Raw genomic sequence first — 139,307 nt, 5'->3', positions numbered from 1 at the left:
ATGTCATCCAAGCTAACTCAGCAGTAATATTTGATATTAATTTAAGAACTCTCTCAGAAAGAGACTGCATTTTGTATCTTGTCTTTGACCTAGAAACATCCACTCTTCACCACCTTCCACACTTGCCTTGCTGTAAGTAAGTTTTTAGGGTATGGTAACTGTTTTAGATTCAGATAGGAATATAGTAAAGTATAGCTTAGATGTTTTCTTTATTTATTTGAGACTGTCCTGCAATGTTGTTTTAAATGTTTCCTGTGATTTTGAACTCTGATGTAACTGATTACTTACTGAGTATTGTCTTCTTCTTTTACTATGTATTTATTATTAAATATATTTAAACCTATCTTTGTGGCTGATATCTGTGAAACGTATTTAAGCTCTCAGGGCACTTGCATATCTATTTGGTGACATACAGGTCATGCCTAAATAGCATTACTCTAGGTTAGACTATATTATGTCTGTTTCTATACCTACCAAGGTTACTCATGAAGGAATTAAAGGAATTATTTGAGGATCATAGCAGAAATTCAGGTGCTGAAACAGTAATAGTACACAGTGCACTAAATAAGCTAATGTTTATAAGGGATGCTGTCCATGCAGCAAAACAATTGGTTACTTCTTGAATTAGTATGAACTGGTGCAACTTACTAAATATGCTGTCAGGCATGAAAATGTGTTGGATGTTGTCTAAAAAAGTGAGGAAACCCCATTGTATGGATTTTGGTTCCAAAAGCAACACAATTAGGCTCCTATAGAACTATTAATATTTGTGGAACATTATCTTCCTGTCTTGTATTCTATTGCCAGAGCCAGACATTCTGATGAAATAAATACCATGGCAACTTTCTAACCTTTGCCTGAATTGCTATGCAGTATGATGGAAAATCATGCAAATCCCCAGGTAGCTGATAGACTAACAATGACATTTAGACATATGAGGCAGGCTTGCCAGTATGAGTGTTGTCAGGAATACAGCTACATCGGCACCCATTATTACCACAGTTTCATTCCGGAAAGCCAAGCCTGTCTTAATATTGCACTGCACTCTGTGGACCCAAATACCACTTTTAGGACCTACTGCTCCAGACTTACTGCTGCCCCCTCCCAGATCACTGATCCTGTATACAGACTACCCTGGCCTCATTCATGGAACAATTCCAAAACAGAGGGTAGGATGTAGCGTTTTATTCTCGTGGCAAACCTTGGACTAAGCTCCTCACTGACTAGTTGCTTATATAGTTACTGAACCCACAGTCCCCTTTCTCAATTGACAGTAAGCTAAATTGATAGTTTATAGATGTTTTGCAACTGTAATAAATGTAAGAATGCTGGTAGTAAACACGCCAGTCTCCAAAGGAAGGGTGTACATAATATGCTTTTACTATTAAGATATAGACAGATACAGTAGACCCCCCTTATCCAGCTTCTCTTTAACTGGTCTCCTCTTTAACCAGCCATCAAATTTCTGCCATAGCCCTAACAAAAGGCAACAGAGAAGGACAACACTTCTGCCTCTTCTGGGCTAAATAATGACAGACATTTAAGTTTTAGACTTTATATTCATTAGAAAAATGCATACTAACACAAATCCTGTTATTCTAGCTGATTTATAACCTATAAATGGTATTTTGTTTGCATTTTCTGATTAACCAGCCATTCATTTATCCAGCCTAAGGTCCGGTCCCAGAGAGACCAGATAAATGGGATTCTACTATATGCATATTAACATTTTATTATTATTGAAATGGTATAAGTGTATCCTGGCTTAGCCATATTAAAAGTAGTCTATATAAACAGATCAGTTTGGTATAAAAGCATAAAAACTTTGGGCCTGTACCTCTGAACTGCTGCAGATGTAGAAATACATAATCCTTGAGAGGTCTTGTATCATGCAGTGCATCTGCCCAGGCTATCACCAATCTCCAATACCATATCTGTGGCACCACATTTGAAACCATCGTATGTGTGGTACACAACTCTATTCCAATAAAGCAGCAGATGGGAAGGTTCAAGGCAGACTTTTGGGAAGTGAATACAATCTGATGACAAAAACAATTTTATACTTGCATTTGACCATAAATACATATACCTGATTTGGCTTTGTATTAGTGTAGTACCTCGCATGCTGTTCTGGGCAGATGTGGATGTGGTCTTAGTGATTGACTGGTGAAAGGGGCATGCCATCGTATGGGAAACATGCATGACTGACAGCCATGCAGATGCAGCACGAATATTCATTGTCTATTTATACGTTACCCTTTTCCTCAATGTAGTGCAATCTCAGAGTTGATGTATTTAATTTGCGGGGGGGGGTATGGAGGGGTGCAGGGGTGCTTGCCTCCTGCAAAAGCAAAGTAAAAAAAGATAATATCTGTAGTTATAGTCAGGGCCAGCCTTTGGTCAACTGGTGTCCTAGGCAAAAGGGCTTCACAGAGCCCCCCCACACCACCCTGTGCCCCATCCTGGTCTAGCTACACCATCCAGATTGCTGAAAAAATGCCCTTGCTAGACCAGCAGCCTAGGTGGCCGCCTAGTTGGCCTATGCCTAAGGCCGGCTATGGTTATAGTGCTATTATATTTTTCCTTCTAATTAAATATACCAACGCCGAGATCATACTACAATGAGGAAAAGGGTAAACTATGACTAGACAATGAATATTCATGCCACCAGCGGTATGAATATTTCTTAAGTTTACTAAGACATCACCGATAGTTAAATGGTGGGTGGGGTTTAGGCAGGACTTGCTACTGTACGTCCTGCATGGTACTACACTAATACAAAGTCCCTGATTTTTACTAGCCTTGTAAATCATGCAGTTGTACAACCAGAAATGCATCAGCAGATGTGTATTAGACAGATGCTGACTGCTGTAAACGGAACATGGACGCAGAAACAAATGCAAAGGTTTTGTTAGCATTTCTGCTGTATTTCTAGCTTTGTGTTACTTATGATGCAATCAGTAGCCAGTGCTGTGATTTATCTTCTTACATTGTATTGTGCCAGAAGGGTTTTAGCTGTTCTCAGTGGCATACTTACTTGTTAATTAGGGGTAGAATTTAACCAAACTATACTGATCTATGATCATTTACTATAAGACATCGGGTAGCAGAAGTCTTCATATTTCTAAAGGAAACACATTGTTAGGCACCAAAAGCAAATAATAAAATATTAAAACATAACTTTATTAATGAAAAATAAAAAAATGAATCCAGTAACAAACAACTAGTACCTTGGTATTACAGTACCACTTTCAAGGATAATTAAGCAGTGATGCAACAAACTTTTAAAGCCTTAGTTAATTCATTTACCCAATAAGAGAGAAGCTCAAGCATAAAACCGACAATGAAAAAACATGTGTCTAAATAAATATAATGTTTCAATGAATTTTGAACAATAGAAGGAGCAAAAGAACAACATAGCAGATTATTTCTCCAATGTCACACTTCTACTAAAGACATAAATACAATTCCCGTTACAAGCAATCAATCAACGTAATAATAATAATAATAATAATACATTCTAATGATAATAAACAACTACATACATGCATACGTAAATAAATAATTACTGCACCAATTAATGTGGTGGAGGATATGGAATTAATGTTTTGAAACCTAATGCTTCTTTGGCTTGCTTTTGACACTGCAGAAATGCAGACATGCATCCATGAAGATGTTTTGGAAAGGGTTTCTACAGTTTTGTGGAATGCATGCACTTCTTTCTTGTGTAGCCTCTGTGGTGTGTGAAGGGCAGGGCTGAAGACCTGGTACTTCATGCATCACTACTATTGTATATGATGTTCTGCTTTACTCTTTGTGTTACAGACATGCTTGAGAAACACAACGGGTGCCAGGAGACAGAACAGCAACAGTACCTTTTATAGATTTTGAATGAAGACATTTGAAAAAAAAACTGAGGAAGAAGCTATGTGCATTTATGATATAAAAGATATTTGTTCAGCCTTGTTTTATATAACCCTGCTGTTGTTCTATATATGTCCTTTTGCCATGCTCTGTATGGGGAAAACCTGGTCGAAATTGGTAGGGTTCTTGTTTATGCCACATAGAAAATGATAATGGCCTGGATCTTGGGAGGATGGCATGAAGGCAAAAGAACAGAATGATGTACTTGTCTCTTCTTAGTGAGGCTCTGTTTAAGACCACAGTGACCACTAAAGAAGCTTGAGAGAGTTGATGTACATGGAATCTGCACACACCCCTGCAATTCATCTCTTGGTGAGGTGCACATAATTAATCATGTGTGTGCTTCCCATACTGGTGTGTTTGTATGACCATTATCATGGACAAAAGGAGCAGCTGGGACACTGATAAAAAAAGTATGAGCAGTATAGTGACTCTGTGAAGTCCACCTCCTACCCCTTGCCACTAGAGAGAATAATTAATGATGAATAAACAAGCTATAGGTGGTTCTTATCCCAACAGCGTGAAGTCAGCAGGGAATGGGCAAATAAAAGAAAATACGCATGAGATATGAGGCATTATAAGACTGACTCCATACCTTTTAGCAGCTTACGTATGGAAGTAAAATTTCCCACAAGGCATTTGTAAGTCTGCATTGAAATACTGTAGCAGTTTTTATGGATTAAGATTCCTCTCCATATCTAACATGCACTCTAACTAATGCTCTTCAAGAAGAACTTCAGTGAGTGAAAGGAGGCTTGAATATTTACCGCCTTATGGATATAGGGAGCAAGTTGTGGGAACTGTATTGTCCAGATTGCAAATGGGCTATTGGACTGATTGCCTTGTATCTGTTTACAAATCTATGAACCTATGAGCAAGTCCGCTATTCATACCTCTGCGTTACAAAGCATTATATTTAAAAATCAACCAAGCATCTCTTTTTAGGACATTGATTATGTTCCTCACCAACTTTGATGTGTAGCTTCATATAATAAAGAATTTTAATGGCTGTGGGTCTCCCTTATGACTTTCATGACAGAGTAATGCCAACAGGTTGATTCTACTATGTGCATGTCTCTTAGCTGCTCTAGGAATTGTCTAGCATTGCACTGATTTCCAAGCAGCGGATTGATTCCTATGCAAACGACAAATGTGCAGATTGAAATCACATGCTTCCCAGAATAACCTGAACAATGGAAGCAAACTGGAATGGGAAAGACTCTCAGATATGCATCAAAGGAGCAATAGAAATGACTTCTATTAATACTATTGCCTCAGTAGACAATTCAAATGTATGCTGTCACCGGGATTCATCCTTTCACCAGATAACTGCAAAACAAGGAAGAAGACAATAGAATAATTGTTCCAACACCAGGATTTACAACAGGTAACCATAATATCTGTTATTGGTTCTTTAATGGATGTAGCCACACTGGTATTGAATAAAGGTTTTAAATTTGAACTGGCATTAATGCTCAGTTATTTATAGCACTTTTATTGTGTGCTGCATACTTTTGTAGCTAGTTTCACTGTGTGTGAGGTATTAACTGGAAATTTTCTGCATTTGTTAAGCACCTGTTTGGGTTTGTTTGTTCTGATTTTTGTCTCCCACCCTCCTTCCCTATTGGTATCCTGTTCTTATACTTGGTGGCTTTGCAGTTGACCGCCCCTACTGTAAATTTGATCTGGGACACTCCTCCCAGTTTAGTGTTATTACCTCATTCTAACTAATACAGGGAGAACAATTGAGAAGGCCAACCCACTTAGTTCTTAACCTTGAGTTATCTTCTGCTCCTCCTTACTCTCTTTCCACTTTACAAAAAAAATTTCTAAGCTTGTTTCCTGCCTTTCCTGCAAGTAGTCTAGTCCAGATACAGTTTTGCTGTATCCAAGACTGTTTGTAAGCTTCTGAGGCCCCGCCGCTTAGCTAGGGTTCATAGGTTGGTACTAGGCTATCGGCCCTAGGGCCTATACAAGCCTAGCCATAACAATTCCCTGGATATTTCTTCACACAATATTTACTTCCCTGGACCCCTGTCTAGTTGGGTGACTGACATGATCCCTGGGGTGAATTTCCTATCTTCCATCCAATCATCAAGGTTCCTTTTGAAGAGGGCCAAGGAGGCACTCTGCTTGACATGTATGGACAGTGTATTCCCGAGTATGGGGAGTCTCCAGGTCAAGAACCTATCCCTCCAGCATGTTTTGTTCATTGTGATGACAAGGTTTAAATCACTGGCATGTGTGGCTCTGAGGGATTGGGATTTCTTTAAGTGGAGCATGTCCAACAGCTCATGGTTTGACATGGCCTTGTATGTTAAGTGGAGATCAGCTCTGAGTAGACGATATGCTACAGAGTATAGCTGGAGTTTTTTTAGACGGTCAGTATAGGGCATCTGCTTTAGGCCTGTGATTCTTTTGGTGAAGTATTTTTGTGGCCCTTCCAGCTGTTGCAGATGTCTTAAGAGGTACATACCAAATGGGGCGTTGTACTTTATAATGGGTCTAATGAGGGATGAGTACAGTGGGACAATGACCTCCTTTTTACTGGATGAAAAGTCCTAAGTGATGAGGTGTGCCACATAGAAGGATTTCCTGACTGTTGTGGCGATGTGGTTATCGAAGGTGAGACCACTGTCCACCTGTGTCACTTTCGGTGTTTAGTGTACTGCCATCTATGTGGTAATGCATGGGTATATGTTTTTTCCCAAAGGGGATAACTATACATTTCTTGGCTAAACTATTCCCAGCGCCATAAAGTCTGCTCTTTAAATTTTCACTTAGAACTAGCCAGTTTTTTAGTTTTAGCACTCAAATCTGTTTCTTTGAGCTCAGCACTTGCTCAGAACTCGTTGTAAGCACTAAATAAGCTACAAATTACTACAGAACTTAACTTTCTTCACTTGTCAAGAGGAAAACAGGTTTTAGTACTTAATAAATAAGCACCTATCCAGGCATGTCTAAGGGTCAGCTCCCGGTGTTTTCTCCTGATGAATCTGGGCATCTTGAGGCAATGCAGCAATTTCCTCATGTACACAGACAACCCTCTCCTCCTACTACCCAACACTACAACCTGTGAGAGATGCACTTATATAGCCAAACTGGAAGCAAAGCTCTCTTCACCCAAGACTGGACTAGACAGTCAAGAGGAGAGGGTAAACACTTGCACCACACCACACTCATCACATAGTCCCTCAAAACCTACACCACCAAAATACACACATAGAAACACAGAGCACACACCTACATTTGCGGAGGCGCTCAATAAAAATCTGACCTCCAAAGCTGAAACACAAGCAACCTCCACCCCCAACACAACCCAAATGACACATAGCCCACAAACTCAGTGTGCCACTCAACCACAGCCCATAAGGCATAACAACGTAACCAACACTCTAGTCATAGGTGACTCTATAGTCAGGCACACTGATGTTTCACTCACCAGGTTAAACAAGGAGAAAATTACTGTCAGCTGCCTGTCAGGTGCCAGGATCTGCCACATAACGCATGCACTCAGGTCACTCCACAAGTACAAATATGACTCTGTCATTGCCCATGTTGGTGTGAATGACCTAAGAAGTACCTCCCTGGACTACATGAAAAGAGACATGGAGGAGCTGTCCAATCTTGTAGCCCAGTCAGGTATGACCCCAGCCCTGAGTAGCATCCTGCCATCACCCAGAATGATACCACAGTACAAGGAGAAAATGATTGACTTCAACAATTGGCTAAACTACTGGTGTCATTCTAAGGGGATCCAGTATCTGTCTGCCTGGGATAACATGATCGACAGACCATGATAATTTGTCAGAGATGGCCTGCACCTGTCACCCTTGGGATTCTGGATACTGGCTAAGACTCTTGCCACCACTATAGTACCTTTTTTAGGCAAGGTTCAAATGACAAACTCACCACCGTAACAGGTACAAGCAAGCAAAAGCTGAGGGTAATGCTACTCAATGCTAAACCTCAAAATGCACTCACTCAAAGCACTCCTTAAAATGGAGAACATCGACATCTGTGCAGTGATGGAGACCTGGTTCAAGGCTCCAGAGAGCACCCCTGCATTGCCAGGCTATAATTCATACCACACCTTTCGGCCACCTGACCTGGACCGAAACACTAAAGGCGAAGGTGTGTCCATATTCATTAAGGATATCCACACCTCCAGGCTAGTTGCTCAGCATAATGCATCCAAGATTATCCAAGTGCAACTAACTCTGGGCAAGACCACAATCCAAATTGTAGCTTGCTACAGATCCCCCACCATGCCCCAGGATTCTCATTCCTCATTTCTTGATACACTGGAAAATATTATGGTACAACCTAACACCCTAATAATGGGCGATTTCAACTACCCCACCATTAACTGGGAAAACTACTCATGTACCAGCTCTTTTGCTCAACATTTTCTGGAATTCATAAATTCCAACGCCTTGGATCAACGTATCCACACCCCCACCAGGGGCAGCAATATCCTAGACCTGGTCATTACCAACATGGGCAACCGGTGTTCCACACCAGGGGTCAATTCTTTGTTGGTGAGAGCCGACCACAAGCTAATTATCCTAAACATCCACATCCCACCCCCACCCCCCATTAGGGAAACCACCGTAAAAAAATTCTCCAAAGCCAACTTCACGCTTCTTAAGATAGAAGTGGCAAACTTCACGACACCCATGCAGACGACAATAGAGGTACAACTGCTGAATCCTACACAAATGCACTTTATAAGCACTTACACGAGTGCATGGATCGTGCAATCCCTAACAGAACCAAGATGCTATCCTCCAAAAAAAGGAAGCCAATCTGCTGGTCCCCTGCCATAAAAAGCTCTACAACAGAAGAAAGAAACTGTTGCAAAAAGGAGTAAAATCCCACAAGTGGAGGAGCTCCCTGGTCAGCCTCAGTAAGAATCTGCGATCCCTGATAAAATCCTCCAAAACTAGTTACGAAAACAAAATCGCCACTGATTCTAAAGACAACCACAAAGCATTCTATAGCTATGTCAAGAATCTCAATGGCAACACTCAGATCTGCTCTGAGTTACAGCACAATGGCACTAAACATACAGAACCAACTGATATTGTCAACATCCTGGCAGTTCAGTGCTAACTTTATCCCCCTCTCACCCCATAAAGGGCCCATCTCTATACCGGAAGAATACAAAGTTCCTGTAATCACGGCTGCACAGGTAAAAACCACACTCTCTAAAGTCAAGAACACAGCATCCATGGGACCTGACAACATCCCAAGCTGCATTCTACATGAGCTACAGGATGAACTGGCACCCCACATAAGTACCATGTTCAATCATAGCCTCACCACAGGCTTTGTGCCCACTGAATGGCACACAGTGACAGTTATCCCACTCCACAAAGGGGTAGCCACCATGGACCCCAGGAACTACTGCCCCATTAGCCTGACAAGCCTGGTCTGCAAGGCTATGGAACATATCATTATGGAACTTATAAACAATGACATTAGTAATCTCCAAACTCTGGACCCCACCCAGTTTGGGTTTGTAAAAAGCAGATCATGTCTCCTAAACCTAATAGACTTCTTTGAAGTGGTCACCAAAGCCATAGATGAGGGTAAGGTGGTTCACACAGCCTATCTAGATCTTGCCAAGGCTTTCAACACCATCCCCCACTCTGGAATGATAAACACACTAAACTAGGTATAAATCCCTATGTCACAAGATGGGTTGCCAACTGGATCACTGGCAGAACCCACACTGTGAAAGTAGCAGACTCCAAAATCAACTTCAGACCAGTGACAAGTGGAGTATCATAGGGTTCAGTCCTGGTTCCTCTCCTGTTTGGTATCTACTACTCAGAAGCACAGGCTAACACAGAAGGTCTTTGGCTAACGAACTTCGCAGATGACTGCAAACTAGGAACCATAATCAAAACTCCTAATAATGTGGACATCCTACAAAAGGGCCTCACGAAGACAGATGCCTGGTGTCAAAGCCATGGCCTCAAGCTCAATGCCAAAAAGTGGATTGTCATCCCCTTTGGCAAAAACTCTGTATCCATGAGCTACCACATAGGTGGTAGTCTACTTAACACCGAAAGTGTGATAAGAGACCTTGGGACACAGGTGGACAGTAGTCTCTCCTTTGATAATCACGTCGCCACAGTAGTCAGGAAATCCTTCTAAGTGGCACACCACATCATAAAAGGTTTTTCATCCAGGAAAAAAGAGGCCATTGTTCCCCTCTACTTGTCACTCATTAGACCCATTATAGAGTACAATGCCCCTTTTGGTATGTATCACACAAGACATCTACAACAACTAGAAAGGCTGCAGAAATACCTCACAAAGAGGATTACTGGCCTCAAACAGATGCCCTATGCAGACCGTCTCAAAAAACTCCAGCTTTACTCCGTCACATATTGCCTACTCAGGGGCAATCTCTGCCTAACATCCAATGCTATGTCAAACCCAGAGCTGTTGGACATGCTCCACTTAAGGAAATCCCAATCCCTCCAAGCTACATGCTCTAGGGACCTAAACCTTGCCACCACAATAAACAGAACATGCTGGAGGGATAGATTCTTGTCCCAGAGACTTCCCATACTCTGGAACAGACTACCTATCTATGTCAAACAGAGCTCCTCATTAGCACTCTTCAAGAAAAATCTTGATGATTGAATGGGAGATAGGAAATTCACCCTGGGGATCACTTCTGTGGCTCTGCTCGACAGGGGCACAGGAAAATAATTTTCTTGGGTGGTGAAAGCCAGGGTACCTTTTTGGCTAGGCTTATATAGGCCATAGGGCCAATAGCCTAGTACCTACCTATGAACCAATGAACCTAGTAAATAAGGTTCTGTTAGGAACTGGGTTATTCCATAAAAATTACATCTGAAGTATGGTTTTGCTATTAAAGAACACCTAAATGTTATCAATAATCTTTAAACTGATGCAAATCATACAATATTGGACAATATAGTTACAGATGCCAAGTTTAAAAGTGTAAAAGCACCCCCTCCTAACAAAGCTGTTAAGCCATAACACTGTATTATGACTTGCTTAAACAGGATGTTATGTATTATATTAACAAAAAGTACAACATTTCGTTTAATCTTACCAGAGAACAGAAGGAGGAAATGGGCTGTTTAGTTAGTACAAGGTACTTTATTGGATGATTGCTTATTTTCAGGAGAGATCTGAGGTGGTATTCATATTGAGTAGGGCAAATTTTAGCCTGGACACTGGAGAAATATTCCTGCTTGGCAGATGATGAAAATGAGATAGTTTCCTGCTGGTGTAATAGAGGTGAATACAATTGCTTTTTACTGCTCTTACTGTTTCCTGCTGGTGTAATGGAGGTGGATACCACTGATTGTTACTGCTCTTATTGTTTCCTGCTGATGTAATGGAGGTGGATACCACTGATTGTTACTGCTCTTATTGTTTCCTGCTGATGTAATGGAGGTGGATACCTCTGCTTGTTACTGTTACTGTTTTCTGCTGGTGTAATGGAGGTGGATAAAACTGCTTGTTACTGCTCCTACTGTTTCCTGCTGGTGTAATGGAGGTGGATACCACTGTTTGTTACTGCTCCTACTGTTTCCTGCTGGTGTAATGGAGGTGGATACCACTGTTTGTTACTGCTCCTACTGTTTCCTGCTGGTGTAATGGAGGTGGATACCACTGTTTGTTACTGCTCCTACTGTTTCCTGCTGGTGTAATGGAGGTGGATACCACTGTTTGTTACTGCTCCTACTGTTTCCTGCTGGTGTAATGGAGGTGGATACCACTGCTTGTTACTGCTCCTACTGTTTCCTGCTGCTGTAATGAAGGTGGATCCACTGCTTGTTACTGCTGTACTGTTTCACCATCATTTTTTAAAAGTGTGGTAGTAGATTACTGAAATGCAAGGTGGAAGACTTCTGACCTTAGCCTCAGAAGAAGATTTCCACAATGACATCAGTAAGTGCAGGGGTGGATGTATTACTGATAAATGTGACCAAATCTTGCTTTCATATTCTCCTAATTCCATTTCAAAATGCTATTTCAGCCTTTATTCAACCAAATAGAGCAAAATACTGTGTTTCTGATTTTGCTTCTCCTATTCCAGAGGGGCATCCTGTCAACCAATATTCTTATGTAGCCATAACAGCAGGTATGCCTTTCCAGTATACAAACAGAGCCCATTTAATTGAAGAACAGCAGAAGTTATAGGTTGTGGAAAGACTCTTTCAAAAACAGGATCATCTCTTGATAAAGTTGGGGTTTTGGACACTATCACCAAACCATTTGGTTTTTGGCCCTCTGATTTAAAATAAAGTTATTTATTGGACTTTTCCTACATATCCAGTGATTTGGCTGATAAATTCTTAAAATATGTTTCATACCGTATCTTAAATACATTTCGTACATTAAACATTGGTGTGGCTTTGATATTTTGGAATTCATTTGTAATAGAAAGATATGCGTGTTTCTAAAATTTTGTACAGATATTTTGGAAGAACAGGATATTAACACATATCTACTGGGATGTTGTGTAAGCATATATAACCATGCACTTGTTAATGACACAAGGGGCTATATGGACTGGATAGAGGGAAGTTTGGGCTGAGCTTCATGTAAAGGATGCTGAGGATGTGCATTTGGAAAATGTTGTTTCTGTGTTTGGGTTTAGGATACTTTATGATATGCCACACAGCCAAAAGTATGCTTCATTTGTGGTGACAAGGGTCATTTAATTCAGGCTTGTACTAAATGTGAGTGTAAGCAGTGGGGGGAGAAAGATCAAATGAAAGCTACTTGTACAACTTGTTGCAAAACATGCCATAGCACTACTCACTTGGCTCAGAGCCATCTAGGTTACCACTTGATCTTTCTTCAGGTGTTGTGGTTTAGGGATTGGAAGCTTGTTTCATCAATGTGTAGCACATGGTAGATGGGAAGTTTATTTGTCTACCTGCTTCCTGTTGGTTGCTGATGATGTTTTACTGATATTAAAAAATAGAACCTGGATGAAGGCTGCGATACCTGTCTAATATGATTTTCTAAAGTCATTTGACTTTATTTGTAATAAAATAAATGCACAGATTTTGGAGAAGAGAGTTGCATAGCGGGAGTATACTTCATGAAATGTCCTATTAAGTTTAGAGGTATTTTGTTTGGTTCTGTGGATATACACAACAATGAGAATAAACACTGAAATGTGAATATAACTTGATTCTTAGAAGCTATTTCATTTTTGCTTCAAAAAGGTTTATCTCATTTATACTGCTCTAGTAAACCTATCTGTGTATTTAGCAAGTGTGGTCAGAATTCCATATACTTCCTTTGTTGTTTTTCTTAATTTGGGAATCTTCCTTTTAAACCTTAAAAAGGAATTCTATATAGTATGAATGCCAAAGAAGAGTGTTGCTACCTTAGCCTTATAGTTTATTTTACTTCATTGTACACAAATCACTTATCGATAATTGTTTTCACTCAGCATGCAGTCTTGCTTCTTTGTACCATATGCAGTATTCCTCCCCATGGAAAGCGATGCCAGCCTCTAAGGTGTAATGATATTCACAATTAATTTTTCATTAGGAGTATCAAACTAAGATTACAGATTGGAAGCTTGCTCCAGTTACTTCCCAGTATTGTAGAGAGAGGTTGTACTGTTCCATTACATCACAGTATTTCCTCATTACTTCCTGGAATACTTTACATTCTTCTCTAGTATTTGAGCTTTACATGCTTAACAACACTTTTTTCGTAGTCTGATAGAGTGGAGAGACATGTTATGGCAACTATCATTTGGCAAACTTCCTATTACAGACTCCAAGAAAATATAAAAGTGCCCCTGAACATTTGTGTTTGGTATCAGAATGTGTTGGGCCTAAACTTTTGTTCATGTATTGTTGCACTGCAGTAGATTTACAGATTTTTAAAAGCTTGTATTTATACTACACTACTACTGGATGATTTTTCTCTCTTGGTGATATTGTGAGGATATTATGAATCATTTTCTTCTTGCAAAACAAACTTCTAAATTAATTAGTTGCTAATTATTTGTGGCATATTTGGATTCATACATGTTCTCATATTATGTGAAACAAGCTATGGAATAATACTGATATTTTGTGGAAAAGCCCTTTAGCTATGGCACAAGCCCCAGCCCTGCTGTGCCAACATCTTTTTCCTCTGTACCCTGCTCTCCATTGCGCTGTTCCTGAAATAGTCTCTAAGAACCTACCTACCTGGTGACAAAGGACCCTATCCAAATACCTGCAGTCTCATCTAACAGCCTTATATTCCCTGCACCCTCTCTCAAGGAAGCAAGAAATACCTTGCTCTCGGCTATTGAGATTTATGCCACCCACATGGAGCCTGTATGTGTATGCTATAGTTCAGCCGCTTGTTTCAAAGCCTGAAACGGCTGCCTAAAACTGCTGCTGTTCGTGTTACTTTTGGGTGTAAATGTCTAAGCCTGTAAAGAACATGCTGAAGCTAGTTTGCTTGATTTAAGCTGCTATGGTACGTGTTACTTTTGGGGTGTTAGTCTCTATGCCTGTAATGAGCATGCTTAAACTCGTTTCATTGTTTTAAGACCAAAATGGCTGCTGTTTGTGTTACATTGGGAGCAATTCTTAAGCCTGTAATGGCTACTTAGCATTACACCACCCACGTGGAGCCACTTTGAGCATGCTGAAGATCACTTGTCTGTTTAAATCTGTTTTAAACCTGAAACTGTATTTGTAATTGCACCCCCCACGTGGAGCCATTCTGAGCGTGCTAAAGCTGATATCCTTCTCAAGTCATTATCTAAATGTGAAACAGGGAACTGAGTCTAATTAGTGTTTCTCGGTTTTCAATCTGTGCTACATACCCTGCTTATCATGCTTTAATGATTATATTTAATTTTTGTTAACATCAGGGAGCTATTCTAACCATTCTCTAGCCCTGCAAAGTTCCCAGACTCTTAATCGCTAACACTGTCTGTAAACTATTTTTCGAAATATCAGCAAGTGGGCCTCGGGTTTTTTAGTGGTTTGAAAGCTAATTTAAACAGAGGTATATTTTCTGTAGTCTACTACAACCGCAATTAGGTCCTGTGAATCTGGATACTGGCCGTAACTGCTTTTCAGTGGTCTGCCAATTGCAAAAACCTTCCCGAGCAGCTTTCACGCTAATAACTACAGAGATAATACTCTCTGCATTTTACTATATCTGATAGGGGTCTTATGGAGCAGAAATATGAAAAACGCTGTGGTAACTAGCAGTATCTAGTGAGTGCTCTGCTCCATAACACTACAGATAACACTTTTCCCCTTATGGTTGGCATACAAGCCTAGTGAGTGAATGTTTAATTTGTTAAATACTAAGCCTGCATTAATGAGTTATTAGTGGAGAATGGTGTTCTATATGTTGTATTAAAGAAGGTGTTGATTCCCCTCTGTACCATTGTTTAAGGTGGATTCTCAGCCTGTATTCTATTCAGTCCTAACACATACCTGGGGATTATAGTCTATACTCCTGCAATTTACTATGCATTTGTTTTAATACATGGCAATCCAGTTATTCTTATGCATTATAAGGCTGAATTATAGCTTAAAGCCAATGTATGGTCTGCAGTCCTACTGAGCCTATAAACAGTGTCCTGCTACTTTATAATATCACAGTACTACTAGCTTAAATGTGATTCCAATAGCTTCTATCAAAAATAAGAGAATGTATATATGCCAATTGTTTATTTTTGTCTGCATGTGATGCTTTTTTGTTTAATTGCCATAACTATCTGCTATATGCTAAGTCTTGTTTCTCTCCACCGCTTTTGTCTCTCTTTTTCCCTTAAGTACCCTGCTCTCCATTGCTGAAATAGTCTCTAAGAACCTACCTACCTGGTGACAAAGGACACTATCCAAATACCGGCGCTCTCATCTAACAGCCTTATATTCCCTGCACCCTCTCTCAAGGAAGCAAGAAAGTATGTGGTTGTCTAAGTCCTGCTTGTAAAGCTGACTACCATCTACTATTGCTTCAGGGGTTCTAATGTACGCTCTGTGCCTGGACAGCCAGCAGCCTTTACCCCCCCTTCTGTCTACCCTGTAACCAACACACCTCTTCCACTTTATAGTAACCCCTTTTACTAGCTATCACTCCTTCCCTAGTGCTAAACCAGCTAGCTCCCTTAGATAATTACCTGCAATACTAGATCCTTATCCCATCCTTTATCTCTATACCTAACTTACCTTCAGTAACCAGCATCGCTGACTGTTTCTTCTCAAGCTTCTCCTTCACTTGTCTCTACCTGCGCCATTGGCCCTGCAGGCTCACTCCACTTCCCTACACTACCCCCAATTCCCACTCACCCCCAGGGGGGTCCTACTCTTATACTATCTAACCACACCCTTCCCTCTCCCACTAATCACAAAGACCTTCACCACTGGCCAACTAACTCCAATTCCCTCCTTTCACTTACCACTCCCTATCTCTCCCACCACACCCTCCACCTCTCCCTTTCCACACCTAGTATACCTCCGTGCCTATAACAGAAACCTAATATCTTACCCATCCAAATGTATAAGCTACCCACCCCAGCCCAGTTACAGAGGTTACTCATACTCACACTTCTACCACCTTTAACTTTAGCCTACCTGCTAACCTCCTATGAACACCCATTATATCCACACCTTCACTTCCCCAATAAGCTAACTACCTCTCCTTCTCTACCTATCTTCACTAACCATGTTAACATAACATCTACACCCAGCTATCTACTAGCAAAATACCATAGGATAGCCCACATTAGATATAACTCTCCCAATCCCAGAAAATCTCTAACTCTATATAATAAATTCCCAAATCCTAGACTTCAAATACTACTCCTCTCTTTAAAAGATGGAGACATTCACCCAAACCCAGGCCCAACAACTGCTACTACCACTCAGCCCCTACCCCTCTACTATTCATTTCCTTACCAAACCACCAAACTCACTCTTATTAGCTCACCTCAATATACGTAGCATAAATAACAAAGTTGCACAACTCCGTGCTTTCTTGGAAGTCTACTCCTTTGACATTCTTTGTTTAACAGAAACTTAGTTAAAATCTGTAACTAAAGACAATGAAGTCATCCCACCCGGTTATAATATCTTACGACTTGACCAAGCAGCCAAGAAGGGTGGTGGGATAGCTATCCTATTTAAATCTGGGTTACAGATTACTACCTATGACTATAAACCACCTCAAGACTCTAACACTGAAATTATTATTACCAGGCTTCAACTTAACACATTCAAATCCATTTATATTATCTGTGTCTGTCTTCCTCCTGGTAATAACATTGCCACCATAGAATATACAATTTGTTGGTTATCTCAAAACTTACCCCAAGAAACCATAATCCTAGGTGATTTTAACATTGATTGGAAGAGCTGTAGCAGTAGCCACCCCTGCCACCCATATTAACCTATTTGTTTTTTCTCAAACCATTACCTCCCCTACCAGGATAAACAAGCCTAATAAGAAAGAAAGTACCTTAGATTGGATTTTCATAAATAATCATCCCCAGACATATGAAGCTGGAACCCTCTCTGATGATGTAAGTGATCACTCACTTAACTATATCATCAGGCTTAAAACCAATCTCCCCCTTCCAACCACTTTTAGGACAATTAGAACCAAGAAAAATGTTAACCCCGATCTCTTCCAAAGGGAACTAAAAACATGTAACTGGTCTCCCTTAAAATACCTCCCACTGGAGGAAGCTGTAAATTACTTTAATTCTAACTTCCTAGCCGTACTAGACCACCATGCACCAACCCGCTCTATTAGAATGAGAACTAAATCTGCCCCATGGCTTTCAAAAGAAACCAGGCAAAAAGTCCATCTCAGAAATAAATACTGGAATAAATATCGTTTAACTAAAAACCCTGTAGACCAACAAAACTTCAGACAGCTGAGAAATGACACTAAAACAGCTATACTGTCTGACAAAAGAAACTACTACCTACAATTCCAGCAGACTCACCATAATAAACCACAAAAGTTCTGGGCGAGTATTAACCAATTATTACACCCAGGTCAATCCATCACACCAAACCCACAAGACACAGACCAGGAGAATCCCAAGCAGACTGCTAATGCCTTTAATACCTTTTTCACTGAAGCCACTCAAACTCTTGCCAGTCAGTTACCAACTCAGAACTTAACTATATGTAAAACTATCTCACCCCTCCATTTCTCTTCCAACCTGTCCCAACAATATATATTCTTACCCTTCTACTAAAACTGAAACCATGCTCTCCTTCAGCAGACCAACTACCCACTGAATATCTACAAATAGAAGCCAAATCCATTGCCTATCCCATTTCCATTCTCATTAATAGAACCATCAGTGAAGGACACATCCCAAAAATCTGGAAAGTCTCCCATATTACCCCCTTTCACAAGGGTGGAAACTGTACTGAATTCTCCATTTACTGTCCCATAGCCCTACTTTCTCCCTTAGCAAAGCTCATGGAAAAATGCATCCACAAGCAATTGCTAGACCACCTAATCCAAAATAATTTACTTTCCAGCTGCCAGCATGGTTTCAGACCTTCCCACAGCACTACTACTGCCCTCCTTTCCTTTACTGACTGTATTAACAAAAAACGTAACCTCAATATGCTTTCCTCTGCACTGTTTATAGATCTGTCTAAGGCATTCGATATGGTAAATCACCAGATACTTATAAATATCCACAAATCCTTGTCACTACAGCCACTAGCTATAAAATGCTTCCAGTCCTACTTAGATAACAGACAACAAGCTGTACTTTGGCACAACATTCTATCTACCCACCTGCCCATTAACCTTGGTGCCCCTCAAAGGTCCATACTGGGACCTCTCCTGTTTTCTATATTTATCAATGACCTTCACCTAGCAATCTCCCAAGCAACATGCATACAATATGCAGTTGATTCCACACTGATATGCTCAGCCACATCAATATCAGAACGTAAATCCCTTACCCAAAAGGTGTTTAACACAGTTGAACAATGGTTTACACAGCGCTGTCTCCTTCTGAACCCCCAACAAAAACTAAACTCCTCCTTTTTATTCCTACTTGTAAGTCTCCCCCAATAGATTTCACAGTAACATCCAATAATGGTACTCTCATATCCCCAGATCCAACTACCAAACTACTAGATATCACCATAGATAACAACCTTAACTTCGACACCCATATCAACAATACTCTAAAAACTGTTAATAGAAAACTAGGCTCTCTCTGCAGGATCAAACCCTTCCTCTCTCCTGAAGCTAGAATAACTATTGCTCGTACCCACCTAATCTCAACTCTCCTGTATGCCTCACCTATATATACTACTCTATCCAAAAACAACCTTAATAAAATGGAAACCTCCTACAAAAACATAGCCAGATTTGCTACAGGCAACCCATTCAGAACCCACCATTGTTATAATCTAAAGCAGCTAGGATGGCTTGAATTACAAAATCAGCTTAAATTCCACCAACTGACCGTTGCCCATAAAACCCTTTACCAACCAACCTACCAATACCCCTATACTATGTACCCTCATCATCCCCTGCAACAATCTGAAGACCTTAAGATTGTCACATAAACTTCTTGTAAATATTTGTAAATCAAACAACAGGGCTGGGGACTCTCTCTTCTCTAATACTGTTGGAAAATCCTGGAATCTTCTTCCCAGCAAACTTTCCTCACTTCCCTCTATATCACTTTTCAAAATCAAACTGAAACTTTTCCTCAAAACACACTGGTTGTACCCCTGTACTAAACCTGACTAAGCAACTAGCTCTTCTTACTTGGTTCAGGCTACCCTCCTCTTCTCAGTGATCAATTTCCTTTTTCTTAATAACAACAAACCTTGGCCTTCTAGATACTATTACTTACATCTTCTGGAACCTCATTAATGTGACTACTTTTTTACTAATATATTGTATATAATCAGCTGCCTTCTCTTCTTATATTACGTAATGAAACTGCATTTTGTATTGTACTAATTGCACCTGCATATTTTGCACTATGTTATGAACTTCTGACCTCTGATTATTCTCTGTACTGTACCTGCAATGTGCATTGTTTACATTAATTTTTGTATATATGATTTTGTTTTTGTTTCCTCGGAGCTTATCTCCCCGGGCCTCTACTGAAAATGGACATATCTCTAGTTAAACTAGCCCGGTCCACCAATGTAAAATAAAATAAAAAATAAAAATAAATAAGGGTTGGAGTGTGCAGTTAATTACCCAGGATAATATTTTATTTTTGGCAGTTCATTCACATTCTGGCATTGGACACTTTGTTTTATTACTGTGCATTTATGTTATTCTGTTTTTTCATGTTTGTAATAAAATTCAGTGAAACCCTACTCTTTTTGAAATGCCATGGGATCTTTTGCGTTCACCTGCAGTATCACCAAATCAGGGGTTAAATATCTTATCTGAAGGATATCAGTAGTGCAACCCCCCCTCGCCCTCCACTACCACCACCACCACATGCTGCATTTCATCTTTTGGTAATAAAAATGAGCTCAAGCACCTGAGGTGAGACTAGAACCCACAACCTCCTGATCTTCCAGAAGCAAAGTGTACTTTCTGTTGAGCCACTAACACTGCTATTATTAAGCTAGCAGCTAAACTGGAAAATGCATTCATGATTACAAGCCACCATTATCTGGAAATTGTATTTTATTTTGCACATTTCAGATGAATATGAACATTTAAGCTTCAAATAAACTGGTACCATTCTACAGATTTTATCTGATTTGCTTTATAGAGCAGTGAACATTTGAATACTCACAGATAAAATTGCTGAAAAACATCATATCTGTGTTTACACCTTTTTGTTGCCTTCCCAAAGTGCATAAAAATCTATACTATCCTCCTAAAAGATGTATTGTTTGTAATATAGTTAGTTCATGTAAAAGGATATGCTTTTTTAACATCTTTATTGAATTATCACTAAAGATATAGGCAAACAGACATTTATATAAAAAAACAAACTGTGTTAACGTGTTCAGAGTTACAAACATTATTCATCACATATATTCTTTTATGGGTCTATATTAGAACATCGAGGTTTCAAACCTTCGAATGTTCTAATATCGAACCCTAAGCAGCAAAAGCTTAAAATATCGAAGCAACAGAAAACCAATTTTTTTTCCAAGGAAAGAATTCGGTTGTCCGTTTCTGTTGCTTCAATATTTTCAGTGCTGCGTGGAAAGTCACGAGTCGGGTTCAGGTAAGTGTGCGATTGTGTGGTTGTGAGGGTTAGGGCAGGTTAGGTGAGTTAGGGTTAGGGTGCGGGTTAGGTATGTGTGCGGTTGTGTGGACGTGAGGGTTAGGGTGGGTTAGGTGAGTTAGGGTTAGGGAGCGGGTGAGGTGAGTGTGTGATAGTGACGGACCTTAGGGTTAGGGTTTGGGTTAAGGTAAGTGGATAGTTAGTGGTGTGTGTGTATAGTTTAGTGTAGGGTTAGGTGTAAAATTCTAGGTGTATGTGTGTGGATTGCTGTTTGTTTGGTGTGCTTGTGTTGTGTGTATGTGTTTTAGAATAGCGATTTTTTTCCCTAGGAAAAAAAATCGCTATTCTGACAGTTCGAGATTGTAAGCTTTCACTTACATAGGGTCGATTAATCACCGTTCACTTTTTTAAGCGGTCGGGGATCTAATATAGACCCTTCTTTTATACAGTTATCATGAATCCATCATTATAAAAACCAAAGAAGAGAAAACAAACTGTAGACACGTTCTTCGGAACAGCACAGAGTCTGCAAACCAAACAGTCCTGAACGCTGTTTTATTGATTAAAATAAAGTTAGCGTTTTCGCCACTCAATAAGAGAAGCTTCCTCAGAGAAAAAATGTTCAAAAAGGCGCCAAAACTTTTTGAGCATTTAAATACATACACGTAATTACTACATATTATATCACTTCCTAGTAACCATGAGAAGTGGTAAAAAAACAAAAATCCTTAAAGGGCAAATTCCTCTATAAACAATGGATTTGTGCAATAACATTTGAATATATTATAATAAGTCAGAAAAATACCAAAAATACAATAAATCCAAAAAGCTTGCAATATTTACAATAAGTAATAATAAAAGCTGATGAAAACAGCAAAAAAGATAAAACTACATAAACACCCCATATTAGTAAAATAAAACCAAAAATATTCCCATGATATATTAATGGAAACAATACATATAAAAATGTAATACGAATTACTTAATTTTATGAAAGACCAAAATGGTCTTAAAAAGTTCACTTTGAAGGTTATTAAAAATACTCAAGTTGTTTTAATATGAAATTAATAACCAATATTAAATATCATGTAAATAATGAAACAGCTAACGCCTTAGGTAGGCCTTATATTTCAATACTGGGGCAATGTTACAACTCTCATTTAACCCTGGAGGGTTGAAGGCATCTAATCTAAGTTGCCATTCAAGCTCCCGATTCTCCAATAAGAGTGATAAAGGGCCACCACGAATTGTAGATGGCATATGATCAATGCCCATAAATTGGAAACTATGTCCTGGGTTATTTATTATATGCTTAGCCAGTGCATTGTCACTTTTACAGTTTTTGATAGCGTAACAATGTTGGTAAACACGCTCTCTGAGTTTTCTATCGGTTTTACTGACATAAAAAACTGAGCAACAAACACAGAAAGCAATGTAAATAACTGACTTAGTTTCACAATTGATTTTAAATTTAATGTCGTATTTGAAATCCCTTATACAAAATGTGTTACCGGTGCGGATAACTTTACACCAGTTACAGAACCCACAGGTAAAAGAACCTTTTAGTCTATTAAGGGGATTAGACCCTAGGTCCCTTTGTAATAGTTCCTTGATGTTAATTCCTATTTTGTAAACTATCCGAGGTTTTATCCCCAGTTTGTCTACTAGGGAGGGATTAGTAGAAATAAAATGCCAATTTTTTTGAATAATTTCTAAGATTTGTTTAGAATTATTGTTGAATGTAGTGATGAAACTCAAGGAGATAGGGACCAATGTATCGTTGGTACCCGAATTGGCACTATAAGAAACACTCGGATTAGTCATATCTTCACCTGTGTTTAGTGAAACCAGAGCTTCTTGATGGAGCAATGGTTTATAAATCCCATTGCTTCTCTTGTATTCTACCTCTTCTATTAATTCATCTACTAAGGCCTGAGGGTATCCCCTGTTGATGAACATGTCTTTTAGAAATGAACATTCAATTAAAAAGTCAGATGGCTTACTACACATTCTTACTGCTCTGACTAATTGTCCTTTGACAATAGCCCTCTTTTGCTTAAAAGGGTGAGAGCTCGAAAAATGAAGGAAGGAGTTGACGTATGTTTCCTTCCTGAAAATTTTGGACTGGAATTTGAAATTAGTTCTGTCCTTAACTAGTTTCACATCTAAGTAATCAATCCCTTCACTCGAAAAGTTGTGTGTAAACTTAAGAAAAGTTGTAGTATGGTTAAGGTAGTCTACAAACAATTGCACCAACTGTACATCCCCTTTAAAAAGGATGAAAACATCGTCTAAAAAATGAGTGTAGTAACAAATGTGTTGCATCCAGTCCAGATTATCCAAAATGTGGTGTTCCTCCCAGTACGCCATGACCATATTCGCCACACTGGCCCCACAGGGGGAGCCCATAGCTACCCCCTGTTTTTGGATGTAATATTCTTTCTCAAACAGAAAAAAGTTAGAGGTGAGTACAATGTCAAGGAGCTCTGTGATGTTGTCTATTTCATTTTTGGGGGCTTTCAACTCCCCTAAAAGTAAACCAATCCATTCCATTGCTTCCTGATGCGGAATGGAGGTGTACAAATCGACAACATCGATGGTGAGGAAATTATAAGAACTGTCATAGTTAATGCTATTAATGTTTGATAGAAAGGACCACGAGTCTTTGCAAATACTTGGGATGAGCTTAATGTATTTAGAAAGCAGAATATCTATATATTTGGAACATGGATAAGAAATAGAACACCTCCCGTCCACTAATGCCCTCATAGGCGGGTCTCTACAGTTTTTATGAACTTTGGGTATACCAAACATAACTGGGACCCTTGGTTGGGAGATGTCAATATATTTGTACATATCCATGTCAATTCTGCCATCTATGAATAGATCTCTAAAGTAACTTCTCAATCTATTGAGACAACCATTCATTACATTAAGGGAAGAAATTTCGTAGGCTGGAGAGTCTAAGACTAGTAGCATTCTTTCTATGTAGTCAATTTTTTCAAAAATGACCAAACCACCCCCTTTATCTGGTTTAATTACTCTTACAGAGGATTCACGTAAATGGTTAAGTGCTGACAACTGTTCTCTTGTGATGTTAAATGTATTCATCATAGGCATGTGTACTCTATTCATATGTCTAATGTCGAGCTCACATGCATTTTCAAACATCCGCAACACAACGTGTAAGGGGGGGCTAAAAATGTTAGAAAGTTTCAAACCATTGTTCACATTATCCATGACATTATTAAATAATAGTCTCAGGTTAAGTTTTCGTACATAGCATTTTAAATCAATCAATAATTTAGCCACATCACAATGTCTAGAAGGAACAAAGGTATTACCTAGGGCTAGCAATTCAACTAGCTCAGGTTCCAACTCTAAGGAAGAAAAATTGTAAATAGTAAAGTCTCCCTTTACATTATGTAAAATGTTGGGAAAGTCAATGCTATGTTCACTGGTTACAGGACCAGTTATCTGTTCCAGTTCCTGCTCTTGCCCCAGTGCTGTTGGTTGTTGTGATTCCCTAAAAAAATTTTTTTGATTAGATTTGGGATTCGCATTGTTGGTATTACTGTTATTAGGGTTCCTGTTAGATGTCTCTTGTCCATCTTTTTTGCGATTCCTATTACTCCTTCTAGGACCACTTTCACTCTCTTCAACCACACAATCAGTATTGGCAATAATTGGCTCCATGTCCTCTTTATGCCGTTCACTATATTCGCTGTAGAATCATTGATCTCACTTTGCTTGTGTACTAAAGTCAATTTTGGGTAGGCTTTGTTATGTTGGTATGATGTCCTGTCCCGAAATAGTTTTTTAGATTTGTTGGACTTCAATTTTGTCATGAATGTATCAATACTCGAAAAGATACGAGTATAATCAAACTTGAATCTATAAAAATTAGAGTCAAGTTTGATTTCGTTATCAAGCTGACTGATTTCCTGCATGAGTCCATCTATATTCAAAGAATAGTGCTTGATAATCAATTCTATTAATTGTGCGCCTTGCATTTGGAAAAGCGCTAATAAGTCCGACAGAAAGGCAGTACCAGGAATTAAGCTCGAAGGAGAAAAATTATTCCTGAGACCTTTCGGGATTATATTTTCACTGAGGCATTGCTTGAAGTATGCTACTTCAAGCTGCAATTTTCTAAGCCTCAGTGTTTTATTATCCAGAACTTTAAGTTTCTCAATAATGTCGTCAGAGCGTACACTAGGTAAACCAGACATAGGCACCGGCGAGTCATTCATAGAAGGTTTAAGGAATGTAAAAAAGTTACCTGTGTTGTTGATCCATTCGGACAAGGATGGCACGCCAATAAGTGCATTCCCCTGGTTGACCAAAGTAGAAACATTGCTCGTTGGAAGAACTGGTACATCCTTTTGGGTATTCAGGTGGACAGAAGAACGAACAGGCTGAGCCGCTGGCAAGGAACACTCGTCAGTGTCTCCTATCCGTTCAGAAGCAGTTGCATTCGCGTCACCCACAGAAGAATGTGAAACACCATTAAAACTTCTTTTTTCAATGGTGTCAATACGTGAGTTCAGTGAATCAAGTCTCTGTGAGACGGCCATGAGTAAGGAAGTGATGTCCATATTGCCGGTATTGTCCGACCCAAAAATGTTAGGGCTGGCAGGACTCAAAGGGCAATCCGAAGCCATAAACAAACTTATAAAAACCAAAGAAGAGAAAACAAACTGTAGACACATTCTTCGGAACAGCAAAGAGTCTGCAAGCCAAACAGTCCTGAACACTGTTTTATTGATTAAAATAAAGTTAGCGTTTTCGCCACTCAATAAGAGAAGCTTCCTCAGAGAAAAAATGTTCAAAAAGGCGCCAAAACTTTTTGAGCATTTAAATACATACACGTAATTACTACATATTACATCACTTCCTAGTAACCATGAGAAATGGTAAAAAAACAAAAATCCTTAAAGGGCAAATTCCTCTATAAACAATGGATTTGTGCAATAACATTTGAATATATTATAATAAGTCATAAAAATACCAAAAATACAATAAATCCAAAAAGCTTGCAATATTTACAATAAGTAATAATAAAAGCTGATGAAAACAGCAAAAAAGATAAAACTACATAAACACCCCATATTAGTAAAATAAAACCAAAAATATTCCCATGATATATTCATGGAAACAATACATATAAAAATGTAATACGAATTACTTAATTTTATGACAGTTTCTATTCTGACAGTTCGAGATTGTAAGCTTTCACTTACATAGGGTCGATTAATCACCGTTCACTTTTTTAAGCGGTCGGGGATCTAATATAGACCCTTCTTTTATACAGTTATCATGAATCCATCATTACATAAATTGATCAATTCCTGCCTTCCCTTAAACCTCACACCTTTTTGCTATGTAATTTGCTGCTTTCCTTTTCTAAAGATCCCACTTCCAGTTTTTTTATCTCTGTTACAATATACACTACTTCAAATACAGTTGGTTTTGACTTTAATTTTGATTTTCTAGTAATCACTTTTTGGCAGCCACCAGAAGTAAACTTAATAAAGCCTTACTACATGTCTAGGCAATTCAGATCCTGTATCCCAGCTCAAAAAATAATTTCCTTAGTTACACCCAATTGCTCACCCAATATTTCTGACAGAATACTCTGTACAGAATTTTTAAAGTCTGCCAACTCATTACACTCCCAAAAAATATGTTCCCAGTTACCTCTTTCTTCTTCGTCACACCTCCATCATTTGGCATCTACCTGAGGAAAAATTCTTTGGAGTCTGCTTGGAGTATAAAAATACCTAAAGCAAACACTTGCAAGCAAAAATCCTAAGTCTTCTAGACTTTGTTACATATTTGGGAGCCTTACTTTTGTCCTCCTATTGTCTGTGAATTGCTTATCCAAACGTTCTTCCCAATCTTTATTAACTTCCAGTGATTGATTCCTAGAGTTATTGTGCAATATTTTATATGCTCTGCTAATTATTCCTTTGTTAACAGCAGCTTCTATGCTAGATTCAACTAAAAACTCTACCAGAACAGCTCTTTCACTTAGGATTTCCCTATCCCTTTTCTCTGTCTGTACATTGATATCAATCCCTGATATAGAAGGCGGCCTCTAGTCTGCGGTCCAAATGTCTTCTTGGCCTTTTCCTACTTTATAACCTTTCCCTCTCTATTTATTCTCAAGACCTTGATTCCTTTGCCAGTTTTCTCAAATAAATTGCAGTCCCCCCTTTTCGATTCTTTGTACTCATAATTGCAGTCATCCCTAAAGACAGACTCTGCTTACTCCATTCTTGTGTTGGCTTAGTTCTTGGAATACTTTCTGCTGCTTTATGAATATAATATTGCTTCCCTTTTCTTTTATTTCTCCAATTCTTTTGGGTTTCTAATACCATGACGGGAATGGACCCCATTCCTAAGTCAAAGTTTGATTAAAGTTTATGAAATTAGTATTGTTTCAATCTTTGATGTCAGCCAAAAGTGTTCTTCTCAGCACCCGCAATGTGCCCATTAAGGACTCCTGCTGCAATTCGTACAGGGTTACAGGGATTGGTAACATATCTAAATATGATTGTAGATTATTTTTTTATAAAACCCATTGCTCTTACTACTATTGGAACTGTCTCGGTATCTTTCTTCCACATGGTTCTCATTTCTGCCAGAAGATCCTGATATTTATGACTTTGTGTCTCTCTGTAAGCAAGACACTGTAGACAATGGGTGTGGTGATTTCAGTGATCAATGTGACTTTTGTCTTCTTTCTTTGGACCACTTTGTCTGGTTTTCTAGCATCTATCTTTTGGACTGTTGTTGTTGGTAAAGGGTGATCTCATGTGATATAAACTTCATCATTTTCTATGATGCTTTGTGGCTCATGTTTCCAGTGTTTTTCAGCCACTTCAATACCATAATGTTTGCACAATCTCAAGTGCAACAGTCTTGCCACATTATTATGCCTTTCAATATACAGTCCTGCCATTAATATGTCACAACCAGCAACAAGGTGTGCGACTGTTTCCAGTTCAGTTTTACAAAACCTACATTTGTCTGTTTCTCCCAGATGTTCAATGGACTTTATAAACCACATGTACATAGCCCACTGTCTTGGGCTGCCAGTATTAACCTTTCATCTCTTTAAGGATCTGCATCCAAAAATCTCACTCTCTCCTTATTCCTTGAATCCTCCCTCCTGCTTCAACATCATCCCTTCCTACTTTGAATTATAGCTTTTTGCTTGTGTTATGTATATGAGCCCTAACTGTGAAGCTCTGAACTACCCCTTCAAATCATGTAATCCCAAACCACCTTGTTCTATTGGAAGGATCAACATACCCCACTTGATCATTGCCCCTTTTCCCTCCCAGATAAAATCCTTCAACTCTTTATTAATTATTGTCCACAACTTCTCCTCTGGTTGATAAAAATATTCCTGACCTATATATAAAACTAAAGGGACTAAAGAATTTCACTGTTTTTATCTTGCTATCTATATCCATAAACAAGAGCTTCCAGTTTCTCAATGTTTGTATTATCTTTTGTTTAGTCTCTTCCCACATATCCTTTGCTGCCACAACAGAATATTTTTTACTTCATACTCCTAAATACTTCATTTTATTATGTTCCCATAAATATGAATATTGCTGAACCATTTCATGTGTGGGTACAATGTTCATAGCAATAACCTTTGCTTTGTCTTCATTAATTGTATATCCCAAAAAGACATAACTGTCTCAGAATATTCCACAGCACTGATATGTCTTTTTCTGCTTTATCAAGTACAAATAATATCATCTGCAAATAAAGCTAACTTTTCTTTATTACCATACCAAATATATCCTTGAATTTCTGAGTCCCTTATTTTCTTTGCCAATGGCTCAAAATATAACATAAAGGATACTAGCATACTATTTTCAGCATCTATGCCTTCATCAGTGCTATAACAACAAACATATTTCCCATCTTAAATACATCATCCTTTGCTCTGATTGGCTACTATAAATGATCATTAATGCCAGGAGTAAACTGGATGGTCTTTCCCCTGTTGCTGACACTTTCACCTGTTGGGTGTTGTGTTTTTTACATCCATTTTTCATGTGGATGTGTGGTTATGTTTTAATCCACATGAAGGAAGATTATTATATGTTGAAGAAACAATAAAGTGAATCTGGAGAGCTGACTTTGTGTGCTGGCCTTTTGTTTTGAATAAACCTGGGTTTAAAGCCCATGGAAAGACATAAGAACATGTGCTGGTCACTTGTGTAATCACACATCTGAAGTAATCTCATGAATACATTTGTCATCATCATCTACTTACATGACAATGACTGTGTCAGGTTTGTCATTAGTCAAAGCAGGATAAATCAGTTATCAAATAAGCTTTAAAGCTCATTTCTCTGAAAAATAAACCAAATCCTGTTATCTCATATGATATATAAAGAAGTTATGTCTTACCATAACGTTCCATCTGTATTGTTGATCCTCGTTCAATCATTACGTGTGGGTATCGGTTTACGACCTCGGAACCGAGCCAGCCATCTTCCAAGCTCGCGTCAGCTACAAACTCTCAAGCTAAAACTCTTACCCAGAATTCCCCTCTCCCTGTTACCCCAGATTGAGTTTGCAAGTCAAAAGAAGGTAGAGGCTACCTGTGGTCAAATGACCTAACAGAACCGGATGGTGAGATCCACTAGAAGCCACAGGAGGCGGAAGGAGGGAGAGTCATAATGACTGAACAAGGATCAACAATACAGATGGAACATTATGGTAAGACATAACTTCTTTATCTGGTATTGTTAATCCTCGTTCATTCCTTATGTGTGGGATAGAGTCCCCAGCTACCTTTATTCCTGGGATGCTCTCATGGAAGGACATTCCTGAGCACCATAGAACCAAAAGATGTTCTTCCCCTGGAGGCCAAATCCAATTTGTAATGATTGATGAAGGTATGAGGAGTAGCCCAAGTTGCAGCTGCACAAATGTCATGTAAGGAGGCTCTGGCATGGAAGGCAGCAGAAGTTACCACCGACCTTGTAGAATGGGCCTTTATGGCAGTAGGTAATGGAATATCACATTGTCTATAAATAAAGGTCACTCAGTCTTTTAAGCATCTAGCCAATGTGAGCTTAGCAACAGCACATCCTAATCTAGGTCCAGAATAGGCCAACAATAACTGGTCTGATTTACAAGAAGCCTTAGTCCTGTTCAGATAGAAACAAATTTACCTGTGAATATCTAGGGTATGTAGGCAATACTCTCCTCTGTTTGAATGATTGGGGAAGAAAACTGGCAATTCAATGGTTTGATTAATGGACATTTCAGAGATCACTTTTGGCAGAAAGGAAGGATTAGTTCTCAATGACACTCTATCTCTATGAAAAATCAGTTATGGCTCTTGATGCATAAGGCTTGAAGCTCAGAGATACGTCTGGCAGAAGTAATGGTGACAAAAAATAAGGTTTTCCATGACAAATATTTGAGGTTGCAAGGAGAAGCTGGTTCGAAAGGTGGCATTGTCAAAGCTTGTAGGACTAATGACAGGTCCCATGGTTGGGTAGGTTCTCTAAAAGGGGGGTTTTGATGATTCATGCCTTTTATGAAGGTTTTGCATAACTTGTGTGACATGAGAGAAGAGTCTTGGACACCATCATGAAAATTAGATATTGCAGCCAAATGAACTCTAATGGTAGAGGCAGATAGACCGGACTGAAATAGGGTAGACAGATATTCCAGTACTATCAACAGTAGTGCTGAAAAGGGATCTACTTGTTTTTCTTTTAGCCAAAAAGTAAATCTTTTCCACTTGCTGAGATATGTAATTCTGGTGGAAGACTTATGAGATGCAATAAGAATGTCACGTACTGGCAAAGAAAGGTCATTCTGCCTGGCAATCAAAGGAATTGGAGGAGCCAAGCTGTGAGCTTCAGGTTGTTCAGGTTGGGGTGAATCAGATTCTGCAGATGGGAGATCAACCCCGGGGTTTGATGGGGAATCCACAGTTGATCTAGCAGGTGAGGCCAAAGGAAGGGAAACCAAATCTGACGAGGCCAATATGGTGCTATGAGGATTACTTTGCTCTTCAACTGGCAGGCTTTCTTCAGAAACTGGGGAATGAGGGGGAGAGGTGGAAATGCAGAAAGCAGACCAAAGGGCCAATCATGGACTACAGCATCCCAAGGTGACTGTCCTGGAGGGGGAATCAGGGTGAAATAGTTGCTGCATTTGTAGTTGGTCGGGGATGCAAAGAGGTCACAGCAAGGAAGACCCCAGCGGTTGAAGATCTCCACTGCTATGAAGGGATTCAGGGACCATTCGTGAGGTTGTAAAATACACCTGCTGAGTCTGTCTGCTATCATGTTGGAACTCCTCGGAATGTGCGTTGCTAGAAGAAAGCGGTTGGTAGCCATCACCCATTGCCATATCCTCATGGCCTCTCAACAGAGTGGGTAAGATTTGCTTCTACCTTGTTTGTTGATGTACCACACCACTGCCATGTTGTCTGATTGTATCACAATAGTCCCAGACTGCAGCAGGGGATAGAATGCTTGCAATGCCAGAAGCACTGCCCTCAGCTTTAGAACATTTATATGTTATATGCAGACGGGTCTCCATTTTGAAACAAGTACCTTGTACTGTCTGTACTTGAAATAGCCCCCCCACCCCATCAGGGAGGTGTCTGTGGTCACTGTAGCCTTGGGCTGTTGGGGGAGAAGGGGCAAGACCATTGTGACAGATTGTGCGCCATCCACCAATTTACATCTTGTTTGCACCTGTGAGTTACCCGAATCTTGGCTGAAAGAGGGTACTGAAAGGGATACCATTGTGTGAGCAGTAGCCATTGTAGAAGCCTCATGTGAAACCTGGCCAGGGGGGCAATCATAATGGAGGCTGTCATGGAATCCAACAACTGGAGAACAGAATGAGCTGTGGATTTCTCCCTTGAAAGGATTGGAATCAGTTGCTCCTTTATTCTTAGAATTCTGTGGTCTGGAATGGATGCTCTGCAGTTCTTTGTATTCAAGATTACCCCTATGAATTCAGTGGACTGAGATGGGGTGAGATTGGATTTTTGCAGGTTTATGGTTATGCCTAGCCTTTCTGCAGTGAGGAGAGAGTATGCCAGGGCTTCTTCCAATAGATGTCTGGTGGGGGCAGAGATGAGCCAGTCGTCTAGGTATGAAAACACCTGGAATCCTTGTAGTCACAAGTGAGCTGTGACAACTGCCATGCTCTTTGTGAATACTCTGAGGGCTGTAGAGAGTCTGAAAGGGCAGTACTCTGAACTGGTAATGACTGGCTCCTGCACAGAAGTGAAGGAATCTTCTTAATGGTCTATCCACTTTTATGTGGTAGTACGCATCTTGAAGATCTATCGAGCACATCCAATCGTCTTTTTCCAAAAGCAGAAGGATAGACTGTATTGTGACCATCTGGAATTTCTGCACTTTTGCAAACATGTTCAGTACAATGAGATCCAAAATTGGTCTCCAATCCCCGGTTTTCTTTGGCACCAAAAATAGTCTTGAGTAGACTCCGGATCTTTTCTGGGCTGGAGGGACTATTTGGATGACTCTTTTTCTTAGCAGCTTTGAAATCTATAACGCTGCTTCTCCCGTTTGACTTGGTGGAACGTCAGATAAGCTTGTCGAGGGAGCTGGACAAAGATCGAAGGGGATATGATGACCTCTGGTTATTATCCTTTGTACCCAAGAATCAGTGGTAATGGTTAGCCAGGAAGAGGGGTACAAAGAGAAACGACCCCAACCACTTCCAGAGGAAAGCAGTTGGGCAGCTCTTCAGGAGCGCTGGTAAGATTGGCCAGGGAAAGAATCCCTGGAACCCTGGTTATGCGGACCCCCTCTGCCCCAAAAGGTGCACCTTCCCTGAGTGTTTCCACCTCTGCCTCTAGGGGAGAACTCAGCCTGTGTGTCACAAAAAGAACCCTGAGACTTTTTGTGCCATATCTTCCCACTCTTCTGGTTTCCTGAGAAAGCCCATTGAGGGGAAGAATAACGGACACCCACAGCAGAAAGGGTTTACTGTCCTGTTCACATCTGGCCAGTGTGCTTTTAACCAACGACGAGGCTTCGATGGGAGCGTTGACAAAGGAAGCTTTGAAGGGTTTCGCAAAATTACACAAGCACATCCAGGCATGTCGTCTCAAAACAATGCCTGAACTCGCCGCTCTAGCTGCTCCTTGTAATGTATGACATATCAGGCACATGGAAGAGTTAGATATCGATTCAATGGTAGCTAGCTGAGAGGTCACTTTGTCACGGACCTCATCAGACAAAGTTCCAGCCAAAGTTTCAGAGAGCTCAAAAATTATGTCTCTTTGAAGCCTGGTAAAATGTGCCATATACTTCAGGGACCTGACTGCAAAGGTTGCTGATGCAAAAGCATGCTTCCCTATTCTGTCCAGAGCCCAGGACTCTTTGTTGGGTGGATAGACAGTCTGGCTTTCTTCTTCCACTAGGTCCTTTTTAGTTGTGGCTGCCACCACCAAAGCATCTACAGGAAGACCTTTGGACCAATGGGGATCACTAGCTGGAGGGGACAAAATTTTATCTGGCCTCCGGGGAATGGCCTCAACAGTGTCAGAAGCCTTCCACACATGCTGCACGATGAGCCGGACAAGTTCATCAGCAGGTGCAGTAACCCAGGAGGTAGGAGGCCGGGCACGAAAGGCCTGCAGGAACACAGATTCTTCAGAGGTCGCGTTGGAGGGCTGCCAGTCACCTCTCTGTTTAAGGATTTCAAGGATATCACCAAAGGATACCTCAGAGGGTGATCAAGGGGACCCTTCACCACCATCAAAGTCTATGTCGTCAGTAAGGGACTCATCTGTGGAGTCCATGTGCTTCCTCTTGCACAAGCTCTTTTGATGATCTTCCTCAGAGGGAGAATCTGGGGAAGACAGCTCAAAAGGGATCTCCTGTGGGAGTATGTCCTGAGGCCCTTGTGCCCGTTGTCTGTTAGGAGCGGCTTGTGTACATTGCGGTCCAGAGGAGGGTGGGGAGAGTGATAGCACAAGATCACCAACTGACACCAGAGCCTACTCCATAAGCTGGAAGGCCAGTCCACCTGAAGAGGGATGGGGACCCAGGGCAGGAGTTACCCCTCACCTAAGTGGCTCAACCTGCTGACTCTGAGTCCCTGGATGGCTGTGAAACACCAAAGTATGTACGCCACAGCTGACATCCTGGGCGGTGACAAGACTCTCCTGCCACAAAGGCAACTGAGGCTCCTTAGTGAAGTCCATAAAAGGAACCGTAGTGGGGGAAGACTGTGCTATATCAAGGGACTTCAAAGGCAATGAAGGAGGAGAATAAGTAGGTGTCTTTGGTAAAGGGTGATCACCTCCCGAGGAAGGATAGGTCCTGGGGGGGGCGGAATACCTCTGGCCAAAAGCACTTGATCCACAAGACGCACCACATTGTGTTCAGAGAGGCTTCTAGTGGATTTCACGGACATGGCTGAGGGAGAGTCAAGTCTATCCAAAGATGGAGCAAACTCGGTGCCCACCACAGAGGTGGTCTGCACTGAGAACAATGGAGCTGTAATGGACTGAACTACTGGTGTCTGCACCAAGGAAATCATCGGTGCCGAAGGCGTGGTCTGCACCAACGATGAGGTCGGTACTGAAGTGGTTGTCGGCGCTAAGGCCTGAGCCGAAAACATCAGTGACGAAGGCTGAATGGTTGGTACCGAGAGAGTAGTCTGTGCCGGGTAGTTTGTCAGAGCTGAAAAGGAAATGGGCGTCAAAACATCCATCAACGTCATAACAGTCTGCATCGACTGGACAGTTGGTGCCGGTAAGGGAGTCTGAACCGAGGAGCTCTTTGGTACCGACGTGGTATGGGGCACTCTAGTCAGTGCCAAGGTCGCAGATGACACCGACTGCCTCGGTGTTGAGGGTCTAGGCACCTAAAGCGCTGGAAAGGAAATGGGTGTCAAAACATCCATCAACGTCATAACAGTCTGCATCGACTGGACAGTTGATGCTGGTAAGGGAGTCTGAACCAAGGAGCTCTTTGGTACCGACGTGGTATGGGGCACACTAGTCAGTGCCGAGGTCGCAGATGGCGCTGACTGCCTCAGTGTTGAGGGTCTAGGCACCTAAAGCGCTGAAGTCGAAGAAGTCAAATCCGAACTGGAAAGCTTAGCTTTCTTGGGTCTCAGTTCCTGAGGGTCCCCAGCTGGGGATGAAGGAAGAGACTTGGCCTTTTTATGTTCATCACTATTTTTCTTATTGAATCTTGGAGGGGTTGAAGCCTCCAACCCAGAAATAGCCTCTGAAAAAGGAGATTTAAGTAATCCCTTCAATATTAATTTATTTTTTCTCTCAATTAATGTCCTGTTAGAGAAATTCTTACAAATCCCACAAGGCGGGTCAACTGTTAAATGAGGCACACCCAAGCAATAGACACACAGGGAATGTGCATCTGAAGTAGGTCATTTATGGCCATAATCTAAACATCTTTTAAACCCTGGGCTACCTTTTTTATCTACCATGTTAGTTAAGGAAAGAAAGAAAAAAAACAGAAAAATACCAGCAATGGTACAAGAAATACCCGACGGTAAGAAGGAAAAGGGGTTTACCAACGATGGTAAAAAAGGATTACCTCACGGTAAAAAGAGAGGAAAGGAGTTGAAAAAGATTCAAATATTGCAGTCGCTAAATGTGATAAGGTAAGAGATAACTATCTAAAAACTTTTTTTTGTGAAAAAAAAGCTGTCTTAGAACTTAGTATGAAGAAAAATACTGTACTTGGCTCAAGAGACGTAGCTTGACACGACTGAATGGCGACGCGCCAAACTAAATCTGAGGTAACAGGGAGAGGGGAATTCTGGGTAAGAGTTTTAGCTCAAGAGTTTGTAGCTGATGCTAGCTTGGAAGATGACCGGCTCAGTTCCGAGGTCGGAACCAATACCCACACGTAAGGAATGAACGAGGATTAACAATATCAGAAAAGTTAAAAGAAAAACAGTCTCCATGTTCCCAAAGTTCTTCACTCTATTACTTCAAGATTACATGTGTGCATGGGTGGGGGAAACATGTTATGTCCAATTTAACATAACCCTCATATGCAGTATTAGTCTCTGGAATAATACTGTAGCATATTTATTGTCTTTTAGATATAACAAAATATGCCTGTCATTACTTTTCTAATGCTCAGAATCAATGCAACATATATATGTTTACATCGAAGTATAATTTATTGTTGGTACCTCATAATGAAATCTGTATGCAATGTTACTAGTTAAATCTGTTAAAAGTCTAGTCTCTCACTTTGCAATAATAAAAATACATACATTTTGAATTTACAATCAGAAATCTTTTTCAGTCTAAGCAGAAGTCATTTAACCTGACAAAAAGCATGTTTAATAAAATCTATTACTATTTTTACAATGAGATGACATTATTTTTTGTTACTATTTGCAAAGGTCATAAATCCTGATGTGGAGAAAGTCTTTTATAACTCAAACTGAATGTCTGTTCAGCAATGTGTTTTTTTCTACAACCTCTGGAAACAGCTTTTTGTTAACTCATTGTGAAAAGTGATATGGGCTTTCTCCTCTCAAAAACAGAAAACATCTCTTCATAGGTTCATAGGTGTGTACTAGGCTAATGACCCTGGAGCCTATATAAGCCTAGCCCAAGAAGATTCCCTGTTGCTTATTAGAGTAGTGTATAACTTATTTTCAAGGATTTAATGTTTTGTACCAACAAGTGTATTAAAACAGAAAATGAAACACATTCAAGTTTCAGTTATTGGATATGTGACGTCCCTCCTCAGGGCCAGTGATCAAGGAGTCTCAATTCTCACCACAGACACTAGTGATGGTCGTTCACTTGGAACAAAAATGGATGCACACAGTGTTTCCAGATGCAGCTCTCTGCACCAAGCACAGTTTCCCTTAAGAGCACACAGAGAACACACTTAGTCTTGGGGCTGGGTTTCTCTATCTCTCTCTCTCTTTCTCTCTCTCCAGGCCCAAATAAGACTTCCCACTGACACAGCTGTAGAGTTGAGTCCTTAGCTTAGTGTTCCAAGCCAAGTCTTCCACCACCCTCTCTCTATGAAACCAGTAATCTGTGTCCCTGCTCCAAGTAACTGACACACACACTCTTTGAGATTTGATTTTCACACCCACATAAACACCCACACATACACACCTGAGAAAGACTGGCACAGATTTACCTGCTATGTCCCTTCTGCCCAGATGATAAGATAGATACTGCCATCAGAACACTTCAAAGACAGATACTCTTAAGGCTCTTACAAGGGTAACCAATTATAATGAGTAAAATTAATACTAAAACAAATGGTAGTGTTTTACCAATGCAGCAAGGCTTTCAGGAGGGGCCACAGTGTCACCAAATAAATATGGGTACTCTCAGAGGTTAACATATTCTCTAAAAGGTCAGACACAATGAAAATTTTAAATATATTTAATAATAAATAATAAAAGAACATGAAAGTACTAAGTAACTAGTTACAATAAACACCAGAGTTTCATTCACAGGAATATTAGAAATAACATAGATGGAAAGATTCACACAGATACAGAAAAACAATACTTAACTAATCTCATTATATTTTCCTGACTGATTAAAGAATTACTGTTCCCTAGTTCACTTATTAGAGCAAAGCAAGATGATGTGAGTGAGTGGTCTTCCTTTGCCAGGTTTCAAAAACAGACTGCCCTGAGACTTCTGTCTCATCTAGTATTAAAGCATCATTTCAGTACTGAATTACAGAATGACATCACACACATCTGGTCATCTAACTTCTGATTCACACACTACCCCTTTACTAGCAGCTGAGCCAGAATTGTGCACATATGTGTTACCATACACCCGCATTGAGCTTTGCTAAGGGGTCTATATCATATGAGCAAATTGCACAAATTGCGAATGCTCATAATATTGAACGTACCAGACCTCAAAGTGCTTTTTCTGAGAACACGGTACAGTGAAGAATGGGATATTTGCCCTTTCCTCACTGTAGTGCGATCTCGGAGTTGGAATATATATTTGGGGGGGGGGGATGCAGCCCCGCACAATAGGAAGTTTGAGGTTCTGTGCGTTCCATATTATGAGCGTTCACAATTTGTGTAATTCGCTCAAATGATATAGACCCCTGCTAAGATGTGTTATAGCACCTGGAATTTATAAAACCATTTAAAAAAAGTCCACCCTTCCATGGAGCAGTTAGTTCACCCCTAAAGACAATACAGTAGGATTCCTAGTCCTGGTTTTTGCAGACATTTTGTCTCTGACTGCAATCAGAACTGTAAGATACAATCTTTATGGCCTAAACAAGGTAATTTAATTTCAAGCTATGTGCCAAAATAAGGAAACTACACTCCTTCGCTCCTCATAAACATCCAGTAAAGAATCCGGTGACACTGGAATAACAGACTTTATTAATGAACTTAAGCTTCTTTGCGAGATTTTCGTCAGTTTAAAATTCATCAGCTTCCTCAGAAACACTGAAAGCATAAAACAGAAACAACGTCACTTAAAACACCACCCATTTAAGTACCCTCTCATATTGATTAAAGCAATAAAACAAATTAACAACGTATAAAAACGCTAGAAATATTTAGAAAAAATGTTAAATGCCACTGTATAAAAGTAAGAAAAAACATGAAACATGATTCCCTCATACTAAATACAGTATATCTTACTTCTGCCTAAAATAAAAATAAGAATCATTATAAAAATTGCAGCACGAGTCCATAATGCCCCACTAGTTAACTCCAATTGTATTCTGTTGAACAATAAATATATAATCCCTAGTACTGATGAAATTGAGATAAAATGAAAACAACAATAAAATAAAATAGTATAAATAAATAATGCTACGCCCTATCTCATGAGGCTCCTTAATCTCAATATGCAAGAAATAGACAACTTATCATTGATACCCGGGAAGTGGCAGGCATCCAATCTCTAAGATATTTTTTAGGTTTTTACCCCTCCTGAATGTTATTTTGGGGAATTCCCTTGCAATTGCTCTACACAGCCCATCTTGCATGAGATAACTCCAGTTCTTATAAATTATAGAAATAATATCCTTTACATCCACATTATATGTGAGAATAAGGCTATAGGGATGGATTGTCTTGCTAGCTTTAACAGCTGGACTTGTATTCTCACTGGTATTGGAAGAATTTAATATGGGAACATAAAAACCTGACACCCGTTTATTATGGACTTCACAAACCAAGTCCAAAATTAGATCAGTCGGGTACCCTCTCCTTAAGAAAAGACTCTCCATGAATTTACATTCATTAACAAAATCACTATCTCGAGTCACCATTCTCGCAGCCCTCACCAGTTGCCCTTTAATGATCGATTTCTTTTGAGAAAAAGCGTGACAACTGCTAAATTGGAGGTAGCTGTTAGAGAATGTTTCTTTGCGGTGTATTCTAGCTATGTAACAATTAGTTTCCTTCTCTTTATAAAGATCAACATCCAAATAAAAATTCTGTCACTTTCCAAATTGAAAGTGAATTTTAAGAAATCAGTAGAAGAGTTGAACTGATTTAAAAGTATATCCACTGTAGTTATTTCACCTTTTAGGATGATAAAAATATCATCCAAAAAGCGTGTATATAACAATACCTTTTCCTGAAACAGAGGATATGTAAATACATATTCCCTCTCCGAAAATGCCATCACCAAGTTCGCTACACTAGCACCGCATGGAGAACCCATAGGTACTCCGATTTTCTGTAAATAGTATTTGTTGTTAAAGGATACATAATTGTTGGATAAAATTATATCCAGCAATTCACTGACCAATTGTATTTCCTCCTTGGGTGCTCCTTTATTATTAATAATACAATAGATCTACATTTATTTAATTAAATATCTATACCAGCGCCTAAAATTCCTATAATTTTCAGTTCTCCTAAAATTCACAAAAAGCTTGAAGACCCCCCTTTGTGCCCGTTGGTTAGTGCTAGAGGGAGCATAACCTATGCAGGGGCTAAGGTGGTTGATTCTATTTTGAAGAAATATGTAGCGAGTGAAGTTTAGATTTCAAAGGACTCTTGGTCATTTCTGTCAAGAGTAAATCAAACCCCTTACAAAGCTGATAGTTATTTTTTAACTATAGATGTGAGGGATTTATATTCTTCCATCCCTCATACAGTGGCACTGTATTGGATTTTGACCTTGATGAATGTTAAAGGAGCACCCAAGGAGGAAATACAATTGGTCAGCGAATTGCTGGATATAATTTTATCCAACAATTATGTATCCTTTAACAACAAATACTATTTACAGAAAATCGGGGTAAGTATTGGTTCTTCATGCTGTGCTAGTGTAGTGAACTTGGTGATGGCATTTTGGGAGAGGGAATATGTATTTACATATCCTCTATTTCAGGAAAAGGTATTGTTATATATACGCTTTTTGGATGATATTTTTATCATCCTAAAAGGTGAAATAACTACAGTGGATATACTTTTAAATCACTTCAACTCTTTTACTGATTTCTTAAAATTCACTTTCAACGTGGAAAGTGACAGAATTTCTTATTTGGATGTTGATCTTTCTAAAGAGAGGGAAACTAATTGTTACATAGCTAGAATACACCACAAAGAAACATTCTCTAATAGCTACCTCCAATTTAGCAGTTGTCACCCTTTTTCTCAAAAGAAATCGATCATTATGGGGCAGCTGGTGAGGGCTGCGAGAATGGTGACTCGAGATAGTGATTTTGTTAATGAATGTAAATTCATGGAGAGTCTTTTCTTAAGGAGAGGGTACCCGACTGATCTAATTTTGGACTTGGTTTGTGAAGTCCATAATAAGCGGGTGTCAGGTTTTTATGTTCCCATATTAAATTCTTCCAATACCAGTGAGAATACAAATCCACTTGTTAAAGCTAGCAAGACAATCCACCCCTATAGCCTTATTCTCACATATACTGTGGATGTAAAGGATATTATTTCTATTATTTATAAGAATTGGAGTTATCTCATGCAAGATGGGCTGTGTAGAGCAACTGCAAGGAATTCCCCAAAATAACATTCAGGAGGGGTAAAAACCTAAAAAATATCTTAGAGTCCCAGTATGAGCTTACGTTGGCAAGATCTGGCATGTATACATGTAACATGTGCCAGTATTGTAAGTTCATTATGGTGGGCTTATCTTTTGTCATCAGAGAATTTAGATATACTATTCAAGGTAGATTCAACTGTACCAGTTCAGGAGTTGTTTATCTAGCCCAGTGTTCTCATTGCCCAGTTTTCTATATCGGCAAGACCGATAGAAAATGAAATGAGTGTATCTATGAATATACATACGCAATTAGAAAAGGTAAGGTAGAAAATGCATTGGCAAAACATGTAAAGGAAAATCCTTCCCACCTTTTCTCATTTGCTATCATTGATCATGTTAGATCGGATGGCAGGGGTGCCGTTGATACTCTCATTTTAGAGGGAAGAGAGCTACTATGGCAACTAAGATTGTATGCCTGCCACTACCCGGGTATCAATGATAGGTTGTCTATTTCTTGCATATTGAGATTAAGGAGCCTCATGAGATAGGACATAGCATTATTTATTTATTCTATTTTATTTTATTGTTGTTTTCACTTTATCTCAATTTCATCAGTACTAGGGATTATATATTTATTGTTCAACAGAATTGGAGTTAACTAGTGGGACATTATGGACTCATGTGTTGTGATTTTTATAATTATTCTTATTTTTATTTTAAGCAGAAGTAAGATATACTGTATTTAGTATGAGGGAATCATGTTTCATATTTTTTCTTACTTTTATACAGTGGCATTTAACGTTTTTTCTAAATATTTCTAGAGTTTTTATATGTTGTTAATTTGTTTTATTGCTTTAATCAATATGAGAGTGTGCTTAAATGGGTGGTGTTTTAAGTGACGTTGTTTCCGTTTTATGCTTTCAGTGTTTCTGAGGAAGTTGGTGAATTTTAAACTGACAAAAATCTCGCAAAGAAGCTTAAGTTCATTAATAAAGTCTGTTATTCCAGTGTCACTGGACTCTTTACTGGATGTTTATGAGGAGCGAAGGAGTGTAGTTTCCTTATTTTGGTACAGAGTTTGTGCATGTACTTGGTTCGTTGAAATAATTTCAAGCTATGTTTCAAAGTTAGCTGGACTGAGATTAATCTCTTCTCTTCTCTTCTCTTCTCTTCTCTTCTCTTCTCTTCTCTTCTCTTCTCTTCTCTACTCTTCTCTTCTCTACTCTTCTCTTCTCTTCTCTCCTCTCCTCTCCTCTTCTCTTCTCTTCTCTTCTCTTCTTTTCTCTTCTCTTCCAGTATCTTCTGTTGCACTACATTCATTTCAACAGTTACAATACAGTCTGACATATAGGTGTATTTTTTTCTGTCTAGCAGGACCCACTATTGGTACATTTTTAACACAAGCAACTTTACAAATAAATTCAGCATTTGATAGGACCATACACAAAACACTGATGTTGCCTTCATAAAATGGATACTTGCAAATAGGATATGGCAAGTATCATACAGCAATTGAACAGGTAATTTTGAGGTTATAGTCAGGGTGTTCCACAAGGATCTGTCCTGGGCCCATATTTGTTTGGATTGTATCTTTCAGATCTATCTTTTTCATCTGAGGTGTTCTACAGTCTGTATGCAGATGACATGAAAATGAGTAAACTGATTACACATGTTACAGATAGGGCATGTCTGCAAAAATAACTTGAATAAATTGACTATTTGTGCATAGGGAAATAATATGCTGATCGATACATCAAAAACTAAACATATGAGATTTGGAAGACTTAAAGTGAAAGGTGAATATTAACTGCAGCTCACAGTAGCTGAAACTGTACATTCATTTAAGAACCTGAGCATGTGGGTAGATCTAGACTTGAGTTTTTCTAATCCTATCAACCAATCAATTAATGATAGTTATAAAAATATAGGTTATATAAAAAGATATATAAAGTCTAGGAAATCAGAAGTGATGATATCATTGTTTGTTAGTTACATTAGTCCCAAACTTGAGTATGGAATAATAATACAGAAACCTTATTAGAAAACTCATGAGTAAAGTGGAAAGAGTACAGTGGAAATAAACAAAGGGCATCCATAGATGTAAAAATTTAAATTATGAAAGACTAAAATATTTGAACTTGTACAGTGCCTCATATAGATATTTAAGATAACTTCATTCAAGTATAGAGGGCATCTAGAGACAACTACATCTGGGAATGCCTGGAGTTATCAAAACGTTATAGAGAATCATCAGACAACCTCTGTAGAAGATTCTGTATGAATAAGAAGTGTACTGTAACTGGTACATGGAACAGACTACAAAATTATACTAAAGCAAACACTAGTTTAGATATTTTTAAGAAGGGCATTATTGCCCATGCTTGAAATATTTGTATATATGTATATTCTCACTTGTCAACTGGAATTTTAATCATGCTAAGAAGCCATAAACTCAGATGTGTGCTGAAAATATCTCAAGAGTAGTTAACATGACAGCTGGTTTCATTTATCTAATTTACTTATATCTTGACTGCGGTGGTGGTGCTGCGGTAGCGTTGTCGCTTCATAGCAAGACGTTGTCCCGTTCGATTCTCAGCTAGAGTGTCTTCTGTGTGGAGGCATACATGAATGGGGCGTGCCTTCGTTGAAGGTTGTGCATCAGGGCTGGTAACCCGGTAAGTAAAAATCCACTACCAATCATTAGCGGACCGGAGTTCCGTTGTGGCGACCCCTAATCGGGAAAAGCCGAAAGACACAAACTTATACTGGTATCTTAAATCATTTGTAATCAGTATGATATACAGTTGTGCATCTTAGTACAGGAGATACCATCATCGTAATGTTTGTTTCCTTTGTTAGACCACACCCTTGCCAAAAAAAAAATTAAACTATGTCAGTTTTTTCTAGAATGTACTGTTGTTGCACAGATTAAACATACATTTACTCAGATGCTCTGTATTTTAGCATACCTTATTAAAATACTTAAAATGCAAGAAATATTATTTTCAATAGTTCATACACTTGGTCTCAATTCATTTCTTCAGGAAAGTTTCTTGTAGCTAAGGAAAACTATTGTAAAGTGGCCAACACAGGCATCCAGTTAAAAGCTACTTGTAGTATTGTAGCTGTTGTTTGCTAGCACATGAGGATATAAATAAATGTTATGTTATAGATTTCACAATAACACTTTGTTTGTTTTGTCTAAACACAGCTAATTAATTTACAACATGTTGGACTTCAGTCATTCTGTATAAAATCTTCTGAAGAATATGCAAACAGCATACATTTCTCATTAATTTTAAGACATAACCATTTGCATGCTGCTGCAAACTGTTGATCTATAATGTTTGATACTGCTGGCAGAACTGGCTAGCTCATTTAGCATCTAGTATTTTTTTTTAATTTCTTTGAACTGCTACCCATCAACTTAAATTTGAGGAGCACAAAAAGAAGGTCTACTCAACATTAAAGACCTCTAAAAAAAGGCCTTCTTCTATGAAACCATAGCAAGCTGTTGCTCCAAATGTAAAAACAGCTTGCCACAGTTAAATAACCACTCACGAAGCACTTCAGTGTTTCAGCTGTGATCACAAATGTAGTGTCAGCATTTACTATGAAGCTGTGATATCCTCACGGATTCATAAAGCAGTAGTGATACTGCACTCTCAAACTATCAGCATCTGCCAATCATTCCCACAACAACCTGTGCCAAGGGCAGCCATCTTCTTCTTCCCACTCTAGCTTTGGCTCTGGCTGCTGATCAGCCAAAGTTCATATCATTGCACATTTGCAGTCTATCCCTAGAATCTTGTTTTGCAGTTTGATAGCTAATAACATAATAAGCACTAACTCTTCTAACAAACAACTTGCCATATAATTGCACACCATTTCATTATGTTAAAGAATTCCATAATGTAGTTAGGCAGCTAATAACTTAATAAGACCCTGGCAATGACATGTCACCGAATGATTTACATTGTTCTTAGAGAACTCTGTCATGTAGTCAGTCTCTTACAACTTAATATAATAATTTCAAAGACTGTATATGGTGAAGTCACCCAGACACTATGAGTACCTTTAACAGACTCCAGGAAATCTTGAAATTTTCTTTGTATAGCCTTTGACTTTTACTTCAGTGGACACTGTTCCTTTTAAACATTTGTTTCGTTCATGACATCAGAGATTACTGCTATCTCATCTGAAGTTTAAGCTGCTTGTCACCATTGTCACCATCAGGTTCACTGAAATTATGGGCTGCTGGTGTTGCATGGATTTTTTCAGCTCATTTAATCTTTTGTCACATCATGTTGTGTGGAGTGCATACCTCTCAGCTGTCCATATTTTTGCAGTGTCCAAATTTGTGTCTCATGTTTTTGGTTTGTTCCTCATAAAAATGTGTGTGTTTTGGCAAATCAGTAGTTAAAGTAACTAAATAAAGACACACGCTTGAGTTACAGACTTCATATCCTTCAGAAAATACATGCTACCACAGTGATGGTGAACCTATGACATGCATGTTAAAGGTGACATGCCACAACATTTTGGGTGACATGCCAGTGATCAACACCCGAATTATGCAAGACACTGCTTTTGCATTTGTTGATCGTGTGATGTGCATTAACTTATTTTGTGCCAGGAGCCAGCTCGCCAACACTGCTGCAAAGGTAAGGAAATTATTAACCACAAAGACTATTTCGATATACTGTTTCTATAGAGTCTGCAAAGGGCAATGCTGACATTGTTTTCTCTTCGTGGTTACACTTTTGCAAAGGGCAAGTAGTCTGCATTTCTAAGCGTGTGCTGTTTTACATTTCTCTCAACTGTCCCTCTTAATCCTTCCTAGAATTGGCAACTTTTTACATTTAATAATAACAATAATTAGATTTATAGACTTACTAATAACAACAAAAAGAGCACCAGCAACAAAGATTATTGGACCTCACACTACTAGTAATAAAATAAGAAAACAAAAACTGTGCAAGGTCCAAAACATGACCAAATTCTATTTTCTTTATTAAACGTGGTAAGCACTTTCGCGAGTACTCGCAAAAGCGCTTACCACATTTAATAAAGAATATAGAATCTGAGCATGTTTCGGACCTTGCACAGTTTTTGTTTTCTAGATTTATAGACTTGTTTTACTTTAGAAAATGTATATTAATTCACGTTTATTTTTTTGTCAGTTTCTCAGATTAATAGCACTAGTAGTTTAAAACTGTCCATGTCTCTTATTTCTAGATTTGTCCCTGATTCTGTTGAGATTTATCCCTGATGTACTGAAAGCGATTCTATGATCAGCACCGACTACTCAGTGCATGAATGACATAGGTGCCACCCCTGGGGTGAATTTATCGTCACCCACCCAATTGTCCAGGTTGCTCTTAAATACGGTCATTGGGAGCTTATTCCAGAGGAATGGCAATCTCTGGGAGATATATCTGTCTCAACATGGTCTGTTACTGTCACAGACTAGGGTGAGATCCCTGGAGCGAGTGACTCTTGTCTCATTTGATTTGCAGATGTGCAGCATTTCCATTAAGGCAGAGTCAGAGGCTGCACTGTAGGCCAGGCACAAATCGCCTGTATGATACAGAGTACAGTGACAGAGCTTTCAGTCTTTTCATGTAAATCACATTTTGGAGGTCCTGGATTCTCTTGGTTATAAACCTCTGTGGTCTCTCCAGTTGCTGCAGGTATCTGGTGAGATACATACAGAAGAGTGCTTTGTACTCAATTAATGGTCTGTTAAGGGTCACGTACAGCAGAGTTGTAACCTCCTTAGTCTTGCAATGCCCTTATTAATGAGATGCACAACGTAGAAGGCTTTCCTTACCAGTATGGACACATGGTGATCGAAGTTTAGATTGTTATCAACCTGTATTTTCAAGTCTCACAACACTGGGTTTGAGCTTAGAGGGGTGCTATCTACATCATAATTAGCAAGGGCTACTTCTTTGCCAAAGAGAATAATGAGGCATTTTTTTGCATTTAAGAACAAAAAAGAGATGGCTGCGGGTAAAACCACGGTGCAAAAATAAAATGAAGAAATTATAAATGCACAATGCACCGAGGTAACACACAATAGCGTTTAATACACAAACAAAGAAAAAACAAATGGTGAGCGCTTTCATAACTATTGTTGCTTCATCAGACAAAACTAAAATGCAGCTCAATGCTTAAATAGATGCAGATGAAATCAATTATCACATCAATTGTAGTAAGTTAATAGTGGCATACTTTAAATGAGCAAGCACAAGGCATTCACCTCTGATACTAAAAATACAATAAAAGGCTAAAAACAGCATAAAATGAGAAATGCACTAAGAAATACAATAAAAATATTTTAAAAAAACACGATGTATAAATATCTAAAATATGCATATGTAAGAATTCTTCATATAAGCAGCATCAATGGTTAGTGTTTAAGGCGTCTTGCCTTTAAGAATGGAGTTAGAGAGGTGGTACCATTAAGACCAGGATATCTTTCAGCATTCATTTTCAATATCCACTTTTGTTCATAACTTTCTGTAGTGTTTTCTATAATCTCCACCCCTGGGATTTCTATATATACGTTGCAAGACAAAAAATTTAAAGGAGTGAGAATGGTCAGTGGACATAACATGATTAGCTAAAGCACTAGATTGCTTACTATTTCTGATATCTCGGATGTGCTCTAATATTCTGTCTTTAAGCAACCTGTTCGTTTTGCCTACATAAAAAGCAGGACATTGCTGGCAAAAGCAGAAATAAATAACATCAGTGGTCTTACAGTCTGAGTATTGATTTGAACATAGCTTATGGTGTCTAGTTGGATGAGTGTATGTGCTTTTACTAAAAATGTAAGGACAAGCACTACAATTTCTACATGGAAAGGTACCTAAGCGGGTGGAGATGCAAGCAGTACTGCGTAGTTCTCCATTACAAAGATGCTGTTTAAGTGGTCTATTATTCCTAAAACTAAAAGTAGGAATATCACCAATTTTTTCATTAAGACCAGGAACATCTTGCAGTAAATGCCAATATCTCTTAACAACGTCTGCATACTGATTAATATTATTGGCATACTGGAATACAACTCTAAAGTCATCATTGGCCATGGTATTATTGCCTGTACTATCAGCAGTGTTATGTGGATTCAAATAAGGTCTACATCTAGTATGCCTCAATTTCCAGGCATCAGAAATAGTTTGATCAATATCCGCACTTTTGTAGCCCCTATCCAAAAAATCAGATTTTAATCTCCAACTATCATCCCATAGCCCTACTTTCTCCTTTATCTAAGATCATGGAAAGATGTATCCACAGGCAATTGCTAGACCACCTTCTCCATAATGACCTGCTTTCCAACTCCCAACATGGGTTCAGACCTTCCCATAGCACAACTACTGCTCTTCTTTCCTTTATTGATACCACCAACAAAAACCGTAACCTTAACAAGCTTTCCTCTGCACTTTTCATTGACCTGTCCAAGGCTTTCGACATGGTAAATCACACTATACTCATAAACATTCTCAAATCTCTGTCTCTTGACCCACTAGCTATAAAATGGTTCCAGTCCTACTTAAATAACAGACATCAAGCTGTGCTCTGGAACACCATTCTTTCTACTCATCTACCTGTTAATATTGGTGTCCCTCAAGGGTCAATACTGGGCCCTCTTCTGTTTTCTATATTTATCAATGACCTTCACCAAGTAGTTCCCCAAGCTACATGTATACAATACGCGGATGACTCCACACTTATATGCTCAGCCAAATCTGTATCAGAACTGCACTCCCTTTCTCAAGATGTATTTAACTCTGTAGAACTATGGTTTACAAAACGCTGTCTCCTATTAAACCCTAAAAAAACTAAACTTCTCCTATTTACACCTACCAGTAAATCTCCCCCAATAGACTTCACTGTAACATCCAATAATGATACACTTATATCCCAAGATCTTACTACCAAACTGCTAGGTATCACCATAGACAACAACCTTAACTTTGACGCCCATATCAACAACATTTTGAAAACTACTAATAAAAAAATAGGTTTGCTTTATAGAATCAAACCTTTCCTCACTCCTGCAACTAGAATAACTATTGCCCACACCCATCTAATCTCTACCCTTCTTTATGCCTCACCCATTTTTACTAATCTGTCAAAAAATAACCTTAAGAAACTAGAAAACTCCTACAATAGCATAGCCAGGTTTGACACAGGTAACCCATTCAGAACACACCACTGTATTAATCTAAAGCATCTAGGGTGGCTTGAATTACAGCAGCAGCTGAAATTCAATCAACTGGCCATCGCCCATAAAATACTTTATCAACCTGCCAAAACACCCATCCTATCTAACCTTATTCACCCCTATTATAATCTGAAGTCCCTAAGATCCTCACAAAAACTTCTTGTATATATCAATAAATCAAACAATAGAGCTGGAGACTCTCCCTTCTCTAATACTGTTGGAAAAACCTGGAACCTACTTCCCTCTGAACTTTCCACACTTCCCTCTATTACTCTTGTTTAAAAATAAGCTTAAGCTCTTCCTCAAAACTCACTGGATGTGCCCCTGTACTAAACCTGACTGACCAACTTACTCTTATTACTTGATTCAACCCTACCTTTCTCATCTCTGAAATAATTTCATCTAAACAACAACTATTCTACCTCTCCATCATAGTCTTACTTATCACTATATTCTCAAAAAACTGACATATATTACTACTAGATGTATTACTCCACTACTTCTCTATTTCACTTTCCTTTTATCTTCCTTTCTTATCTACATCTATACTATACTTTTTTATCTATTATTCTTTCTCAACTTTTAATTCTAACTTCATTACTAATTATACTAAGTCTAGTCAAATATTTTTGTAGTTTTTTTTTATATACTTTATAAATGTGTGACTACTTAAAATTTTCTGTTTTGATTACGGTGAATGTATTTGCTTTCTAAATATGTACTTCTGCAGATGTGAACTTTATTTGAAATGTTTGGAGCTTTTCTGCCCAGGCCTCTACTGAAAATGGACAAATATCCAGCTAGACTAGCCCGGTCAACAAATGTAAAATAAATAAATAATAAAATAAGAGTGGTACAGGATATGTATGAGGGTAGTGTGACAGCAGTGAGGTCTGCAGTGGAAGTGACAGATGCGCTTAAAGTGGAGGTGGGATTACATCAAGGATCAGCTCTGAGCCCTTTCTTATTTGCAATGGTGATGGACAGCTTGACAGACGAGATCAGACAGGAGTCCCCATGGACTATGATGTTTGCAGATGACATTGTGTTCTGTAGTGAGAGTAGGGAACAGGTGGAGGAGACCCTGGAGAGATGGAGATATGCTCTAGAGGGAAGAGGAATGAAGGTCAGCAGGACTAAGACAGAATATATGTGTGTGAATGAGAGGGATGATAGAGGAATGTTGAGGATGCAAGGAGTAGAGGTGGCAAAGGTGGATGAGTTTAAATACTTGGAATCAATAGTTCAGAGTAATGGTGAGTGTGGAAGAGAGGTGAAGAAGAGAGTACAGGCAGGATGGAGTGGGTGGAGAAGAGTGTCAGGAGTGATTTGTGACAGACGAGTACCAGTAAGAGTGAAAGGGAAGGTCTAAAAGAGGGTAGTGAGACCAGCTATGTTATATGGGTTGGAGACAGTGGCATTGACAAAAAGGCAGGAGTTAGAGCTGGATGTGGCAGAGTTAAAGATGTTAAGATTTGCACTGGGTGTGACGAGGGTGGACAGGATTAGGAATAAGTAGATTAGAGGGTCAGCCCAGGTAGGAAGGTTTGCAGACAAAGCCAGAGAGGCAAGATTATGTTGGTTTGGACACGTGCTGAGGAGGGATTCTGAGTATATTGGGAAAAGGATGCTAAGGATGAAGCTACCAGGTAACAGGAAAAGAGGAAGGCCTAAGATAAGGTTTATGGATGTGGTGAGAGAGGACTTGCAGGTGGTTGGTGTGACAGAGCAAGATGCAGAGGACAGGAAGAAATGGAAACAGATGCTCAGCTGTGGCAACCCCTAACTGGAACAGCCGAAAGAAGATGATATTGTGGCATTATCGTAGGTGAATGTAGAATGCTACTTAGGGCTAGGGACATACCTGCCTGGGAAACATTATCTGAGGGGCCAGTCATGTCTCTCTTCATATAGTCTAGAGAGGTATGTCTCAAGTCATTCACTCCAACATGTACTACGACAGAGTCATAATGGTAATTGTTGCTGAGTGACTTGAGTGCATATGTGATTTGACAGATCCTGGCACCTGACAGGCAGCTGACTGTGACCTTCTCCTTGACCAACCTGGTGACGGAGACATCTGTGTGTCTCACTATTGAGTCGCCTATGAATAGGACATTAGGTTTTGAGGTGTTTTGCCTTAGGGGCTTAATTATGGAGACATTGATATGTGTCTTGTGATGTGCAGTGGTGGATCCTGTTTGTGTACCAGTATGTCAAGGTTGTTTGAGCTGGGGAGGTCTCTGGTCTTTTGGTAGGCTCTTAGTAAGTACCTCCAAGTATATGGGTTTATGTGTCTTGACCTTATCTTGTGTGAGTGGAGAAGTACGTGTGCTGACTACCTGTTTGAGGTCTTGTTTATTGTTATGTGAGAGGACTGATTCTAGTTTCATGGTATAGTTACATCTCTCGCATACTGTATTTGTTTGGTTTAGGAACAAGTGGTTGTCACTATACATGAGGCAATTGCTACATTGCCTCAGGATGCCCATGTCAATCAGGCTGGATGGAGAAATGTTAGAAAACTGACTGTCCATAGTAGCAGGTAATTCTTTAAGTACTAATTTCTGAGAGGTCAAATTAAATCAGCTATTTCTCTGGGATTAACAAGGGGATTTATTCTATAGAAGATCGGGGATGGAAAGTGGGACGACTCTGCTCAGTGCTCAGCTGAGTTGCCTACAGTGCAGAAGTGTGCAGCTGCATGTCCGGAGAGCAGCAGAAAACCTGGGAGGGTTTCACTGACTGGTGTCTATAGAAAAAATAGTTTCTAGGCGTTTGCATCTATACCAGGCACTGCTAACTCCTGTTGCACGGTGTACAGGTTCGTACAATCACGAGGCTTATATACAGTCAAAATTCACAGTTTTAAATTATTTTTCCATTAGGAACTTACACAATGATCCTTCCTCCAGCAATCCCCAGCTCAGACAAGGCTATATCCACACTCTTCTGCCACAAAGGTACAGCGGAGCCCTTCTTAATGTAAGATGGCTGGATTTGAGTTCAAATTTATTTAAAACAGGCTATATTCAGCAAGTCTGGATCTGGTCTGTCTTAACTAAGCAGTATTTCAATGCAAAACAAGTGGAAATAATAAACAGGCACAAACAGTAAAAACAGTCAAAAAGGCACAAATTAATGCAGTAAAACAGTAAATTACAGATGAAAAGTGCAGATCAAACTCAAACTAAGCTTAATTTTTTTGTTATTAGCTTTGGATGGCTTGGATTCAAGCAGAAACACTCTGGACCTCTGGAAAAGGACAACAAACACAGAGCAGCTCTGGTTAATTGAGCCATAAATGTACAAATGCGAGGCTTATATATACAGGTAAAATTAAACAGTTTTAGACTAGTCTGCCAATAGGAAATCACACAATGATCCTTCCTCCAGAAATCCCCAGCTCAGACAAGACTATATCTACACTTCCACCACAAGGGTGCAGGGGGATCCTTCTTAATGTAAGATGGCTGGATTTGAGTTCAAGTGTATGAAAAACAGGCTAGATTCAGCAAGTCTGGATCTAGGCTGTGCTAACTAAGCATTATTTCAGTGAAAACAAGTGCAGGTAAATAAGCAGGTGCAAACAGTAATAACAGTCAAAAGGAGCAAATTAATATTGTGAAACAATAAAATGCAAATGTAAAAAGTGCAGATCAAGCTTAAAACAAGCTTAATTTTTTGTTCTTAGCTTTGGATGGTTTGAATTCAAGCAGAAACACTCTGGACCTCTGACAAAGGACACCAAACACTGAGCAGCTCTAACAAAGACACGTTCATTATATAGTCCTGGATTCCTGGTATCACAACTACTCTGTCTCAACCTGACTTCTAAAATCTGCACTGTAGAAAAATTACATATAAAAACAACAGATGCATTTACATAGTCACATGACCAATGCCTAAAAAACTATGATTCAGACAGCTCCCCGCAAGCACTATTAATGTTTTTGTGACTGACTGATAATTCTATGATATACTAAATATATACCCATCTTGCAAGGATTTGTAAAGGAAAAAGTACTTCAACCTGCTTGCCTTTGACTAAAATATTAGACCTGATACTTAAGTTAAAAAAGAATGTAGTATCACAGTGAGATATATGAGATCATTATTAATATAGTGTAGGAATTAAGTCAGCTTCATGTTGTACAGGGATAAAGCCATGATTTCCACCCAGGTGACCTAAGTTCAACTAGCGGCTCAGGCAGATGTTAGAGCTAGCCAGGTGTAAGTGCAATGATAAGGCGTCAGTCTGGCATCTTTCTTGGAGGAGTGGAAGTAGCATGCTGGTCTGCAAGCCCTAAATGTGATGCCAAGGCCATTATGGCAGCTGTTACTGCTACAGGTGAATGAGCATAGAAGACTGTATTACCACATAGGTGGGGCCAGGGTTGCCAGACGTCCCTATTTGAGTGGGACTGTCCCGGGATCAGCAGCCTGATTCTGAGTCCTGAATTGCCAGTTAAAATCCCAACAAAACAGCCTCCACTTTGTTTTTTTTGATTGGCCTGTATGCCGGTATACAAGTCAATCAAAAAATCGCAAAGCAGAGTCACTTCTGTTTAATGGGAAACTGCCTGATATTCTGCATTGAACAGAAGTAGCTCGGTTTTGTCATTTTTGATTGGCCTGTATGCCAGTATACAAGCCAATCAAAAATCGCAAAACAGTGCTACTTCTGTTTAATGCGGAACTATCTGATGTTCCGCATTAAAGAATTTTTTTTTTGTCCTCACTTAGCGTGAAGGACCTTTTTTTTTTTGGTCCCTACCTGTCCCTTCACATATCTGGCAACCCTGGGTGGGGCAGTTCCTTGCAGTGCCACTGATGTCCAACTGATGGCAATAGCCCTGCACATCAGTGGAAGATAGAGTTTTAAAAAAAAATCTCCTGCAAGATGCAGTATGATGACCTCTTGCCTGGACTGGTCCCACTCTTGAGCATGGCAGCTTTTCCTCATAGACACTACACATAGGGGATCTGACCAGCATGGGGGCTGGCAGTAGAGGAATCAGATAACAGCAATGGAGGGAGCAAAATAAAAAACAAAATTATAAGATCAGCACCTAGATAAGGTGGCTCTTTACCCAAGATTGTTGAGATTTGACATGGTGCCTCTTTTAAAAGTAAATAGCAAACCTCATGCTAAACAGTATTGTTTCACCACAATACCTTAACATTTAGTGATAGTGATTGTACTGTGTTATAGACACAGAACACACTGTCTAACCATCTTCAAGGCGATTTCTGAGTCCTCAATCTGGTTTGTGGTTGGTGTTCTACATGCTTCCTCCTTGGAAGTTCATGCCTTTTTTAGGCAATGTCTCAAAAACAAAATTGCCAATGTGTAAATTGCCAACCATAACTAAATAAGGGTTATACCGCTAAAAGCTAGGAGCTTAAACCAAAACCTGCACGCTCTGGAAGCACTTCTATCACTGAAGTATGTAGCTGTGTGTGCAGTCACAGAAACCTGGTTCAAGGCCTCAGAGAGTACCCCAGACTTGCAAGGCTACAATGCCTTCCACACCTTCAGACCACAAAATGAACATGTGAAAACTAAAGGAGGCAGTGTTTCTATCTATATTAGAGATAAATTCACCTCCTGACTAGTTAGACTGGACAACTTCATGGAGTTACTCCATGTTCAGATTGCTGTGGGTAAGACCCCCCACCCCATTCAAGCCATAGCTAGTTATAGATCCTTCTCCATGGATCATGATCCACATGAGGCCTACTTGACCAAACTGGAGTCAATCCAAATATTGCCAAACACTCTGGTCATGGGGGGATTTCAATTATCCCACCATCAACTGGGAAGCATACTCTAGCCCTAACTCACTAGCACAAAAGTTCCTTGACGTTTTTAACTCAAATGCCCTGGAACAAATTGTTCAAACCCCAACAAGATGAACAAACAGACTAGATCTGGTCCTCATTAACATGACAAACAGATGCAACACTGCAACTGTCAGACCCTCATTAGTTAAATCTGACTACAAATCAGTTGCCTTCAAACTGGCACTAACAACAGAACTCACAAAGGGTGTAGTTAGACTAAAAAACTTCACCAAAGCAAACTATACCCTCCTAGGGAAAAGTATAAATGCATTCCAAGCACCACCCCCAGACTTGGCTGTACCAGAGGAATGAAAGCCAGAGCCCCAAGTGAAAAAGTTGCCTTGTTGAACATTCAGCATCAACAAACTTTACAACAAACACAAAAAGTTGCTGTCTAAGAAAACTAAGGCAAAGCCCCTATAATAGAAAAGCATCCTCCTTATCCTCAACAGGCAAATAAGATGACATGTCAAATCCTCTAAGGGTAACTTTGGGAAAAACTTACCAATCACAGCTAAGGAAAATCATAAAGTATTTTACATCTACGTATGTAGCTTAAAAGGTAGGACCCAAGCATGTGCTGAACTAGTGACAAACGGTGTCACATACACTGATCTCGCAGAGAAGCAAACCTGCTAACAGACAGATTTGGTGAAAATGTCACTCCCTTATCCCCTCCAAATGTATCACAAACCTTGCCCCAACTCATCCCCCCACCCTACATATCCAAAGAGCAGGTCATTAAAGCATCCCAGATTGTCTTCTAAACAAACTAAACATGAACTATTATCACCATTAAGTACCCTATTCAATCACAGCCTAACCACTGGCTTCCTAGTGGAATGGAGAACAGCAACAGTTATTCCCCTCCACAAAGGTAGCTTAGCAACAGACCCAGGGCATTATAGGCCCATAAGTCTAACCAGCCTCATCTGTAAAGCCATGGAATATATCATCATGGACCTCATAAATAAAGACATAGGCGTCCTCCAAACCCTGGAGCTGACCCAATTTGGCTTCGTCAATGGCAGATCCTGTCTGTTAAACCTGGTGGATTTCTTCAAAAATGTGACCAGGGCCATTGATGATAAATTTAGCAAACTAAATGTAAATCCCTTTATTGTAAGATGGGTTGCCAACTGGCTCACAAACCAATCAGACTGTCAAAGTGGGTGACTGCACATCATCCAGCAGACCTGTCACCAGCAGGATGTCACAGGGGTTAGTGCTGACCTCCCTAATATTTGGTATATACATCTCAGAAGTTTAGGTCAAAACTAAGGGGCTGTGGCTGATCAAGTTTGCAGCGACTGCAAACTGGATGTAATTGCTGAATCTCCAAATGTCAGTATACTTCGGGATGGTCTTACACAGACCAACCACTGGTGCCTTAGTCACAGTCTCAAAATGAATGTAAATAAATGCATCATTATTCCCTTCGATAAAAACAATGTCCCTTCACACTATCAAACTAACAATACCCTATGTACCGACAAAGTGATAAGAGATCAGAGATCACAAGTAGACTGTGACCTTAAGTTTGACTGTCATGTGTCTACTGTAGTAAGGAAGGCTTTCTATGTAGCATACTTGATTAGCAAACGCATCGCCTCTAGAGCAAAGCAGGTTATAACCCCTCTATACTCATTACTAATCAGGCCCATAATTGAGTATAATGCCCCTTTTGGCATGTACAATACAAAGTACCTGTGGCAATTGTAGAGTCCCCAGAGGTTTCTAACTAAGAAGATCACGGGACTCCAGCACATGCCTTACACAGACAAAGTCCCTGTCACTATACTCAGTATCATATAAACCTTTTATGGGAGACTTATGCCTGGCTTAATGAACAATCTCTGACCTAAACCTAATGAATTTGCTGCACATTTGTAAATCAAACAGGACTAGAGCTACCCATTCCAGGGACCTAAATATGGCCTGCAACTTGAATGGGACGTGTTGAAGGAACAGATTTGTCTCCCAGAAACTACCGTGTCTTTGAAACAGGCTGCCAATTCATGTGAAGCAGAGCACCTCTATGGCACTGTTCAAAATGAACCTGGACGAGTAGATGGGGCACCATAAATACTTAGCCTCCTAGACATGGGTAGTCATTAATAAATGCAATCCTGGGTATTCACTAGAGTATCTATGTTATTACACTAGGATGAAACGGATAGGCTTGAAATGGCCTCCTAGCCAATAGCCTAGTGATCTCCTATGATCCTATGATCCTGTGATCCTACTGAATGGGACTTTTGCCATTCCCCCTGAGTCCCCATCTTTATTTGTGGTGAATGGGCTAGACATTTCTTCCATGACAGTGCATATGTTGGCTGAAATATTTGCCATTCCAAATCAATATTTCTAAGGACAGAATCCAATTTCTGTGGACTTTAAATAACTGGAGAAAGACACAAACAAAGCAAGTTGAATGCACACTCATAGATACTGGAAGTCTAAATAACAAAGTGGGCAATCTCATAACATTTTGTCAATAGAAGGCATTGGATTCTGAATGTCTCTTAAACTTGGTTCAATAATATTTCCTTTATTTTGAAGATTTTTATGGTATAGTGCCTGTCAGTGGTGCAGACCATGAGGAAGGGGTGACAAAGTGTCTGTCATCATAAAACACAGTCTCAAACTTCGACTAGAACCTACATAAATGGGTACAAAATTTATCGGTGTCACATGCCAACAACGAATATATATGATTTTCATTGTCCGTTACCATATTTGTTCTATGACTCCCAATAAACACAAGGAGTTCTTAAGAAAATTGTAAAGCAAAAACATAGATGCTCAAACAATATCAAATATTCATACATTCATACTACTCAAATATATATATATATATATATATATATATATATATATATATATATATATATATATATATACATATCTGTATCATGAAATATTGAACTCCTTAAAGAGTACATGAAAAACAGTGATAATTTTAAAATGATTAATTGTGTCTTTTGGCTTTTCCCGGTTAGGGATCGCCACAGCGGAACTCCGGTCCGCTAATGATTGGCAGTAGAGTTTTACGTGCTGGCTTGCCGGGCCTAATGCACAACCTTCAACGAGGGAACACTCGTTCACACATGTCACCACACAGAAGACTCTCTAACTGAGAATCAAACGGGCGACGTCTAACTGTGAGGCGACAACGCTACCACAGCACCACCACCGCAGTTAGTGATTATTTTAAAAATAAATCTAAAATTATTGAAAACAAGAAAAACAAATACATTTGTACAGGCCAAGCACTTCTGCAGCCCCACAGTCCTCTGCTAATTATATATACCAACTCCAAGATCGCACAACAGTTGGGTAAGAGCAAATTCCCAGACCTTGCTGCATCACATCTCATATGGAAAGCAGGTGATAAACAAGGTAAAAACATCATTCACTCTCCAGAACATTTGGCTTATAGACTGCAACCATAAATGCATGAGCGCCCGTGCGCACACACACACACACACACACACACACACACACACACACACATCATAGTAACAGATTTAATTAATTAAAATAGCTTGTAATAGACAGGGAAAACAACAGCAAGGTGCAATAATGGTTTAGAAATTGTACTCACTAATACAGCCCTCTCTCTTCCTTTCCAGAAGTTACTTCCTATATAGTGTGAGACCAGGACACTCTCATATTTAGATGTAGATTTATAAAAGTTGCAGTCACTAACAAGTCTACATGTTGGATGCTCTGAAACGTAAATTATGATGGCATTAATGATACATTAAACTTTTAATGTTGGAATTTATCATTTGGCATGGATACAAAAAGCACTGGATGAATTATATTGCCTAATGAATGAATGCAGAGGCATACCAATTTCAATAAAATATTAATATACTAGAACATTCAAAATAAACCCCTTTGTGAAATTATGAAATTAATAAACTTTGCAATAAAAAAAGAAAAAAATGTCATAGCACAAAGGAAAAAAGCTATCAATAAAATATAAAACTACAGTAAACAAAACAGAGCTATAACCATAGTTAACTTTTAAACACATCTAATTACCAAATCCAGTGTTAGGAATAATGGTTTATTTAAATACATCAGTAAAAATGAACAGCAAAACTTTTAAAACTTAAATATTGATAACAGGAAATGATATACCTTTTGACCTCCAAACCTAATCTAGCATACTGTCTGAAAGATTTAGCAACATTTTAAAACAGCAAAAAGGAATGGGGATGAATTCAAAGTTCAAGAACATTCTGCCACTTTTTTACAAAGAAGAGTGTTATAGAAACAGCCTTGAATAAAATCAGTAATACTAACTCCATGTGATCCAGTGATATTTCAGGAGCTTTCCTATATATATAATCAAAAATAATGTATTTATTTATTTACATTTGTTGACCGTGAGTGTCCAACTGGATGTAGGTCCATTTTCAGTGGAGGCCCAGGGAGAAAAGCTCCACAGTTAAAATATACAGACAGTTGTTACACTGGATTTACATAGTGATTAACAATTTGATTAACATAGCAATTAATTACAAACATAGTTACAGATGAAGAACATAGTGCATCATAATAACATTGAAAGACCTCTTACAGCACAATTTAATGGAGTACAGAAAGCCAAGCACATACTTGAAATATAGTAACAATCAGTGTTTTTCCTAGTAGCAAAATGGAGTTATGCCAGATTCAAATAACTACCAGTCCATCAGTTTAAGAAGTAACAGAAAGTATTAGAGTGGTCGGATACAGAAAGAAAGGGGAGATATCTACTTACTAATTAAAGATCATTGTGACAATGTTTCTGAAGAGGTAACTTCTTCTATAGATGAAGGTCTGAAGGGTCACATAACATATTTGGCTTAGCAAAAGCATTTGATATTATACCACATGTAGATACACTGGATATAAGCTAATATACTTAAATTGCATTAATATGCAATTAACTGAATTAAACTAAACACTGGTTGACTTATAGACCATGAAGAGCTACAAAGGGGGAATAGTTTGAGACAAAACATGGGACCAGTGGAATGTTACAGTAGGTGAACACTTATGACTGACAAAGTATGAAGATGACTATAATATGGGAAGATTCATTTCCCTGGCCAAAGAAGCATCAGTGCTCTATGAGAGTCAAGACGCTCAGACCTTGCAGTCCTCTGACTGTGGTTTCATGTTCATCTTAAAGATAAGCAATGTTCTAAGCTTTGTGAAGAGTGCTATGCTGTTTGATTATAAAAGAGATACTCATGTAATAAGATGCTGACCTATAAACTTGGTCACTTTCTTCTCTTCTAGTCACTAAAACAAAATGAGTAAGAACTTGTTAGGGCTACTTCAGCATCAGATCTTGAAGTTTACTTCCCCATTTCTGATTGTGTCATGTATATTTCTGAAAGTTAAACAGGGCAGAACCACTCTCATTTAAATAGCTCGATTCTGTCTCTCAAGGCTTATGTTGTTCTTATTCTAGGACTTAGCCAGGTATTGCTTTTCATCTGCAGAGACATCCCTCTGTAATAAAATAGCCAGAGAGAGTATTTCCCCAGACATATTCCCATGTATTGTCTTCATTCCTCTTATACCTACCTTATTGCAATGAGGTGTAGCCACAATTACTCCAGGAAAGAACTGCTCAGTCTTTACAAACCTCATATATGGAATTTCCTTCAAGGAGACATAAGAAGTGTTCAAAGTCAAGACAACTTAAACAAGTGAATATTTTGTTTCTCAGTAACTGATTTGGAAACTGTACTTAATTTTGTCCTAGCTGTTTTAACTTGTTACAGCCATGTGACGCCTACAAGTGCTTCTGCATTTACATCCTACTGACACCTCTAGGCATCAAATATTGCTTGTTCATATTTGCATTAGTAATTTCAAAACCATAATATATATATATATATATATATATATATATATATAAAGGATTAAAATATGTTATTTTAAAGCTTACACAATGGAAAACATAACTGCATTAATATTTGACCTCTGTCTAGTACAGGTAAAGATAAATTAACTGTTGTACATATTTATTTATATCATCATGAATTTCATGTTTTTCTAAATATCTCAAGAACCAAGTAAAGCAGACAGAACTATGTAGCCATATGAAAGCTCTCAGCTCAATGAACAAAACATTGCTGATAGTATGTTTGCAATTTGAGTGGTTGCTGAGATATTGTAAATTGTTTACAAACTATTACCAACTTAATAGTTGCTGTGTTTGCTGTGATTTGTAAAATCCAGTTTAAGACCTAGGACCTAAAGAATATTACTGTGATGAAAATAATTTGTACCGAAGATTTTGCTTTACACTTCTTTATTAATCGCTGTGGTTCCAGATACAGTATATGAACATTTTTTTAAAATGTGAAGTCATAATTTGATTATATCAAAAAGCTTAGGCTCCCCCATTGTAAGTTATAGTGCTTGCTAGATATGAAGATAGATAGACAGACAGACAGACAGACAACTACATTCACAGACAACTACATTCATACATGCTTGCATACATCCAGACATACACAGCTGAATACCTTCCACTGCCAGCAGGGACACAAGTGGAATCCCAGGGGTGTATTTTATGTTCCCCATCCAGTTATCCAGTTTGTGCTTAAAAAGGGTTAATGAGGTACTCTGTGGAGAGGGTGTCTATTCCACAGAAGGGGGAGTCTATGGGACACAAAGCTGTCCCACCAAAAAGTCCTATTGATGGCACAGACCAGGTTGAGGTTGCGTGTGCAGGTTACTTGAGTGGAGCTTGACTTGCGAATATGCAGCAGTCCCATCAGGGCAGGTTCTGAGATTGTTTTGTATGCCAGACAGAGGTCACCTCTGAGGAGTCTGTATGAGACTGAGTAGAGGGATAGGGTTTTAGTCTATCTGTGTAGGGTAGGTATTTGAAGCCCTGGATTCTCCTGGTGAGGAACCTCTGTGGTCTCTCCAGCTGCTGCATGTGCTTTGTGAGATACATGCCAAAGGGGCGTTGCACTCAGTAATGGGCCTTATAAGAGAAGAATACATAGATGTTATGACCACCTTGTCCCTGGATGAGATATCTTTACTAATGAGGTGGGCCATGTAGAAGGCTTTCTGTACAATGGATGCAATATGGAGGTAAAAAGTCAGTTTGCTATCAATCAGGGTGCCCAAGTCCATCATGATTGATTGCATGCTTAGGACCTTGTTATTAATGTAATAATTTGTGGGGACGGTGCTCTCCCCAAAGGGGATGATGATGATGCATTTTTTGGCATTCAGTTTGAGGCCATGTTTCTGGCACCAGTCATTTGTTTGGGTGAGACCCTCTTGGAGGATGTCTACATCACTAGGGGAATTGATAATAGTGCCCAGCTTACAGTCATCTGCAAATTTGGTCAGCCATAGCCTGTTGGTTTTGGCCTGCACCTCAGAAAAGTATATCCCAAACAACAGAGGACCCAAGACCGATCCCTGGAGTACACCTCTCATTGAGGTGGCTTCCCCTATTTTAACTAGGTGGGTTCTATCACTGAGCCAGTTTGCTACCCATCTGGTAACATATGGATTGATGCCTAGTTAAGAGAGTTTTTCTATTATACCCAAGTGCAGAATAGTATTGAAGGTTTTGGCTAGGTCAAGGTAGATCAGGCTTGTTAGGCTGATGGGTCAATAATTTTCTGGATCAGTGGACACTCCACCTTTGTGCAGAGGGATGACAGAGACTGTTCTCCACTTGGCTGAGATAAAGACAGTACTCAGGCTTTGGATGAATAGGGTTTCTAATGGTGCTGCAAGTTCCTACCTGAGTTCATGTAGGATGCAACCTCGGATGTTTTTGGGTCCCATGGAGGCTGTATATTTTGCCTTTGAGAGGGCAGTGATGACTTGCTCCCTAGAGATAAAGGGAGGGGGGGCAGGTGCTGGGGATGTCCTGATTTACTAATGGGGGGACAGAGGGGTGAAGTTTTCACTGAACCTGTCTGCCAGCAGGTTGGCTATATCTACGGCATTTGTGTATGTGGTGTCCTTGACCACCAGTTCTGAGCAGATCTGAGTGCTTACTTTGAGATTGCGGACATTTGTGAAGAAGGCCTTATGATTGCCTTTAGTAGATGTGGCCAGTTTGGACTTGAAGTTTGCTTTGGAGGATTTCACTAGTGCTCTTATTTGCTTGTTCAGGCTAAGGAGGGATTGCTTCCAGTTAGGCACCTGCTCCTTCCATGTCCTGGACAGCATTTTTTTCCTTTTATTATAGAGTTTATTTATTGCAGATGTCCACCAGACAGGTTTACTCTTCCTTGAAGAGGAATATTTTGTCCTGTTGGGTATTCCTGATGGCATGCAGCTATATAAATGCTCATATAGTACTTTGTTGTAGGTTTGGACATATGTGCCAGTTCCTATGGAGGGGGAGGGGGCTGTGAAGCTGTTTAAACCTTCCCTCAGGAGGTTGAAATCAGCTTTGGAGAAGTTTTTTTGTTTGACCCTAGCTGGGGGTGGGGAGGTCAGGGAGATGGTGAATTTGAAAGTGAACTCTTTTTGGTCGGATCTCACCAGGGATGATGACACAGTAGGGATGTTGCAGTGCTTACTCATGTTGGTTAATACCAAGTCCAAGATATTATCACCTCTTGTGGAGGTGCTGACCAGCTGGTCCAAGGCATTTGTATTGACGAAATCAAGGAATCTCAGGGCATTTGTGTTCTGGCATGAGTAGTTCTTAAAGTCTGTGGTTGGAGAGTTAAAGTCACCCAGGATCAGGGTAAAGGGTTGAATCTTGATAGAGTCGAAGAGGTCCAGATAAGTGGAGTGTGCATCTTGAGTCAAAGTTGGGGGCCTGTAGCTAGCTTTGATTTGAATAAGGGTCTTGTTAATGGTTAACTGCACCTGGAGTGTCTCCTGTGCATCATACTGTTTGACCAGACTGAAGGTGTGTATGTCTTTAATATATATTGCAATTCCATCTCCTTTTGCTTTGCGGCCCACGGTTTAGGGTCTGAATCTATGATAGGATGGGTAACCTGGTACGGCTGAGGTACTCTCCTCAGCTTTGAAACAGGTTTCTATGACTGAACAAATGTCAGCATCTTCCAGGGTTAAGAATGTTTGCAATGAGTGCAGTTTCATGTTTAGAGTCCTAGCATTTAGCAGCATGACCTTTAATTTGTGTTTTAATGAAATTTTCATGTTGGTAGTTTTGACCTCATGGCATTGCCTAAAAAAAGCACTATGGGGGAGGCAAGACCCTTTGCCAGAAGCCTGAAGCCCAAGGGAGGCAGATCCAGGCCATCTCTGGCAAAGCATCTGGGTCTGTTGATCATGTTTTCCCAGGCTGTCAGGTACTAGATCACTTTGGAATAACACCAGAAACTAAGCCAATTGTTAAAGTCAAACATTTTCTGTTTGTATTGAGGCATCATTATGGGTGATGACAGAATGCTGCTTAAGGCTAGGAACATACCTGTCTGGGATACATATTCAGTGAGCTCAATCATGTCTCTCTTCATATAGTCCAGGGAGGTACATCTCGAGTCATTCACGTCAACATGGACTATGACAGAGTCACAACAGTACCTGTTGTTGAGAAACTTGAGTGCATGGGTGATATGGTGGATTCTGGCACCTGACAAACAACTAACTGTGACTTTCTCCTTATCTAGCCTTGTGAGGAGCACATCTGTGTGTCTCACAATGGAGTCTCCTATGATTAATATGTTGGGATTATGTTTAGGCCTTAGTGGCTGTGAGACACAGGTTTGTGGACTATGTGTGGTGTATGGTGTGGTAGGCAGTGGAGTTCACATGTGTTTTTGCCTTAGAGGTCTCTTTTGTTTGGGTATGTTTTTGTTGAGGACCTCCACATATGTGGGTGTGTGTTGTGTAGGTGTGGGTAGTGTTTGAGGTGTGGTATTTGTGTTGACAACCTTCTCAGTGCCAGATATACTGGCTTGTGAGGGAGAGAGCATATATTCTAAGTTCTTAATGTAATTGCATCTCTCACAAATTGTATTCCTAGGTGGTAGTAGTAGAGGGTTGTCCATGTACATGAAGAAGTTGCTACACTGTCTCAGAATACCCATATCAACCAGACTGGCAGGAGAAACCGTAGGAAACTGTACATTCATATTTGTCAGAATCTGAGGGAGAGAGGCCAGAGAGAGCTAAGCGGGTAAAGGGTGGAAGGTCTAAGAGGAGTACTACTAGGTGATCACACAAGTGCTACTAAGGGAAAGTTTGTACTTGGAATACTTTGCAATGGGTTAAAAACAGTGCAGCTGCAGTGTGTCATGTGCAAACAAGCCCAAACCAGCTCAAACTCAGGGTTTAGATAACACAAAAAAATAGTAGATTCTAGTAACACAGAAATCTAGCCAGTCCTGCTAGTTCCTGTTTTCTTTACCAATGAGCTTGTGCCAGACAAGGTCCAGGCAGCCCTGCTAGTCTCACTAGCAGAGAAGATAGGCCTATACCAACACAAGATGGCTGCCAGAAACATAGAAGTCAAAAATAAACAGCTCTGGATGCAGCAAACCTGTATCCAGACTATGTTACTCAATTTAAGGGTTAAGAACACAGTAAAATTCACAAAAAGCACAGATTAACCCCTTACAGTCAAAAGCAGAACTCACGGTATGAAAAAATACAATTAAATAGTAATAAAATGCAGAAAAATGCAATTAAAAGTAATGAATTGCAGTAAATAGCAATGAAATACAGTTAAACTGTAATGAAATGCAGTTAATTAGTAATTTGCTTTAAAACAGTGCAAATGTGATAAATTAGCTCACAATCACAACATAACAAAAGCGGCAAACTAAATGAAGTCGAACACCTAAGCACAAGCAGCAAAATGAAGTAGGAAGAGGCACAATACACACACACACACACACATATATATATATATATATCTATATATATATATATATATATATATATATATATATATATATATATATATATATATATATATATTTTTTTTTTTTTTTCAGTAGAAAATGAGGAAACAGAAGATAATTCAAGGTTAAGAAGCTAAAGATGTGGGCCTTCACAATTGATCACACTGTACTCAGTACAATGAGTTGATGCAATGGGTGAGCCTTCACCACTGATCTCACTGTACTCAGTAGAATGAGCTGATGCAATGGGACTTGAGGGAGTGTCCAATATAAAATTTATAGTAGAGGCAGGCAACTCAAAAGCCACCAAGCTTTAAGACCACAACAACAGCTAGGCGAGTGGGGATTCAAGATCAGAACAGAGGTAAGGATTCAGTTCACTAAACCTAAAAACAGTTGCACAGTTTAAACAGATATGCAGCAAATGTTGTTTTAGTTAATCAGAAGTGCAGAAAGCAATTGAAAATAAACCTTATCTTTTGTAGTCTCATAGCAGGTTTTTGGAAAACAGCAGAGCAAGGACAGAAGGCCTAACTCACTGCAGCTTTCAGCAAACAAGCACAAACTTGTTGAAACACTGGCTATTTATGGCAGAGAAAAAGGAACCAGCCAAAGTTCAAATTATCCAATCAAAAACACCTTAAACAGACCCCTGTAGCAGTAACTCTAGCCAGATCAGACAAAGCTGAAACCCCCTCTCATGAAGCAACAGTTAGGCCTCTCTAGACAAAAAGATTAACTACACTACAAGATCCAAAGGTCACAAACAGTACTAGATTCAGCCCTATGCTAGTGTTTTTCGAGTGCAGCAACAAGTAAAATGAACAGAAAAAGCAGAAAAACAAAAAGGAGAAAAAGATCAGAACAGAGGTTAGTATTCAACTCACTAAACCTAAAAAACAGTTAGTGCTTTTTGTTATGCCATCATTTTATGTGGGGACTTGGCTTTCTGAGACTATTTCATGCATGAACTCTTTCTCCCTCTTTACATATATATATATATATATATATAGAGAGAGAGAGAGAGAGAGAGAGAGAAATTACAATTCAGAATACACAATATAAAGATTTTGTGAGTGCTAGAAATATAGAATGCAGAAATAATTTAATATACATTTGTGAGAATCTAATAATGCTGAATTAAAGTTTTATACCATGTTGGTATGTAGAAGTCAAAAAACACAAAGAACACAATGTAAACTCAGAACTGAAACAAAAGCACTTCACAGACTCCACTGGTAGCAAACTAGGTTAAGGAACAAACCCAGAATTTTCTCTCCGTTTTACCAACGATTTATGAACACGATTATGCTGTAAAGAAACAAAACTTAAATAATGCTTTTGCTAGGCACATTAATTGCAATACTAAGGCCAACCCACTCAGATTCTCAACGTTGAATTAACTTCTGTTCCAGCTTTCTCCATTTCCACTTTACTGAAAAAAAAATTCTAAGCTTGCTTCCCCCCTTTCCTGTGGCAGGTCAGATACGGATTTGCTGTGTCCAGGACTGTTTGTGAGCTCCTAAGCCCCCCCCCCACCACCACCACTTAACTGGGGTTAAACTATTCTTGACGCCATAAAGTCTGTTTTTCAAAATTTCCCTTGCAACTAGCCAGCTTTTTAGTTTTAGCACTCATCTGTTTCTTTGATCTCAGCACTTGTTCAGAACTCATTGTAAGCACTAAATAAGTTACAAATTACTACAGCACTCAACTTTCCTCACTTGTCTAGAGGAAAACAGTTTTTAGTACTTAATAAATAAGCACCTATTTAGGCATGTCTAATGGTTAGCTCCCGGTGTTTTCTCCTGTCTACCCGATGAATCTGGGCATCTTGGGACAATGCAGCAATTGCCTCATGTACACAGACAACCTTCTCCTCCTACCACCCAACACTACGACCTGTGAGAGATGCACTTATATAGCCAAACTGGAAGCAAAGCTCTCTTTACCAAAGACTGGCCTAGACAGTCAAGAGGAGAAGGTAAACACTTGCACCGCACCACACTCATCACATAGTCCCTCAAAACCTACACCACCAAAACACACACACAGAACCACAAAACACACACCTACATTCGTGGAGGCTCTCAGTACTAATCTGCCCAAACAACAGAGACCTCCAAAGCAGAAATGCAAGCAACCTCCACCCCCAACACAACCCAAGTGACACATAGCCCACATACTCAGTGTGCCACTCAACTACAGCCCATAAGGCATAACGTACCCAACACTCTAGTCATAGGTGAGTCTATCATCAGGCACACTGATGCTCCACTCACCAGGTTAAACAAGGAAAAAGTTACTGTCAGCTGCCTGTCAGGTGCCAGGATCCGCCACATAACGCACGCACTCAGGTCACTCCACAACAAGTACAAATATGACTCTGTCATTGTCCATGTTGGTGTGAATGACCTGAGACGTACCTCCCTGGACTACATGAAAAGAGACATGGAGGAGCTCTCTGATCTTGGAGCCCAGGCCGGTATGACCCTAGCCCTGAGTAGCATTCTGCCATCACCCAGAATGACAACACAGTACAAGGACAAAATGATTGACTTTAACAATTGGCTAAGCTTCTGGTGTCATTCTAAGGGAATCCAGTATCTGTCTGCCTGGGATGACATGATCGACAGACCATGCTGCTTTGCCAGGGATGGCCTGCACCTGTTGCCCTTGGGATTCCGGATACTGGCAAAGGCTCTTGCCACCCCTATAGTGCCTTTTTTAGGCAAGGTTCAAATGACAAATTCACCACCGTAACAGTTTCAAGCAAGCAAAATCTGAAGGTAATGCTACTCAATGCTAGAAGTCTAAACCTCAAAATGCACTCACTCGAGGCACTCCTTAAAATGGAGAACACTGACATCTGTGCAGTGACAGAGACCTGGTTCAAAGCTCCAGAGAGCACCCCTGCATTACCAGGCTATAATTCATACCACACCTTTCGGCCACCAAACCCGGACCGAAACACTAAAGGTAGAGGCGTGTCCATATTCATTAAGGATATCGACACCTCCAAGCTAGTTGCTCAGCATAATGCATCCGAGATTATCCAAGTTCACCTAACTCTGGGCAAAACCACAATCCGGATTGTAGCTTGCTACAGACCCCCCACCATGCCCCAGGATTCCCACTCCTCTTTTCTTGATACACTGGAAAATATTAAGGTACAACCCAACACCCACCCTAATAATGGGTGATTTCAACTACCCTACCATTAACTGGGAAAACTACTCGTGTACCAACTTTTTTGCTCAACGTTTTCTGGAAATCATCAATTCCAACGCTTTGGATCAACTTATCCACACCCCCACCAGAGGCAGCAATATCCTAGACCTGGTCATCACCAACATGGGTGACCGGTGTTCCACACCAGAGGTCAGCTCCTCTTTGGTCAGATCCGACCACAAGCTAATCACCCTAGACATCCACATCCTGCTCCCACCCCCCATTAGGAAAACAACCGTAAAAAATTTCTCCAAAGCCAACTTCACGCTTCTTAAGACAGAAGTGGCAAACTTCATGACACCCATGCAGATGGACAATAGAGGTACGACTGCTGAATCCTACACAAATGCACTTTATAAACACTTACACAAGTGCATGGATCGTGCTATGCCTAACAGAACCAAGATGCTATCCTCCAAAAAAGGAAGCCAATCTGGTGGTCTTCTGCCATAAACAAACTCTACAACAGAAGAAACTGTTGCAAAAAAGAGTAAAATCCCACGATTGGAGGAACTCCCTGGTCAGCCTCAGTAAGAAGCTGAGATCCCTCATAAAATCCTCCAAAGCTAGTTATGAAAACAAAATTGCCACTGATTCTAAAGACAACCACAAAGCATTCTATAGCTATGTCAAAAATCTCAATGGCAACACTCAGATCTGCTCTGAGTTACAGCACAATGACACTAAATATACAGAACCAACTGATATTGCCAACATCCTTGCAGATAGGTTCAGTGCTAACTTTACCCCTCCTCTCACCCCCTAAAGGGCCCATCTTTATACTGGAAGAATGCAAAGTTCCTGTAATCATGGCTGCACAGGTAAAAACTTCACTCTCCAAAGCCAAGAACACAGCATCCATGGGACCTGACAACATCCCAGGCTGCCTTCTACATGAACTACAGAATGAACTGGCACCCCAACTAAGTACCATGTTCAATCATAGCCTCACCTCAGGCTTTGTGCCCATTGAATGGCACACCGTGACAGTTATCCCACTCCACAAAGGGGGGGCCACAACAGACCCCGGGAACTACCGCCCCATTAGCCTGACAAGCCTCGTCTGCAAGGCCATGGAACGTATCATCATGGATCTCATAAACAAAGACATTGGAGATCTCCAAACCCTGGACCCCACACAGTTTGGGTTTGTAAAAGGCAGATCATGTCTCCTAAACCTGATAGACTTCTTTGAAGTAGTCACCAAAGCCATAGATGAGGGTAAGGTGGTTCACACAGCCTATCTAGATCTCGCCAAGGCGTTTGACACCATCCCCCACTCTGGAATTATAATTAAACTCACTAAACTAGGTATAAATCCCTATGTCACAAGATGGGTTACCAACTGGCTTACTGAAAGAACCCACACTGTGAAAGTAGCAGACTCCAAATCAGACATCAGACCAGTGACAAGTGGAGTACCACAGGGTTCAGTCCTGGGTCCTCTCCTGTTTGGTATCTGCTTCTCTGAAGTACAGGCTAACACAGAAGGTCTTTGGCTAACTAAATTCGCAGATGACTGCAAACTAGGAGCCATAATTGAAACTCCTAACGATGTGGACATCCTACAAAAGGGCCTCACTGAGACAGATGCCTGGTGTCAAAGACATGGTCTGAAGCTCAATGCCAAAAAGTGCATTGTCATCCGCTTTGGTAAAAATTCTGTACCCATGAACTACCACATAGGCGGTAGTCTACTTAACATCGAAAGTGTGATAAGAGCCCTTGGGACACAGGTGGACAGTAGTCTCTCCTTTGATAATCACATCGCCAAAGTGGTCAGGAAATCCTTCTACGTGGCACACCTCATCACAAACCGTTTCTCATCCAGAAAAAAAAGAGGTAATTGTTCCCCTCTACTCATCACTCATTAGACCCATTATAGAGTACAACACCCCTTTTGGTATGTACCTCACAAGACATCTACAACAACTGGAAAGGCCGCAAAAATACCTCACAAAGAGGATTACTGGCCTCAAACAGATGCCTTACGCAGACCGTCTCAAAAAACTCCAGCTTTACTCCATCACATATCGCCTACTCAGAGACAATCTCTGCCTAACATACAAAGCTATGTCAAACCCAGAGCTGTTGGACATGCTCCACTTAAAGAAATCCTAGTTCCTCCGAGCTACACGCTCTAGGGACCTAAACCTTGTCACCACAATAAACAGAACATGCTGGAGGGATAGATTTGTGGCCCAGAGACTTCCCATACTCTGTAACAGACTACCTATCTATGTCAAACAGAGCTCCTCATTAGCACTCTTCAAGAAAAATCTTGATGATTGGATGGGTAATAGGAAATTTACCCTGGGGATCACTTCTGTGGTTCTGCTTGACAGGGGCACAGGAAAATAATTTTCTTGGGTGGCAAAAGCCAGGGTACATTTTTGGCTAGGCTTGTATAGTCCCTAGGGCCAATAGCCTAGTACCTACCTATGAACCTAATCACAAATTCAGTTTTAGGACTGAATGAGTGGAGCTCCATTGCCCCAGTGTTGAAGCTGAAAGCTCTTGAAAGAAAAAATGTTAAGATAGCAACATCTAAATAAATAAAATTTACTGCCTTTTATTCACATTTTGAGATATGTATATATATATATATATATATATATATATATATATATATATATATATATATATATATTTTTTTTTAACAAACATTTTTCACCTACATATTTTACATATATATGATATGTTTTATACATATATATATTTTTCACGTTTTACATATTTATTCAACATTTAACTTATTTAATATATATTTATATGCATTTATTTTTACATATAAAAAAGAGTGCATGTTTGATATTGGTGTAGTGACCTAAGCAATATTTCTTTAATCAGACATGAAGTCGTTCAGAATTATGTATAGTTTGCTTTTATTGAGTAAAGAATATATACTTTTTAGAAGTATGTTATTATATAAAATGTTCTAGTAGTGGTCTTTTATTGTGCATATATATAAGAGGTTAAGAATTCCATTTACAGATCACTATTAGTTTGATAGCAATAGAGTGGCAGGCAGGTGCTTTTAGAATGTATTTTATATTCATGAGATGAAGTATTTAACTGTTATTAATATTCATGAGTTGATTCACCAATCAATGTTACAGGAAGTCTATATAGGAAGTGATTTCAAAATTACCAACTGTCTGATGAAGTTTAACATATGGTTTAAATACAAGCGCTAACCTGATTTTTTTATTTTCAGCAAATAAAGGATTTTATGTGAAAATTCAACCTTCTGGGTTTGTTCCTTAACCTAGTTTGCTGCCAGTGGAGTTTGTGAACTGCTTCTGGTATGTAGAAGTATACAGGAAAATGAGTGTGAGAATGCTCATGTGCAAGGTTACAAAACAATTTAGGTATGGGGATACATTTACTGTTCTACAAGTTTGGTGTTTGTATTCTATGTCTTTTTGTCTTGTGTATTGGTACTGTTACAGAAAGGGTTTTTAGTAATTTCATGTATAGGGTTTGAGTTAGGGGAAGGGGTAAGATTGGGGTTAGGGGTAGGGTTAGGGTTAGCAGACATTAGTTTACCTGCCTGCACCACTTCACTCATGTGCAATAATCCTAACCCCACCCCCACCCCTGCCCCTAACCTCAACCCTACTCATTAACTTTAGTAACATATCTTTCCTCTAACAGTACCAATACGACACTTGATCTTGGTTTTCTAGCCGGGTTTACTGATAAAGTGTTATTTAGTGGGAAACAAGTATTCAGTATTTTGTGATTCATTCTTTTTAGTAGTCAGTATTTTATGTGTTCAGTCTTTTTTTCTTCTATAGCTTTAGGTACAATGTTTTGTGTTTTCTACATATTGTGATGTGCGTGTGTGTGTGTGTGTGTGTGTGTGTGTGTGTGTGTGTGTGTGTGTGTGTGTGTGTGTATATATGTATATATATATATATATATATATATATATATATGATTATATCATCATTGACAAAAAATACTAATGTGAGAAACATGGTAACCATTTGAAATGTCAGGATCCAGTAGAATGAGTCCTGAAACATGGAGACTGAATGGTTGTAAAATGGACTTATACATATATATACTAAATCATATATGGACATTTTTCAAAATATTCTCTGTTCTGTGATTTATGGCAGTATCACAGTTGAGATATATATATATATATATATATATATATATATATATATATATATATATATATATATATATACACACGTTTGGGGGATATGGGGGTTTACTCCCCACATCAAAGCCCCTGCAAAAAAAAGAAGTTTAAAGAAGAAGAGCAGTCTTTAAGATTTTCTCTTTTCCTAGGTTTTCTGTCTTTTTTTTTTCTTGCTTGTTGGCCCTCAGCATTTAGAATGTTGGAATTTCAATAGGAAGCCGAGAAACATAAGCAAGAAACAAAAAATGAGTGAAAACACAAATGTGAGGCACACAAAAGGACAGAATCACAAAACCTAGATAATCTCTTTCCTAATATCAGTAAACCCAGCTACAAAACCTTGATCAAATATCATCATTGACAGAAAATACTAATGTGAGAAACATGGTACTGTTACAGAAAGAGTTTTAGTAATGTAATGTGTAGGGTTAGGGCTATTAGCAGGGGCAAGGACAGGGTTAGAGTTAGGATTAGGGTTAACACACATCAGTAAGAAAGATGGGGGGAGTGAAGCCCCCCTGCACCCCCTTACTCATGTCTGCTATCCCTAACCATAACCATACACATTATACCACTAAAAAAAAACATTTCCGTAACAATACCGCTCATCAAGACAAAAGGATACTGAACACTCACAGCACCAATCAGGCACAACACTAAATCTATCCCTTTACCTACCCCTAACCCTAATCCACAAACACTACCTGCTATAATGCAGGCTTGTTCATTTTCAAAATTGCTACCTTTTCAGTCAACCAGTCATTATCCTGCCTAATTCCAGATATCTACAATCTATAAAACTTGAATTCAACCAAATGTGATTTTTCACAAATATGCAGTCACACATTTGTGTTGTCACTCTATTTTGGTGATACACACACACACACACACACACACACACACACACACACACACACACACACACACACACACACACACACACACACACACACTGAAATGCATGCACTCATACATGCTAATCTTTAACCTAAGTAAAGGGATGAAATCAGCCTGGGTTGGATCCGATGTCTGAACACTTCCTATGTCATTGTTTATCATGTCCATGATTATTCTTTCCATGGTCTTACATATGAGATTAGGCAGGCTTATTGGTCAGTAGGTTACCGGGTCCATGTTTGGCCCACCTTGTTCAGAGAGATAACAGTTGCAGTCCTCTATCATTTGGCATGAAGTCTGTTTGGAGGCTATGACTGAATAGTGCTTCTAGTGAGACAGACAGGTCATGTTTTATGCTATTAAGGAGGCATGCTGGGATGTTATCAGGTCCCATTAATACATTTTTTGGAGGCTTTAAAGGGTGCATTAAGGACCTGTTCCCTAGTGATAGTAGAAGGTGCTGTGGTTGGGGGCTTTCTTGAGAGTTATTAGGAGGAGTGGAGGAAAACTGGAGATTAATCAATCCGCCAGTAGACTTAATATATCCTCTGGCTCAGTATAAGTAGCTCTATTTACAATTAGCTTGGCACATTGTTGTACATTGCTTTTGAGGTTTTGTACATAGCTGAAAAATGCCTTGTGGTTGTCCTTAGCCCGGGAGGCTACTTTTACCTCAGATTGGACTGTGGTAGACTTAAGTCCCATGGCTTGTTTTTAGAATTAGTCCCATGCTTATTTTGGGTAGGTACCACTTCCTCTATGCAGCTATATATGTGATTATACAGGGATTTTGTGAATTATTCTGCATAGGTGGTAGTGCTCCCTGTTTTTTTTTTTTTTTTTGAGGCGGTGTTGAAATTTTGCCAGAGTATCACTTAAAAGTAGGAAGCTAGCCCTGGAATAATTCTTAAAATTACCATGATTACCTGGTGTCCCACTTTTTATTTTTATTTTTAAAGAGAGAGCTTTGTGGTGCAACCTGACCAGTGAAGGCATTACACTTGGAGTGCAATGTTCCCCCATGTTGGTGAGGACTAGGCCAAGGATGCTTGCACCCCCATGTACAGACTAATTGGTTCAGGTCATTCGTGATGACAAAGTTCAGGAATCTTTGAGCCTGCAAATTTGACATTGTGTATGATTCCCATTCTATAATGTGGTAGTTGAAGTCTCCCATGATTATGCTGTTGGAATGAATGGAAAGTAACTCAAGTTCATTTAAGTAAATGATATGTATTTCCTGGGTCATAGAGCGGGACTAGCTATCGTGTATATGGTATGGAATTTTACTTATAGTGAGTCCTATGTGGAGGAGCACAAGTGGATCATACTACTTGACCAGCCTTGAGGTGTGATTATTTTTGATGTAAATTGAGACACCTCCACCTTTTGCCCCTTTCTTTGTAGTGCTTGGCTTAAATGTTTGGAAGAATTTATAGCCTTGCACTGCTGGTGTGCTCTCCACACCTTTAAAACCTTGTCTCAATAACTACAGAGCTGTACATATTCTGCAGCATTAGGAGATCTTGCAGGAAGCAGAGTCTTTTGTTTAAACTCCTAGCATTGAGCAGTATCACTTTTAGAATGTTCTGGGTTAGGTTTAGTTATATTGGATGGCGTATCATGTTGACAGTACCTAAAAATGCTAGACAATATTTCAATGTTTAGAGAGGACAGGTGCAGACCATCTTTGGTGATGCATTGTGGTCTGTCAACCATACCCTCCCATGCTGAGAAATATTTTACCCCATAAAAATGGCACCAAAAAACTAAGCCAGTTATTAAAATCAATTATTTTAGTTGATATTGCAGCATTGTCCTTGGATGTTGTAAGTTTAGAAAAACTTATATTGCCATGTCCCAGTGGAAAATTATTTTAATCATAAAGCATTATTCAATCAGATTAGTTGTTGCATGTTAATACCAAGAAGTCTACAAAATATATTTGTTTTCATTTGTGGGATGTAATAAGTAAACACGTCTGTCATGCTTTCCCATGTTTTATCCATACTGCTGTTGACCACAAATAAATATTTTTATTGCATTTCTACAATGTTGTTTAAATTAAATGGTTTAAGTCAACTCATCTTATAATGGGGCAGAGAAGTGACATGGTCTCTTTTTCTGTGTTGTTTTGCACGCGCATGAGGTCAACAGATGGTGGCATACAAAGAAGATACCTTTTTCAAAATGATTTGCTGTCACTTTTAAGTGTTGCAAGAAGCTTTTAGAGTTACTGTTTTCCATTATGCGATAACTCCTTTCCAATAAGTATTATAGTACACCTTTGTTACTGCCGCCATGAAGTCTTCCCTGGTACTGTTACATTCGCTTTCATTTATTCCATTACTGCTTTTCATAAGTGACATCTGCAAGCAAATAAAACAGGAAAGCATCCACAGTGGTAGCAAATGCTAATAAACCTGCTGCTGTTATTAATAACATACCTACTTAAGATTTCTATTTCGACCTGAGTTGGCCTAGTGGACTAATGCACTATACTGTAGTTCAGGGGGTCTGGGTTCAATACTTGGCAGGGGTATATATTTTAGAGGGTGGGAGGATGGCATAATGGTTAAGGTGTTTACCTTGCAGATGCAAGGTGCAAGGTTTGATTCTCACATGGGGTAATTGGCTAGGTGTGAAATGGCCCACAAGGGCAGTTAGCCTAGTACTAATCTATGAACCAATATGGTTTGCTGTGGGTCTGTTTTAGGGCTTCAGTTACAATTTTTCACTTACAATGCGTTACCTATTTTCTTTTTAACAGCACAATACAGTTTCTTCTATTGTTAAATCATAAGTACACAATATATAAAATATTTCTAAATACTATGAATTGCACATGAAAATGCATGAGCTGGATTCTGGTTCAAAAATGAGACTGTAAATATGAAAATATTAGATACTGCTTCTCACTTTCTGTTACTAGACAACAGGCTTGTCAACAAGACAAAAATATTGAATGTTACTTTCTCATTATCACTTTTATTTTATGCGTGAAAACTTTTTTATTATTATTAAAAAAATAGAAAATGGTGCTTGCTATCAATATTATAATGCTGTTTTTGCTTCCCTATGATCATATTTTATTTTATTTCTAAAATTACTATACATTGTGATATGTTTCTGGGTTTTAGTTACAAGTCATTTTCACGTACACTGTTTTACTTCTGGTATAGCAGAGTGGATTTCATGTTAAATTAAAGAAAAAGTTTGAAAGCAAAAATATTGCAGCTGGGCTTGAGATAAAAGCATTCTGAATAATTTAAAGTATATTGTTTAAGAGAACAGATAAACTCAGCAAAACAGAGAAGCACCGATACTGGTAATAATGATGTACCTGTTAAGCTTCCTTTTTTCTAACAGAATGGTTCACTGTGGGTCTGTTTCAGAGGTTCAGGTACAAACCATTCTTTCTGATTATATGCTACTTTTCTTGGTGTACAATGAGAAATGTAAAACTAATTTTAAATATAAATTACAAAGCAAAACAAAACTGTGTAGGTTTGTCATGCGTTGTAAAGTTCAAATAATAATGGATCTACTACTTTCCAACATGGACAACCAGAAAATATGCTTTCCCGTGATCATCTTATATTTTTTGCACTAAAACCTTTTGCACTGTCTCATTGCCTCCATCAATGTTTTTAGGATTAACAGTGACATCAAACATGTCTCTCACACCCCATGCTGAAGACAAGATCAATGTTAGCCAAACCAAAGGTTTCATGCCTTTTTTGATTATATAGTCTTACGTTAATAAGATAATCATTTTGCCAATTCTGTTTCATAGGGGACTTCTGACTTCAGGAGGACAAATTAAGTCAGGCCTGGGATGAATTTCTGGAAACTCGTCCTGTCATCAAGGCTCCTCTTAATGGAAGCAAGAGTATCTCTCTGTTTTATACATAATAAAAACATTAAGTAATACTCTATTCCTTCATCATGTCTTATTTATTTGTTAATGGAGATTCAGGCCTTTAATTCAAATGTTTGCGGAGTCATTTTTTTTTTTGTGGATGTACAGAAGATCAAGGAGGGGCAGGTCCTTAACCACATTGAATGCTAGACATAAATCACCAAGCAGGAGTTGAAAAGAGACAGAGTATAGGGACAGAGCTTCAAGCCTGTCTTGGTAGCCAAGGGTCTTCAGTCCAGTGACCTTTTTTTAGCTTTGGACTTCTGTGTTCTTTCCAGCTACTTGCAATATGTGCTCAGATAGAAACATGCTAAAAGGAACATTTAATCCAATAATTGGTCTAATGATGTCAGAGAATATAAGAATGATAACTTTTTTTTGATTTAGATGAGATACCTTTAGTTATTAATTGGGCTAGATAGAAGAATTTCCTAGCTACAACTGTTATGTGTTGGTCAAAGAATAGGAAGTTGTCAATGACTTTGCAAATTGTTTTTTTTTAGGCTGATGGGTCTATAATTCTTGGCATCTGAGTTGAGACCACCTTAATAAGGTCCATATCAGTAACTGTTTTCATACTCAAGAACATACTCCGTGGCTATGGTTAAGTTTAATAGTTTTATGACAAATTCAGAAAGTTATGTTTGGTCATGTTGATTAAGCAAGCAGACATATTGCTTGGGGGCCCATGGAGGTGGCACATCTAGCTTTAAAGAATGCATTTATAACATGCTCCATAACAGCCTTGGGGAAGGAAGAGACTCAGGAATTTACTGAACTTCAATGACTCTTTCTTGTGTGAAGTTAGTACTAAATTTATCTGCAAGTATATTTGTAATATCTTTAGGGATGGAGTTGGTAACACCATTATGAATTAATTCAGAGCACTAGTGAGCACTATTTTTTAATTGACTGATATAGTTAAAGAAGGATTTACGATTATGATTAGTTATTGGATAATAATTGCAGTCATGTTTTTACTAATAAAATTTGTAATACTTATTTTGATTGTTGTATTAATCTCTTTATGCAAAGGTACCATAATTAATATATCTACCTGTGATTCAAAAAATGGCTAATGAGTGCAATACATAAACCTGCTTACAACAAAGATGGCAAATCATTACTAAAGACTCCTAAAACTTAGAGACTTACTATATCAAACTGATTAAAATAAAATGAAAAGTAACATTCAATATTTTATATATCAATAATCATGTCTGTTATGACAATATCAAAAGGGAAAAGTATAGTAGTAAACTAACTTATGTATACATCACATCTTATTTGTGTAACTGCTCTAAATCGCATAATACATAAAGAACTGAGATTATTTCCATTATGTAAATAGCTTTATTTTGAAATAAATGAGAAATGCATTTTAAGGTACAAATACTATATACATTAAACTGTTTTCCAGTACTTTTCCACTGACACAACTGCATTGATGTTATACATTTTGGTGTTGGCACAGAAAAATGTTTTTTCAAGGTAAAGTGAAGTGATGCCTAACAGACTGGTACAGCAAGAGCCAGAAGTATGTACAAATCTAGACCAATCAAGACTACGTGTTAAAAGATGATGAATTAAGTTTTAAGAGACTGTCTTGTAAAAAAAGTGTGATCTTCAACTTTTGATCTTATCAATATTAATTTCATATAAATTAAGTACCCTTCTTCATGGTAGGCTAGAGGATAAATGTGTACTGCTTTCTTTTGTTAGCAGAGGTAAAGCTTAATTCCTGCTTTCCCCCTATATATACATGGTATAATACATTTTACTCTGTAAAACCTAAAAAATATCTCAGTCTGATTTATTAAGATATGGTTATATTAATGAATACCTCAACACGTGTGTGCATTTGTAAGCAGAGCACACTGGTTCACTCACAGAGATGCTACAGCAGACCAGTATGCAAATAAATAAAAGAGCAACGCAAAGTATGCAAATGGATAAAAACATTGATATGATTTACCACTGCTAATAACATTGCTTAAGAAACAGTACTGAGATTATGCTAACATCACTTTATTAACAGTAATTAGGAGTCATGTCTTGCAGTAAGAAACTGAAAAAAATCATCCCCATTTACTTACTAACAATGTGTTTTCACACATGTGAAAATGCAAGTTCTGCAGTCCTGAATTAATTGTTTACATTCATACCTCTCAACTTCTCAGTGGAAGAAATCTGGACACATTCAAAAATAATGGGTGAACAAAGGCTCAAAAATAAGGACACATTTTAAATATTGCTCATATAAACTTAGAAAGTTACTAGAATAACATGTTTTGCGTTAATATGTATTTTCTGACTGATGTGAAGTCTGAAATTCAAATATATTTCATTATTCAATTATATCAATCTGCAATAATTTGCTAGAAAAACACATTTCCTGAAGAACATACCAAAAATATGAGGCAAAGATCTGGGTATTCTATGAAAATCTGGACATTTGAGAGGCATGTTTAGATTTATCATGATAATATAATAATATTACAGGGAAAAAAATGAAGTCCTGAGGTAAAAAATTACATTTTCCAGAAAAAATAGCAAACTGTGATAACATCTGACAATATGTACCACAAAATAAATGTTGCGACAGAACTATTTAAAATAAATAACAAAGAAAGAAGTGGACAGTAAGGAAAATATGCAACCTCAAAATATATTTCATACAGCTGCACCATATATTTCTGATGCTATTTGACTTGCTGATGTGCAGTAAATCCATCAGTAATGGTTTGGAGAATGCTTTATATGCTATACACAGATCACCTCTTAGCAATTTGTAGGATACCAAGTATAGTGACAGGGTGTTTTTTACTGGTTGCTACTAAAAATTTTATCTCATAACTGAATTTTTTAGCCATGTTTCCCAATGGGAAATTTATTCTAAATAATTGATTTTTGTGAGAAAATGTTTGACAAGAGGCTAAGACTTTGTGTGCTTTGAGGGTGAGGATTAATTAAAAATGTTCACCTTGGAATTTTTTTTTTCTTGTTAACTTGTTTCACAGATTATTATTAAGCTCCATTACCCACTTGTCAGATGCCTTTTGTGGAAGACAGACAGTCAGTCCTGGGTCCCTGTGGGGAATCCCTTATAATTTATCATTTCTTGTGAGGAGAAGTTTTATTTTTCTGTTAAAATGTATTGCTGGAGAATGGGGCTAGTGAGCTTGATGGTTGTTACTAAAAATTTTACTTCAGAGCTCAACTTTTCTGTCAGGAGGTAAGACTGACTCCTCAAAGCTCCATTAACCACTTGTCAGACATGTTTTGTGACAAGGATGTGGGCCTGGATCCTAGTAACTTGATCATTTCTTTACTGAGTTGCAAGAACAGAAAAGTCATCCAGGCAATTTTGATCTGGACTCCGGCTTCTCCTTCACCCCTGCTACAAATGGGTGATTCTGCTATGGCCATCTGTTGTTTCTCAGACCACTCATTTTTTTCTCTTGTTCCCTTTGGTGCTGCTCTTCAGGAAGATGCGAATGACAGGGAGGCAGGCATTCTCAATGGTTGTACAGCTACCCTAGTCATGTATGGAAGACTCAGTTTTGCTAGCATCAGGGAAGGGACCAAGTAATACTCCTTCACTAAGCCACTGTGAGAAGCTTAATTCCCGGAGAAGAGACCATGCTGCAAGATACATTTATCTTTTTCTAAAGAAGATAAGTAGGATTGGTTGAACTTTGCTAAAGCTTTATTTAAAGCCTTTCAGTCTTTACCAGCTGAATCTTCCCATCATTTGAAAAGGAAAGATTTCCTCTCTTTCAGATTCTGATACCAAATCAGAGGATTGTGTTTTTCAAATAACACTCCACAGTATGGGGAATCTGACTCTGAGGAACATTTGCATTTTTCTGCTTTTGCCAAATGAAGGACTTGCATCAGTGGGAACAAAAGAAATACCAGAATTCCAGAAAATATATTATAAGCAACTTATAAACAAAGGTATGGCATGTGGGTCCAAAGAAGCCATTGTTCCACTGCATTGAGTATTCATCAGACCTATCACTGAGTACAGTGCCCCATTTAGTATGTACCTAACCAGGCATTTCCAACATTTGGAACATCCAGATGTTCCTCACTAAAAGAATACAGGGTGTAAGTAACATGTCCTATGCAGACCAACTCAAGGCCCTATCTGTGTATTCTGTCTCCTACAGTCTGTTGAGGGAAAAAATATGCCTGACATTCAAGGCATTGTCAGACCCCACTCTGATGGACCTCCTGCATATCTGCAAAGCAAACAGTACCAGAATTACCCCATTCTAAAGACTTAAATCTTGCCTGTGATATAAATAAGACGTGCTGGAGAGACAGGTATGTATCCCAGAGACTACTGCTTCTCTGGAACAGGCTCCCCATCCACGTGAAGCAGAGTTCTTTCCTAAACCAATTCAAATGTAACTTGGATAATTGGATGGGGAACAAAAAATTCATCCCTGGTTTGGCACCTATATCTCTAATGGACACAGGCATCCTGTAAATGGTTAATCTCCCAGGACCCTCCTTGCAAATATTTCACCTCCCAAGCCCCTGCTTACACTTATCAAGGGTACCAGAACTTGTTAAAGATTTGGGATGCATGGCTAGTCTTAAAAAGGCCCTTGTGGTCATTAGCGTAATACACACTTATGAACCTATGATTTGTAACATGAGGATTTCCCTCAACTTTCAGCTGTTCCTCCTATGCTAGTAGCCTTAGAGGATCCTTTTTTTTGCAGCTGTCATTTTTTGACAGTTAACTCTCTGCTCTCAGAAAATCTGATAAGATATATAATGGGTGCCAGTCCTAAAAATTCCTTTTTTTGAACCCTCAGTCAGATTCTGCAGTAATTACTTTCTGCCATCCTCCTTATAGCAGCTACCCTTATTCCTTCTGGCAAGCTGAGAAAAACCTTGCAAGGATGGGAAGAAAATTTATACTTTTTCTACTGTAGCCTCTTGAATAATGAATTATCAGGCTCACACAATGTCTAAGATTTTGTTAGTTTCTTTTGATAATTGACAAAGTTAATTGCTGACCTCACTTCTTCAGAGATTAAGGCACCACTGAATTCATTAGTATTGTCTATGTCTTAGGTAACCAAACACTTTCTAAAATGTGTTCATGACACTGCCAATGCTGTTTCTGGAGCAGCAGCCTGGCTTTTCAGGTGAACGCAGAGTCTCAGCCCATCTCCCAGGATAGAGTTTAAGGGATGTCTACTGGACACATCCCTCATAATGTTTTTTTTTCTTCCTCAAGACAAAGTAGAATGTTACAAGGAACAGTTTCTGATATTTTCAAACTAAATTTTGGTAGCTGCTTGGGAATATCTCAGAATTTTAGGTTTCCTGGCCTCTACTAGTCTCATTATTCCAGTATCTCAGAATTCTAGGTCTCATGGCCTCTACTAGTCTCATTATTCCAGTATCTCAGAATTCTAGGTCTCAGGGCCTCTGCTTGTCTCATTATTCCAACATCTCAGAATTCTAGGTCTCAGGACCTCTACTTGTCTCATTATTCCAACATCTCAGAATTCTAGGTCTCATGGCCTCTACTAGTCTCATTATTCCAATATCTCAGAATTCTAGGTTTCATGGCCTCTACTTGTCTCATTATTCCAATATCTCAGAATTCTAGGTCTCATGGCCTCTACTTGTCTCATTATTCTAACATCTCAGAATTCTAGGTCTCATGGCCTCTATTAGTCTCATTATTCCAGTATATCAGAATTCTAGGTTTCATGGCCTCTACTTGTCTCATTATTCCAATATCTCAGAATTCTAGGTTTCATGGCCTCTACTTGTCTCATTATTCCAATATCTCAGAATTCTAGGTCTCGTGACCTCTACTAGTCTCATTATTCCAACATCTCAGAATTCTAGGTCTCATGGTCTCTTAGTCTCATTATTCATTTGGCCAGACTTCACATGAGGAATATTCAGTGGTTTGTTAAATCAGTTTGGACCCAACAAGCACCCCTTCCATTTCAAATTTCAGTGCTGGAGTTTGTGAAAAAAAAGAGTTACACTGGTAGGTGAATCAGTTGGCTCTCAACCCAGGTCTCAGTTTTTCTTTCCAGGGCTTACTCAGTCTGTAACCACAGATGCATCAGACTTAGCTTGTGGAGCTGTGTTGGGGGGGGGGGGTGAAAGCCCAGGGCTTCTGGAACAAGTGATTCAAATTAAAGTACAAAATAATCCAAGAAACCTCTCTAAACCACCTTTGGACTCCAGGCCTCCTACTACTAATCACAATACAATCAAAACCACAATGATGTGGTACATAAGCAAACAACAGGGAACCTTCTTTGCAGACTAGTAGTGGTAGTCTGGGAACTGGAGATTCAATTTATTTGTCCCTCCAGGCTACCTACATTTCATCAGAGTAAAACATATCTCAGACAAGCTGAGCAGGACCAAGACAGATCCTCTTCAATGGAAGTTGTAACAGAGGATCTTCTAAGAGCTAATCTGTATGTGGGGAACTCCAAAAGTAGATCTGTTTGTCTCCAGCCATAACAGACAGTTAAAGAAATTCTGCCCCAGGACCCCTTACATATTGCCCTGGAAGACAGATACATTTCATTCTCATGGTCAGGAATGTTCCTATATGCATTTCCACCCTTTTTTCTGATAATTAGAGTTCTTTTAAAGGTGCATAAGGACTCTCCAATTAAAATTGTAGTGCCCCCTTTTGAGCCAGACATCAATGGTTCTCACTTCTTTTGAAAATGGTCAAGGATCATTATCAAAAGTTTCCTCACAGAATGAACTTAATCAAACAGGGGTTGTTTGATAACACCCCAACCTTCAGCTTTTTTAACGGACTGCCTGAATGAAGTTAAGTACCTTTCAGGCATCTTTTTCCTGAGGACGTGCAGTCGATATTAAAGGAGGCAAAAAAAATTGCTACTAGAAAATGATATATGAGAAGTGTAAAAGATTTTCTGTTTGGTGCCATGACAAGAACCAGGACACTTTTAGGCTTAGATTCCTTAGATCTGCAGTATTTCTGTGAGTGATTATCTTCTGGCCTTTCTTACTTTTCTATCAATATTCACCTTTAGGTCACCTCTGTTTGTTTGCCACAGATTACCCTCTTTCTACCCTTATTCAAGTGAAACCATTTTTGAAAGAAGTTTTACATATTTGTCCACCTAGAAGGCAGGAGACTCCTTTTTGGGATTTTATTTTTTGAACTGGAAAAAAATACATTGTTTCCTTTTGAACTTATTCACCAAGTTATTTGAAGTTCTTGTTTGAGAAACAATGTTACTCATTACTCTGACTTCTTCAAGATAAGTATCTGAGCTACAAGATCTTATAGTAAGTCATTCCTGTGTCATCATTCATAGAGTTGACAGAGACATGGCAACATTAAGAACAAATCCTTTCGTTATACCTAAGTTTGTTTCAGAGTTTACACTGCGCCAGGCAATTTATCTCTGTATTCTTCCAACAACAAAAATATGAGGGAGAAATAATTTTATGCACTCTAGATGTTAATGTACAGCTCAGATACTACACATGACAGGACAAAAAAGCCTTCAGGACTTTTGATCAACTGTTTATTTCCTATGAAGGTAAGAAAAAGGGTCAATCAGTGTCAAAACAGACAACGATTGTCCCATGCTATCGCTTTTTGTTATTCTCATCATAACAAGACACTTCCAGATGAAGTCAGTGCCCACTATACCAGGGCTCTGGCTATTTCTGTGGCTTTTCAGAAAGGACAAGACTAAAAAAATATACTATCCGCAGCAACTTCGCCATCTGTAAACACCTTTACCAAGCACTAAAAACTAGTTTTCTTCTTTAGGTCCAGAGCAAGTTTTGCTAGGAGTATTCTCCAGAGACTCGTTCACTCTGACCTTTCTTCTACCTTTCTGTTATACTAAGCTCTGATATTCATCCCATATAGCTTAGGCTACTGCAACAGTGATCTACTGAGAGATACAGATAGATAAAGTACAGCTGTGTAAGAACATTTATTGTCATTGTAAAAGCCACACTCTCCCTCCACCTCCTCCCCCCTCTTTTTTTTATTGCTATTTTTATTCCAGAGTGTGGGATGTTTATTATTACTGTTCCTATCTGGAAATATAGGTCTCAACCTCTTAAGAGGCCAGTGTAGGAACACAGACCATAGCCACAAGTGACTAACAGTCAAAATGTGGAATACCCCATTTTCACCCTGCTCAAACATATAACATTTCCATGGGGCCTAGGTGAAATGGGCTTTCTGACAAAATCATTAAGATGAAGTTTATATCGGCCAAGAGTGAATACTGCACATTTGTAAAATTCAATAAAAACACACACTTGTGCTTTCTTTTAAGGCTTATTCCATACTCAAGTTTGGGTCTAATGTAACTAACAATAATTTCAATTTTCTGATTTCCAAGACTTTATAAACCTTTTTCTACAACCTATAGTTGTATAACTATCATTAACCAATTGGTTGATATGATTAGAAAAACAAAACTAAAAGCTGGAACTACCCATACACCCATGTCCTCAAATGAATCTACATTTGCAATCAGTCTGCTGCATTAAATATTCACCTTTCCATCAATATTTTCCAAATTTCCTGTGCTTAGTTTTTGTGTATTTATCAGCATATTATTCTCATGTTTCTTTTACATACATGCCCTATCTGTAACACATGTAACCAGTTTTCCTATTTTCAAGTCATGAGCATACAGACTGTAGAACTGAAAGACACTCACTACATAAACAAGTATGGCCCTAAGACAGAGCCCTATCTGACACCCTGACTGTAACCCAGATTTTCACCTGTCTAATTGCTGCATGATATTTGCCATTATTCGGCATGTCCTACTTGTAAGCCCTGCAGCTATCCATCTTATCAAGATAGATGAATACCTGTTATAATTTATTGGTCAGTGTTTTGTGTATAACCCTATCAAAAGCTGAGGTCTATATAATTTACATCACAGAACAATGTTTTCATTTATAGCTGTAAATATATTGTTGGAGAAAATCATGTTACAAGTGGTTATAGGGTCTATATTAGAACATCAAAGTTTCAGAACTTCGAATGTTCTAATATCGACCCCTAATAAGTGAAAGCTGAAAACAGCGAAGTTTCAGAAAACCAAATTCTTTCCTAGAGAAAGAATTCAGTTGTCCGTTCCTGTCGCTTCACTATTTTCAGCACTGTGGTGGAAAGTTACCGGTTGGGTTCAGGTAAGTGTGCGATTGCGTGGACGTGAGGGTTAGGGCGGGTTAGGTGAGTTAGGGTTAGGGCGCGGGTCAGATAAGTGTGCGAATATGTGGACGTGAGGGTTAGAGTGGAGTAGGTGAGTTAGGGTTAGGGTGCGGGTGAGGTGTGTGTGTGTGTGATAGTGACGGACCTTAGGGTTAGGGTTTGGGTTAAGGTAAGTGGGTAGATGGTGTATGTACAGTTTAGTGTAGGGTTAGATGTAAGATTTTAGGTGTATGTGTGTGGATTGCTGTTTGTTTGGTGTGTTAGTGTTGTGTGTATGTGTTTTGGAACAGCAATTCTTTTCCCTAGGAAAAAATTCACTGTTCTGAATTTTCGATGTTATCAGTTTTCGGTTACTAGGGGTCGATATTAGAACATTTGAAGTTCTGAAACTTTGATGTTCTAATATAGACCCGTGGTTATACATCTATTTTCAACATGTACATGCTGATATACATACATACAAATATTTCAAGCATGGGCATTAATGCCCTTCTAGCTTGCCAATGTACCAAAACACTTGTTCCCATAATATGTGTCCAGGCTGTTCTTAAAATATCTAAACTAGTACTTGCTTTAATGTAATTTGGTTGTCTGTTCCATGCATCAGCTGCTCTCTCAGAGAACCAATTAGTATACTTCTCATTCCTATAGAATCTTCTACATAGGTTGTCTGATGACTCTCTACTATGTTTTGATAATCCCAAACATTCCCAGAGGTAGTTGTCTCTAAATGCCCTATATACCTGAATAAGATCTCCTCTTAGCTATCTATAAGAGACACTGCACAAGTACAGATATTTTAGCCTTTTATAATAACTTAACTTTTTCTCATCCATGGATGGTCTTGGTATATTTCTGCTGTACCCTTTCCAGTTTACTCATGCTTGTTTTCTTATAAGATTTCCATGTTATTCCATACTCAAGCTTGGGTCTAATGCAACTAACAAACAATGACTTCATAAATTACGATTTCCTAGACTTTATAAATATTTTTATACAATCTATAGTTCTATAACTATCATTAACCAATTGGTTGATATGATAAGGAAAAACTCATAGCTGGATTTACCCCTATACCCAGGTCCTTAAATGAGTCTACACTTTCAATCACTGTGTGCTGTATTAAATATTCATACATCTCATATGCTTAGTTTTTAATGTATTTATCAGCATATTATTCTCATGTGCCCAAATGGTCAATTTAGTCAAGTTATTTTGCAGACATGCCTTATCTGTAACACATGTAATCAGTTAACCCAATTTCAGGTCATCTGCATATAGACTGTATAATACCTCAGATGAAAAAGTTAGGTCTGAAAGATACACTCTAAACAGGTAAGGGTGTAGAACAGAGCCCTGTGGGACACTCTGACCATAACCAATAATTTCACCTGTCCAGTTGCTGCATGATACTTGCCATGTCCTATTTGTAAGCTATGTAGCTATCCATCTTATCAACAGTACATCAATACCTAGTTGCTCTAATTCATTGATCAGTGTGTTGTGTCTGACCTTGTCAAATGCTGAAATTAAATCAATATAAATTACATCACAGCAAAATTTTTCATTCATAGCTGTTATTATATTGTTATAGAACATCATGTCACAGGTGGTAATACATCTATTTTCAACATATGCATGCTGATATATAGTTTTAAGTCCCATCTTATTCAATTCTGACAATAACTTATCCAATATTACCTTCTCCATTATTTTTCCAAAATATGAAAGTAGACTTAAGGGTCTATATGACTCTGGGTTTTTCCTACTCCCCTTTCCCTTAAAGACACGTTCAATAAGCACTTCTCCAATCTTAAGGAATCTCCCCATATTTATATAACCTAGTGAATAATAGATATAATGGTCCTGTAAATTCTTGCTGAAGTGTTCTCAGGTCATTATTACTAATTATGTCCCCTCCCTGTGCTTTGTTTGGATCCAGTTTGCTCAGTTCTTTTTCAATATAATCTAATTTGATTCCAGTATTTGAGTTTACCTGGATGTCACGAGGGCAACTTACCACCCCCTTTGTGGAGCCAAACTATTTTGCGTAAGATTTTGTAAATATATTTATAATCTGTTGTATCTGAGAATACATTTTAGAATCTGCACACAGTTTATCAATTTGTATGTCTTTACTCCTTTCACATCTTATGTATCTATAAAAAGGTTTGGGAGGATGACCTAATGGTTAAGGTGTTTGCCTTACAAACACAAGGTACAGGGTTTGAATCCCACAGGGGATAATTGGCTAGGCTTAAAATGGCTCACAAGGGCAGTTAGCCTAGTACTAACCTATGAATCTATTATGCTCTATATAAACTTTCTTCAAAATTTTCTTGATCTTGTTTCACACTATGCTTAATTTGTTTGTCCAGCTTGTTTATTTTTTCAAAATTGTAGTTCAACCTCTCTTCCATTTCTTATATTTTTTGTCTCTTACCTTAATCAGGTATCTTGTTCTTATGGAAATATATCCCCCTGATGCTGTATCCCTAGATCCTGATGTTAAACATTTTTATTTTTTTATTTTTTTGCACTCAAACAATTTCTCTTTCAAAACTTTCCACTTTCCATCTACAGTTTTTCCACTGAACACATCACTCCAGTTAGTTTTACAAAGTGACTGTTTTGCTTCCATTCCATATAATCTGTAATTAACCTTCTGTGCATTCCTTTAGATTTAAATTTGGCAGAACTATCTAGCAACAAATTAACCTTTATAACCCCATGATAGCTGCATATCAATGGTGATAAAACTTGACTTGAAGTAACAGTAATTTCTTTAGGAACACAAACAATATCTAGTATGTTCCATTCCCTGGTAGTTTTTTTTTTCCAATCTGAAGCAATTACTGTTCCTGAATATACGTTGTGAATAATTTCCTTACTAATGTAATTGAATCAATATTATTCCCATCTGTTTCTGGTAAATTTAAGTCCCCAGCTAATATTCTTCCTGCTTGTGTTTCATGAAAGAAATGTATAAATTCCTCTAGGTCATCTGTACTTGACTTTGGTGGTCGATATCCTCCAACAATTGTCGTATGTTTCAGTATTGTCTTTATCATCACAGTTACATATTCTATAGCATTGGTGTTATCATTGAACATGTAATAAGCACAGGTCTCATAAAAAGAAGTTATGTACTCACCATAACGTTCCATGTTGGTAGTCCATCTCACCCTTCATTTTTACATATGGGTTCGGAGCCGATCCTCAGCTCCGACTCGGACGATTTTCAAGTAGGAAGACTTCGGGTTGGCTCGTGGCTAAGCAGGTATCCCATGGTGCACCAGTGTAATCCCCAGATCTTGTTTGCTGCTCACTAGAAATAGAAAGAAACCCCTAACCAACAAACCAATACTAAAGGGTCACCAACCAAGAAATTTACAGTATTACCTCCAGATCTTCCAGGATGGGGGCAGGAGGGCGGGTTGGTAAAATGAAGGGTGAGATGGACTACCAACATGGAATGTTATGGTGAGTACATAACTTATTTATGTTAGGTAGTCCAATGTCACCTTCATTTTTACATATGGGACAGCGTCTCTAGCACCTTATTCTTGGGTGGCTCATTGGAAGATACTCCTGAGCACCGTGGAGCCAAAGGATGCTCTACCCCTAGAAGCCAAATCCAACTTATAATGAGTAATGAAGGTGTGAGGGGTAGCCCACGTAGTTGCTGCACAGATATGATCAATTGGTACCCTGGCTTGAAAGGCTGCAGAGGTAAACAGAGACCTGGTAGAGTGAGCCTTGATCCTGTGGGGTAAAGGTCTGCCCTCTGAACTGTAGATGAAAGCTATGCAACTTGAAATCCAGTTAGACAATGTCACCTTAGAAACTGGTAAGCCCAATCTGGAATCAGAAAAGGAAACGAACAACTGGTCTGACTTCCGAAATTCTTTGGTCCGTTGCAAATAAAAATGTAGCTGTCTGTGAACATCCAGCTGGTGGAAATGATATTGAGCTGCATTGCTATGATTGGGAAAGAAAACTGGAAGCTCAATGGACTGGTTCAATGTGGCAGAAGAACAAACTTTGGGAACAAACGACGGATTGGTACATAAAGAAACCCTGTCTTTATGAAAGACCAAATAAGGTGGCTTAATAGACAGGGCATGTAGCTCAGAAACATGTCTGGCTGATCAAATAAAATACGTGCAAACAACTAAAAAACAAAAGTGCGAAACGGTATGATACAACAAGACACTGACTGTTTATTGAACGTTAGCGCTTTCGGAAGAGTTATTACCCAACCTTCTTCAGACAAACAGTTACTTATTTGTTCCTCTCATTATAGAGTTGAGTAAGGTTGTTACAAATATTGCATAAAAGTGAAAAATACTCCTCCCTTAAACAATACAAACATGACGATTAACAGAAAAAAACAAGACATGGGGGGAGCAGAGAAATACAAGAAAGGCTGTTCTAAAATTAAAAGAAAACTGGAAACAGCTGACCTGTGTGTCAACTGAAGTAAAGCAGCAAACAATCTAAGTGCTACTATGTAGAAAATATTTAATTCTGAAAAGATTAATGATTTTTACACAACAGTAGCCTGCAGACAGTGTTTGGTGAACATACAACAAAAAATACAGCTAGATATCTCATTTAGCAGAGCACTGAATATAAAATGAGAGGGGTTCCTGTCAAGTCAAATCAGCTTTCAAAAAAGCAACATTCCACGGAATGGTCTAATTTATTTCACTTTACCATGAGAAAAGTCTGAATGCAGAAACCCTAAAGCTGATGATCAGAGCACATTTTACAAGAGCTAAGGCACCCTCAGTGGCTGTAACTATACACATATTGCTACAGAAAATTTGAGAACTGCTATGTTAAAGACGGTCTATACTACTGTTAAAGATAATGCTCAATGTTCATTTCAAAGTTTGATATTATCACTGCAATACTGTGACGTCAGTTCTCAAATGGATAGCTCACAATCTCTACAGGACCTTGTACAGTTAGCAGTTATCACCTTTTAAAACTATAGAATCATGCGTCCATAACTGAATATTACACACTTGTCATAACACTTCAAGAGTAGACATACCTCTTATCATTACACCATGTGTGAGAAGAGTCAGTGCTAGGAGTGACTTTCTCCTTGACAGAACAGAAACTCTCAGCAAAGGGGAAAAAAAAACAGCACTATTTGTCTGAAGAAGGTTGGGTAATAACTCTTCCGAAAGCGCTAACGTTCAATAGCAGTCCGTGTCTAGTTGTATCATACCGTTTCGCACTTTTGTTTTTTACATGTCTGGCTGATGTAATAGCTACTAAGAACACAGTCTTCCAAGACAAATACTTTAAGGAAGCTGAATAAGATGGTTCAAAGGGAGGGGATGTTAGTTTGGACAACACAAAATTTAAGTCCCAAGAAGCCACAGTTACTGTAATGGTGGTCTCAGTAAAGTGGCTCCTTTCAAGAAAGTTTTGCATAGCTTATGAGACATAAGGTTGACATTTGGAGATCCCGAATAAAAATGTGAGATAGCCACCAATTGTACTTTGATGGCGGCTGCGGCAGATCCCTGCTGAAAAAGCTATGAAAGGAATTCCAGAATCACAGGAATGGGAGCGGTGTAAGGATCCACTTTCATTTTCTGTGCCCAAATAGAAAACCTTTTCCATTTACTGTCATACAGCCTTCTGGTTGATGGTTTATGCAAGGATAAAAGAATATGGGACACTAATGACGAAAGATCATGAAGCCTGACTAGAGATGGAACTGTAGCAGCCAAGCTGTCAGTTTGAGGGTGTGGAGAGAGGGGTGTAGCGAACCTGACATGTGGGTCAATAGATCTGGAACTGGGTCCAGGATCCAAGGATCATCCAGGAGAAGAGGCTCGAAGAAGGGGAACCAGACCTGACGAGGCCAGTAAGGAGCAATAAGGATTAACTTGCTTCCCAGTTGGTTGGCTTTCTGTATCACTTTGGGGAAAAGAGGAAATGGAGAAAAGGCATAGAGAAGTCCCGTGGGCCAATCGTGGACCAGAGCATCTCTGGGTGCTTCCCCCAGAGGGGGAATTAGGGAAATGTAACTGCTGCACTTGGCATTGACTGGACTGGCGAAAAGGTTGCAGCAAGGTTGTCCCCATTTTCGGAAAATCTGTTCCACTATTTCCCGTTTCAGAGAACACTCATGGGGCAGCAAGATTGCACGGCTCAGCTTGTCGGCTATCACGTTGGTTGTCCCCAGAATGTGCATTTCCACCAGAAAGCGCTAGGAAGAAATCTCCCATTCCCAAACTCGCATGGCCTCTCAACAGAGTGGGTAAGATCTGGTACCACCCTGTTTGTTGATATACCACACAACCGACATGTTGTCTGATTGTATCACAATCATCCCTGGAGGAAGATGGTCCTGAAGTGCTTGCAATGCCAGAAGCACCGCTCTCATCTCCAGAATGTTGATATGCAGATGAGCCTCGTGTTCTTGCCATGTGCCGTGGACAGTCCTGCCAAGATAATGCCCCCCAACTGACCTGGGAGGCATCCGTGGTCACAGTGGCAATGAGTTGGGTAGGCACAAAGGGAGCTCCCGTGAACAAGTTTTTGGGGGCTATCCACCAATGAAGGTCCTTTTTGCATGATTCCATCAGCAGAATAGGGTGATTCAGCAGTAGATATTGGAACGACCACTGGGAGAACAGGAGCCATTAAAGGATTCTCATGTGCAACCTGGCTAAAGGTATTAACAGAATGGTTGAGGTCATCAATCCAAGAAGTTGAAGAATCCGTTTTGCTTTGACCTTCTGAAGTGGAAAAAGATGCTGAACTTATAAGATGAGGTTTTGTGCTCTTTCGGCGGGAAGACGAACTGTCATATCCACTGTGTCTATCTCTGCGCCTATAAAATTCAGAGTGCGAAGGCAGTAATGCAGATTTTTTCCCAGTTTATGGAGATCCCTAGTTGAGCACAAAGCTGGATGGTGGCATCCCTGTTTTGGAGAAGTAGATGCCTGGTGGGGGCGGTCAGGAGCCAGTCGTCCAAATACGGAAACACCTGGAATCCCTGACATCTCAGGTGAGCTGTCACTACTGCCATGCATTTGGTGAACACCCTGGGGGCTGTGGTGAGACCAAAGGGCAGAGCACGAAACTGATAATGACTGGCTCCTAGCCAGAAGCACAAATACCTCCTTGATGCCTTGTCCATTTTTATATGGTAGTAGGCGTCTTGGAGATCCAGTGAGCACATCCAATAGTCTTTCCCTAACAGCGGGAGTATCGACTGCAGTGTGTTACCATCCAAAACTTGTCCTTTTTCATGGATATGTTTAATCTGCTGAGGTCCAATATTGGCCTCCAGTCTCCAGTTCATTCTTCAACTAAAAAGAACCTGGAGTAAGTTCCGGATCCTGTCTGATCTGCTGGGATGGGCTGGATGACTCTTTTTGAGAGCAGCTTGTTGATCTCCACAGTTACCTGATCCCTGTGATTGGGTGGAACATCTGGGATCTTCGTGGGAACAAACGGTGGAAGGGAAAACGGTATGATATAGCCTCTGGTAACAACTCTTTGTACCCACTTGTCTTGGGTTATTTTTAGCCAGGCTTCTGAATACAAAGAGATGCGACCCCCGACTGGCCCCAGAGAAACGCAGTTGGGCCCCACATCAGGAGCGCTGATAAGGCCGCCCTCGAAAGGAACCATGGCCTTGCTGGTATTGCGGACCACCCCTGCCTCTAGGGCAATGTCTACCATTTCCTCCTCTTCTGCCTCTGAAGGAGGATTCACTCTGTGTGTCCGGAAAGGCCCTGTGGGACTTTTTGAACCACATCTTACCTCCCCTTTGACCTTTGGGGTATGGTCGAGAGGAGATGGTAAAACGGACTCCCACGGCAGAGAGAGTCTTTCCTTCCTGTTCACACTGAGTGAGTGTTTCTTTCACCTTGGAACCAAACAAGGAGGAACCATCAAATGGGGCATTGGTGAAGGTGGACTTAAAAGGCTCCGCAAAGTTACACAAGTGCATCCAGGAGTGGCACCTAAGGGCAACTCCTGAACCCGCTGCTCTACTCGCTTTATCAGCTGCATGAGAGATAAGCCGCATGGAGGAGTTAACTACCGAATTTAGAGTGGACAACTGAGCAGAGATCCTATCAGGGACTCTCTCAGGACAAGCACCTTGTATGGAATCTCCTAACTCCTTGAGGAGATCCTTTTGCAACCTCGTGAAATGGGTAAGATAGTTCAGAGATCGAAATGTAAAAGTCGCTGAACTAAATACATGCTTCCCAAATCTGTCCATCTGTTGAGACTCCTTGTCTGGCTTATGAACAGAGGAAGAAATCTCCACCAACTCCTTCTTCGTGGCTGCCGCCACCACCATGGCATCTGTGGGAACACCCTTAGACAAGAATTCTTTTCCAGGAGGGGCAGACAGGAACTTATTTGGTCTTCTGGAGACTGGCTCCACGGCATTGGGAGTATTCCACACCTACCAACTAACCAGATTCATTAGCTCGTCGAAAGGTGGAGACAACCAAGAGGCAGAGGGTTGAGACCCGAAAGCCTTCAGGTACACCAACTCTTCATCAGAAGGGTTGACAGTGGGCCAGTTGCACCTCTGTTTAAGGATCTCTAGAATATCCACAAAGGCGACATCATCAGAGGATGACTTGGGGGACACCTCCGATTCATTGAGGTCAGTGTCCGATATCAGAGACTCATCCTGGGAGTCAATATGCTTCCTCTTGCATACTCTCTTCCGAGGGGGCTCCTCGAAAGGACCTTCTGGGGAGGCCCTGGATGAGTGAGGGCCACCAGCCGGTGGCTCCTGAGGCTGTGGGTCTCTGCTGTCTCCAGAGAGAGTAGGTACTGAGACCGAAGTGGGAGCCCTGGGGGGAAGAGTGCTTGTACCACTGGCAAGGGCTGTCGATTGTGACAGCACACTCCTCATCACCTCAAAAGCAGACCTCTCTGGCTCTGAAGACCCCCCCCCCGTTCCGAAGAGACAAAGGACGGTGCCGGAGCCTGAGCCATCGGCTCCGAGATAGATGCAGGGTCTGAGCTCACACTGACGGAAGCACCGAGAGGAAGGCTCAGAACCAACGAAGATAGATTCAAACCCTCCTCCTCGGTGCCGACAGAAGAGCTTCATCCCTGGACACGACGGACGGAGCCGAGCATGTCGGAGCCGAACTCGGATCCAATGCAACAGCAAGGGGAGCCAGAACCAAGGGTTCCGCTGTTGGTAACAAGCACTCTGGCTCCAAAAATCCAACATGGCTCAGAGGAGGAATAACGGATGAAGACAAGACTGGTTCAAGTGGCTCCGGAGCCGATTGGGTCTGAGCCAACAAAAATTTAGGCAGGGCAGACGACTTCAGGAGTCTCAGTACTTCTCCACATCTTCTTCTGAAAGACTCCTGGAAGATCTAGAAGATAAAGTTGGGGATCTCGACCTAGCAGACACTGGAGATTTGACCATCAAGGAGAACGGTAGGGACTCTACAGACCGGCTCCGAGAAGCAGAGTCAACTATTTCTAAGGGTTCAGCAGTCGGCATGAAGCACCTGTGACCGACTCTGAAACTATGGTGCTCTCCTTCAGCTCCGAAGACTGAGGAGTCGAGGAGGCAGATTTTGTTAATTTGGCAGGCGGTTCTGAAACACCAGCTGGTGCCAGAGAGGGTCTTTTTTTACCTTTTGATTTTGAGTCAGATCTTGACTTTGAAGACTTAGATGAAGAAGCCGAAGAACCAGATAAAACTTCCACGAAGGTTGGCTTCAGAAGACCCCTAAGTATCAGTTTGTTCTTTCTCTCCTGCAACACTCTAAGAGAGAAAGCATGACAGAACAAACATGATTCTTGCAAATGGATGGTTCCCAAGCAGTAGACACAGCTACTGCGGCCATCCATCAAAGACATTTTCTGGGAGCACTTCATACATTTTTTAAACCCAGAGGGTTTGTGCTCCTTGCTATCCTTAGACATTGCAACACACAAGCAACCAGAGGAGAAAAGAGAAAGAGAATGACTGAGGACTAGGTCCTCTAACTAAAATGGGCCTAGCCCTGCAGAAGAATTACACGAGGACTAGGTCCTCTAAGTTAAATGGGCCTAGCCTGATGTAAGAAAAAAACTAGGTCTTTCACTAAACAACAGACAGATATTCAGTCACACAGGAAATATTTTCAAATAAAAATACAGTGGAGTAGAATAATTCAAACAGACCAAGTATACCACAAAACACGCACACACCCACACACACACACACACACGCTCAAAAGGTAGGAGAAAAATTTGCAACTGTAAAGTGATTAAGACTTTAGCGAGTCCCCGCTAAAGACCACTAGTCAACAATAATCGATTGACAGGAAAGTAATCAATAGGAGCCCCTACTGATTAAGAACGGCAAAACCGCCAAAACTAACTATCTAGACAATAAATCGCAACTGCGCCTAACTACTGATACACAGGAGACTACTACTACTGGTCACACAAGACCACAAGGCAATTAAGGTAAACCCTATATGTATACTTTCCAGTAAATAACAGGAAAATGGCAAAACCGCCAAAACTAATGATTTAGGCAAAAAGCACAACTGCGCCTAACTACTGGTACACAGGATACTACTACTGCAGTCACACAAGACAATTAAGATAAAGCCCTATATATCGGATTGGCTCCAAACCCATATGTAAAAATGAATGTGAGATTGGACTGCCTAACATCTATCTTTAATCCCTATCTTAACACCTTCACCTGATTTTTTGTTAGAATGTCTGTTACAGTAAAAACATTTATACCCTGACAGAACTGGTTTCCAGTCATTGTTCTTTAACCATGTTTCACAAACAATAACGACAGCAGTCTTGTCGGAACATAGTACATTTTCCAATAAAAAACTTTATTATTAATACTCCTAGTATTACCAACCATCAGAGATGCAGCAAACATTGCTATCTGTGAACTGTTACATTTCTGACCTGGCAAAAATCCTGCCTAGTGTGTGTCAAATATTGCAAAATATCTGCTGCAAAAATTATCTTCCCTGAGCTTGACAAATGCATATCATCCTGTCTGAACATGTGTCTGTCCAAAACTAGGCTTGGGTGTTCTACACATTTCCATTTTTAAAACAGGACATTTTTCTACAAAGGCATTTACCCAAAAAATTGTTTCATTTATGGTGACCTGACTATCCTTTCTATATGTGATTTGTGAAAAATATGTCCTAACACCAGCATAAGCTATACTATCTAAGAGGGCTGTAAGTTCCCTACTGACAGTCTGAGGGTCCTTGCAGATGAGATCATTTGTACCAACATGAATAAAAACAGATCTGTACTTCCTTACATTAAGGCATTCCAAGACTTGTCTCACATCTTCTATTTTTGCTCCTGGTAAGCATAACACTATTCAATGTTCATTATCTTCTCTGCAAATATAAGTATCAGTTCCTCTAATGATTGAATTTCCAATTACAAGAATATCTTTTCTGACCAGATCTGAAGAATCTTCAACTTCTAATACAATAATATCTGCTCTAGCAATTGTTACAAAGGAATGAGCTTCATCACCATTAGTCTTATTAATCCCACTGTTTTCATTGTGTATTAAATTTGCAAGCATACAATTCTCATCCAGATGGCTTTGTACATCCACAGCATGAGCCATGTAGTCAACATCTGTCTTTCTCTTCTTTTCTTTCTTACAGTGATGTTCTTCAATCCTTCCATGTTCAGTTTTTATTTCTTTCTTTTCAGCTAACCCTTGCCTCTTTTTTTCTATCTTCTCTTTTGGAAAAATTATGTCTTTTTCTGTAGACTGAAGGTTTTCTGATAGAAAAATGTTATCATTCCTTGTAATCTGTGTGCTTCAGAACAAAGTAGTGTCCTTTTTACTATGTATGCTCTTTACTTTACAGACTTTAATCAGTGTCTTTTTTCTTCCTTGTTATTTCTTGTGAACTTCTTCCTTTCTTTCTTTTCTTGTTTCATTCTAAACACTCCGAATCCGCTGATTACTGAATACTTGCATCCAGAATTCCAAAGTTGTCAGGGGCATCATCTTGTTTCATAGGGGGTTGAATGATCTTTACAGACAATAGACACATCATTTCCTAAATGTGTTCTATTTGCCTAACATTATTTATCTCACCAGTCCAGTCATTAATATATGAAACAACAATTCTCCAAGCCATGCCAATTGCACAAGTGCAATCATCATCAGTAAGTCTAGATTTACTACTAATAATGGTAAGCAAATCATCCAGCTTTTGACATGAGGAACACAAATCAGCAGTGTTATCAGGTGTTACCTTTAAATATGCATGGCATTTATTACACTGTACAAGATATTTGTGCTTTAGCTAATCATTAATCCCATACTCATTTAAGGAATCCATACTCAGCATTGCGTGAATAAAATATTATAAAAGAAAAGAACAATCAAAATTAGCAACCACAAAATTCAAAGAGAACTTAAATCAACTTCTATGACAAAAATCCCACAAGCAATATAGAACTAAATGTAAAGTTGCTCTGACCGCATAAGTTCTGAAAGTTAGATAAAAGCTGTAATTTCTTTACGTCACACAATAGGTTCTGCTCACTATCGCTCACAGTTGCACTTCTTTTTAATAATTAAGATCAATAAATCACAAACCAAATAGGATTGTTTAGATAAGCTCTGGATTGTCCTCTCTGCAGTTTGTGTGAATTTATAACTGACTAGGCCCCTTGGGATGGCTAGAGTTTGCCTGTCTAAAACGTAACAACCAACAGTGAAAATTAAAGGTAAAACAACAAAATATAGATCAAAGTAAATCTTTCTGTCTACAGTCTAGCCCTTCCTTCCTATAAACAGTGAAAAACAGTGAAAAAAAATAAAATATAAATTCAAATAAAGCTTCTCTTACCAGTAAACTCTACTGTAAATCACAAACCAAGATAGGATTGTTTAGATAAGCTCTGGATTCAAGTCCCAATCTTTCGAATTTTGACACTAATATATCAAAAATAACATTCTCCATTATTCCATTATTTTTGCACTCTAATCTTGGCAGTCTGAACCATACAATTTAACCATCCATACAATTATTTTGAATCTCATTCATTACCTGTAATTTTGACAGTATCTAGTACAAAGACAACCACACTACATGACCAACATACTACTGACAACAATAATTTAAAGAAGGGGGACACATGTTATAGTTCCCTTTTTCTTACACTAAAATAAAGTCCTTGTATTGATAACATTTATAAATAAATTTAAGAGACCATTTTTTGCAGACGGGCAGTGTATTTTTCACAGTCCTCTGTAAGAGCAACTGAATAACTGAGCTCAGTTTACTGGTCAAGAGACATAGAAATGGTTCAGCATTGAAATTCTCATAACGTAGGACGAGGTACATCAACATCCGGTGACGAAAGGCTGTGATGGGTTTGTTATAGGAAGCAGTTAGTGTTCAGATCCATGTGAAGGTTTAAGAAGCATTTTTCTGGATTAAGTTTTATTTCTGTGAGTGAACATCAGCGAGTTGGACAGAGTTGTAAAGCCCAAAACAAAAAGAGCAAAAAGATTTTTTCATAACCGTGAGCCAAAACACATTGAAAATGTCAAGACGGCCACGATCATCAAAGGTGAAAACACAAATGAAACAGTGACCCAAGCTCTGAAAGATATTTATGCCCTGAAGAAGCTGTATGCAGTCATGTACAAGAAGAAAAATATTACAAGACCCTTTGAAGATCAAACATCATTGGAATTCTTTTCAAAGAAGTCGGACTGCTCCTTGTTTCTGTTTGGCTCCCACAGTAAAAAAAGACATAACAACTTGGTATTTGGTAGCTTGTTTTGATTGCCATACCCTAGACATGATCGAGCTATGCATTGAGAAGTTTGTCTCTCTCCATTCCATTAAGAACAGCAAATGTCCTGAAAGAACAAAACCCATGCTCATTTTTGCTGGAGATGTATTTGAAACAGATGGTGATTACAGAAGATTGAAAAGCCTTTTTATAGATTTCTTCAGAGGCCCTACAGTTCCCAGTGTTTGTCTTGCTGGTCTGGAGTATGTCATTCACTTCACAGCATTGGATGGGAAAATCTTCATGTGAAGTTACAAGGTGTTACTGAAGAAGTCTGGATGTAGAACACCAAGAATCGAGTTAGAAGAAATGGGTCCATCCTTTGATTTTGTGCTGAGAAGGACACACCTGGCATCAGATGACTTGTATAAAAGAGCTCTCAAGCAGCCTAAAGCATTGAAGCCAAAGAAGAAGAAGAATATTTCAAAAGATACTTTTGGAGCAACATACAGCAGAATTCACATCCAGAAGCAGGACCTGAGCAAACTTAAAATCAGGAAAATGAAAGGACTAAAAAGAAGAGAAAAATTCAGATGAAACACAGAATTTTAGCCCTAAGAAGGCAAAGGTGGACTAAACAAATTAAAGTGGACATGTTGAGCTTCAGAGACAAGTGCAAGGCATTTAAGACATTCAGTCGCTGTGTTGTAGTGGCTGAGCTGGCACCTATGAGATGGCTGGATGTTACAACATCGTAAAATCTACTTGCAAAAATTTTAACTTCAGAGACTTATTTTAATATTTAAAGAGGAGAAATCTCATAACTGTTTTGAGATAGTACCTTTTATTTGATTGGTATTTCTTGTATACCTCACTTGAGAATTTAGTAATTCCTCTGCATGTTGTTGTTGTTGTGTCTTTTGGCTTATCCCGGTTAGGGGTCGCCACAGCGGAACTCCGGTCCAATAATGTTTGGTAGGGGATTTTTACGTACTGGGTTACCAGCCCTGATGCACAACCTTCAACAAAGGCACGCCCATTCACGCATGCTTCCACACAGAAGATGCTCTAGCAGAGAATCGAATGGGACACCGTCTTGCTGTGAGGCGATAACGCTACCGCAGCACCACTACCGTGGGTTTACATAAAAATGTGGCTTCCTCAAAAAAAAAAAAAAAGAAAAGAAAAAACTCTGCTAGACAGGGGTCCAGGGAAGTAAATAGTGTGGGAAGAAATAGCCAGGGAATTATTATGGCTAGGCTTGTATAGGCCCTAGGGCCGATAGCCTAGTACCAACCTAAGAACCTATAAATGTCAATTGCTGGAAACAGAAGCTATGAGTTCAAATTATTAGTCTATAAAATAAACATATTTTAACTCACTATCCCCATTTAGTGTGCAGGTTAATTTAAGGGGTACAGAACCTTGCAGGAATTCCAGACAGATTGGAATGAAATCCTGACCGCAGTTGAAATCCTAAAAAAAGTAAACTGCAGCCATGACAAATAACCTGTGGACTGCAAACTGCAAATATAAACAGGTTGCTGTAGGTAGAATTTTGCAATATACTTCATTAAAGTCTACAGATTTGTAACTGTTCCCTTGATAATATGCTTATATTTTCCCATCATTCTGGCATAACATGAGTAAAAAAAAAAAAAAAAAAAAAAAGTCTCACTCATCACTGTGAAAAATGAGCCACTTACCTTCTGTAACTGAATGAAGAAAGTAGCTGCAGCTCCGCTGTCAGTCCACAACCCCCTCAAATGCTGCACAGAATGCAGGCAGGTGTGAAGGATGAAGAAAAAGAAAAAAAAAATCAAACAGCATCACCCACACTACAACCACTATTATAATCAAGCAAAGGGTAGCTTTAAGTCTCAGCAGTGGTCAACCCTGCAACAGTACCACCACAACATGACCATCACAATTCCACTGTGTACAAAAACAAATCACAGAACTTTTGAAGTATGGGACTACAGTTCTTTCATTTTCCGGTCAATGGTGGTATCCTACATGCATGGCAGCACATCCTAAGGTCCAGCTGGTCACTTTGGTTTGCTGTAATCACCCTGGCCTATGATCAAAGAACTTTCAATTCCTGGATTGGTAGTAAATCTCAGCTCACTGCTATACCTTTTTTGAAGGTAATGCACTGGCATAGAAACTACAGAGGCACACAATTGAATAAGTTCTGTGCCTCCTAAATTGCTAGCTTTGCAATAGGAGACATTATTTGATTGGCTAATATATTGCGATGCTGATTGGCTATATTTGTGGTACATGAGACAATCAAAAAATGTAAAACTGAGCCACCACTGTTCAATGTGGAACAGTGGAAAAATGACTTCCAGCTCTGTGAAATGAGTGTTCTGCAAGATCTGGAGCACTTGGCTGGTAAGCTGGAAAGGTCTAGCCTTTGTCTTCTGAGGCAAGAAAGTTGTGAAGTTTTGGCACCCAAGCCACTGATTTTATACTGCTTTCCTCAAGATCTACAGTGATTAGGTTGTGTGGAAGCTGTCCTAAAGCTTTAGAAGGGTCTATATTACATCATCAAAGGGGCTGTTCATCAAATGCCCTTTAATCGACACATAATAATCGAAATACCAAAACCCCAAATGGCCACAGAAGTGAATTTTCTCCCAGGGGAAAAAAATCACTTGGCCAACACCAAAAAAAAAAAATTTGCAAACCCTGCGAAGTGTGGGGCTTTGCCACCCCACACCCCCAACCACCCCATAACTAAATATACCACTACAGTGGAGGAAAGGGCAAATCCCCGATGACGGACAAGTGATTTGAAAAAATTTGCTTATGTGGCCATTCGGGGTTTTGGTATTTCAATTATTATGCTCCAATGAAAGGGCATTTGATGAACAGCCCCTTCGACGATGTAATATAGACCCCTTTAAAAGATGGTCAGCTGGTCCGAACTTTGGCAGGACATCCCAAATAGCTTAGGTTACTGCAACAGTGTTCTATTTGAACATCTGCTATGGTAAGTTTACTTACACAGCTATACTTTTTCTTATTTGCACAATACCTGAGTAATGATAAGGGAACTGGTTTTGGTTCATTCAGGCAATTACTTTTGTGTTCAGCACTGCCATAAGTATAAATGAAATTGCTTTTTTTCTTCTGTCAATACAGCCAGAGTTTTTTACATTAGACGTCAAATTATCTGTACAATTGTCTGAGTGATTTATAATACCTAGTACTCGTGAGACATTTTACATTGGAAACACTTTCAGACCTTTCAGGTCCATGATTGCTGAACATTTGATTAATATTTATTGCCAAAGTGAAAGCAATTTCTTACATAGGCATATACCACAACATAAAACATTTCTTTTTTGCCTCTAGTGCAACTAATTTTGACCAACTACATTGGATTGGTCTAATTTGTTAAATTATAAAGTGAAATTGTGGATTGTCATTACCATAGGTTCATAGGTAGGTACTAGGCTATCGGCCCAAGGGCCTAAGTAAGCCTAGCCAACAAGGTTCCCTGGCTTATGCCACACAAGAAAGTTAATTTCCTGGGCCCTGTTGAGCAGAGCCACAAAAGTGATCCCTGGAGTGTATTTCCTATTTCCCACCCACTCATCAAAATTTTTCTTGAAGAGTGCTAATGAGGAACTTTGCTTGACATAGATGGGTAGCTTGTTCCAAAGTATAGGAAGCCTCTGAGACAGGAATCTATCCCTCCAGCATGTCCTGTTTATTGTGGTGACAAGGCTTAGGTCCCTAGAGCATGTAGCTCGGAGGGATTTGGATTTCTTTAGATGTAGCATATCCAACACCTCTGGGTTTAACATAGCTTTATATGTTAGGCAGAGATCTCCTCGGAGTGGTCGATATGCTACAGAGTAAAGCTGGATTTTTTTGAGATGGTCAGTGTAGGTCATCTTTTTGAGGCCAGTAATCCTCTTTGTAAGGTACTTCTGTGGCCGTTCCAGCTGCTGCAAAGTCTTTTGAGGTACATTCCAAAAGGGGTGTTGTACTCTATAATGGGTCTAATGAGTGCTGATTAGAGGGGAACAATGACCTCTTTTTTCCTGGATGAGAACCCATTTGTGAAGAGGTGTGCCACAGAAGGATTTCCTGACTACTGTGGTGATGTGATTATCAAAGGAGAGACTACTGTCCACCTGGGTCCCAAGGTCTCTTATCACACATTTGGCATTAAGTAGATTGACATTTATGTGGTAGTTCATGGGTACAAAGTTTTTACCAAAAGGGATGACAATGCACTTTTTGGCATTGAGCTTGAGGCCATGCCTCTGACACCAGGCATCTGTCTCAGTGAGGCCCTTCTGTAGGATGTCCACATCATTTGGGGACTCAACTATGGCTCCTAGTTTGCAGTAATCTGTGAACTTCGTTAGCCAGAGGCCTTCTGTGTTAGCCTGTACTTCAGAGAAATAGATATCAAACAGGAGAGGGCCCAGGACTGAACCCTGTGGTACTCCACTTGCCACTGGTTTGAAATCAGATTTGGAGTCTGCAACTTTTACAGTGTGGGTTCTGTAAGTGAGCCAGTTGGCAACCCATCTTGTGACATAGGGATTTATACCTAGTTTAGTGAGATTAGCTATAATTCTGGAATGGGTGATGGTGTTGAAAGCCTTGGCAAAGTCAAGATAGACTGTCTGAGACACCTTACCCTCATCTACAGCTTTGGTGACTTCCTCAAAGAAGTAGTTCATGTTCAGAAGGCATGATTTGCCTTTCACACACCCGAACTGGGTGGTGTCTAGAGTTTGGAGGTTACTAATGTCTTTGTTTATGAGTTACATGATGATACGTTCCATGGCCTTGCAGACCAGACTCAGGCTAATAGGGCGATAGTTCCTGGGATCAGTGGTGGCTCCCCCTTTGTGGAGTGGGATAAATGTAGCTGCGCGCAATTCAGTGGTCACAAAGCCTGATGTGAGACTATGATTGAACATGGTGCTTAGGTGGGAAGCCAGTTCGTTCTGAAGTTCATGTAAAATGCAGCCTGGGATGTTGTCCGGTCCCATGGAAGCTGTGTTTTTGGTTTTAGAGAGTGCAGCTTTTACCTGCATAGATGTTATTACAGGAGATGTTTCCTGGGGGGACATTATGGAGAAAATACACAAGGAGGATGCGGAGACAATCCTGAAGAACAGTGGTGAGATGGAAAAGAAAACATATGAAGAGAAAGTAAAACATAGCAAAAGTGGAGTAGCAGAAAAGAAGGCAGAAGAAAATGAAAAATGGAAGTATGTGGTACGAATTCAAAGTAAAGAAGACAAAGAAATAGACATATGAAGTGTGGGACAATTTAATACTTCCTTTGAGTATAAAAGCACATGAGGTAAGAGCACTTATTCTTGTTAACTAATAGACAATTTCTAACATTATATTTGAGACTGTTTTTTCAATGGAAAATTTTCTTGGAGAATATGAAGAAAGAAAGACTGTAACCCATGGAGTCTTTATGTGACAAAAACATTTACAGGGAAACAAAAAAGAAGATTCATGTGCAAATTCTAACTGAAGTAGAAAGAAAGACTGTAAAAGGACATTTGAAAGTTTTATGTAAAGAAGTACTGGACATTGCAAATGTTTATGACAAAAGGGGTTTATGGACTGGTGCCTGGGATTGTAATATTGTGTTAAAAATAGAAGAGAAAAATATTTATATACCAAGCATGATAAATGTGGAAGGAAATAGGGGTATTGTAAAATATTGGGGACAACCCAAAACATGTGTTTTTTTTTGTGGAAAACAAGGCTATTTGATAAGTAACTGTAACAAAAGAAAATGTTATATGTGTGGGGAAATTGGGCACAATACAAAAATATGATTGTAAATGTTAAAAATGTAACAAAATTGGACATTTGTGGATGTATTGCAAAAATGAAAATAACAGTAAGGAAAAATAAAGCGAAGAAAATGAACAAAGAGAAGAAATTTTAGAAGTAGTAGAAATAGAAGAAAAAATAGATGAGAAAAATAATAAAAAGGATATAGAGGAAGGTTCTGAAATAAGTGATGAAGACATAGACTGGGAGGAAGTAAAAAAAATAATTCTACTGGTAAAACAGTAAAGGCAGAAAAAAAATTTAAATGGATAAGTACAGAAGAAAAAAGAAAGGAAATGAATGAAAAAGAATGTATATAGCTATAAATTGGGGCTTGGTATAATGGTTAAGGTGTCTGACTCACAAACAAAAGGTACAGTGTTTGATTCTCACCTTTCGAAAGGAAATCAGTTAGGCTTTTACAACTGTTTGTTAAAAAAGCTGGCTTAGTAATTAGTTATGAACTTATGAAGCCATGAATCTAAGGGTAAATGAACATTTTCAAGTTATTTCTGTAAATGTGAATAGTATTAAGAAAATAGTAAGAATAATAGGAATTTTGCAGTGGTGTAATGCATGTGATGCAGATATAATTATTATCAGAAGACACAATATTTTTAACAAATGAATGAATAGAAACAAACTATGGGGAGGAAAAATAATTTGGAATTTGGGAAATGAGAGATGTTCTGGAATAGCCATATTCGGCATTAGTACAGTAAAGATATTAGATGTAACTTTAACAAAAATTGGAAGATTAACCAATGTAGATTTAAAATGGAAAGAACAAGTATATAGAATTATATGATATGCTTATACTAGCTGTAAAGAAAGGTGAAGCTTGTTTCATCAGATTTTAGACTACATAGTGATAAATATGAATATTATAATGACAGGAGACTTTAACTGTGATTTAAGAGGCAAGCTTAAAAAGAAAGGAAATTATATAAGAAAAATGTTAGAAGTTATAAGATGTGGTAATTTAGGACTTTTGGAACAAAAATTCAAGGACTTACAAAAGGGGTATGCATAGAACTGAAATAGATTATTCTATAGTATCAGAAGGTTTAGTTATAGGAGAAGTGGGGGTAATTGAAACAGGATCTTCTGATTATCTTGCAATATGGCTAGAAGTAAAAGCGTTGTCACCTCACAGCAAGACGTTGTTGCGTTCGATTCTCAGCTAGAGTGTCTTCTGTGTGGAGGCATGCATGAATGGGAGTGCCTTCGTTGAAGGTTGTGTGTCAGGGCTGGTAACTCGGCACATAAAAATCCACTACCAAACATTAGCGGACCGGAGTTCAGCTATGGCGACCCCTAACCGGGATAAGCCGAAAGACTCAACAACAACATGGCTAGAAGTAAAAGAAAACAAGGAGTATATAAAAATAGACAAAGTAATAAAAAGGATAAATGAGAAACCATGGAATGAAGAAGGAAAGAGATTAGTAATACAGTTATGGAAAGATCATATTATTATGAGAATATTTTATAAAAATTGGCCGAAATTGTAGATGTTATTTAAGGAAAATACTAAAATGGTCTTTACAGTGGCAATATGATGTGAGAAAAGAAGAGAAAGAATAATATGAAAGAACATATAATGATGCTTTAGAACATAATGACAGAAGGTACTTTGACAAAGAAAAAGAATTATATGAAAGAAATCAAGAAAAAAATACAATAATTGTTATATAAGCAAATATATTTTTACAAAGAAAAAGAGAAGTATCAAGTTACTTAAGCAGGTTAATAAAGGAAGATGGCAGTGAAGTGAGAGAAATAAAAAATGTAAAAGGAGTAATGGAATAGAAAGAACTCGGGAAAAGAGTATGAATAGTATAGTACAATATGTGCAAGAAATGTTTAATGAAAAAAGAAGGTAGTGAAAAAGAAACACGGAAAGCAATAAAGTTAGTAGAAAAAGAAATTAATTGGAAAAGGCAATTTCTTTAAATAAGCTAGATAAGTATTATGACAAGTAAATACAGATCTGGCTGCAGGCCCAGGTGGAATAGGGTATGAAATGTATAAAAATTTAAGGGATTGGCAAAAAAAAATTTTTTTAAGATTTTGAATGAATGGTTAAATAAAGATTTTATGTATAAAGAAGTATGTAGTGGAATACTTAAATTCATGTGGAAGAAGGAAGATAGAAGAGAATTAAAAAAATGGAGACCAATTGTATTGAATAATAATGATTATAAGATCTTTATGAAAATGATACAAAAGAGATTTGAAACTAAAATGGAAAACATTATGGAAGATAGCATATATGTAGTATAAAGGGGAAGTGTTGTCAGGAATTATTAATGATAGAAAAAGTGTGGATGATAATATGAACAGAAAAGAAGAAGTGAAAAAATCATGATAGGAAATCTTAATAAACCATTTGACACAAACGGACGTGAAATCTTATGGGTAATAATGAAAGAATATAAGTGAGAAAGTTAGGAAAAGGCAGTGTATATTAATAATAAAGTAAAAATACTTGTAAATGTCTGGTTAAGTCAAGAGGTACATATGACGAGTGGTGTAGGACAGGGATGGGATGTCTAATGAGTTGTATACTCTTTGCATTAGTTGTGAATGTGATAGCATGTGAAATAAATTACAACATGAAGGAGGCAGGTATGTAACACCTGAAGGGTTAAGAATTCCAGTTATGTTAACATATTCAGATGACATTATAATAATTGCAAAAAAAATTGGATGAAAGACGTAATTATTTACACAAATTAGTGTTTAGAGATGATAGAGATAGCTTTCAATAAAGAAAAAAGTAAAGGTATAGGTGATATAGTAAAGATTGGTGGTATATATTTCACAATTAATTAAATTTATGTATTAAGTGTAAAATTTGGGAATAAAATGCAAGTAGAATTCAATGGAAAAAAACAATAGTAGAAGTAAAGCAATCATGTCCTTTCTGGAGAACATATAAATTATTATTCAGGAAAAAAAGGCTTATTTGAAAAATTCAGTACTGCTGGGAAACATAACATACTGAGCAAGTGTATTTATATTGCTAACAACATTTGAAAAGGAATTATTGAAGATATATATATATTTTCATTTATATGGGGTTCCAGATTAAACCCAGTTAAAAGAGGAGTTTGTATGTAAACAAAGAAGAAGGAGGGGTGGGATTAATTAACCCAGTGGTATATGCTGCTTCATTAAATTTGTACAAAGTGTTAAAGTGGATAAATGAAAAAGATGAAAGATTAGTAGTAAAACTGTATGAATATAAAAATGATAAATGTTGGGGTATGGTAAAAAAGTAAAAGAGGAAAAAGAGTTTATAAATGAAGAAATAAAATGTTACCAAGAAAAAATAGTTTTGTGGAAAATACAAGTTGATGATCTAGAAAAAGATACAAAAGTATGGTTTAAGAATGTAATAATAAACCATTACTGTGTAAACCCATGGGAGAATCTAACAGATGAAAACATTAAAGCTATAAAAGTAAGAAGCAAATAGTGTAATCAAAAAGTAGAATGTCAAGATTTTTGGGGGAGACTGGTAATAGATAAATTATCAGTAAAAGGAAACATGCCATATAAAAAAGAAAAGTGATAGAATATGCTTACATTGCCAAGAAGAACAAACCATGGAACAAGTGTTTTGAAATTTAAAAGAGTAAAAATGTTATGGGGAAACTATGTAAATAAGATTTTTTGAAGATAAAAAAGAAATGGATAAAATAAATATGGATATGATTAAATGTGGATATAATAAGAATAAAAGAAAAGAATATGTTAAAAGAGTAGACAAAAAAATATTTTATGCTATATGGGTTATATGGAATAAAAGAATAAATGAAATTATGTTTAATGGTAAATGGATTTTAGCAACAATATTAGGTAAAATCAGATGGCAGTTATGGAAAAAGGAGTGGGGGTCTAATAGGGATGAAAATTTAGCATGATTGCAAAGGAAATTATGAATATGTGTAAACAGGTGTGTGTATTTATGTATTTGTATGGGTCCACTTCACCTGACTGAAAGCTCAAAATACTGAAATTCATTTGACTGAGTCCACAATCCTGAATGTTCCAAATACTGAAAACTCATTTGACTGAATTTCAGAATACTGAAAACTTACAGTGCTGAATTGCAAAATACAAAATGTTAAGCCATAGACATGCCATGTGTTTCCCTTCACCTGTGAATTGCTTAACATAACAAAACTTGCACAGATGCATGAATACCAAACATTTCATCGCAAATAACATTAACATTCACAAAACCTAGGTTCACAATACCAAATAAACCATGCAAACATCTCCAACAATTCATCTCACCAAATGAAAACTATAAAAGAAAAAAATGCACACTTTCAACACCAGTGACTAACTTTCCAAAATTAAAAACTACTTACTTGTTTTATTAACAGATACCAGATGATATAAAACCAAACTAGGTGGGGGGGGGGGGCTACGGCACCCACACCCCACAAACTATATATACTAACTCCAGGATCACACTACAGTGGGGAAAGGGGCATAAACCCTTTACTTACCTTATAGTACTGTACACACTGCCATTTTGTATTTTTCAATTCAGCATTGTAAGCTTTCAGTATTTAGAAATTCAGTCAAATGGTTTTCAGTAGTTTCAACATTTGGGATTGTGGACTCAGTCAAATGAATTTCAGTATTTTGAGCTTTCAGTTATATGAAGTTATATTTGTACATATGCAAATATTTGTAAATATGTAAATATTTTTATTTAAATATTGTGGGAAGAAATATCCAGGGAATTGCTATGGCTAGGCTTGTATAAGCCCTAGGGCCGATAGCCTAGTACCAACCTATGAACCTAAATAAGAGTTATTTTTGTATATAGATAAAGGATTCCTTTTCTTTGTGAGAGGTGTCATGAGATCTTTTATGTCCACCAGAGCTACCAACAACTCAAGCAGATAGGATTTCAGTTTAATGTCTTATCTGAAGTAAAGATGAGCAGACAGTGTGGAAACAGATGGGCTACCAAATATGCTTTTCTGACTTTAGTAAATGTACGCTGGTCACATTTAAACTGCTGTCTAACATTGTCCTAGATTTTTAATAATGGTGTCTTTTTTGTGATTTGACCACTTGTTTTATAATCATAATCAATGTCCTTTTTGCCACATCTTATGATGTGTTATTTATAAACACTACTGCTTCATCATGTATGTATTCTTTGTTACAGCATCTTAGAGAACTTTGGCATCTTGTATTGAAGAAATTATGTTTACCAATATAAACAATAAAAAGAACAAAAAAAACACTGACAAAGGAATAGTCAGGCAGACTGCAAGTAAAGTTTTAAGCATTTCATTCATTTAATAAAAACAACAGAACTTCATCAGAACATAACAAGTTTTGAAACAAGCAGAATTAAATACTGTTGGCAACCAACACATGACTGGACCTGCCGGCATGCATAATTAATTGCAAATAATTGTTATACAATAACAGCTCACTGCAATTCAAAAATGAGCAAGATGATTGGACAGCCAAAGCAGTGTTCCTGTTATAAATTAAGCACATACCAATAGGAAAAAAGCCTGGCCTTTGAAGTACCTTTGAGCAGCCAGTCTTTCTATTGGCATATGCTGGGGGGAAGAGCAAAATATGAGAACAATCAGGGTTGTTCTACAAAACTAAAGAAACAGAAACATTACCTGATTTTCCTTGTATTTCTGCACTGTCCCTCACAAAAATCACAAATTTTTAAACAGTAAAAAAAAAAAAAAAACAGCAATAAAGATTCTCTTTTCTCCATTGCTTCTCATACACTACACTGATGTACCATGTAAGTGTGGGTATGCAAGTCCCATATGCAGTACATCAGTAAACAAGGAAGAATGTATAGGAACACTATAGTGCCCTTATACAAAAACATTATTTAAGAAAGGTAAGCAATTTCTTTCTCAAATAATATCATTGTATAATAGCAATAATCTACTTATGTGAGGGTATATTACGATTGACCCATGGTTGGCTTTGTTTCATCACTTGGGCTTCACTCTTGTCATCAAACCACACTAACCATGGTTAATGTCTTATGTACTCACACACAGTCATGGATTATTGCTCAAAATAACATTAAAATGCAATTACATGGTAAAAAGGAACAGCACTCATCAGTGATTGTATTAACTATTCTGTGCCTTTAAAATATATTTAATTTTAATCAACTCATGCAAACCTGGTCTTAACAGCTTCTAGTAAAATTTGCCATTTAACTTCTTTCCATCTTAATGTGTTCTTAAGTTCACCTTTGAAAGGTTATTTTTAAATTAACTGAAACTGTCAATGACAAAGAAAGTACAATTTCTAAAATCTACACACTTAATAGCATGTTTGCCTATGCATTTGTGACATCCTTCTTTTTATAACCAAGACATGTTTGTAAAGTTGTTGCAAGAGCATTCTAGTGGTTTTACCTACACAGGGGCTCTTGTAGAAACAACAAGTGGCTATATACATACTAAACTTTCAGACTAAATTTCCCTTTAGTTATAATTTCCTTGTTGTTGTGTTTTAAAATATCAATACAACACATATTAAGACATCTACAATATTTGCAAAAATAAGAGTTGTAGGTTCCACTGTTTGACAAACCAAACAAATTGGTCTCTTTCAAATCAAATCTGAAAATTGCAAAACCTTTTATAGGTAAACATGGGAGTCAATCTAATCACTTTTGCTAAAACAATACTATCAGCAGCTATTGTACAGTTATCTTCAATTTGTTTGTTTGTTTGTGTCTTTCGGCTATTCCCGGTTAGGGGTCGCCACAGTGGAACTCCAGTCCGCTAATGATTTGGCAGTTGATTTTTACGTACCAGCTTGCCAGGCCTGATGCACAACCTTCAACGAAGGTATGCCCATTCACTCATGTCTCCACGCAGAAGATCCTCTAGCTGAGAATCGAACCGGACAGCATCTTACTGTGAGGCGACAATGCTACCGCAGCACCACCACTGCGGGTTTTTTCCTAATTTCACCCATGTCAATAAAAACTGGTAATGCAAAGCCATACAAAAAGATTTATCCTTAACCATTTTTTTATAACCATTAACTAAAATTGGAGGAAATTTAATCATTCTATGTGTTGTAACTTTGTTGACAATAACATCAAGCTTATCTGAATGATACCCCTATTCAAAAATAACTCCTTTAAAATCACTGTGATAGCTGTGCCCTGGCCCAGCAATCAAGGAGCCTCATTCCTCACCACTAACACCAGAGACAGTGTCTCATATGAGAGGGAAGGATAACAAATGCACAGTAAAGTACAATTTCCCTTAAGTGCACATAGAGAGCACAGTCAGTCTGGGGCTGGTTGCTCCCTTGCTCCCCAGGTCCCCAATAAGACTCCCCACTGGCACAGCTATAGGGTCCAGATCTCAGCCTAGCTGGCAAGCTAACCTCCAGTACCCTCTCTGTCCCACCAGTGCTTTGTGTCCCTGCCCAGGTAGCTGACACACCACACCCACTTTGAGATAAGTATTTATACAACTTCACAGATACTCCTGGGAAAGGCTGACACAGATTCTCCAGCTGTGCCCCTTTACCCAGACTATACAGTAGTAATTACTGCCACCACCAGCTAATAATTATCAGCTACCCAAAGGCCCTTAAAAGGGTGTTCAATTATTACTGTGCAATATTATTATCCAATTGGTAAGTGTGACTAATCAGTCTAAGGTTTATTAGAGTGGCTTTCTACAATAAACTCTATAAATATGCAATGTACTCTAGAGCTTAACTTAACTCTACATAAACCAGCCACAGGTAAAACTTTTTTTTTAAATATTTAATAATAAATAATTAAAAACACAAGACAATACTACTACACCACAGTGCTATCCAAGAGTTCAGAGATCACACAGAAACTTAAAATACTTCCGTAGTACAGTTTTGACATAACAGAAAAACACTTGTCTAATCTTTATAGTCCTAGCAATTTCTACAAGAAAACATACTTCTAAAGTAACTTACGTTCATAGAGCAAGCATAAGGCAGTGCTGAGAGTTGGATATCAAGATCAAAATGCTTCCAGTCTCTCTCTGGGCAATAATTTTTAAAATCACTCAAACATTCCTGCTGGGCCCTCCCAGATTACATCATTTTGACACTTACGTTTTCCCAGTATACACATTACATAATTTTGACACTTAGTCTGGAGTTCCCAGGCCAACAGGCTACATTATTTAACACCTTAATACCTGCTCAGGAAACTACAACAATAAAAGCCATTTCACATGTACACTCTAGTAATTATTCCTTAAGTTAAATCAATAGAAAGAATGTGTTCAGCTAGCCTCTTCGGCATAATTATCTAGATCAAAGGGTATACAAGACATAATTTTAACTTCAAAGGAACAGATGTGACATGCTTGGCTTAGTTTTCCTTACAGCAGATGGCAATGTTGCTACAATCTTAAAGTTCACATTTTACAGTGTTTTCTTTCATTTAAGAAACAAGCCTGTAATTTACATTTATATTTACAAATGATAGAATTATATATCAAATTATATTTGACTAGGATGGCAGCCATCACCCCTTCTCTACCAGTCTTCACAATCATCATAAAAAATCATCTTGGCTAACCAGTAAAGTATTCTGCATACTCCCTTGGCAGTGTTTTTTTTTTTTGTTCTTTCTTTCTTTTTTTTTTTTTGGAACACAGACAACCAGCATGTTTCAATGTAAAAAAAATAGTAGTATAGTTGGGTATCTAAAGACCATCCCTGGGATTCATTAATGCCTAAACTAAGTGTACACTGCTCTGAGTAAACAGACCATAGAAGCATAACTCACACCTTCTCCTTCCTAATTTTAGTTTTCCTACTGATTTCCTTGCAGCCTTAAATATTGAGCAGGATACATAAAGCTTAGGTCAGGGCTAGCCTTCCGGCAGTATAACCCTGGTTCTAGATGATTGCCACTGTTGAAGTGACACCCTGACCCCATGTACAAAATTGGGAAAAGGGATTGTAGATGGATGGATGAAGCCATAAAAGTCACCACAAAATGTAGAACATACGTACACTTAATGTAATCTTTCTGAGTGACTAGAAAGCACCAAAACTGTGGGAGGGATGCTCTTGAATACAGATCATGTACACTTAGTTCTGGCCCCTTTTCTCATGTTCTTACCTGAGAAGAATAATCCCAAAAGAAATGGTCACAGTACAGAGCCTTGTGACACACCAAAGGTAACCTTGATCAGGATGGACTTGTAAACGCACCACCCTGCTTTCTTACATGTCAGTGTTTTACTCAATTATAAATGGATTGTCCTAGTATCATCTTTGTAGGAGAGTGTAACTTAACTTATTCACCTGTGCCAGCACTTATACTAATGAGGTGTGAAAGGTATGCTGGCAGAATAGGCAAAAAAAGAAAGAAAGTCAAATGTGAAAATAATTCTTCAACCTGAGCAAGTATAATGATTACTTTACTTTTTTCTAAAAAAAAAAAAAAAAAAAAAAAAATATATATATATATATATATATATATATATATATATATATTTCACAGATAAACAGTATAATTACTGTTCCAAATGCTGTAAATGCAGTACAGTGATCATGTTCTGTTAATGCACAGTGCATTGTGTGGTCTGTTTTTGAAATGCTCCAGACATGGTACACAGAGTGTTAGCCAAACAAGTAGCATTGTATGCAAACACCTGAACACAACACAAACAGAGCTATCAGTCTCAATACGTTAACTTACATCAATAATTATTGTGCTGATATTATACGTTTTCTTTTTTCAGTTTTATACCATATATGTTGTACTTGTGCAACTAACACTAGGTAAGACTGCAATCCAAACTGTAGCTTGCTACAGATCCCCCACCATGCCCCAAGATTCTCACTACACTTTTCTAAACATACTGGAAAATATTAAGATACAACCAAACACCCTAATACTGGGTGATTTCAACTACCCTGCCATTAACTGGGAAAACTACTCGTGTACCAACACCTTTGCCCAACGGTTCTTGGAATGCATAAATTCCAATGCCCTGGATCAACTAATCCATAGTCCCACCATGGGTCCAATATCCTAGACCTGGTCATTACCAACATGGAAAATCAATGATCCACACCTATGGTCACCCCCTCGTTCATCAGGTCTGACCATAAACTAATCACCCTTGACATCCACATGCCTACCCCACCCCCAGTAAAAAAAACCTCTGTAAAAAACTTCTCCAAATCCAACTTCATGCTACTCAAGTCAGAAATGACAGACTTCATGACACCCATGCAGACAGGAACAGAACGTCTGACTGCTGAATCCTATACTAAGGCACTGTATGAACACATTAACTCATGCATGAATTGTGCCATCCCAAATAGAACCAAGACCCTCTCCTGCAAAAAAAGGAAGCCAATCTGGTGGTCCTCTGCCATAAACAAACTTTACAAAAAAAGGAAGAAACTGTTGCAGAAAAGAGGAAAATCCCAGGGTGCAAAAAACTCCCTTACCAGCCTAAGTAAGAAGCTGAGATCCCTCATAAAATCCTCCAAAGCTAGTTACAAAAATAAAATTGCCAAAGATTCCAAAGACAACCACAAGGCATTCTATAGCTATGTCAAGAATCTAAATGGCAATGCTCAGATCTGCTCTGAGCTACAACAGAATGGCATTAAATATACTGATCCCAAGGATATTGGCAATATCCTGGCAGATCGATTTAGTGCCAACTTCACCCCCCTCCCACCCCCTAAAGGGCCTAACTCAATACTGAAAGATTGCAAAATTCCAGTAATAATGGCCACGCAGGTAAAAATCTCACTCTCCAAAGCTAAGAATACAGCATCCATGGGACCAGATGACATCCCGGGCTGTGTACTAGATGAACTACAAAATGAACAGGCACCTCACCTAAGTGTCATGTTTAATCATAGTCCCACCTCAGGCATCGTGCCCACTGAGTGGCGCACAGCTACAGTTATCCTACTCCACAAGAGAGGATCCACCTTGGATCCTGGGAACTACCGCCCCACCAGTCTGACGAGCCTGATCTGCAAGGCCATGGAACGTATTATCATGGACCTTATAAACAAAGACATTGGCAACCTTCAAACACTGAACCCCACCCAGTTTGGGTTCATGAAGGACCAATCTTGCCTCCTGAACCTGATTGACTTCTTTGAATCAGTCTCCAGAGCTGTGGACAAGGGTAAGGCAGTCCACACAGACTATCTGGACCTTGCCAAGGCCTTTGACACCATCGCCCACTCTGGAATCATAGATAAACTTACTAAGCTGGGCATTAATCCCTACATCACTCGATGGGTTGCCAACTGGCTTACTGACAGAACCCACACTGTAAAAGTAGTCGACTCCAAATCCAACTCCAGACAAGTGACAAGTGGAGTACCTCAGGGTTCAGTCCTGGGACTGCTCTTGTTTGGCATCTACTTCTCTGAAGTACAGGCCAACACTAAGCGACTCTGGCTAACAAAGTTCACAGATGACTGCAAACTGGGAGCCATTATTGAATTCCCAGATGATGTGGATATTCTACAAAAGGGTCTTACAGAAACAGATGCTTGGTGCCAGAGCCATGGGCTCAAGCTCAATGCCAAGAAATGTATAGTTATCCCCTTTGGGAAAAAACATGTATCCGTGAATTACCACATAGGTGGCAGTACACTAAACACCGAAAGTGTGATAAGAGACTTAGGGACACAGGTGGACAGTGGTCTCACCTTCGATAACCGCATCGCCACAACAGTCATGAAATGCTTCTATGTGGCACACCTCATCACTAAGGGCTTTTCATCCAGAAAAAAGGAGGTAATTGTCCCACTGTACTCATCCCTCATTAGACCCATTATAGAATACAACACCCTGTTTGGTATGAACCTCTCAAGACATCTGCAACAACTGGAAAGGCTGCAGAAATACCTCACTAAAAGAATCACAGGCCTAAAGCAGATGCCCTATGCTGACCATCTAAAAAATCTCCAGCTATACCCTGTCGCATATTGTCTACTCAGAGGCGATCTCTGCTTAACATACAAGGCCATGTCAAACCCAGAGCTGTTGGACATGCTACACTTAAAGAAATCCCAATCCCTCAGAGCCACATGCTCCAGGGATCTAAACCTTGTCATCGCAATGAACAAAACATGCTGGAGGGACAGGTTCCTGACTCAGAGACTCCCCAGACTCTGGAATAGACTGCCCATACATGTCAAACAGAGCGCCTCTTTGGCCCTCTTCAAAAGGAACCTTGACGATTGAATGGGAGATAGGAAATTCACCCAAGGATCACGTCAGTCACCCTGCTAGACAGGGGTCCAGGGAAGTAAATATTGTGGGAAGAAATAGCCAGGGAATTGTTATGGCTAGGCTTGTATAGGCCCTAGGGCCAATAGCTTAGTACCAACCTATGAACCTATGAACTTTATCAGTTCTTATGTTGTTTTTCTTGTACAGTTCTTAGTGCTGTAAGCACCTTAATAAAAATTTGGTGATAAAGATTCAATGAATTTAATTTCTAATGTTTTTCTTATGCAGAATAGTGTAGAGTGCCATAGTAAGGTAAAGATATGCAGCAGGCACTATCAGTTCCACAAGTGGTGTTGTCACCTCTTCAAAGAATGCTGCAGGTTCTCCTAACTGACAAATCCCTGCTATTCAGTAAGTGAAGAAAATGTATAACCTGTATTATCTTGAATAAGTTCCTTTATGGCTTTCTCCAAGATTTTCTACAGAATTCTGCTCAGACTTTTAGGTATACAGATGAGTCTGATGTGACTTCCACACATACTGTTCGTGAAATGGTACCACTACAGTTTATCAGCATAAATCAGGATTATGTCCACAGATTAATGTTATATTTAATACAACTAAGAGCAATCTAATTGTGTTTTTTGTGATTATACATAGGAAAACAAAATGTCTGCTGTCTGATCTCATGGACCCTGAACTTTTAATTTTATTTGTGGCAGTAGTTATCATAGCTATAGCTATATAAAGGGTGTTTCCCATTCTGCATATATCACTCTGTGACACAGTATCCTATTTTTAATTATATAAAGTATGTTTCCTTTTGTGTCAATAGTATTTTGATATATATTTTTGTTTGTTGTGGGTTGTGTATATATTTTTTTATTTTTGCCTGTGTGCTCATCATGTCCTCTCTCCGCATGCTTACTTTAATATTTATTTATAACATGCTATATTCAAGATTTGCCCTTTCAGTTTTCTAATGCAATCAAAGATTATCTTATTATTGCATTCAGCCTTATAAGTCAACCTGATTTTATAGTACACGATGGAAGATTTGATAAGTAAGAAGTTTATCTACTTTATTTAATCTATATGTGTTTTCATGACCAATGTAATTCTTGAAAGCTGAGTAATACCTGTTTTTTCTGTGTACTTTATTCATTTTATGAATTCACCAAAGGAGTTCAGTTGTCCTTTTGCTGGTTTTACCTTTACAGTTTCAGTTTTAGTTTTGAAAAAAAAGAGCAAAACAGAATTCAAACCAATACAACAACATGATAAATATGATAACATATGTAAAGGAAGTAAACAAGTCAAAAACTGGCATACTTATAATACAATAAGTAGATAAAATATATACTCTATAACCTTTTGAAGCAGTCAGAAAGGTTTGATACATTTCTATAGATAAGGAAAATAAATAGAACCATTTTGATACTAAAATTAGTTTAGATAACCAAGAGATAGAGCCAAAATACTTTAGAATAGTTTACAAGACCTTTAAATGTGGTGATGAACTGTACCATATTTGTTTAAATAAGAGTATATATCATTATGAACATACTCATGAATGCAAAAATGAGTACAACAGAACCTGTTCATAGTATCCTGAGCACTTTGATTTGGTCACTGAAGACAGAATCTCAGTCTGATTTTTCTAAGTGTGCTATTTATTATCTCATTATATCCACCAATATTTTTATGACTGAGTTTGCTTGTACTCTTAAAGATGATGATATTGCGATCTGATTTAATTGCAGAGAAGATATTCATGGATGAGGTCAGGATCAGAGAAATCCTAGGTTTGTCATCATGATAGATATAATATTGATAATTCTAGCTGGATTTCATACTATTTGGTCCAAGTTGTTTTCATTAACATAGTCAATCGCAATTTGTAAGTATTTATTTGTTGCTGAGTAGTTTATCCATTCAGTATTCAAAAAGCTAAACTCCCTCTAAGCCTTCCTCACCCAGGAGAATATAGACATCTGTGTAGTTACTGAGATGTAGATTAAAGCTACAGAGAGTACTCTGGCATTGTAAGGTTTCAGTGCCTTCCACACTTTTACACCAGTAGCTGCACAGACACGGACTGAAGGTGGAGGTGTCTCGATATACATCAGTAACAAGTATACCACTAGGTTGGTTAAACAGGAAGATGTGCCAGAGTTACACCATGTGCAGGTCACCATAGTTAAAATCCTGTACCATATCCTAGCTAACTATAAGTCACCCACTACATGCCATGAAACTCACAGCACATATTTAAACCTATTGGAAACACTCACCATCCAAAGTAATACCTTACTTATAGGGGATTTTAATTACTCTTCTATAGACTAGAAATCCTACATGGCCCCACATCTGCAAACACAGACATTCCTGGACTTTGTAAATACAAACATCCTTAATCAGTTAGTGCATATGTCCACTAGAGGTTCCAACATACTAGACCTTGTACTCACAAATATGGAAGCATGCTGCACCACCCCCATAGTCACATCCTGTAAAGTCCGGTAAAGTCTGACCATAAAGCTGTCTCCTTCAAAATCCGAATCAACTCAGTAATCCCAGCAAACCCAGTAACAATTAAGAGTTATTACAAGGCAAACTACCTTTTATTAAGAGACAGTTTGTCAAAACTCAATGCCCCTCCAAATCCAGGGAACACAGCAGCCAATGCAGAATTGTTAACAAAAACTCTGTACAAGCATGTCAATGTATGAATAGAGGTTACTGTACCTATCAAAAATAAGCCCAAAACTAACTTCAAAAATAAATCACCCTAAAATCAGGAAGTGTAACTCCCTCCCACAAAGATAAAAATTCTCTCATCAAAATAAACAGGCAGCTAAGAGGGATAATTAAATCCAATAAAGCCAATTTTGAGATCCAGGTAGCCTCCCATGCAAAAGACAAACATAATGTCTTCTTCAGCTTATGACAGAAACCGCAAAGGCAGCACACAACAGTGTGTTGAACTGGTGGTTAATGGTGTCACATTCACTGAGTCAGGTGATATAGTGAATCTGCTGGCTGAAAAATTCACTTACAACTTTATCCCCCACTCACCCCCACCCATCTCCCAAGAAATACCTTCAGACGTAACCCCTCCAACTATAAATAGAGATCATGTCCTGGCTGCACTCACTAAGGTCATGAACACAGCCACAATGGGGCCCAATAATATCTCTGGATGCCCCCTGAATAGTCTAAAATATGACCTATTGGAGCCACCAGAGATACTATTTAACTACAGTCTTAAAACAGGCTTCATGCCATGAGAATGGAGAACTGCAACAGTCATCTCTCTTCATAAGGACAGACCATCAACAGATCCCGGAAACTATAGGCCCATTATTTTGACTAGTCATATATGCAAAGCCATGGAAACAACTAACATGGAAATGATCCAGGAAAGACATAAGAGACCTTCAGACACTGGATCCATCCCAGTTTGGCTTTTTCAAAGGAAAGTCATGCCTACTGAACCTGGTAGACTTTTTTAAGAAGGTCACCAAGGCAATGGATGAGGGTAAAACAGTGCATACTGTCTGGCTTGACCTGGCTAAGGCATTTGATACAACACCCCACAGTGACATTGCTAACAAACTTATGGAATATGGCATAAACTCCTATATAACATGTTGCATAGCTAGTTGTCTCACAGATAGGACCTAGGAAGTTAGGATTGCTAAGACAACCTCCTCAAAGAGGCCAGTCACCAGTGGATTCCCACAAGGCTCTGTGCTGGGTCTGCTCCTCTTTGGCATCTACTTCTCAGAAGTTAAGGCTAATGTCAAAGGCCTCTGGCTGACCAAGTATGTAGATGACTGCAAACTGGAAGCAATCATAGATTTTCCCCAAGACACTAATATCTTATAAGAGGGTCAACACAGACAGATGACTGGTGCCAAAACCACAGATTAAAACTCAATGCCAAGAAATGCATTATAGTACCTTTTGAAAATTTGGCCACCCCAGGAAACTACATCACCAATAAAACACCCATACGTTTTGACCCACTAGTCAAGGATCTGTGAACACATGTAGACAGTAACCTGACCTTCAACCAACATGTATATAGGGTAGTAAGGAAATCCTTCTATGCTGCTCAACTTATAAGTAAGTGCATGACATCTAGGTCCAGAGAAGTCATTGTACCGCTATACTTGGCTCTCATCAGACCCATCATTGAGTATAATGCCCCCTTCTGTATATACCTGAACAGACACATGCTGCACCTGGAACATTCGGAAAGGATCTTTACAAAAAGAATACAGAGCATAAACACAATGTCCTATGCAGATCACCTCAAAGCCTTTTCTCCTTACTCAGACCCCTACAGACTATTGACTGATGAACCTTTTGCACATCCGCAAAACAAACAGCATCAGAGCTGCTAGATCTAAAGACCTAAATTTTGCTTGCAACTTAAATAGGACATGCTGGAGAGACAGACATGTATCTCAGAGAATTCCCTTTCTATGAAAGATGCTCCCCATCCACGTGAAACAAAAGCTCTCCCTAATCCTATTCAAGTGTAACTTGGTCCATTGGATGGTTAATTGAAAATTCACCCCTGGTCTGGTGCCCACATCCCTGATGGACAGAGGGAGTCAGTAAATCATGTATAACCAACAATAAGCCCATATAAATGCCTAAAACATATAACTTGTGGGACACATTTGGGTTGCAAGGCTACGTTTACAAAGGTCCTAGTGGTCATTAGCCAAGTATACACCAATGAACCTATCAACCTTAAACCTCCTATAAGGATTATATTTACATTTAGTTTCACATTCTGAAGTTTACAAGGAAATTCAGTCTGTGGGGGGCAGGTAGTATACAGTAGGAGTCTACTGTGTTATTTCAGTATCACTGATATTAATTATTGCATGATCAGTTCCTAGCCCTGGCTTGTACTCTTGGCTTTTAAGTGCTCTCATACTGGGATCTACAGTAATAAAAGGAGATATTATTAACATAACCAGTACAAATTCTACCATGAAAATGGTTAATTATTTTATAATCATGCAGATGCTAGATGTTGGGTAGAAGTCAAAAAACTCCACCACAGAATTAAGTTGTTAACACCTTATATTATAACTACTATACAAATGCTACTTTGTGTGCATATACACATATATATATATACATATATATGTGCATATATGTGTATATATATATATATATATATATATATATATATATATATATATATATATATATATATATATATATATATATGTGTATATATATATATATATATATATATGTATATGTATATATATATATATATGTATATGTATATATATGTATATGTATATATATATGTATATGTATATGTATATGTATATATATATATATATATATATATATATATATATATATATATATATATATATGTATATATATATATATATATATATATATATATATATATATATATATATATATATATATATATATACATATATATATATATATATATATACATATATATATATATATATATATATATATATATATATATATATATATATATATATATATATATATATATATATATATATATATATATATATATATATATATATATATATATATGTATATATATATATATATATATATATATATATATATATATATATATATATATATATATATATATATATATATATATGTTTATATGTATGTTTATATATATATATATATATATATATATGTATATAGATATATATATATATATATATATATATATATATATATATATATATATATATATATATATATATATATATATATATATATATATATATATATATATATATATATATATATATGTATATACATATATATATATATATATATATATATATATATATATATATGTATATATGTATATATATATATATATATATATATATATATGTATATATATATATATATATATATATATATATATATATATATATATATATATATATATATATATATATATATATATGGGTCTACTACCGTAGATTGAAATTACACTATTTCGAAATACAATAGTAGTATCCCACTAATGCAAAAGTGCACTTCAACGAAAGTGCACTTTCGCAAAAGTCACTAAGTCGAACGGGACATTTCCTGCACTGTGGTGTGGTAGTGATGGACCTTAGGGTTAGGGCTCGGGTTAAGAATAGTGGATAGCTAGTAGGGCTATCCACTCTCCTTAACCCAAGCCCTAACCCTAAAGTCCGTGACTACCACACCACACTACAGGAAATACATCTGTAACTACTGCTCAGTGGAGGAAATACAATTTCCTGCACTGTGGTGCGGTAGTCACTGACCTTAGGGTTAGGGCTTGGGTTAAGGATAGTGGATAGCCCTACTAGTTATCCACTATCCATTACCCAAGCCCTAACTCTTCATTTGTTCTAGTGACTTTTACGAAAGTGCACTTTCGTAGAAGTGCACTTTCGCTTTAGTGGGACACTACTATCATATTTCGAAATAGTGTAATTTTGATCTACGGTAGACCCATATATATATATATATATATATATATATATATACATATATATATATATATATATATATATATATATATATATATATATATATATAAATATATAAACAAAACAACTGGTGCATGGCCCAAGACAGGTTCTCTGATTCAAAACAGTACAACTTTACCCAAATGAATCAGCAGTCAATATATAATGTAAAGGCAGAAAGTCCATGAATCATACTGGACACTAAAAAACACATAATCTTCATGCACGGATGATGCCATGAAGTGAAACCGGTATGCTGTTGTTTACTCAGCTGAGCAATATTGAGTGATATCTGCTAGCTCTCATCATTGTATCACTATTGTTTAGATGTATTTGGTGAAACAATATAAATATATCAAGATTATGCGTTATTTAGCTTCCTCTATGATTCGTGGATTTTCTGCCTTTTTATTATATGCTGAGCACTGATTATTCATTTGAGTGAGATATATATATATATATATATATATATATATATATATATATATATACACATACATATATATATATATATATATATATATATATATATATATATATGTATGTATACACACACACACACACACACACACACACACGCCGTGTGTGTGTGTATATATATATATATATATATATATATATATATATATATATATATATATATATATATATATATATATATATATATATATATATATATATATATGTATATATATATATATATATATATATATATATATATATATATATATATATATATATATGTATATATATATATATATGTATATATATATATATATATATGTATACATATATATATATATATATATGTATATATATATATATATATATATATATATAGATATATATATATATATATATATATATATATATATATATATATATATATATATATATATGTATATATATATATATATATATATATATATATATATATGTATATATATATATATATATATATATATATATACGTATATACATGAATATTTATACAGCTATACTAAATTTCATCAAAACACCCAAATATCTACATTCACAACATTGACCACAAAGGGTCAACTTTGAAAATATCACCACACTACTATGCAGGCATCAAGCAAAACTCTCAGCAGAAACAAAACTGAAGTATAAAAAATAATATAAAAAAAAATAATGTATGTGTCTATGTATATAAATATACATATATATATATATATATATAGATATGTATATATATATATATATATATATATATATATATATATATGTATATATATATGTATATATATATATATATATATATATATATATATATATATATATATATATATATATATATATATATATATATATATATATATACATATATTCTAACTTTGAGATTGCACAGTGTCGGGAAAGTGCATATTTCCCAATCCCAAGAATGCTTCTGTGAAATATAAGTTCTATCTTATCAAGCCCACATATTGTTCCTTGGGGAATAATATGTAAATTCTGTCTGAGTTCCTACTACCAAATTATTATCTTTCATGCCAAATATTTTCATAAAGTTCTTCAGAATTTTACCTTATTTTGTTAAATTTTTCCTTCTAGGCCCCCCTGAAACATCTTCACTGTTGCAAATCAAGTTCCAGTCCCCAAGTATACGTAATGCTCCCTGCTGAAAGTTGATTATTTCTCCCAAAATTCTCTAAAGCTCCATAATAGCAGATTTTGGTGGAATCTAATTACACACCACCATAATCCTCCTGCTTGCCAGTAAGACCTTACTACCACAAATCTGCCATTATTGTCTCTTTTTCTTCTTCTATCACTTTTGGAGCCCCTCTAGCAATGTGTATAATTACTCTACTTTTTCTTTGTCCCTGTCAAATTAACATGCTCATTTCTTTCCAAATGTGTCTTCTGCAGCATTGCTATTTGCACTTTGCATTTCTTAATATAATTCAATATGCTTTCCTTTTTGTTTATACGTGCAAGGCCATTTACATTTCATGATAATATGGACAACATAGTCATTATGATAAAAAGCTTTTGTTCCCGCCTATTTTATATAACAGTTTTTTGAAACTGTATTTCTAACTTTTGTATTACATGTACACACTAATGTTTAGCAGGCTAATCTTTTATACGGTTGTTTCTTCTCATCTCCATTTGAGCCTATGTTGTATTTTTTAAGACTTTTTGTTTTAAAGGAAACATTCAAACAAAAATACTAAGTATATTTTCAGAATACCCCACCCCCTATTAACTTAGAACAAACACACAAAATGATTTACATCTTCAAAAAATGAAGTCTAACCCTCCTGATAGCAACAGTTGCCTTAAACTAACAGTTACACCCAGTGGCCTTATGTAACCTAAAATTAAGGTTACCCATGCTAAAGTGCATGGTGCAGCCTGTGTTCCTACTTACACTGATTGCTGTCTGTTCTTTTCTTACTCTATTTCCCACCCAGATGTGAACAATAGCTTCTATGCTTTCAGAAAACATTAAGTTTTAGCCTTAAGAAAATTTGCACTGGCTATCTTTAAAATTAAAAATTTAAAAGTCTACACTGTTCTGTTAAATACTTTAAAGTATTAATAATCGGGAAACTGCTATCACTTATTCACTTCCCATAATTGCAACCTTTATTTTTTACTGAACTGATTCTCACTGCATCTTAACATTTTGCATTCCTCCTCAGCAAAGAATATTCAGAACTCTCGGGATTAATTGCTTGCACCTGCAGACAGCTCATTTCCATGTAAAATTACTCAGCAATGAATCTTTGTAATGTTCCCTCAGAACAGGTAAAAGTACTCAGCAATGAATCTTTGTAAATTTCTATCAGAACAGAATGTACAGCTGCAGTCAGCATCAGACTTCTTGACTGCCACTGAACATTTGCTAATGGAAAAAGCAAGCTAATATTTTTGTAGCTGTATGAAATTTAGCATTTTTCATGACATTTATCATTTTTGTCATTTTAAAGCCCATTTGCTTATAAAAAATCTTCTATTTATAACTTAAGTTGATGGCATGACTCTAGACATTCATTCTTGTAAAAATAAGAGAAAATATCTTAATTCTACATATAATATAATCAGTACACTTTTACACTCCACTCACACCCATCAGCCCATGATCACAATATATTATCATTAAATTTGCTTTTGTCCAGATTGTCTTCTCTTGTTATACTGTAAAGCCTATATTTCTTGCAGCTAAAAAGTACTTGTTTACTTTAAAATCCTTGACACGTACAACAGTTATTGAAGACTCTCCCCCAAATCTAAAATACCCCTGACTACACACTACAGGAAACTGCTTTGCTATATATAACATGCAGTTTATATCATGAAATGTTTTATACAAATATTAATAAAAATAAAAATTATTTTACATGCACTTTATTTTTCTCCTTTTAGTATCCTTTGAAGCATTAATGACGTAAAGTAGGTTATATGCTCTACAGTCTACCCACACGTATAACAAAATCAACAAATGTTCAGTCTTTTTCAGCCACTCTTTCTGGCAAAGTCATATTTCACAAATGTGATCAATACTTCATAGTCTCTCATTTATTCACTAATTTCATTGTTCGGGTCTTCCACCTGTTCCCCTCCATCTGCCAACACCAGAGTTTGATTCAAGTCTAAGGTACTCCTGATTCTTCTTGTCAACTCCTGTTCTCCTTGCTTTCTCTTAAGCATTCCTCTCTAGAACATTGGAAAATGTCTCACTGACAAAATCCCTTCATGAACTCTACCACCAGAATAATGAGAAGCAGAGCCCCTTCCTTCTCACTGGCTCACTTCCTGCTGGATAAACTCCTTTATTTTCTTCTTTGCTGTGATCTGCATAAAAAAGTCTCCAATCCACCATGAGAAAATACTCTGAAGGCTGCTGAATACAGTTGCTTGAGTCTCACACCTGCCTTATGACATAACCAAACCACTGGAACAAACCTGCTTCTCCTGTGACTGGTGCACACTGAATTTTCATTTTCTACATTCTTCTGTCTCCAGTTTTTAACACTTTGCCCTTCAACTCCACTACATTTTGAGACAGATCTTTTGAGAAGCCCTACACTCAGCTGCACCCCCTCATCACACTAGCCTCTGATCTCTGCAGTTTCATCAGTTCATCTGAACAGCCAGTCAAATCCTTTTCTATTCTTTCCAGCTCTTTGCTATTTGAGCTGATATATTCATTCAATGTTTCATTTATTTTAATCACCTCTAAGTATCTTTGATGTACTTTTCCTCTAAATTACTGGAAGCGATCGGAATCTTTCCCAGCCAATATTTTCTCTTCACTTTTTCTGATTGATTTTCATTTAGGTTTTCCAGATTTCTTATTTAATGGCATCCAGGCAGTCTACCTACTAGCCAGTAACTGAAGTTTAACCATAAATAGTTTCAACATCACTTCTTTTTCCCTGTTTCTGTTTTCACACTGGGAGGGCAGAAGTTAAGCTGTTAATCAGTATGTAATCACCTTAGCACTCCAACTAATCAGATGCTGACCACATGGGCATTTGATGACATTCAATGATATTCACTTCCCCTATATATCGACTTGCAGTTTCCAAGTGGGCAGAATGTCGAACCCAAATCGAACGACTATGCTAAACTGAACAGGTAGTGTTAGTAGAACTTTTGGGTTCGACATTGTGCAGGGGGATCATGGTTCAGTGAGGAACAGGGAATTAGCCCATTTCTTCAATGAAGTGCGATGGAGTTGGTATATTTAATGTGCAGGGGGTTGGGGGGTAGCCCTCACATGGGGATGCAGGGGGGGGTGTAGGCCCCCCGCAAAACAGTAGAATTAACTTACCGTTGACTGTAAAGTCTAACTGTATGTTAATGTTCATAGCAGGAGGTGTATGACATCACCTACTACTATGTCGAATACATCAAACCATGGTTGTTGATGTATTCATTTTCGGATTTGTTTACTTTTTGGCATGCTGTATTCCACATTTAAAGTCGACATTTTAAACAGTTGACCGATGCAGTTTCGGCATCCCAGTAGTAAACCATAGATATATATATATATATATATATATATATATATATATATATATAGATTCCTATTAGTTCGCCGAAATTTCAAAACTCTGAAGACCGCATGGCAGAGACCATATCACTGAAGTTTTGAAATTCTGAAACAAAAATAAAACAAAACAAGTTATCTGCACATTTTTTGTGAGCTTCAGTGCATGTTCAAGGAATGTTAAGCTTCATTGGATTTTCAAGAAATTGTGAGCTTTAAGGTAAGAGATGTTTTACTGCTGCTCATGCTAAGTCTTTTTTCAATGTGCAATGTTTTCTTTAGCAAATGGTAATCACTGTTTGTGCTATAGAATTTGAAAGCAATGTGAGTAGCACAAGTAGAATACTTGCTTCTGATGTAGAAGGTTGTGTGTTCTACTCCCTCACCATGTAGATGGATTGCTGATACTGTGTTGTACTTTAAGGAACGGTGGAGGTGCTGCAGTCCTGAGTGTCTCCTCATCTGAATGAGGTGCCTAGTAACTACGAATCTGTTGTTGGTTCGCCATCCATTTACTATTTCAATGTTACCGGCTTACCATTTTTTAATGTTACATAGGCAATTTATTCTTCAATGGTAGCACACACTGAATTTGTAGATGAAACACTGAAATATAAACTTGTTTGCTAGCAGCAACCTCTTCATTAGTTACAGACCTCTTTAATGTTGAATTATTCAGATGATTTTACTTCTGCAGAGATTGTGCATATTGACTGATATTGGTGGATTGTAATGACAGATGTTTTGTAGCATTTTACGATTCAAATGTTCTGGAATGGGCAGTTTTGTATTATTGGTTCATACATTTTGTTTCATTGCTTACTGGAAAAATGTTCAAAACTACAAATTTAAAACACAATCTAACAAGTGGTGTTGAATTATATAAGGAATATAATTTAATGCAATCAGGAAGGTGAATCAAAGAACACATTCATGTATGCATTGTTCTGCAAATGTGCGCAATGGGCCTATGGTCTGAAAAGAGTGCAAAGGTAAACTTAATCTGCCACTGATCAGATGCATTTTCTTTAAATGGTGGTTTTAATGCTGTTTCAATGAATGTAAGTTTTAAGGGCAGAGAAGTTTACTGTTAATGCTAAGTCTGTTTTCATTATGACACTATATTATTTTGTTTAGCAAATGTCTATCAGTGTTTGTGCTATAAAAATTGAAATAAAATTTTTAATTAAATCCAAATATCTGTAGTCATTGTAGATGTAAGGAGGAAAAAAGTATACACACTGGCAGGTTTAAACAGTGTTTATGGTAACTAGGGAGAAACAGCCAAGAAATAGGACTGTAGAATGACTGCAGGGGGCTGGGAGGCTGCTGTCTGTGCAGGGGGTGCCAATCCATTACCCTGATTCAGGCACCATTTCACCATTATCCGTCTCTCTCTCTCTATAGATAGATAGCTATAGAAGAAAATGCATATAAATATATATATATATATATATATATATATAGAGAGAGAGAGAGAGAGATATTTACATATAGGTATATAAAACTTTATGAAGTAAACATATAGTAAATATGCAGGGGGGAGGGGTGTGTGTGTGTGTGTGTGTGTGTGTGTGTGTGTGTGTGTGTGTGTGTGTGTGTGTCTATTCTAGCACAACTGAGTGTACAAAATAAACATTATTCCAAGAAATGTATGCTATGACATGAACTTCAGGTACTTGGTTATTATAGCCCCCTGCTGTCATGTTACATTATCTGTGCACTTGAAATGTACTAATGTCATTGGGAGGTCTGTGTAATGTGTGTATGAAATTCTGGTTTTGTTGAGCTCAGCTTATGGTTCCTGAGGTACAGGTAATTTTTCTACAGGAACCTTTATATGTATAGGGGTAGGTGTAGGTGTCTGAGGAGGTTTGTGTGTGCACATGCTCGCATGTATAGTTACTCACAGCATTGCATATCTCTCAACCTTTTGATGCAAGAATCAGGGACAAAGACAAAAATAATTGGGAACTAAGGGCCAAAAACAGGGACAGGTTAAAAAAACTCTTATAAAATTAAAAAAGTTGCTAGAATTAGATGTTTTGCATTACCGTGCATTTTCTGAAAGATAGGTAGTCTTTAAATCAAATGTTTGTCATTATTCAGTGATTGCAGTCCTCAATGATTTGCAGAGAACCAATGGATTTTAGGAGGAACATGTCAAAAATATGAGGCAAAAATCTGGACATTCTATGAAATTCTACTAGTCAGTTGAAAGGTATGTGTGCAGCTGCTGAGAATGTAGGGTGTTAAGCCTCAGTGCTCTGGATACACTTAGTTTTCCTTGGCAGGTATATAAGCACTATGAGGAATAGGATTTTCTGCAAGAGACTTCATATAGCATATGATATTAACAATCTCTCAAATCTCATCTAGTGCAAGGGTGTAGCTAGGCATACTCTTTGTACTCTACTGAGTACAATTTTTTATACATTACCTTGAGAAACCATACCTTTTTTTAGGCCACACAATGTCCACAACTGTCCAGGTTAATGCTTCCAATAAAAGTTTCATAGACTGAAAAAATATTCAATGGTTTTAGAGGGAAAGTGATGAAAACATTGTTAAGTGCTGGGGAATGCAATAAGTCCTCTAAATTGGTATAATTTGTAATAAGTTTTCTTTTTAAACACATGTGTATTCTCTTTATCTGTTACACCTACTTTGTAGAAATATACTAGTCAATTAATTCATACCTTACATGACATTGTTAAGTATAAATAATACAAAGTCAATAAAATTAAGAGTGCCAGGTTGTGAAATTGCCTGTGATGTTGATTTTCTACCATATTATATTGTCCCTACAATCTATGAAGTTTGAACTAAACATGAAGTATTTATGGTTATACTGAATCCTTGTACCCCCCCCCTCCAAATGCACAGTAGCAAATCCCGCCCAGACCCCGCAAATCACCCACCAATCAATATGTCTGAATACTTAATGAATATTCACATTTGTCTTCTCACTAACCTTGTCAATACTTAAGTATTTGTCAATGTTCAGTAAGTCACTACTGAAACCACATCATTAATGTGATAATTAATGTCGACATAGTAAAACGCATACCTGAAATACTAGGTGAGATTGGAAAAAATATTTGGCAAAAATCTGGACAGTTGAGAGTTATGGTTGGAAGTTAGAAGAACAATGAAACTTACATTAGCCTGTATTTTTTCTGAAGAATAAGACATCAGGAACAATGATGTCCTATGTTATTTACAGAGAGCAGTCCAGCTCCCTGTTGAAATATCAGCACTCGAAATACCCAGTGTTGTAAAGCCATAAAAAACAGACTGAAAACCCAGAGAAGAACGAATCTTGAAAGTCGCCTTTCTCCTTTAAACTTATTTTTGCAGCAGTGCCAAAGTCCTCCCCCAGCTTATATATACCAATTTATATATACCAACGTTTTACATAGCCTAGTACCAACCTATGAACCTATCGGCCCTAGGGCCTATACAAGCCTGGCCATAACAATTCCCTGGCTATTTCTTCCTACACTATTTACTTCCCTGGACCCCTGTCTAGCAGGGCGACTGATGTGATCCCCGGGGTGAATTTCCTTTCTCCCATCCAATCATCAAGGTTCCTTTTGAAGAGGGCCAAAGAGGCGCTCTGCTTGACATGTATGGGCAGTCTATTCCAGAGTCTGGGGAGTCTCTAGGTCAGGAACCTATCCCTCCAGCATGTTTTGTTTATTGTGATGACAAGATTTAGATCCCTGGAGCGTGTGGATCTGAGGGATTGGGATTTCTTTAAGTGTAGCATGTTCAACAGCTCTGGGTTTGACATGGCCTTGTATGTTAAGCAGAGATCGCCTCGGAGTAGACGATATGCGATAAGGCGGTCAGCACAGGGCATCTGCTTTAGGCCTGTGATTCTTTTAGTGAGGTATTTCTGCATTACTGTTAAATAAATACAAAGGAAGGTAGAAACATTTAAATTGCACTCTAAACTGTTATACATGCAACAGCATGAAAAACTTTAAAACAGATGCTGTGTGTGACTGGAAAATATGATCTTTGCTGATTTTTATTTCAACAATGGATGAAGTGGTCATCTGGAGAAAGGATTATAATAATACCTGAGAATGCACCTTCTTACATACCTCTCAACTGTCCAGCTTTTCTCAGAATATCCAGATTTTTCCTCATATTTTCGGTCTGTTCCTCATAAAATTTTGTTTTTCTGGCAAATCATTGACGACTGAACTCAGAAAATAATGACAGACATTTGAGTTTCGGACATAATATCCTTCACAAAATTGATGTTAATGCAAACCCTGTTATTCTAGCAACTTTGTACGATTGCAAGAGCAATATTTAAAAAAATGATCCCTATTTTTGGGCCTTTGTCCAGATGTTTTGCTCTAAGAGGGTGAGAGGTATGCTCCTTCTGGTTTCTGTCCGCTGTTTTCTGTTTGCCCACTGCCTTAGGTGAGTGCATTAAAAAAATTTCCTTTGAAGAATTAATATGAATTAAAATGATTTTATTTATGATAGAGATTACATGAAAACATTAACAAAGAATGGGCCCTGTCAGTGTGAAGGTGCAAGGAACATTACCCTATTAAGACTGAAACTGAGGAACGTTTCTAATAACGCGATACACTTGAGTGCTACAAACATAATATCATTGCTGCATAAACCAATACTTTGCTGTACTTGTTACAGTATGTATTATTCTACTTTGTTTCATTGATTAGTACTAGGCTAATTACCCTCGTGGGCCATGCCATTTCAAGCCTAGACAATTAGCCCATGCGAGTATTACACCCTGCATCTTATGGCTGTAAAGTAAGCAACTTAACCATTATGCCAAACTTTGCCTGACTTTTCACTTCTGAAATGCTTCAATTAACAGCTGAAAGGGCAACTAAATAATTAGTCCATTCAATATTTAGTAGTACTATCAGAGAAAAAAATAGAGGACGCTGTCATGTTATTTTCCATTCATTGAGAGCAGGGGCACTCATTTACATACTTGTCAATAAAAGCAATCCAAGCGTGAAGTCGTTGACAATTCTGCATATATGTTGATCATGCGTGATTTACATGTTACATCACACTGATTTTGTGTAACATCAAGCAAGTCGCACCCACCCCTGAACAGTCCCGTCCAGGAGGAGGTACATGATTCACTATAACAGTATTAATCGCCTAAATATCTGAAGTCTAACGCAAAATTAGGTAAAAGTTGGAAGGTATGTAGTAAATGCTTAGAGTAGAGTGCTAGTCTACCGTAACGATAGGGTGAGCTTTGCAGCTGCAGAATAGACGTTAGCGGGACTACAAGTCCCAGCAGGCTCCGCAAATCTCTTATTGTACCCACGCTGCGGTTTGTGCCCTACTGTTAGAGTTCCCGACACCTCTGTTGGGAGCTGTAGAGGCTCACAGTTCCCCCTGTTCTTGTTCCTTACTGAAATCTATGGTCATTACACGTGAGCACTGTAGCTGGATTTGGAAATCAGTGTCAGCGGGTTCCCCCTTCCCTGTGCGACTGGGACCGACATTTGTGGGCCACGTTTACAGCTACTGTAGTTGAAAACAGAGAGTGGAAGCTGCTTTTCCTTTTGCGAAGATGGCACTTAAACGTATTCAGAAGGTGAGGAGGTTATAATGCGGCACTTAGCAAATGCTTTGTGCTGTACAGTAGACCGCTGTGTTGTCCTCATTGTGTTTTATTATTAGCGGACGTTAGAAGTGAGCATCTTGTGACAGAATAATTTCTCAGCTGGTTTATACAGTATAATACGTTATGTGATTCTGCATAATCACGTTGTGGTGTTTTTAGGAAGAGTGGTTTGTTTCCCAAAATAACTGGATGGCGACAGTGTTGGTCAGGTCGCGAGCGACCTTTTTTCTCTTTTCCTTCAAACTAAGGGATGTGGGAGTTTAGACTAGGAGCATGTCTTTACTGCGCATGTGTTGCAGGTGACAGCTGGGGGTACTAGATAGTGAGCTCCCTTTTGGGCTGGCAGTGGTTTCCTTATAAGGGACTGGAAGATGGAGGCTGCACTTCTAGGGATACCATAAATCCCACCAGTAAAAATAGTGACCTGGGAAGGCCTTTGGGTAGTGTGAAGAAAACAAAACGGACCCCTTTTAATCTGACATCTGATCTGCTCTTTTTATGGTGGACAATGTTATGTCATGTGGGCCGTTTTTTTGATCAGCTGATATATAAAATATATTTGGGTAGCGGCGGTTCTGATTATTTAAATTGTCAATATAGTGCATGCATGGTTATTTTTGAGGAATTTTTATTAATGTAAAGTAATGGTTATTTATAGCCGTAGGTTTTACAGATTTTTGTTAGTTTGTAAGAAAATATGCACAAGTCGAAATATTGTTGTGGTTTTCTGTGATAGATGCATAAATGTACGTTTCCCATTTTTAATTTTGTCTTATGTTGGTTGCTTTATTAGTTTGAGGGAAGTAAGAGGTTAGATTTTGTGTAGTGCTTTGTGCCCTATATTTACTGTCGGTTAAAAGCAGAGAAAAATAACAGTATAAAAGGGAACTGTATTGCAGTCTTGACTTAAGTGAAATATTTTTAAAATTCAAGTTTTACTTGAAAACGTAATATTTTTTGGAGTGCAAACGAGCTCTTCTTTCCATCTTGGGAACAGGTGCCTCCGATAAATGATTTGAATTTATTTTTGCAGTTAAAGGGCATGCTGGCGTTTGCAGTACGTCTTGTTAAGTTTGTTAGTCTGAGGGGCCACTACAGTAAGTATTTTAATGTGTAACCTAAGCATACTCTCAACCTGTTTTTGAAAGAAATCTGGGCAAAGCCTAAAGTAATGGGGTGCAAAAGTCCAAAACAGGAACAGATTTTAAACACTGCCCTTAATAAACTTAGAAAGTTGCTAGAGTAAGAGGGTTTGTGTTGGCATGCATTTTCTGAAGGATAAGAAGTCTGAAATTCAAATGAATGCAATTATTTAGGCACTTCAGTCCTCATAGATTTGCCAGAAAAACACGCATTATGTGAGGAACAGACCAAAAATCTGGCCAGTTTGAAAAGCATGGTTCTGGGTTAAGACATATTACTGTTATGGAACTTTGTATACTGGTATTAGCACTAGTTTTCTAAGGCAGATCATATTGCATATTTTTGTTGACATGGATATTTTAGTTAAGTATATATAGACTGTTAAGTGACATTTGTATTCTATGTACTTCAGTAGAGGAGTTCTATTTTAAATGCATGCAGAGCTATTCACATTGCTGCAGCAGTAACTTAAGACACCAAAAAGACATTGAAAGAGTTAAGATCGCTGGCCCTGAGGACTGCTTAAAACAACCATTTGCCATTATTTATCTGTAGAATCACTGGTAACTGTGGGAACCATTCTGTGGTGCCTGACAGTATTGCTGTGTATATCAAGATGAACATTAGGAAAAAAAACTAAACCTTTCCAGATGAATTGTATACAAATCTGACAAATCAGCAAATCTTGCCTTTGTTTTGCCATTTTATTTCTGACTGATTATTTTTTTTTTGTTTTGTTTAATTGTATTTATCAGTGTATTTCTCTGTACATGTTAACCGTCAGGGAGGTGCATTTTTCTTTAAAGGTATACAGAGAAAAGCTCTAAATAAAGACTTGATAGTATGAATATACAAAAAAATCTAGTATTGGTAGTGTTAAGTGCCCAACAGGTATTAAACGCAAAATGGCTGTTTGAGATCCTGTATTCCCAGTGTACAAACATATTCTGAAATACAGTGCAACTGTGCAAGCAACGACTCGTGGCTGACCAGTTTTATTCTATTTCATTTAAAAATTATCAGGAAGATATAGATATTCTTAGCAAAACTTTTTGACAGTTAATGTGAGGTGGGGAAATCTTTTCAGCATAGATGGTAAAAAGCTAAACCCCGTTCCCCCATACAGTTGTTAGGGTTACTAAGTTGCTACATATTAAAGAGAGAGAGATCATACTGTGGTATTATAAACTTGAACATAATGAGGCTCTAGAACAAGTAACCCAGAAGTTTTTTGGCTTCCCTTTGTGTGTGGACAACCAAATGTCCAAGTTTGTATTCATACTTTTAATAGACCTTAGTTTACCAATTTTGTCTTAATATTTAGTTCATAGGTTCATACTAGGCTATCTGCCCTAGGGCATTTATAAGCCTAGCTAGAATGTTTTTGGCTTTCGCCACCCATTTTAAATTTATTTTGCTATGCCCTTTTTCGAGGTTAGTATACTGTGCCTCTGTCTAACAGTGACACAGAAGTGATACCCGGGGTAAACCTACGATCTCCCATCCA

The 139,307-nt window shown here is 38.2% G+C and overlaps 1 protein-coding gene and 1 pseudogene across 1 annotated transcript in view; both read left to right on the top strand.

Annotated features, from left to right (window-relative positions):
• The first annotated feature begins 35,087 nt into the window (after positions 1-35,087).
• Positions 35,088-101,945, top strand: LOC122810696 (annotated as a pseudogene).
• Positions 101,946-136,229: 34,284 nt separating this feature from the next.
• Positions 136,230-139,307, top strand: part of LOC122812113 (ubiquitin-conjugating enzyme E2 D4) — a 570,471-nt gene continuing 567,393 nt past the window's right edge. Inside the window, exon 1 of the mRNA XM_044084397.1 lies at positions 136,230-136,627. Within this exon, the coding sequence (XP_043940332.1) occupies positions 136,604-136,627 (24 nt within the window). The 5' untranslated portion in view covers positions 136,230-136,603. The remainder of the gene's footprint in view (positions 136,628-139,307) is intronic.

This window comes from Protopterus annectens, chromosome 9.part0 (assembly GCF_019279795.1).
Source record: "Protopterus annectens isolate FY-2018-M chromosome 9.part0, PAN1.0, whole genome shotgun sequence".
Classification (NCBI taxonomy): domain Eukaryota; kingdom Metazoa; phylum Chordata; order Ceratodontiformes; family Protopteridae; genus Protopterus; species Protopterus annectens.
Note: the sequence above shows the minus strand (reverse complement) of the source record. Positions and strands in the feature narration are given on the sequence as shown.